We start from the raw sequence: 144,179 nt of genomic DNA on the forward strand, positions 1-144,179 counted from the left end.
CATGAGTTCATTTTTCAAACTACCGCGCTGCAGATTGGTAGTCGTCTAGATTTGGCGGTGTACTGTTGGCAAAACTGAATGCTGAAAAGGAGTCGTGACACCGCAGAATATTACATGGCTGAGCTGTATATATACATACTAGAAAAGTGAACGATGATGTCAACTACGTACTTCGCTCAAAACAAGCCAGTGCGTGAAGCAATGCCGCGTCGTTACTCAACTTTCCTACCTACAGGCTTAGCTAATCGAACTACCCTTATCCAAGCTATGAAACTGGATCCGGGGTCCCACGTCACTATGACGTTCTCGAAAGCTACCAGGCTCTTCTCGTGCTGGAGCAATTCCGGCAAAAGGTCCTCCTCCTCGCATGATTCACGTGTGTTTAGCTCAGCGACTGCGCGGAAGAGCCTGGCTTGCGAGGCTACCACGGATACATATGTTGCTTGCAGGATGGAACCAGTCAATACAGAAGAGTGCAAGTGTAAGCGTTGTACTGTGAGTTGAGGCATGATTCAAACACTTTGAGCATTTGGTGTAGATCACATGCATAATAGCACAGCGGTGTACTTCAGCAGGAAGCATATGTAGGGGTGCAAGTGGATGTTGTCGATAAAGAAGAGTCTCATTGCTTATTGTTTGTCTGGTTTCTTCTGTTTTACATGTGCATCAAACAGAAAATGCTTTAACTCTAATAAATTTCTAAAGCGCTGCCTGATATCACTTACTAGCAACAGAAACAGAGCATTTCAAAAAAAGAACTAAGAATAAAATTAATAGCATCCGTGTCCATTATTCTTGCTAGAGACTGGATAAAGAAGTCATGTTGATGGGATGTACGTAATGTATCTCTGCACTCTGTCTACACAATAGCAATAGTTCTAACATATGTGCATGCATGTGAAAGCAAAAAGTGCAATTAGCTCGTGAGATGGTGATTTTGGGGCTGACGAAAAGCGCTTTCACTTGAAAAAGGACAAGCAATTTGCCGTTTGCAATGTTTGCAGAAGTCTGTTTCCTAATGGTAGCACAAGATTAAAGACCTACAATACCTGGTACTGTAGATCTTTGTAGCGCCCCATAATAAGAAACATACTTCTCATGTTACTATGAATGTGACTTAATGTTACTTACATTTTCAAGGTCCTTAATTATGTTGTCAACAAACGTAATGAATATCAAACTGACTATCAGTATCGGCATAGGCAATCGGTTATCAGAAAATACCGTATAACCGGTTATTTCTGCAATCATGATATTTGTGCGAATTCTGCAAAGAAATCACGGAATGCACAAATAAAATTTGCAGATATTTAGGCTTATCCTCGGAGCCCCAACTCTCTTCTTGGACACATGTACAAGTGTACATGTGTACCAGTAACTGTCTTCCTGGTTAGATGCAGAATTTTAAGACTGCACAAATAACCGGTTATACGGTAAATAAAATTGTCCTATCGATGCAACCTTTCTTTATATATTACTCCTGTGTCTTCTGATTCTGTATGCATAAACCAAGATGCATCCCCATTGTCTCATATCACATCTGAACTTCTCACAGTTTCCTTAAACTACAGATTCACATTATCCAACAAGAAACAACAAAACAAGTCGCAGGTCTGTGCTGCCTTACAGTACCTCTATAGTAGCTAGTCTTCACTACAATCACTGTAGCAGTCATTTTGGTTTAATGCGACAATAATCACATGCACAAGAGTATTCATCATAATCTTTAGAGAAACAACCCTTATGCTAGACAATGCTCTCAACTACAACAGACCAGAATCAATAAATAAAGTCTATATTGATAATAGGTAATAAAACAGTTCCTGTATTCATACTAGGAAATAAACAGGTAATAAAGCAAAGAACAAAAAGAATAGCGTAATAACAGCTGACCGACACGTGCAAAACACGTGTGGATAATCGGCCAAATGACCTGCAATTTACAAGCCTCGGCTTATATTCTAAACCAACTACTGTGCCAGAGACGGCATCAAAACATTGACTTCTATTTGAAACCGGATTATCTTAAAGTTGGTTTTACATATTAAATTACGGTACATGTATGCAAGATGCTGCTACCATTGCCTCTCCGTGGTACACTCAAGTCAATTTCCGTAGTTTTGAATAAAATGCCCTCGTATTTAAGCATCGAGAGCAAATATTTTTCCACAAAATTCCATTTTCTGTATTGTAACCTTGAGCGCTGTTTCGAAAATCTCCAGTATATGGACAAATAACTCATCCTACATACTAATTTGCATTCAACTCATGAAATAAAAGCAGAAAATACATTGTTGGTCTTCAAACTAGCAAACAAAATTTTTAAAATTAATTAAACACAATTTACCTTATTTGTTGTTCCTTGGAAAGCAACAGGCCAAGAAATTTGAGATTTAGACAAAAGACCTTTTGCCTTTCTCTTTGTCTGATAGCATGGTGTCTCATCATCTTGATCTGGGAATTTCTTTGCACTGTTGGGACTGAGAGCAACACGAACTAGAAAGGAAGAATAAAGACATGTATAGAGGCTAGTTTTGCATCTAATTCAAAACAAACCCAAGAAACTCTTCCTGCCATTAATATCGGACTCAGTTCAAGTGTTGCACAATCTTAGGTACTGAGCAAAGGGCAACATGCAAGATCTCTGTAGTAAACACCATAAAAAGTAGTACCTAAGTCCTTGTACCTAGCTATTTATTTCCTTCTTACTTTCTATTCAGGTTCAATTATTTTTTGATAAAGTAACCTAACTAAGGATAATAAAGCAATGCCTAAGTAACCTAAACATGCCCATTAGTAGAGATTTTACAAAAACCCAGGCATAACTCACTACATCTTCCTACACTATCACAGCAAGCTAAAGCTAGTTTCAGAAGATCTGCTACTTAAGGTACTTGAAGAAAAATAGCCTTTTAGTATATTTAAGGTTGAGACAAATGTTCGAATATTTGAATGTTGTTTGGTCTTCAAATATGACTCCAATACTCAATGTAGTGCCTTGTGCATGCGGCAAAGTAAGTGTCAACAATGGGATCTTTCCAAGATGTGTTTGGTTACAGGCAAATTGACAGCAAACTTGCTGACTGGTTATGTACTGTATGTTGCAACTGAGCATTCTGAGCACACTGTTGATGACAATCAATCGCAGGCTTCTGGTGAGCAGATTTTCCATGAAGCCAGACCTGCCAAAAACATCAGATGCATGGGGCTTCTTTAAAAAGGAAGTACACGACGAAGAAGTGGAATGCACGTTGTGTAAAAAGACATTAGCGTTTCATGATGGCACCACCGATTTGTCATTGTTCTAGTCCGCATTCTTGCAGTAGGCGATGCTACTCATTGGCATTGTCATGACCAATTGTCTATAGTAACTATATCATAATTATTATGCTATAATATTATGTAGGGCAGGGCTTGCATTGAAACCATACGGCGAACTATATATTAACAATTCCATTAGACTGAGTCACTCGCGTTTAAGAGTGATCGGCGTTTGATGTTACGATAATGTAAATTGAGTTGTGTCAGCAGACCACCGCGTGAAGAACCATCTTTCCAGCAGAGACTTGTTGGCTGTAACCTTGCTTTAATTGGTCTATATGTCATTTCTGCGCACGACAACTGAGGGCTCAGGTGGGAATATAGTCAATCGGCAAAGCAAGCGGTCTGAGAATAAGTCGCAGAAGCAATGGATCATCTGATTGAAAGCGATCAAAAAATGGGTCTAGAAAGAAAGCGTCAATATTGTGAACCAAGCTTAAGTTGGAGATCAAGAAATTGAAGTTAGAAGAAATAGTCCCAGTGTTGGTCAAAGAGAAGAGCAAAGAGGCGAACAGCAAAGCAAAGTTGCCACCCTTTCAAGATGGGAAGGACGAGCTTGACAGCTACCTGCAACTTTGAATGAAAGGGCGAAGCCACAATGGGCACGGGCTTTGACTGCTCTACTTACTGGCAAAGCCTTAGAAGTTTACTCAAGGTTGTCGGATGTACATGCTGGTAACTACAAACGACAAAAGGAAGCCCTGTTAAGGAAATATGACTTGACAGAAGATGGGTACCACTTGAGAATCTGCCAGTGCAAGCCAGAGCCAGGGAGAACCTGGCACAGTTCATTTACCAGTCTGGCACAGTCCATTATCAACTGCAGAATTACCTGAACAAGTGGGTGACTTTGGCTCACACGGGCAGGAGCACAAGGGATGTCCAAGACTTGCTTGTGAAGGAGCAGTTTTTGAACTCCTGTTAAAAGGACCTGGACGCTCATTTGCAGGGGGGAATTAGTGAATTTAAGAGATGGCGGAAACAGCAGAAAGGTTTCTAACTGCACGCAACTGGCGTTTCCATATGACAGCTCAGTCATTGCCAGCAACGCAACCACTCACTGGCCTGTCTAACTTGTCTGTCTCAACCACAAGAGAACCAGAAATACAGTGTTTCATATGCAAACAACATGGGCATAGAGCATTTGAGTGTCATCTGAAAAAGAAAAAAGCAATGTTTTCGATGCAACAAGTTGTGACATGAGGCGAGAGACTGCTGGGGTTCACTGCCTATCTCAGATTCAGAGGTTGACCACAAAAGCCAGCAGCACTTTACATACTAGAGAAGAGGAGGCTGTGGCAAGCTCACCTACACACAATAAAACCAGCACAATATGTGTTGCGAAGCCTGACAGCATTAACCCAGTGGTGACACCACTTGACTTGAAAGCTGAGCTGAGGAAGGGCCGTCTAGAATTGTCCGATAGCAGAAGCATCCCATTAGTTAGCAGTGTGAGTGTCCGGAGATAAGCATCGCAGGATGCGATGCCGGTGCTTTATGGGAAAATCAGGAATTCATGTGTCAGTGTACTGAGGAACACTGGATGCAGTGGTGTAACTGTAAAGAAGCAACTAGTGAAAGATGCCCAGTACACTGGAAAGTCCATAATGGCTATATGCAAAGGGAAGATAATTCAGTCAGAAGAGTTCCCATGGCAATAGTCAACTTGGATACTCCCTACTATGTTGGTACCATAGAAGCTTTATGTCCACCTGATGCCATGTACGATGTAATTATTGAAAATATTTCTGGTGCACAAGCGGCCGAAAGTCCTGATCCTATGTGGAGCAAAGTTGGAGTGGTGATCAGAGGACAAGCCAGCAGGGGAGATCGGGTTCTACCATTAGCTGTCCCTAAACTAAATCTTTGGAAGTACATAGATCGAGATGAATTTGCAAGACTGCAATACGAGGACTTTCAATCCAGAAGTACAAATCCAAAGATCATCCCATGATCAAAAGAGATTAGGAGATGATATTTGAGGAGAAAGACAATGTTATGACTGAATATACAAGCATCCCAAGGTCATTGTTCCCAAAGCATTAAGACATCAAGTCATGCAACTGGCCCACGAATCAGTCATGGGAAGTCACTTTGGAGCAAAGTAAACCACTTGACGCGTTTTAAAGAAACACTCCGAAGAACTGCACAGCTATAGTGAACAGCGCCGTGCGCAGCCGACATAGTGAGGTCAGGTGATCGAGGGAGTTCGCGGAAAGTGTTCCTGTGTAGAGATGAGTGCTTAATTCGCACACTGTTAGAACACGATCGACAACAGCGTCCACTGCCTTTAACGCCAAAGAATCTCACAAAATGCATATTCTCTCACATGTTGCCAGATGGAAATAAATCGTGCAAAAAAGTCAGTCTCCAGACAGACTGAAAGTAGCACGACGGTTTCCATCGTTCTTGGAGCGATGGAAAACAACAGAGAGACCATTTCCGGAAATGTGGTTGCATCAGTGAAGCTCACGTGATCTGATGACGCACAAAAAACGCTTCACTTGGCAGATGAAATTCTTGAAACGGCCCTGCCAGTTATTAAGTCATGGAATGTAACGTACACCTGTCGAGTTTACTCTGAGATAGCGCCCAGATACCCAACTTGGTTAGTATGGATTTCCCATTAGTGAGCAAAGACTGAGCCAGCAGCCTAGCGCATATCTCTGGAATGCTCCTTTAAGCAACTTTTACTGGACAGGTGTCAAAAGTGAGATGTCACGTTTTGCCGCTCATGTGCGATTAGTCAAAAGATGATAGCAAAAGATATGGAACACCGACTGTCGCAAAAATACCATTCAATGAGAGCAGGAAAACACTGTCGTGCGTAAGCATTTTACAAGATGAAGCCAAAACAGCGCTTCTAGTAACAGACCTTGCTGATATCAACTGCCTTAACTAAAAGTCGGCGTTCCATAAAAAGGGACCATACCCAGAGCACCACTTGGAAAGATGCAGCTGATTGACCAACCATTCAAAAAGGTCGCTGTGGACCTCATCGGTCTGATTCACAGCCAAGTGAGTACGACCATATATTTGTTCTGACTCTCGTGGATTATGCAACTAGGTACTCAGAGGCAGTATCCTTGAAAGTGTCAGCATACAAGTGGTAGCCGAAGCATTGGTTGACAGCAGAGTATATGGGTGAGGTATCTTGTCTGCTAAGAATTAAACAATTGACAACAACCCCCTCCCATCCAGCATGCAACGGCTTAGTTGAGAAGTTTAACAAAACATAAAGAACATGTTGAGGCGATTGTGCGTGGAGCAACCAAGGCAGTGGGACAGGTTCGTGAATTTTGTTATTACAGTACAACCTTGATTATCCGAACTTTCGATTATCCAGACAAGTTCTCTGTCCCGACTTTTTGCGTTCACGGATAATGTGTTCCTGGATATATTTCACTTCGTACTGTACTACCGTAATATGCTGCAGGTACAGACTTTCACAAATGAGCGAATACACAACCGAGAACGTAATAATGTAATAAATAAGCAGCTGTTGATGACTCTTCTAGTGTCATGAATGTACAGTAAGTGTGGAAACAGAGCATGGTCTTGCACAGTGGAGGAAAATGAGTTGATATGTATTAATTTTTGATTATCCGGACACTCGATTATCTTCTAACCTGTGTCTGGAGTAGTCTGGATAATTAAGGTTGTACTGTATTTGCATACAGGGATGTTCCTCAAGAATCCATGGGATTTGCACCCATTCAACTTTTTTATCGAAGGGCAGACGTGGACCTATGCAGATATTACGACACTTGTAGACTGGGAATGACATACAAGAGAAAATCAAAACCGGCTACCAATATGTTGAACAAAGTGACATGGAATAGAATTGGTAGACAAGAACTGATAAAGGAAAGAGAGCCATTAAGAACTGGCATATTTTTAGAGCCCAAGGCCAAACTGTCTACAGCAAATAAAGGACGTCAACTATTCTGGAGCTTTTCCGCTGTTTACAATATCTTCCCTTAAGCCTAGCAAACCACACAACCAACTACAGTCGTGTGTCACTTATTAGACCGCTTGGGACCGTACCCCTGTTGGATAAGTGAAAATGTTGGATAACTGAAGCTGTTACAAACTCAACTATTGTTCATATTATATGCCCCTTTTTCCACATTAGGTATGCTGAATGTGGATGTAGATGAATGCAGAATACAATGAGAAGAAACACTTGAAATCGCTCTCAAACTTGTCTCAAGAAACAACTGACATGCACATGAATGTATATGTACGCAGCTGACCAGCCACGTGACAAGCTTGACCTGTCGAATAACCGGCGTGTCGGATAAGTGAACGTTGGATAAGTGACACGCGACTGTATTTACATGGTTTACTAACTGTTGTAGCTTGCATACAAAGTATACATATTTTGGCATAGGTGAGAACAGCTTGTCAACATTTACATGCAGCCTTGACGTGCTGACAGTGCAGCAAATGAGTTACGAATGCTATCAATATAATCCCACAGCAAAGTATTCTAATTGATCAACCCAAACCACGATCAAATGTTGATGTTAAACTGTAGTTCATTCACATCTATTTGAAAACTGTTTCTTCTCTTGCTAGAATAAAGAATGAAGAAAATGTTTCTTTCACTGTTCTTCCACCCAACCTGGTAAGTAAATAATATTTCAAGTTACTTTAATTATATTAAATTATTTTATTAATTTGCTAATTGATTTTTTATTTTAAAATATTTAGTAATTTCCCTTCTTTTGCTTTCTTGTATAATATATCTACATTTCTTTTCTTGTGCTCTAAGCATGGGCACCTGAACTGGTGTGACGTAAAATACTGTGTCGCTATGCCCCTCCATAATGGGCAAGTGGGGTCTTTACCCCCATCTGAGCACCCACCAACACGGCAGGTGACCCCAGTGAAGCACATGTTTCTGTTTAGTCCACACGGCGATCAATGACTAGCCAATTCGATATAGATTGCAGGCATTACGGTGACCACAAACATCAGGACAGCACGCCTAGTGGATATAAAGGACCACCAGGAAAGCACTGAACCTCATCGTCAACGAACCGTTCGCCAGACCACAGAAACTCGCCAACGACTGAAACGAGTCATAGTCTCATGGATAAAGCTAGAGAAACATGAGAGAGAAAGACAGACAAGTTTCATAATTTACTGTCGTCACTGGGGTTTGAACCTCCAAACCATGGAGTGGTAGCCATTGCCACTAACCACTAAGCCACGGCGGTTTATATTATTATTATTATCTAGTAATTGATACTGTGTTTACATCGTCGCTTCGACAGCTATGAGCCTTTGAAGTCCGAAACACCAAGTACGCTAGAATTAATTGTCGCGAAGAATTATGAATATACACGCTATTTTCTTTCTAGATGTGCTACAGGTAAAATGTACTTAAAATCGTACATAGCAACTGTCGTTTTGCGTGACCGCAAAGTCCGTAAACAGTCTGTAGTTGTTGAAGTAGAGTCATCATGTACGAGACTTAAAATTGCTCATGGTTACGTAATGTTAGATTCCCATATAAATATTGTAAAACCAAGAAAGCGATCGATTTCAGGTCAGTAGCTGTAGACAGGTGAGTTCTGTTGTTTATTTCTGTCACAAGTAACTGCATCCTTAGAACGCACTCGGCCGGTCTTGCTGTTAACTCGAGTCAATCTATTTCAGGAATGACTGGCTAGTCCTAAATGCCGGTCAATGACTAAAATGTAACACAATACAAGTTCCCGGATGTATATACTACATCCTCCGCCCCCGACTATATGACTGATATTAACAATTAAGAGGTATGAAGTAGAACAATAGTTTAATCTACTAAAATTCAGTCTGTATGGTGCCTTTCTTATTCTGCTGGAACGGCGGACTGGAGTAACTCAAATGATTGGCACCTAGATTTGATGCTCTCGCTGGTTCCATGTGTGTCTCTAAGTCTTCTGGTTCTGTGCTAATCTCTGGCAATGGTACCATCGCGTCCTGTTCTATTTGTTTGTCAACTCCATGTTGTTGTTCTGGTAAGTCTGGTGCGACATCTCATTCTTCGGGTTCTCCCAGCGATACCGGTACCATTGCTCTTGAACATGGTTTATCAGGTGGATGTGTTGGTTCCACTAGTAGGTCTTGTGGTTCCTCTCTTTCATGTTTTTCTGATTGTAAGGTTTGCCGAATCTGATTCAAATGTCGTTTGACTACCCTCCCATCATTCAGTTTGATAGTGTATGATACGAGCCCGTTTTAGACTAAACTACACCAGCTATCCAAAGACGATCTCTGTTGTAATAGCGCACGTAGACTCTCACCCCGTTGTAAAGATCTATCACACTATTCTAGTTACCCTTGTGGAGATGTTTCTGTTGCCATTGTCTTGTGTACCGTTTGCTCCAAGTTGGGGTCTAAACGTGACTGTAATTTGCCACCCATTAATAATTTCTGCAGGCAATATTCCTGTCGTGGAATGCGGTGTAATCCAGTAGCTGAACAACACTTGTGTCAAACGATATGTCAATGTTCCTTGTTTTGCTAAGGACAGTACTTTCTTCAATACCTGTACTGCTCTCTCTACCAGCCCATTACTTGACGGATGATACGGTGCTGTTTTAGTGTGGTCTATTCCATTCGATTTGACAAAATCGGTAAACTCTTGACTGGTGAATACTGACCCATTCTCTGATACCAGTTTTTCAGGAATTCAATGAGTTGCAAAAAGTTTCTTAACTTTTCCACCGTAGTTTTCGTCGTCACTGATTCTACAGGTTTACTTCAGTCCACTTCGAGTGTGCGTCAATAAGTACAAGAAACATTTTCCTAGCAAGGGCCCAGCGTAGTCCACAAGCACCCTCATCCATGGCTAATGAGGCCAAGACCAGGGATGCAATGGAGCTTTGGGTGGTGCATTCCTTGTCTCTTGACAACTAGAACAACCTTGGACCTTGCGTTCAATGTCTCCATCAGGTCTGGCCACCAGACTATTGTACTGGCTAAGCCTTTCATCCGTGCCACACCAGGATGACCAGCATGTAACTCCTCCAAAACTTGTTGTTGCCCTTGTGGTGGTGCAATCACCCTGTACCCCCATAATACGCATCCCTCTTCTATAGATAATTCACTTGCTCTTCGCCAGTAAGGAGTCAAAAGCTTCAATTAGTGGTTTATTGGGCCAACCATGATGAACATAATATTGTACCCTAGACAGTAGGGTCTTGGTTCTGTCCATCTTCAAACATCTTTTGCCAATACTGGTGTCGATTCCAGTTGCTGTAAAAATTGAACTGTCTCTGCTTGTTCTTCCTCAGTTGTCGACAGTAGTTGTAAGGGTAATCGACTGCAGGTATCTGCATTACCGATGTCCCAGCCTGGTTTGTATCGCAACTTATAACTGTAACTTGATATGATCATGGCCCATCGATGGATTCTCGCTGATGCCATTAGTGGAAGAGGCATATTTCCCCCAACAACCCTAGCAGTGGTTTATGTTCTGAGACTAGCACAATTCTGTACTTAACAGGTATTGGTGAAATCTTTGTAGACCAAAAATTACTGCCAATGCTTCTCTTTCCACCTGTGCATAATTCCTCTCCACTTTTGTCAATGTTCTCGATGCAAATCAGATAAGTATCGCATTTTGACATTTGATTGACTGTCAACCGATAGTCTCCACAGATTCTGACCTTTCCATTGTTTTTCAACACTGGAACTATGGGAGCTGTCCACTCCAAATAGTGTATTGGCTCAATAAGTCTGGCTTTTGTGAGGTCGAACAGTTCTTCTTCTATCTTCTCTCTCAAACCATATGGTACTTGTCTTTGTCGGTAAAACTTGAGACTTGTCGTTTCTGTCACTGGATATTTCACTTCCACACCTTGCAATGTGCCTAACTTCCCACGAACACTTCACTGTGTACCAACAAAAACCATTCCTCTTTTCCTTGGTGAACCCTTCCCCAATCAATTTGTACTTGTTGAATCCAGTCTCTTCCTAATAAACTTGGGCCAGAGCCTGCCACTACCACAAGCAGAAGAGACACTCAGCGTCCATCCAGAGTGTCTACCAATAGTTTCAATTTTTTTGTATCTTTCTATGGTGCTTCACCTTTCTTCCAGACTGATGTCCATGTTGTTTTGCTCACAGTACTGACACTCGCTCCCGTGTCTATTTCCATCTCGAGTGGCTGTCCTTGTACAGTCAACGTTGTCTTCATAGGCTTCTCTTTTCCTTTGTGTAACACGTGAATATTGCCACTAATCCACTCAACCTCCTCATCCTCATTGGTATCTGACTGTGCCTCTTCATAGCCGATTTTGCCACTGTCCTCATTCTGAGCCGTTTTTCTCAATGTGCAACAAACAGCCTTTGCATGCCCAATTTTGCTGCAACTAAAACGTTTGACATCCTTGAACCAGCACTCGAACTGTTTGTGTCCCTGTTTACCACAGCGATAACAACAACCGGATATCTTGTCAGTCGGTCTGTTTCCTGCTTTGGGTACTCACTGCTTCTGTAACTGGTGTACAGGCTGCTCCTGTAACTGGTGTACGGACTCTCCTTCTGGGTTGCCAGGTGTACTCATTGCTTCCTTCTGCTTTAGCTCTGCGGTATTCTTTTCAGCTGTTTCTTGTGCAATCGCTTATTCATACGCCCTCTTGAATGTCAGCTCTTTTTCTGTCAACAGCGGTTGCTGTATACGATCATTCATTATTCCTACGACTAATCTGTCTCATAGCATATCACTAAGCACAGACCCAAATGCGCAATGTTCACTGAGTCGCTGCAGCTCCGCCGTGAATTTAGTGACCAACTCACCTTCCTGACGCAATCAACTGTTAAATCAAAATCTTTATACTATTACTGATCGCTTCGGGTCAAAATGCTCTGTCAGCGACTGTAGTATTTCGTCAACCGACTTATCTTTAGGCTTCAAGAAAGCCACTAAACTTTTGTAGAGATTGATACGTGCGAGCTCCAATCACACTTAATAGATAGTCCTTTGTCTATCAGCGTCGTCTACGCCATTTGCTGTGAAGTGTTGTTCTAACCTTTCTGCATAAAGTGGCCATTCCTCCTTTGATTCATCAAACTCCGCTATTTTTCCGAACACTGCCATCATCCTTGTTGCCAGATGTCACAAAAGTAACTGTGTCTTTAGCATGCGCTCAGCCAGTATTGCTGTTAACTCAAGTCGATCTATTTCAGGAATGACTGGCTAGTCCTGAATGCCGGTCAATGACTGAAATGTAACACAATACAAGTTCCCGGATGTACATACTACAATTTCCGAGAAGTCCTAACAATTACAAACATGAATTGCACTGTTCTGGTAAGAAAACTCTCTCATGAAAGTTTTGCACATACTATTGGCTGTTTGGCCATTGTCTCTGGTTGTCACGTACGACATAAAGGAAATACTGCTCCATGATTGGACCACACAAAGAAGGCGTGGCACATTCCTGCAGCGTGACAGCCAGCCACATAGTCCCAGACAGGAAGTCAATTTAGCCCTATACGTTTAGAGTACGCTACTCGCCAAGTCTCGTAACTTTTACAAAGTCCCATTTCTTAGGGCTCATAGCTGATGACTAAATTTGTAAGGAGCAATCAATTTCTTCACTTTCCAAAGTTTCTGAAAGTTGCGAATTCATTTTGCATGACATGCAACTTTCGTTCACTGCTCTTCGTCACACACACAATGACAGCACTGTCCACCTATTTAGGTCCTGGAATGCCTCAATCATGTTTTGATTTCTTCATTTTGCCAATTTACAACACAACTGCATTGTGATTTGGCTCCTTGAAAGAAATGGTTGTTTTGGAGTTTCAAAGTATCTGGGATTAACCATCTATTAGCGACATTTTGAAAACATTGAATACTGTAATATCCACATCGACTTAATTTCCCTCACTGTATGTATACAAGCATGCTAGGAGGTGGCCTCGTAATTCTGTAATTGTGACTGCCAGGAATGGAAAGTCTCCACAAATATTATAGTCATATTACTCTTAAAAACAAAATCGTTCAAAAATTTAATCTTTTCTCAAGGTTTGAAATTCTGCTTTAAAACTACTTGATCATGATCTACAGCATTATTTTATTTAGAGATCATCCATTTTTTCGGCTTTTTTCATGAGAGTACAAAGCGTATGCTTTTCCTCCCTCGTCCACCCTTCCTGAAAGTGAATGATAAATGTTGCTAGCCTGCAACAGTGCAAATTTCGCATATAAATTAAATAGCATCGTGAATCAGCCTCTATCAGCAACCCAGCAAATGCGTACATGTAGCTGCTCCTTTCCTACCTTCAACTTGAAAGTATGCTGTCACCTTGCTTTTCTCGCTAGGAGTAGAAATAATGTACAGTATTTAATACTATTAAAATGTTCTATAATATCAGTTCGTGAAGAACCAGCAGTTTCGTTCACCTTCAGTCAATGTAGTTTCTTGTGAATACACCAAAACAGGCCTTGCACATGCACATCTACAAACATTTTAAAAGAGTACGGCAAGTTGCCTCCCCCTCCCCCTAGCGTACGCTTTGTATATGCTCGTGAAATGCCGAAAAAATAGACGACCCCTTACCAATACATCAATGTCAAACCTTTTTCTGCTAAAGGACTGAAAACAGCATCAAACAGCATATCTCCTAGTTTCCTCTTTGCCCCTTGTTTGTTTGTACTCACATTGCGTGATATTTCTTTTTTAGCAGCTGCACAATGTATACCTACTGCATCTTGCTTTGCATTTCCAGATTTTGAGGATGATACTGTATGTCTGCCCAACTGGTCCAATTTTTGTATTTTACCAAGAGTTCCAATTCTTCCCTAAACAAAGCATTCAGTAAAATACGTCCCTTTCACATTCTACAAAGTCTAATTAACATACAGTGTTCTCATCTGACTTCCTCTTTCTTCCTCTTTTCTTCTTTTTAGCTGCCTTTGGGGTCACGTCAATCTCAGAATGCAAACTTGTCTCCACATCATGAACAATCAATGAATGTGACTCATAATGACTTTGAGCCTAAAAAAGTCCTTTGTAAGTGCTCTAGCAATCATACAATAATGCACACAAATACATATACATACATACATATATATATACATATATACAGTACTGGACAAAAGTTTTGAGCCACCCTTCAACAATCCTTTTCTTTGGCCTTAAAATCATTTACTTATGAGTAAAGTAGACAATACCACTATCAATAGAGTCAAAAACACAAAACTGTATCATTTCAGTGTGTTTAATAGAACAGATTACGCCTAATAATTAGTATGGCGTAATACACACGAAAATAGACTAATTTGCAGGGTGGCTCAAAACTTTTGTCCAGTACTGTATATATATATATATATATATATATATATATATATATATATATACACACACACACACACACCGTATCAGATGAAACATTGGTGGGAATTTATTTTCGCGGTTTGCTAAGAATTTGAGGAAAAAGGGTATCGTTGTTTGGTAGGTCTTACCATTATGTTTGCGTGGTCTTGATGTGTTTGTGATTGACAGGGTTGCTGTGATTGACATTGTGAGCTGTGTTCATGACTCCCATTTCCATAAATGGTCTCCAACTAGAGCATATACAGTCCGCGTCAAAACTATTGACACATTTACGCTTGGAGGCATGGCCATGGGTAGCATGAGCAGAAACGGATCCATTTTCAGGTCACATACATTTTCTAGACTTTGGAAACTCACAAGTACGCATCAACAGCTTGTGTCCTCCTGTCATTTTTTGATAGCATTTCCCTAGCTAACATAGCTCTAGACAATGGCGCTAGACGTGCGTTTAATGTACGCGGCAACAGATCGCAAGGCGTAAGCAAGTGCCATTCCGCCTGGATTGCGTCTTCAAGTTCATGAACGTTTTGAGGCCTACGTACAAGTTCAACACACCCTTTGGTGACCGCCCAGAAGTTTTCTATTGGTGCAAGATCTGGTGCGCTAGCTGGCCAATCGAGAAACCGTGATGCCCAGAGTCTCGTATTTTAGCTTCACTAGCTAGCAGCGGAATTTTCTTAGGCATAATGTAGTGATACTTGCGTCATGAAGTTCTCTTCTGCTGGTGAAAGAACTGACAACTTCCTGCACTGCCAGCAAGTTTGTTTGCTGATTTGTAGTTCTTTGTTGCATCATGTTCACTAAATTGAAGCTGCTCGAAGGTTTTCAGCTAGTTTTTGGGTCTTTCACGAGAAGCTTTGCATTGAATTCTTTCACCAGTATCCAGTCTTTGAGAGTTCGGTAAACAGAAGAGCAAGAAACACGTGAAAGTTGGCAGATCCTAGATGGCTTCTTGGTACTGGAGCTGTGTAGTAACAGAATATCGTGGCGTTGTCTTTCACGACTCGTTTCATGATGGAACAGTTCTCTACGTGGATGCGCAGACTATAGCTTTTGCAACTGCTTTTCAGCTGTTTGTGAAAAATTTAGCACAGTTTCTTAGAAAATAGCAAAACAAGAAAACTTTCCAAAAATAGTACAAGTAAACCGGAAATGTGTCAATAGTTTTGACGCGCACTATATATATATAAATGGCGTAGTATGGTGTTTATACATGAAAGAAAAAAAGATTGTGAGAGAAAATTCCAGCCGTAAATGATTAAACAGAATGTAATTCCGAAACGCTTCAACCCAAAGGCCGTTTTCAATCAGGTATAGCTGTAATTGACTAATATTTGTTGTTATCTAGTTTTTAAATATGTTCTCCAATAACATCACAAATGTGACCACCAATCATTAACTACATTAAGTCCAGCATCCTGATTCATACTATGCTTATTTTTTTCTGATCCATATAGCCTCTTTTACTCTTCTTGATAGTATGCTCTTTCTGTAGTGAGTTTTTTGCACCTTTCCTAGTCCATTCGATGTCCTAGTTTCCAACAATGTGCTGCCACTGCGTTTGTGTTTACTTCTCCTCGCTTGACTGAAGCTTGGTGTTGTTGTTTACGCATTCCAAGTGTCTTACCAGTCCCTTTGATAACACCAATGCAACACCAACTTAGTTAAAGGAACACTTCACCGATTGACGCATGCGCAGTAGACGTTAACGTACATTAAGGCCTTGGGCTGCGGACCGAACGTTTGCTGTGTTATGCGGCGCATTGTTTTGGTCTTGCTTTCCGAGGCCAACTACTAGAGCTCACAAGAGACGGGTCTAGACGCTTCAGGCAACACTTACAGTGAAAGAGAACAAGTTACAGTTCATAAGCGACTAAGTCGTTCGTACATTGTAGACTTCACTTGATCGTCTTGAACAACTTGCAATCGCTCGGTCTTTTGCACCTTCCTCTGTGTTTCCTTCTACGAACAGAGGTCATACTACAGTATAAAAGGGCTTGCGTGATGCAAAAAACACACGAAAGCGTGCGTCACTGCACATAATCACTTGACACAACGTGCCTTCATCCTACAGCCAAACCATTGCCATATGTGTGCTCTTCGCCGTCGATTGAAGGTGAGTCAGTGATACTAAAGCACGTTTTACTTTCACCTAAGCAAATATCAATGTCTAGACAAAGTGGTAAAATGGAACCTACACTTAGTGGACGTTATTTGAAAACCACATCGTAAGTTTGTTTTCTAACCTTAGCATAATGCTCCGGTATCAAGTTTGCTGAGAGATAGCACCAAACTTCCCAACTTGATGTGTAACCAAAAACGTTTAGTGCTGAGGGCGGAGTCAGAGATATGTGGAGCTGTGAAGTGTTTCTTTAAACGAGGAGACGTAAACACAAACACAGTGGCAACACATTGTTAGAAACTAGGACATCGAATGAACTGGGAGAGGTGCAAAAAAACTCACTACAGAAGGAGAATACTATCAAAGAAGAGTGAAAGAGGCTATACGGATCAGAAAAATAGGCATAGTATGAATCATGATGCTGGACGTAATTTAGTTAACAACTGATGTTCAGTCACATTTTGTGAAGTAACAGCAGAACATATTTAAAAACTAGATAACAACTAACAGTAGTCAATTACGGTTATCCTGATTGAAAACGGCCTTCGAGTTGCAACATTTCAGAATATACACATATATAATATATTTATCATTATTGAACTGTGAACAAACAAACACAAAATACTTTGATTAAGCAACTAAACAGTCATGTGACAGTGTCTTCATTGCCAGCAACTTATAACTTCAATAGTTGTTCAATTAGCTAAACATACATGCACTAAATACAGTGTTTGCCAAACCACTAAATTCATGACCTTACATTCAGAATAATACCGTATTACAGTAGCCTATAATCAACTACATATGAAGTTAAATCCTATAATCATAGTACCTGTTCATCCGCTGTTACACTGTTATTGCCTGCTAGCTGATCACCCTTCATTTTATGAATGTAACTCTGTAATTCCTTAGTTTCTGCCTCCTTTTGCTCTATGGTATATATCAAGCTAGCAGTTGCTTCATGTGCCTTCCTCTTCTCAAGCTCCAAAGTCATCTCCAAATCGTTCAGTTGAGTGTTCAAGTCACAAATGGTTACTTTCATCTGTTTCAGAAACAAACATAAAATAAAGAACATCAAAAATTCATGTCCTCCAAAGCAAAATGGTCATGCATAATTGCTTCCCTGTATTACTACAATAGTGCACTTGAGACTATATGCCAACAGATCCAATCTCTGCAGGCATAATCCTATATATTATTATTGGTCATTTCAGTCATTTATACCTGATGAAAGTCTCAGAACCGGAACATATTGCTATCTCTTGCTTGAACATAGCATCTACTTCTGCTGTTGAAGCTCACCATTGTCTACCGTCACTGTATATAATTGTCCAGATATTGGTACATGCAACTTAGAGTTTAATCACATTCCAATCCATAAAGATTTACTTTACTGTAAAGTGCATGACCACGTTCAGGTGCCTTAGAGTCACCGTTCAACCTTAGAGTCAGTCAATTGCATTCTTTGCATGATTAGCATCAAGTTCATTAGTTTCTGCAATTACAAATTACTGTAAAGCTATCCACAAGAACCCCCACAATGCAAATGAAGTCACTCCTGTATTATTATGAGATGATTCCAATTGCCCAACAAATATGTTGCAGTCACAGATTCTGCATGAGATTGCTAAATACTAAAGTTATGAATCTAAGGCTGTAGTGCAAAAGTAGCTATTTATAGGCTGTGTCATCGTGAGTAATCAGTTGCAGTCTAGATCACTGAGTGTTTGAAGAAAGGCAATGGGTCAACAACTGGTATATCGACGACGACTTTCATACAATACAAAGTCGAACAGGCGGAGAATATCTAACAAACCAGGTGGGTGGCTTGTCTACCTCTATACTAACAAGACAGGAAAAGTTCCTTGTTGTGGTCCAAAGAAAACTACGAGGGCTACCTGCTGTCAGTCCTAAGACAAAAATTGATGTCAATGCCCAGAAGAAAGAAAACTGTGTCAAGGTCTCACGGAGAATCACGCTGTGCAAAGTGTGTCAGAGACAGGATAAGGCCCAATTGTTATGTACAGTAGTTCCCATCTTGGATGACCACCTCTAAGTTTCCATTAAAGTGGTCTCTCAAAAGGGGTAGTCTCTCATCAGGGGCCTGTCTCATCAGCATTGAAAACATTATTCAAGTCATACCCCTCAAAAATTGACAGCAATCTTTGGCGCAAATCAGCCACAACGGTAGGGTTCACATCTGCCACTTCGCCTGAAAGGCACGCCAATCGAACGTTGTGTCGCTTCATCCAACAATCCAACCATCCGTTAGAGCCTCAAAAGGAACTGTGTCCCAACTGATCAGAATACATTAGGGCTCGTTCTTGGACCATGCGGCCACTTATCAGAAAGTTCTTTGCCCGTTCCAAAGTGAACCACTCCCAAACAACTCTGTCTAAATCTTTGTAGTACAACTTTCTAACCTTGCTGTACTTCCTCTCTGCTCGACCTCCGGTTTCCCATTGCTGTCTAATGCTCTTTTTGTTCCTTACAATTCCTTGAATTTGTGTCTTACTTACGCCGAGATCTTCAGCGATTGAGTGACACGAACGGCCTTCTTTTATCTTGTCCAGCCCAGCTATCCTTTCATGAAGAGCTAGGATCTTGCATTTTCGAGACAACATTCGACTACTTACGTACGCACACATGCTACTGTACTGTGGTTGATTGCGATGACACTCCTTTCGTTGTACATACCTGGATGTATTGGTGCAGTGGTGGAGACAGGCAATGCTAAGTGGTCGCTCAAGGCGGGGACACATGACAACTTTGAGCTTACTTTGGTGGTCGCTGGTTGCGTTGGAGGGGTGGTCGCTGAAGAGGGTTACGTGCAATACAAATTTCGTCGGTGCTAAATAAAACTGGTCGTAAACAAGAGGTAGTCGCTCACGAGGGTGGTCGTCCAAGAGGGGAACTACTGTAGTATGAGTGTTGAAAGCTTCCAAGAAATGTTGAAATGGTAGCCACATATTGTACTAATTGGTAAGACGAGTGTTGAAAGCTTCCAAGAAATATTGAACTGGTAGCCACATATTGTACTAATCAGTGTCTTATTGATTAATCTTGTCAGGTCAAGCGCTGGCTTGCTTGCTACCGGCAACCATAAAAACCGGTACAACCTGTGGCATGGGTTGGGCCGTTGGTGACTACACCAACAACCCCACCAGATTCTTCTGGTGTGGAAGGTGAATCTGGGCATGCTCGCAAAACAAAATAAAATATCTGTTGCAAGGTCTGCGGTGGACCACTTCCAGGTGGTTTCGTGACCTGTGGAATCACCCAAGGGCGGAGGAGATAAACAATCTATCATCCTCCACCAAAAAACGACCAGTATATCAAGCAGTCATAGTCACGTCAACTGAATGCTTGATGATAATGAGTGCAAAAGTATCAGTAAATGAACAATCAAGAAGACTGCGAGGGTAAGCGTAGTGCCACTTGCAGTAGCCAATGCACATTAGACTGTAGTCACTAATGTGAAAAGGTCTTTAAACTAAAATTTGTTTTAAGTTCAGAAACTAAAAGTATTGAAATCAATTTCAAATGTTAAAAAGAGCAGGCCAGGGTTTCCCGTAGAGCCGTCCAACTGTCTCAAAGTCGGCTGTGGAGAATGTTAGTTGCTGTCAAAATCGCTGCCGACCCACTTTCCTAGCAGTACAGTCTTGCCTCTACGTGTTTCTGTACTACATTCGGCAACTGGGGCTACTGATGCATGCATGTATGCAATAGCTCGAATTGACGACTCCTGCTTTGTTCCATAAGTTGAGAAGACTAGATTTTGATGTATTCCATTTGAAGCAACCATATCACATAGCAGAGTACACATACAGTGAGTCTGATGAAAGCGAACAGGAACCACAAAGCAATAGTGCAAAGCAAGCGTAGCTACAAAGTCAAGTTCTGTATTTGATCAGTATACTGTAGACACCAAATCGTGATTGGTTGAAGAAGGAAGTTCATAGCAAATTGTTAATTTTCTGCTCATACGTTTACTGTCAAAGTTATGGCCACATACGGGGTAGTAAAACAAAGTCATCATCTATTGACGGTACTGCACGTTTCAAACTGGGAGCCAAGAAGGTGTAGAAGATCACAAAAAGTCAGCTTTGCACAAATCAAGTAAAGTGCATTCCTGATCACAGCAGGGAATGACACAAATTGCATTACATTATTATATGTAATATTATTGCATTACGTTAGATATTAGTAAAGTTGTGTTGATATTAATAAAATACTGAGTCGGCTGGAAAAGGTGTCTGCAGGAATCCCTGGCAGGCAATCTGATGACAAGCAATTTGAACAAAAGCTAACTCAACTGGCAATAACGTTTCCACGGCACCTAAATATTTTTGCTAACAGCAGTATAAAAGCACACAAACACTGTAGGGTTCTAGCCGGGTTTTCAGCAAAGCGTGGCAGTAGGACGGGCTTCCTAAAAAGGGCATGGTCTTTTGTAAGGGGTGTATTTTGACGGAGTTATGGTTTGTCAAATACGTAGCCCTGGTGAGTTTTATGTGACTTCCTCTGCTTATTAACAATCAACCTAGTCAGAATAACTTGGCTGCTTTTAAGATGATCTTTGGGGGGAGAGAATTAGCTGTTTGAATATCATTTTTTAAAGAGACAAGTACGTTTAATTAAATAGAAACGCCACATCCTCACTCAATTATGATGCTTCCCATTTAGTCATCATGCTTTGTAATAAGATCTGTTAGAGCAGACAACACGGAAACAAGAGCGCAGTAAATAGCATAGTAAATAGCACACCCGCTGAGGCCATACCGGTAATTAGCACCCTCTGTAAAAGGTCAAAGTGAACAAAGAGTAGTGCAAACTTGTGTTTCCTATCCTTGTAGTAGTGAACACAGCCACTAATTCCAACTGGAATGTTTGTTCACACGGCGTGGCGGTCAATCCCAAAGTGTGGCTGGCTAGAACCCCAGACAGTGACGATCATCACCAAACATGCACGTGCATGTACAGAACTGTACAGGGTTCTTGCTGCAGCGCTACGCTCCAGTAGGAGTGCACCACGCTCAGAAACGGTAAGCTACAAGTCCAAAGTCTACAACTAAGAAATGTTTGAAAATTCCATATTATTGAAACACAACACTAAAGGTGACAATAGCAGACTATTGCAAAGTAACGCGGGACAATAGGCTTGCTCCAGAAGTGTTGGTTGCAGTCCTGGATGATTTGCCTCTGATTCTAGTCCCAGATGCCCTTCCCATGACCAGGAAAGCACATCTCTTGTCCGAGAAGTGTACACCTAGAATCTAGTCTAGACTAGTCATGGCTTCACACAAAGCAACAACAATAGTTCACGTCAATCAACGCCTGACTAGACAAACTTTCTGTAGTTTGTCTACAAAACTTTCGCATGCACAATTGATGAACATCGCCAGGAAGGGCTTACTGGCGATTGAAGTTGATTTCCTTGCCAGGTCACTTGAATGTACGTTACACGCAATAGCTACAACGTAAAGTCTACCTCACTTGAGATCAGTGCATGTCCGTGCGTCGTGGACCCGCCCATCCCGCCACGCTCCCAAAAGTCTCTTGCGAGAACCCTGACTGTAGTAATAAACCCGCCAAAAGTGGTTACCATCAATGTTATGGTGGCGACTGGAACACTTGGATGCGTTTTCTGGGTAAAAAGTATTAGCAACTTGCGTCGTCAATCATTAACTCAGCAAAACTGGTCTCATATGTAGCCCTTGAAACTATCCTGACTTTGCAGTACTTTACAAACCATTAGTGCCTTGCATGTTCTGTAAATGCAACAAAGAGGTTCAAGAGTTGTTCAATCCCAAAGGAAACGTTCTGCCTGCAATATGGATTATACAAAATAGAGGCTTGCTTGCCTCTCTACAGTAAACAGCATGCATCAGAGGGTTGTAACATGTTACCACAATTACAACAGAATGAAACAACAAAATGAAATGATTTGCTAACTCGAGCAAGGCACCAATAAACAAAACATCAAATATGCAAAACAACGTGGGAAATAAATGTGGTACGTGCTTCTATGACAGCCAATTAATGTGAAATTCTTTTACTGTGATGTATTACAATAAATACAGTCTATTTGACGCACCTTTTGTTCTAATTCAAGTAGCTCTTTCTTTTTCTCCTATAACAAAAAGCACAACTTTTTTTGCTATTCACCTACATCAACATGACATTTAACCTTCAGTTCATCCAAAGTGGTCAGCAAGCGTCCATTTAATTCATCATTCTCTACTACTAGAGCATTAACTTGATGAGTCATCTCCTCAAGCTCCTCGTCTTTGTCAGCCATCTTAGCCATCAGTTGGCTATTAACAACATTAGCCTGGGTAGACAACTTTTGTTTCAAGCCATTGATCTCGCTTGTAAGAACAAAAATTTCAGACTCATGAGCCTCCATCATCATTCTTCCTTGGAGGCTCAATCGTCGCTGTTCTGCTTCTTCCATTCTGATTCTTTCAGAATCAATAGATTCTCTAAACAAAATTAGTCAGTTGAACATGTTCTGTATAAACTAGACCCAGTCCCCACGATAAAAAATTACATATAGCCAGACACAGTGTCTGGCTATATGCAGGGTTGCCACACCTATGAATATATTTGTAGTCTACGAATTTTTGCTGCAAAAGCCGCCTACAAAACATACAGGTGGGCTACAAATAAACAAATCATTGATGTCGTTGGTATGTCCCAAGTGCAGTGTCTCCAAGCTTTCTGTACACGTGTAGGTGTTATTCTTCTTCCTTATGCCCAGTGTACTTCTTGCAGAACAGTTTCAGAATCTCGGAGACCACAGGTTTGTGATCAAGCATCCCGTTCGCGACATTTCGGTGGTTGTTTGTGTGCATGCTTCCGGACCTCATAAAGCTTAAAACCAAACCTGGATGTGTGCAGAATATAATAGGTAAAACTTTAGTAGCTTCTCTTCGTGAAGGATCATAAGGTGTTGAGCAATGGAGAAATCTAGCACTTCGACTCAGAAATGAAAGATCCCGAACTTATAGCAAGCAGCCTTGTCCCAAGACTCTTTCTCGTACTAGTCTTGTCCGGTGTCCGTATCACAATTCACCGGACAAGACTAACGCCAAAGAGTCTGGGAACAAGGCTAGTAGCAAGTACATGCATAAATTGTAGCAAGCATGGTGCAAGTGGTTTGTGTTATAAAGATTCAATAAATGGTACAGTATTGTGTAGCCTCAAACTTCAGACCAGAGAACGCGTGACTCGAGTCTGGACCAGAACGGTACTAAAATGATTTCAGAAATAGCCTTCTAAGCCAATCAGCGTCTTATATCCAGAATGTCAGTTGTAAATTCTGATTGGTTTAGCAGTACATAATTGGTTATGCTAAGTGACTAATGCTGACTCGCGCATGTTAAATCCTCCTGGGCGGCTAAGTGCAGGTCAGAGCCGTGAATAGAGCCTCTGGTGCACGCACATGTCCTAGTTTAGTTTCAGCTCCAGTTCTTCAATCTTTTCAAGCTTGTGGTGACAGGACATGCACAGCAGCGTCGTTAGACCATCACCTTTGACAACTGGTCAAGCGTTAGTCCCGCTAGATGAGCGGCCAGCCTAGCTAGCGTTCTGCTCCATAATCAAAGAGTCGTCATTTCACGCTGTCCACCAAGATCTAGCCCTAAACACGGCAGACGTCTCTTCGTTCGTGAGATCTTATGGCACTTACAAAATATGTTTGTTATGCAAAAGTGGGGTATCTTTCCATCTCATTATTGAACTCGGTAAACTGACCCTAGGCTGTTAGACTACCATTTAGCATAGCTTTTGATAAGTACTTCTGAAATTATTTTAGTATTGCTTTGGTCCAGACTAGAGTCACGCACTTTGCACGCTCTCTGGTCTGGAATTTTGAGACTAAGTATTGCACACAAAATTCTGACAGTAGTGGGCGTGGTTCCAACAAGACTAGGTGGATGTGTTCAGCCGTAAAGCAGAATTGGCACACAAGCCCTTATATATATATACGTAAAGAAGAGCTGTGTGTGCGTGAGCGTGTGGTGCTGTAGCTCAATTGGTTAGAGAGTGCATTTGGAGAAAGAAAACATCCGAGACCTTGCAGGATTGCAGGTTCAAGTCACAATGATGGCGAGCTATGGCATAATTTCCTTAAGCAAGAAACTTACACACAATTGCTTCTCTCGACTCAGGAGAATAAATTAGTACCTGGTCATTGACTGGTGTGGACATGATCGCTGGCTTGGCAGTAACATCATGCAGCAGACAGGTGCTTGTGGGCCTTGGTGTCCAGTCCCAAAGCTGCGCCATAGTCAGTGCCCCTGGATGACTCTGGCCAAGCTCCAGGTGGATTGTAGCGCTGGCCCTAAGCCTCCATGTAGCACATGGAGGCCCTGTCCCTAGAGGCAGCAGGAGCTATCTCCACAACTGCCCTTAAGGTTGACATCATTCATGAATGACGTGGAGGGCTTGACATTTGTCCATTTTGTGTGTGTGTGTGTGTGTGTGTGTGTGTGTGTGTGTGTGTGTGTGTGTGTGTGTGTGTGTGTGTGTGTGTGTGTGTGTGTGTGTAGCTCAATTGGTTAGAGAGTGCGTATGGAGAACGGAAACATCCGGGACTATGCAGGGTTGGAAGTTCAAGTCACATTGAAGGCGACCTATAGCATAAATTCCTTGGGCAAGAAACTTAGACACAATTGCCTCTCTCGACTCAAAAGTATAAATGAGTACCTGGTCTTTAACTGGGGTGGCAAAGGCCTCTGACTGTGACAAAGTCCATTAGCCACTGGGGTCCGGGTGGGACTTCAAGTATCACAGTTGGTGTGGCAGTCGGTGCTCCTGCGAGCACCTGAGCAGGCTCCAGGAGATTGCATAGCTCCTGCTTAGTGCACAGGAACCCAGCCATCTGGCTGGGGGCATTACTGTTTAACGACATCTCCTTATCCATTTGCCATTTGTGTGTGCGTGCGTGCGTGTGTGTGTGTGTGTGTGTGTGTGTGTGTGTGTGTGTGTGTGTGTGTGTGTGTGTGTGTGTTGACTGTTAACACTCATCAGACAAAAGGAATAGTAATAGGAACAGCGATTGATGACAGGGATATGGCTTCGGTACAAGTTGATGGAGGGGAAATTGAGATGGTGGATTGCTTTACGTACTTGGGATCTAATTTATCAAGAGATGGAGATGTCACACTAGATGTTACCAGTAGGGTCGAAAAGGCTTCCAAAGCTTTCGTAGCTTTGAGAGGTCCTATTTTCAACAATTCTAACTTGTCAGTGGCTACCAAGAGAGCAGTCTACAGAGCAGTGGTTTTGGCAGTGCTATTGTATGGATCTGAAACTTGGGTGCTAAAAGCTCAACACACAAAAAGGCTAAATGTCTTTCACAATCATTGTGTGAGAACCATGCTTGGAGTCAACAGATTTGAGCAATGGCAGGGGAGGTTAACAACACGAGAGGTTAACAACATGAGTTTTAGCTGAAAATTTTGGCATGCATTGAACAATCCCTGACATCATAATGGAGCAGCGATTGAAGTGGCTGGGTCATGTGGGTAGAATGAATGAGGAACGGCTTCCAAAGAAATTGATGTTTGGGGAATTGAGGAAGACAAGACCTTGCCATGGAACAAGAAAGAGATGGAGAGATCTAGTTAGTCAAGATCTGCAATTAGTAGATACCAAAAACATCTGATATCAGAGATGCCAAGTCCGGAATGAGTGGTTCAGTCTTTGTCAAAGGGGTGTTGAGAAGGTAGTCACAAATCGTGGGAAAAGCAGATGTGCAGTGAATGTACGATTCCAAGGAGAAAGTTTCTTATGTGAATGTAGATCATTTAGACGACACGGCAACCTCACAAGACACAGGCGGTTTTGTCCTAGTAATTTGCCAGTTGCCCAGGAGCACAATCCAAGGACCCCGCTATCATAGTTTCTTTTACTATGGGCGGCTTCAAGGTTCAAGGTGTGTGTGTGTGTGTGTGTGTGTGTGTGTGTGTGTGTGCGTGCGTGTGTGTGATAACGCTATTTCCTCCCGACGGAACCCGCCTAGAACCCATCTCCGATCGTGCGCGAATATCTCCGTAACGGTCAGTCGGATCTGCACCGAATTTAAACAAAACGTTCCTGATGTCAAACGGTACACGCCGAGTGTGTCATTTATTGCGGGCGACGTAGGGAAAGGGAAGATACTTTTGCTATATACGAGTCTTGAAAAACGCCCACAGTCGTTTGCCCATCTATGCCCAACGAAGGGCTGCCACGTTCAATACATCTGTTTCCCACAACGCCAGCAAGATCTTCAAAGTGATGACAGTCAGCGGGACTGTCGAAATGGCGAGAGTTGGCACGAGTTGTGACTTGGTAGATATACAGGCAATGGATTATCCGGGTAAGAACGTAACTGCACATGACTTCCACGTTCATGCTGCTCGGATATATTTCCGAACGAGATTCACGTCAAATAGATGCCAATTTCCATAAACCTGTTCCTCGCAACAGCAGCAACGTCTTCGAAGTGACACGGCGTCCAATGGGACTGTCAAAATGGCTTCAACGGGATACTACCAATCAATAATCCAATCAACCGGTATTTTTGGAAGTGGGAAACTCCGTTACATTTTCTTTGCCTTCAACGGGACATTAGCCATATAACAATCAATAGTCTCAGAACGGGATACCATTGACCGGGATATAACCCTAAACAAAATTCTTCATGAGAAGTCTGTCTGGCTGATAGTTAATTAACCCTATAAGAATTCTGTTAGGGTCTGCTAATTCTGTGAATGATATACTTCATGACTAATAATAATAATAATAGAAATTTACTAACCATTAGTAGGCTTGTGGAGACGGATGACATTACTATGATGTGGGATACCACCATCCCCACTGCCGGGAAGATCAAAGCCAATCGTCCAGACATCTGTCTCAGAAATAAGAAGACAAACACTTGTCTTCTTATTGATATCAGCTGTCCTGCTGATGGCAACATGGGCAAGAAACCTGCTGAGAAGTTGGCGAAGTACAGTGACTTGCGAGTGGCGATAAACTGCTTGTGGCATTGTCGAACACTGGTGGTTCCGGTGGTCTTGGGAGCTTTGGGCACAGTGCACGCAGGTATTGCACGATGGCTGGACATTATTCCAGGTCATCACAACCTGCAGCACTTACAGAAAACAGTGCTTCTGGGATCTACTCGGATCCTTCGTAAAGTCATGTCTTCTTTCTAGACAGCTGTGATGGTCTAAGTACTTCTGAAGCAGGGTTTGCTTCCAGTACTTGTAATAGACTTTACACACCAGACTGATTTGATTGAGCATGACAATAGCTAACCTGCCCTTGCAAAGAACGGGATGGTAAACTAGTCATTTATAATACTGGTAGTTCCGAAACTAACAAACATAGAATGTGATGATAATGAATGGGGTTTCAGGTTTTGCCTGAACACTATGACCAAGCATTTAGCAATTTGGACGGACAACCCTGATATTGGCCTGACAATGTCTGATATACAGTCACGAACCTGTACACATCTCAAAAGCACCGAATTACCATCATTAGTAATTGAAGCTGTGTTTACACTGGCGCTTTCACAGCTATGAGAATTCTGAACAACACTTAGGCTAGCAAAGAACTGTAAATGTACACGCTATTTTCTTTCTAAATGTGCTGTACCTGTAAAATTTTATCTAACATCGTATATTGCAATTGTTCTTTCGTGTGACCTCAAAGTCTGTAAGAGTCTATAGACGTTCAAGTACAGTATTGAGTCTATCCTGTATTATCGCATACGGGACATAAAATCGCTCATGGTTACGTAATGCTAGATTCCCGTCTAAATATCGTAATACCAAGGAAGCGATTGATTTTGCATGAGAAGTAGCAGACCTGTAACTTCTGTTGTTTACTTCCGACAAGATCTACTGTAGCAATTGCAACACATTAATTACACTGTTCTGGTAAAAAAACTCTCATGAACATTTCATGAATCTGATTTGCTGTTCAGCCATTGTCTCTAAATGCCATGTACGACACAAGAGAAATACTACTCGGTGATTGGACCCCACACAGAAAGTATTGCACATTCCTGCAGCGTGACAGACATAGCCAGTCCCCCACAAACATAGCCCGCAGACCTGAAATTGGTTCAGTCCTAAACGTTTAGCATACACTACTCACCAAGTCTCATGACTTTTACAAAGTCCCATTTCTTATGGCTCATAGCTAAAATTAGAAATCAACTATTGCGTAATCTTACTGGTAGCAGATGTCCATTTCTGTCAATTTCTTTATGCTCTCTGCAGTAAATTGATCTCTGAGTCTCAGTTCCTGCCACTGAAGTGCACTCTTTTCATGCCTAATTTCTCTTTTCAGCATTAGATTCTCTTCTCTTAGGTTCTAACAACAAAATCCTTCCATACACATCCACATTTATATGTATCCAGCAAACATTAGCCGCTACCTACCTCAATTTCTTCCAATAATGTGTCAAACTCTTCATCTTCATCTTCCGATGAATCGTCCGATACAACAGTTTCATTCACAGGAACAGCAATTCGAACCTGAAATCAAATGTATGCCAATTCACAAATGCTTGATTTGCACAAAGTAGCAGTAGCTATACAGTACTACTCAAACCAACATTACATTCAAGTTTGACTGGTGCTCAGCCAAGTGTTTCCATTGCATTATGGAGCACACTAAAGCATATCTTGTCACAAGACAGCGATACAGAAAACAGAATAAAGCCACATGACCTGTTTCCAGAAACGTCCAATAATCATGCATATCCAATTAATTAATATGTACAAAACAGATCAGGTTTATGACCTCATGCTTTCTTTCACCTATGCTGTTTCATGCTCTTTGTAACTGCATGCTTATCTTTTAGTGTACAGTGAATGAACACATTTCCCTTTACTACTTGTATACAACAATTGCCAACCTTACAATATAAAAAAAAAACTGACTATCTTTTGCTGCATATGTTCCATTAACATTTCCATTTCCTTGTCACTTTCATATCAATCGTTACACGACAGATAAAAATCCATATCTAATTAAGCACTTGTTTATGTTTTGCCTATTTCATTATGCCTAAGAGCCAGGCCATCTTTGAACCGTCTTGTCATAGCACACACTATATATTCCGAGACTCCATACTCTACTGTAGCAGCGTAAACGGCTTCTGTTCTCAGCTAAACATGTCAATCAACTTGTGTCTATGCATTATTTGCAAACGTAACACTCACAGCGGAAGCGTTTGGTGACTAGTTTGTGACGGATGATGACAACCGGTTCAAGGAAAACGGTGCCATCTCTCCTCTCGCGCTATTATAATAGCTAGAGCGTTGCGACTAGACACCTGACTAGACATGAAGTATGTGCAACATGCCCTTCTTCCAGACTCAAAGAGGCCACAGAAGAGTAGTCCAAAGACGTCAGTGATCAATTGAGTGGGTCCTTGAAGATGCTTCCTTTTTTCGCATTCTGGACGAGGTCAATCGAACGCGTTCACTGCATTGGACGTATAGACTATCAGAAAGAACAAAGCGCCTGGTAGTGGCTTTCCTAGAGTCCTCTAGTTCTATTGTATGCAATTCAAATTCACAAATAAATGTATAAATCTATATTTGAGCATACTTACATGTTAGAAGCAATCACAAATTTGTCGCGAGGTATAGCCTACATGATTCTTGCGAGTTTCTCGTGTGGTTGACAGGGTTAAGAATCTCGCGAGATTGCGATGTTTGTACGATAATTTCTTGTGATCATCTCGCAAGGAGCCTCAATTATTCAGATTTGTTTCATCGCACGACTTGCACTGACTCTCACGCAAAACTCGCAACGACCTCCATGTGACCTCGCAAACTTTTTCAGTAGGGTGATACCTGTGCACTTTTCAACGTACGGATTGTGAGGCATATGGTGTCACGTTGTGATTGATTGACTAAACCAAACTGGGACCCTAAACTTGTCACGCAAGTATTGACTGTGTCAAAACAACCGTGGAGCCTCAAAAGAAGACCCTTCTTAGATTGGTTCATAGATCATATCTCGTAGCATTTTGGATGTGTTAGAAGCACTTGGCACAGTTAAACCTAAAGTGTTTACTTCCAAACTAGGACATACAGCAACTCATACAAGAAATTATCTGAACAACTCGTGACCCATTCTCTGCTTCTGTGGCTGGCTGGACAGTGAGCTTCCTGAAGAAAGATACTAGGCCTTGTATCTTTCTTTCACCAAGTTTTAAGATTTGGTACGTGAGAGTTCCCCTTTAATTAAAGGGCCACTGACATGCAAAAATCAAATCATTATAAATTTTTAAAAGCAAGTTTCTATAAGAAAATTTTGCCGTAATGTGCTTCTCAGTCTACCAAACTACCCGGGAAGTTAAGTTCGCGAGATGTCCCGGATAATCTGAACATCTGTAGGGCGTATCGATAGCTTGCATGACAACCTTGAAACATCCGCGCACAGTCTAGTAAGTCTTTGACCTCAGCTCGTCTTACAAGGCAGCGTTGATAACTGATCTAGTCTCTGTTTTTTAGCGTGTTTTCCAACCTGAGAGAGATCTAGATACACTTCCAAGAAGCCGAGCAAAACGGTCAAATATGACGATCGTCCGCCGGTAGCTTCGACTATTTGTATTTCGCCCAACATATAGAGCGGAGTGAATCCAACCTAATTGGTTCTTGAATGTGCTTGCACTATTGCTTTCTTCAGAACTTCTTGTCAAGGTGGAATCTTCTCTTGTTTGGAGGTGCAGGACGAGGTCAAAGTGACGATGATCATAGCGGTTTCTGGTCATTTTGACTTGCGATGTAGTCGTACGAGGTGAGTGCTATTGGCATTTGTTGTAAGCATGCGCAAGACTGCCGTTAGCACATACATTTTGATAAGGAATCGGTTGCGTTGGGGCTTGCTGGGTATGAGTTTTCGTGGGCTAATAATACGTACTTTGTTGTGAGCGGTCAAAGTAAGCAACATTCTTTGCTCCCTACATTTTGCCCAACTGATTTTTGTCTCTTTATCTGTATGAACGCAGAGTAGAAGAGTTACTTCGGTCGCGATACACTTCCCTAAGCCGTCGGGTCCTGCCAGCACCATGCAAACTACCGCCGTATCAAGGCTATCGAGCAGGACTCATGACAGATGGCAGCCAGATTTGGGCGTGACTTGTGGTGTCAGGTTGGGGCTGCTACGCGCCATCTAGATATTGCATGTGTTTTCGCGAACTAGTAGACAATCGTTTGGACAATATGTGTAACATACGTGTAGAGGCTCTAACTTGAACATGTTTAGCTGTGTAATGTGTACACTGCAGTAATACACGTAATACACATGGTGACTTCAAAGACATGCATGTGTACAGTAGTGTGGTATACAGTGTGTAACACCATAGTAATTACGTAGCTAAGTGTATTGCTACGTTGTATGAAAATAGTAACTCTTAATTAACTAAAGTTGTGTAGGAAGTTGGTTCAAAATGTCAGAAAAAATAATTTGGCTCATTCCTACCGGCAGTGTTCTCAGATCTCTCTCTCTCTCTCTCTCTCTCTCTCTCTCTCTCTCTCTCTCTCTCTCTTGTGTATGTAGGTGAAGCCACAATGGTCAAGAAGTGCTTCTTGTTGTCACTGGGTGCTAAATGGCAGCTTTCCCTGCTCTCACACAGATCAGTATCTCTCCTATGCTATGGGCATCTTAATGCTTTAATTACAATTGCGTATAGTACTAGTTTGTTGCAATAGCGGTTTACGCATACTGTACATGTCTTAGAAATATTCAAGCACAGTAACTGACGTACGTAGCTTGTCTAGGCCGTACGGACGTACCATCCACATCCATGTTCGTGTGACTGGTTAAATACCTCTACTGCAGAACCCTCTGGAAGCAGTTGCTACAAAGATTTGCACTTACACGTTGCAATACTTCTGTGAGGAAGTCTTGTATGTGTCCCCTTCTTGAGTTTGCAGCATAAGAGGCAGTCACAACAACTGGGGCCCCATGTGCCAGTCAGATACTGAGGGCTTCTGTTCGACTGGAGCTACAATGTAGGGCAAAGCTCTGCCATGATAGGAATACGCGTGCGTGGTTGAACTCGAGATAGCTGTTATACGGGTCGCACCGTATGAGTATACGGGACCTGTTCGAACATAAATTCTATGGTTGTTTGGTAGACTGTTCTGGTTTATTGCATTGGGTTTTGAGCGGTAGATTGGAGGCGTGTATGTATGACGTAAAAGTGAGAATGGATGTCGCGTTAGCACAAAGGAAATAGCTAATGCACAAGACTCCAGTGTGTGCTAAGGTTAGAATGGTCAGACAATTTGTGGCAGCTGGGAGCTATCATACCATAAAAGAACGCGTGAGGCTCGTTCTGTTCCGAAGACCCCGAACAAAGACGAAAGTGGGCGAAACAAATCAGACAAACGAGAGATCACTGGGAAGCACCAAGTGATTCTTCCATCTCGTGTAGTCGTTATTCCGGAGCAGACTGCTTTGAAGATGAACCAGGATTGTGCGAGCAATTTAGTTTAAGCTACCAGGCGCCGAAATCGAACCGAATGCCGTGCATACTGACTGATACAGTGCGAAGGCTGGGCAGTTGGAAACACCAAGATGAGATTGTCATACGAAAACGTGAAAGAAAGAGAGTAGGTTGTATTTAGACTATAGAAGTGTACATATAGTGATGAATTAAATTGATTAAAACTATTGAGCCACTGAACAATTTCTATATATGGCAGTACAGAATCTGTGGACAAGAGGCATGACAGCCAGTTTACATCACCTTGCTAATCTATGGTAAAAAGTATATCTGTATAGCTCCTGTGTAGCACAGAAATCCATTGTTCAGACACCAGAGAATCCTGGGTGTTCAGTAATGCAATTTCGTCATTACTTCCAAGAATGTCCTGGCAACACCCACAATGATGACCAGAGGTCAGCAATCACAACTGCACAGTTGTACTTACACCTAAACAAAATTCCACTACATGACTTGTAGATCATCCTAAACTGTTTAAGACCATGATAAATCAAGTAGTCCTTCGTTTTGCTCGTCTTCAGGTGCTACCAGAGATGGCGTCTCACCAGCGACAGGCTCAAAGTTAGACAGCTCCACCTATTCTACAGCTTCAGTTTCATCATCTTCCGAGCCATTCTCCACATCACCAGTATCTACTCCATACAATATTAAAGGGTCTACGCACACAGACCATTTCAAACCGTCATCCAACGACGATTCCGGAGGCTGACGTAGCCGTAAACAATGGTGTTTTGTCCGCTAATGATCATACCTCATGAAGAGTATGATTGTGCAAAGCTTTCTTCACGTTTGCTGCCTGAGCTAGTCATCAAACAATTTGCGCTAACGCGACAGCCGTTCTTACTTCTAGGTCATACGTACATGCCCCGAATCAGATGCTCGAAACCGGATGCGATAAACCGGAGGCACATTACAGAGCAACTTTCTTATAGACGCTTTTAAAATCTAAAATAATTTTCACTTTTTGCGTGTCAGTGGCCCAGGGTTGTCCCCAGCATAAAAAGACACGACGCTCTGCCGTGCCTTGGCTTCCACTTGGTACAGCCTCGCCATGCTTTGTGCTGCATGAGTAGGCAGTGACTAGCTATGAAGACAATGGAGTTGTATTTGTATTTTGAAAAGTGGGAAGTTGTTTGAGGCTAACAAGTAGTTCCTGGGATGCTTGGTTTGAAGATAAAACCAATTAGGGCAAATACTACCATTTAATATGAACTTAATTATAATACAAGTACTCAAAGATCAGCAGCGGTTGTCAGGCACCGCCCACTACTGTCTGTTCGCCATAAGCGTGAACTCGGAAGTGAGTAATGAAGTAGAGGTCACACCAGGTGTGCACATTAGAGCACTAAGAGCTGCCCCGGTTGGACCATGTTATATCAATTATCTTAAATGGTTCCAGTTGCTGATCCGTTGGTCTTACAAGATAATTGGATAATAGCCATTGCTCCACCCGTTTGTGTTTGATATGCACAAGTACTATCCTTCCGTTTCGTTTGTAGAAAGGGCTTAGATAATTTGATAAACAGAAATGCCAGACCTAGCGGTTTCTAATGATACCGAGATCATCGCGAAAGTCCACTAAACAGCAGAGATATTGATGAATTTCAAAGTTCACGCTAATGGTGAACAGACAGTAGTTAGGTCAGTATCTTTATTGTAAAACAGGGTCTGTGGATATCTGGCCCTTCCTATCCTATATATAGGCAGGTTCTCAACTTCTTGAGGTCTGGAAATTTTCCCATGGGCTTTAATATAGCTATCATGTGGTCAAGCACAGCAGACTAAGACAGAGAGAGAATTTCTTTACAGACAAACCACTTTGTTTCTTTTTTTTTTGTGCCTGAGCATTCCGGGACAGCAGTTTGTGTCACCTCAGTGTAAGCAAACTTGCATAAAAGCTTTTGTGGGGTCGGGAGTGGTCATAAAATTGAAATGGGTGGGGAGGAAAAATTTTGGGCGGGCGTGGTTGTAAAAATTTCCGACAGGCCTTACCAAAAATCTATGCAATTTATAAGAAGTCGTTCAAGTTATTGACAATTTCATGAGCATACAAGAGCACGCCAGGGGAGGAGTAATGACTTCCGTATGCTTTATACAATGTTGATCGGTAACAATGCTTGTGCCAATTTTTGTTTCCCATGGCTGGAATTGCATGATGCATTGTTCTCGTGCTAGTCACTCATTAGTATGGGATTGCAAACATGGACGACCACGGTAGCCTATCTGGTTTTATTCTAGAACAATATCAGCCGTCCATAAAGAGCTCAGCTCTCTCTGCCACAACTTTCTCAATGTTTCGTCTTTGTCCACTTCAATGACTGGAAACCTCTACCATTGGAGTGGGTCAACTGGAATGAAAGACGTGTTGAGAATAGAAGATTCATAGAAAGGATGTGGCACACTTTCATTCTTTAGACTCAGCATATGATCCTAGATTCATTTGTATTACACATGTTTAAATGGTAATAATAAAATCATTCTATCATAGGATCCCAAAATTCATGACAGTGACAGTACGTACACTTTGGGGAGGAGATAAAGCTTCAGAAAATCGTGTGCTTTGTACACTTCAAAATTGTCGATAATTTTGAACAACCCCTATGTAAATATGCTGTAATAAAGCTTCCCTTAAAGAAAAGTCTAATAAAAACAAACTTAACTTGTATGAGTAGATCTTACAAAGACAAATCGATCGGTATAAGTTACTTCGTTATCTTCGCTTTTGCATACAAGTGATGTTTCTGTGATGTGCAACGCCCACGCGCCTGCTTCGTGCTTCCTGGTGGATTAAGCTCTGCCAACTTCACACGAATCAATGTGTTTACAGATGACTGCTACGGATAGATCGAGAATGCCAAATGTGAATGCGAAGATATTATGAAGATCTGCCTTCTTGCTGTCAGTGGTTCCTCTCTAAAGTAAAATGGTATCGGTAGAGCTGTTTTCCTGCCAGACTTTCAAGCAGAATTCCTCAATACTACCGCTTACCTAAAAAATGCGCTTGTGCTTGAGTATTTGTTTATCCTTGTTCTTTTAATATCCGAAGAGAAATGTTCAGTGTGCCATGCTGTCTCCAACAGAGGACGATCCTATTTTCACATCCGGGATTGTAACCTTCTACTAATCAGCGGCAAAAGAAAGTGAGCAGACCAGATAGAAAGTCTGACAGAGAAACAGCTTTACCGACACCATCTTACTTTAGAGAGGAACCACCGATGGAAGCCTCACAAGCCAGGCTCTTCCATGCAGTCGCTGAGCTAAACGCACCATGAATCACACGAGGAGGCGCTTTTGCCGGAATTACTCCAGTGCGAGAAGAGCCTGGTCGCTTTCAAGATCGTCATGATGACGTGGGACCCCGGATCCAGTTTCATAGCTTGGATAAGACTAATTCGATTTCCTAAAGAGCTCGTTAATTTAATTGCGTTTGATACATGAAGCGGAGAGGTAGCCCTCCACGAAGAGTGCTTGAACATGAAGCCAGTGAAACCGTTGCTGGACAAAGTGCTGGTGAATAATGAGCCCAGAAATGGCCTACATGGGACTGGTCTGCTGAGCCTACACTCTCCAGCAATGTTTCATTCTACTGAACTCATCTGCAGGTTTGCGCGAATTGAAACCGATGTAGAAGTGTTCACAACTCTTGCGCATCTACTCTGACATCTATAGTCTGTGGGGGGAATGGTGTGAGAACTGACAGCCCTGTTTCACTCACCGGTTCATCAAAGCAGTGGCATCCAGCTTGTTGATCTCTCCAGATGGAGTCCACGTCATGAGTAGATTGGTGTGTATTGCTAACGAACACAGTCTATCTGAGGATACTTTTGACTCAGCAAGCAGCTCTTTTGTACAATATTGGCTCTCCTCATGGTGAACTGGAAACATCTAGGCAGGATGGGAAAACAGCAGTGCAGTAGACCTATTGTGTTCAGGAAGTGTAGAGTTGACTCGTAGTTGCACGTGTTGTGTACTACGTATGACTTGTTTCAATGCACGGACTCTGACTGCTACATATATATATATATATATATATATATATATATATATATATATATATATATATATATACTAACTGCGTACAATGAGTTCATTTCTCAAACTACCACGCTGCAGATCTAGATTCGGCGGTGTGTACTGTTGGTGAAACTGAATGCTAAAAGGAGTCGTGACACTGCAGAATATTACATGGCTGAGCTGTCTAGATACGTGCTAGAAGCGACCGATGATGTCAACTACGTACTTCGCACAAAACAAGCAAGTGCGTGAAGCGATGTCGCATGTTCTCAACTTTCATACCTTCATGCTTACCTAATCGAATTAGCTTTATCCATCCAAGCTATGAAACCGGATCCGGGGTCCCACGTCACTATGAAATTCTCGAAAGTGACCAGGCTCTTCTCGTGCTGGAGCAATTCTGGCAAAAGCTCCTCCTCCTCGTGTGTTTAGCTCAGCGACTGTTCGGAAGAGCCTGGCTTGCAAGGCTACACTGATGGCAAGAAGGCAGATCTTCATAATATCTTCGCATTCACATTCGGCGTCCTCGACATATCCGTAGCAGTCATGTGGACGTTACACATCACAGTAACATCAATCGTTCTTGTGTACAAAAGCAAAGATAACGGAGTAACTTATATCGATCGATTTGTCTTTGTAAGATCTTCTCATACGAGTTGTTAATTTTTGCTGGACTTCCCCTTTAATCCAACTAAGTGTTTTACTTTTAATTGCAAACATTTGACTCACATGTTTTATAAGAATGCCAACCATTAAGACACGTCAAAAGCAATCACACAAACTACTTACTTGTGATGCAACAGCAGAAAATCTGAGAACATGAAGAGTCTCATCAAACATGTTAGGATCAGAACTGACATTGACAATCATAGATATTGATCCTTTATTAAGAAAAAAGTTCTGTAGCAATCGAGTAAGCTTTGACTCCCGATAAGGAATAATACGTTGGTTTGACCTAACAAACATTCAAAAACAAATTACACACTAAATAAAGCATCTACAACACTGTTAAACTACTACTATTAGCAAATCCTATCAAGACCACATAAACAATGCATTTGTGCTTTTCAAAACTATGTGCATTATTACAAACTTGTATCTGCAACTATTGTTGTAACATTCAGTATACAGTAGTTACAACCAGTAGTCACCGCTGTTTTAGGTCCTGTTTCATATTGCATCTAACTGCCACAGAAGACTGCAAAATAAATCTGCAAATCACCTCTAGGCATCAACTAATAATCAGAATTGGCTTATAGACACTTAACTGTTTGTGCATTGTGTATTAGTAAATATGACATTTTCTTGACTTAAGATGAAAAGAACTCAGCTCCATGACAATTGAGAAAGCCACACTGGCAGGCAACGGCTATTATCAAGGTGATGAGCCTGACCTAGGTGACAATCATGCCATATTGAGTGACCAGACAATCATGCTGTAAGAGATTTAAAGGAGAACTCTCACCAAATACTAAAACTTGTTGAAAGGAAGATACACGTCCTGGTATCTTCCTGCAGGAAACCTACAGTCCAGACAGCCACAGAAGCAGAAAATCGGCAACGAGTTGTTCAGACGATTCCCTGTATGTAAGTAACTACTTTAGGTTTAACCATACCAAGTGCTCCTAACGCACCCAAATTTCAGTGAGACATGATCTATGAACTAATCTAAGAAGGGTCTCCTTCTGAGGCTCCACAGTTGTATTGACACAGTCAATACTTGCGTGATAACTTTGGCATCCCAGTTTGCTTTAGTCAATAAATCACAACTTGACAACATATGTCTCAAATCCTTAACTTGAAACGTGCACAGGTATCGGTCTTCCTTGCTAACCAACAATCAGAGTTACACTCATGCCACAGACGGGTACTAAACACGCCTACGCAGGTCATTTCAATGCTTTATTTCTTCGTTACGGTAAACTTCTGCAGTAAACGGTTGCAAAGGGTTGTGTCATGAAGTGACAGCTTTTATCTGAGAGATGGTTGATTTGGTGAGAGTTCCCCTTAAATACTATTGCATGGGCATGGTGCTTATCAATTTTTGACATGGTTGTTTAGTGGTCAAAACTGTACCAGGGATCTATTTGAGGAGCAATTGCCCCAACTGTTGCTGTTCCAAAGTAAATTAGATGTAGGTTAGATATATATCTGACAAGTCTTGTGTAGTCAAGTTGCCAGCCTCTTGTAGTTGCCAATACTGTGAAATCGCACACAATTTCTTTTAGTGTCACACTACTGATAAGTACTGTGTTAATATCAGCTGCGGCAGTAGTTGATGCACTGAGTACTCTTGTAGACACATCATTGTGGTCTTGGTAAAGATCATGCAGTTGAGACCAGAAGCTTTCTGTCACAAGTAAGTTTGAACTTTGCACATAAAAGTTTCCTGTCACAAGCAAATACTGTATTGTCGCAAATACAAGCTATTCTTATTTCTGTATAAGCCAAATTAGAATTCAGGCTAACATTTAAAGGGTAATTGCAATGCAAAAAACAAAAACTCTTTTATGTTTGAAATCGATAATTCTAGTTGCATACATGACAGAAAAAATAGTTTATATTTTTAAGTTAAGTCTTCAGCTGAGAAATAGCAGGTCAAAGTTGCTTCTTCTAGTTCCGGTAACGGGTGTGGTGTAGTGTACACGTCACAGAGGGGAGACGCGTGTGCGTCTGTATAGTCAGCCTCTATTAAAATGACTAACATCTTCATATCCAAGGCACTGCTACTACGGTAGAGGTGACAACAGCAACTGTTATTCTTCTGAAGAGCCCTCTAAAGGTTTTTAAGTGATGATAAAGTTCTGTCATCGCATGAATCACAGGATGAGGAAGATCTGGTGAAAGCCATTAAACCATACGTGTTCAAGCTCATCGACAGTGTCTCTGAAGTTTTGAGATCGTCTGCTGCCTTGGAAGCGGATGAGGCAGAGGACAGGCCACCCAATAGCCTGTCACCATCACAGATCGTAATACCGTAGAACTAGGAGTAGCAAACACAATCGATGCACATCCAAGTAAGTAAACAACAATCGCATGTGTAGCTGCGGCCGTTGTGAGATGATGAATACGATGTACATGTGTACTCGTGTGGAGTGCTTGTGTTGTCAAAACGTAATTGAGGTTGTCTCAAAATAATGGTGCATTACTAACGTCGAATACCCTAGAGACAATAGTGGCACAGGGTATGGGCCGTACTGGTGATCGAGTTCATGCAAAATTAGCTAATGCTGTGAGAAAGAGAACAAAAAAGAGTTGAAGTTCGTGCACTGAATTCACGTTGAAGCAAGGTTTGATTTCACTGCACAATACTGTAATGCACACAACTGCGTACTACATGCATGATGATTGAAAACCTTTATTTAGCTAGGCGAGTCTAGTCAAGTCATCAAGAGTCTGACCTCTCCTTGCCATTTGCAGTAGGTTTACCCGCTTCTCAAATGCAGCTCTCCTTTCTTTGGCGCAGGTTCCAGAGTGCTATGATCTTGAAGTGTGGAGGCAGGTTGATGGAAAATGGTGGACTCAATTTCACTCTTCTACAACCCAGACAAAGCTCTTAAATAGACCTGGCTTTACCTCGAGCAATCCGGCTTAAAGTGGCTACTATAGACTCCTGTCCGCTCAGTAGGACACATCGTACTCAGTAGTAGTCGCCCGGACGACACAAACGTCTAACTCTTGTCCTCAGTGTAATTTGCGGTTCCCACTCATTTCTCAGCTTGCGGATCTTTGGAAATCAAAATACACTTGCATATGACTTGTGCGAATTGGTCCATCCTGCAGCCACGCACCACCAAACCATTCTTTCGCCACAGATTCCTTTGTTTACAGTACACGTTAGCGTGGAGTCTCCCCTCTGTGATGTGTACACTACACCACGCCCGTTGCCGGAACTTGAAGAACCAGAAGCAACTTTGACCTGCTATTTCTCAGCGAAGACCTAGCTCAAAAATCTAAAACTATATTTCCTGTCATGTATGCAACTAGAACTATCAATTTCCAACATATTTTTATATTTTTGTGTTGCAGTTACCCTCTAAGACAATTAAAGGAACACTCCGGAGAACTGCGCAGCTTTAGTGTACAGCTGAAATAGTGAAGTCCGGTGATCGAGGGAGTTCACAGAAAGTGTTCCTGCATACGAATGAGTGCTTCATAAACTGTTCGAACATGATCTACGAGCATCCACTGCCATTAACACCAAAGAATCTCACAAAACACCAATTCTTTCGAATGTTGCCGGAAGGAAATAAATCGAAGGTCAGTCTGTAGACAGTCTAAAGTAGCATGACGATTTCCACCGTTCTTGGAGCGACGGAAACAACAGAGAGACCATTTCCGGGAATGTGATTGTGTCAGTAAGGCTCACATGACCTCATGGTGCAAAAAAACATTTCACTTGGTAGACGAAGTGCTTGAAACGCCCCCCCCCCCGTCAGTTTTTAAGTTTTAAACGTTCTTAACGTACATCTGTCGGGTTTGCTCTGAGATAGCGCCCAGATACCCAACTTGGTTAGTACAGATTTCCCATTAGTGAGCGAAGGCGGAGCCAGCAGCTAACGCATATCTCCGAAATGTTCCTTTAAGCTTATATTCAAGACAGGCTACATCATTCAAACTCATTAGGGTCTAGACATGACAACCATCTACCACCTGAAAAAGCAAGGTTCATCAAGATATACAGACATGACTACCATGAAACGCCAGTTTCAAAAGCGTGCTGAATCTTCATCATCACGACGGTGGCATTGAACTCTGCATGTGCATGCCGACACAGCACAAGGTCTTTCATTTTCGGCTTTTATTCAAAATCGGCTTGTATTTGAGGTCGGCTTTTATTTGCGACAATACGGAAGTCACATTATGATTTGCTGAAAGTTAAAAACTAAACTATGTCAGCGCTCTTATTCCTTATGTAGATCAGCTTCAAGATACAAACAAAATGGCAGTATATTTTACTGCAGTCTATGCCACCGCACATTTTTAACTATGCTGGAGCATCCAGTTGCCGTAGTGCTCATCTGCAAAAGGAAATACCCTACTGTAAATCCAGAAATTTTCGTACTCATGAAATTTTCGTTATTTCCGTACAGATACCTGGTTGTACTAAAATGACATGAATACTAAAATTTATAGATAGATGCACTTGAATTCGGCTACAGTACACTATCGATGTCCTGTACTAAAATTATGAGTACTAAATTTGTGGATTTACAGTATTGTGTATTGTTGAAAACAAGTCAGCATTTGCCTAATTTTAATTTGACTAAGAAAGATAAGATAAATCTCTTGTGTCCACTTCAACCATATGAATTGTTCCGGTTTTCTTAAAATGGTTGTTACTTGTAAATAGCATTGACAATTGAAGAAAGATCAGCATTGTGTAAAACCTCTCCCTTGTTTCAAACAGCAAAACGTAAATCAGTCAACCAACCCAAAAATTTTATATTCTTGTTGACTGCTAGTTCAACATAATTTTGGCAATGTTGTGCAATTTTTAAATAGAAACCTTGATTTTAAAAATCTCTATTACTTTTTCCCGGTATACACACCTTTAGAACTATCATATAAAAATAATTTTCAATTTCTGCATGTCAATCATGAATGGCCCTGAAAATAAGAAAGAGCACCTGCAAAGTTAGCCTTGAACTTCCAGACCAGAGAAGACTCTAGTCTGGACCAAAACGATACTAAAATGATTTCAGAAGTACTTATCAAAAAAGTGATGTTAATGGTAGTCTAACAGCACAGGGTCATCTTACCTAGTTCAATAGATACACATGCAAACATATCATTTCTAGATGCCATGAGATCTCACGACCAAAAAAGAGATGTCTGCCGTGCTTGCAATGATATCTTGGTGGACAGCATGAAATGACGACTGTTGATTCTGTAGACTAGCGAGACTACCACTCGACCAGTTCAATTGTCAAAGTTGATGGTCTAGCAAAGCTAGCCTGCTGTGCATGTCCTGTCCCTGTAAGCTTGAAGATCGAAGAGCTGGAACTGAAACTACTTAAAACTAAGACGCATGCATGCACCAGAGTCTAGTCTCTATTCACGACTCTGGCATGCACTTGGAGCCTCTGGTGTGCACTTAAGGCAACCAATTACTGCTAAACCAATCAGAATTTAGAGCCAACATTCCTGACCTAAGACGCTGATTGACTTAGAAGGCTATTTCCAAAATCATTTTAGTACCGTTCTGGTCCAGACTAGAGTTGCATTTTGCTTTGCGCTCTCTGGTCTGGAAATTTGAGGCTACTGCAAAGTCAACATTTTAACATCAAAAATTGTTTCTAAATTATGATGTCATAAGATTGCTTTGAATTAAAGTTGCGATAAGCTAATAGAATTATTGCATCTCCAATCATAGTGAACATTTACATAATACATCCATACCTATATTTCAGATTAAATAACCAACAGAAAACCATTGCAGAGAACTTCAACCATTTTAGTTAGAATCAATGCACTGATTCACAAAATTTGATCTCATGACAAATTTTCTCTGTTAGCCACTGGCAATGAATGAGAAATATAAATAATCAAAATTCAATTCATTTAAAGGAAAACTCTCACCAAAATCAACAATCTCTGGGAAGAAAGCTGTCAGTCACTTCATGACACAACCCTTTGCAACAGTTTACTGCAGATGTTTACCGTAAAAACAAATAAAGTATTGAAATTACATGTGTGAGCGTGTTTAGTACCCGTATGTGCCACAAGAGTAACTCTGTTACTCTGATTGTTGGTTAGCAAGGAAGACCGATACCAGTGTTTGAAATTCCCACTCGCCTACTTGCCAGTGGCGAGTCCAAATCGAAGTTGGCGACTAGAAGGTAGCTGTCCACTCGCCAGAGATTAGCAGAGAAGTGGGCAGGCGTGTTGAGAATTGTAGTCAGGAGATGTTGAGTTTACGTATCCTATAGGGCTAATTGTGTACATAAGCATTGAAAAGTGGATGTTGGCTGTCAGAATCGCATCTAAATTGTCCATTTATATTGTATTGTGGGAAAAGATAGTTACTTAAAACAGCTGCTGAAACCGCAATCGCATTTACACTTCTCTTGCATACACAAAGAATGTGACTGCAAACCTGCAATCCTTCTTGTCAAACCAGATATGCCTAGTGATGTTTTCTGAGTCCTTGCAGTACCACACTCTTGTCATCTAGGCCTAAATGCTATTACCTATCTGTCTGTTCAAATTCACCTGTAGGTTCTTCCAATGCAATATCATCATGTCGCCTAAAATATATGCAGTGAGTTGTAAGGGAGTAGATAGTTTCATAGCCAAATGTTGGTAGCAAATTCAATCTAGTCTGAATCTACTCCTAGGGTCAAAAGCACACAAGGGCTTGCACACAGCTACATGTATATTGCAGTCCACCTGGATTTACAGTATTGCTCAAGAATCTAAGATAAACTTTTACATTGTAGATGTTCATGAATCTATATAAAAACAGTGGTATAGAGCTTTTGTGCATGGTTAGTTTAGGTTAGTCTAATAGATCATGATGGAAATGTGGACACCGTGGTCAGTTCTAAATTTAGTTTGATCCTACATAGGCTATTAATTTCTATATGGTCAAAATTGGGAAAACTTAAGAGGCGTCTTTATATTGGACCTTATGGCAAGAAAAATCGTCTACAACAAAAGAATCAAGATTGATGACAAGCACAAGGATAAAACGTAATGCACTTTTTTGTTGTAAACAAAGTAATACACATAAGTATAGTCTAGTAATTACTGCAGATTCTGTTACACAACCACTACTAACTTTTAGACATAGCTAGCTTGTTAATTAATAAATAATTAATTAAAATGGGAAGTGTGTATCTATCATAGTTTTACTTATTTTTATTGTAATTGTACCAGTTACTAAAATATATTAATATAATATTAATTTATGCACGCACTGGGACTCCAAGGCTTGTACTTTGGCGAGTAGAAAATTTTGAGAATTTCGAATACTGGATACCTATGAACTTTTCAAGGTAAGGATTGTGAGACATATGGTGGGAAGTTGTGATTATTGGCTAAAGCAAACTGGGACTCCAAACTTATCACGCAAGTATCGACTGTGTCAATACACCATGGAGCCTCAAAAGGAGACCCTTCTTAGATTAGTTCATAGATTATGTCTTGCTGCATTTTGGGTGTGTTAGAAGCACTTGGTATGGTAAACCTAAAGTAGTTACTTCCAAACGAAGGCAGAGAGTACACTTCGTGCTACATACGAGGAATCACCCGAACAACTCGTTGCCCTTTCTCTGCTTCTGTGGCTGGCTGAACAGTAAGCTTCCTGCAGGAAGACACTAGGCCTTGTACCATTCTTTCAACCAGGTTTAGTATTTGGTGAGATTTCCCCTTTAAAGGTGCCCACTCACGATTCACCACGCACGTGCAGACAGACCCACACAAACTTGAAAACATGCCACAATTTCAAGTTGTGTCCTAATGAAGCTGAGCAAGCTAACATCCTAGGGACCTGGGTGCACCACATTCTATGACATACAGCCTTTATTCCTAGTACAAAAAGAAATGCGAATTGCGTTCTTGTCCGACACGACAGTTTTGCTCCTCGTACTTGACATTTCGAGAAAGCTAGCAACAAGTGTGTTAGGTTCTTTATCCACACATTTTTCATTGACAATCTTGAAATAGCTTGTTTTTGAACGACAAAGCGCTTTCTCGATCGTTTTCTTCTTGCATGGGACTCGGAAATGGGTGGAAACCAGAGCATTATCGTGCACTATCACGATGGCATCCGAACCTCGGAGCATGAAAGTAGCCACAGAAAGGTGTCGGATGCCGCCGACAATGCGGATTGAGCATATCTATCATGCATGATAGCTGCTGACCTCGAAGTTCCAGACCCATTTTCGGGTCACGTACAACAAGGAAAAAATCAAGAAATCGCTTTGTCGTTCGACAGCAATCTCAAACTGGTAAATGATAAATGTGTGAATAAAGGCACGATTTCTAGTTTGCGTGGGTGTGTCTGCACGTGCATTTGAATTTGTCAGCAAGCACCTTTGTGTTGCTAATTACAAGCTGACTAATAACCTGCCAGCTATTAAGTCATAATGTTTTAGAAGTCCTCTTCAGACTTTCATCCAGCACCATAAATATGTATGAAACAGTGCTACATATTTAAACTTCATGACATTATAACAGTTATTAACCTGTGATTGTTGTTATAACGAATGGTTGTGATGCAGTTTTTTAAAGTTAGCAGTGATTTGTTGATGTTTCCTGACTCTTTCACTCTTGTCTTTGCCACCGAAATCTTTGGCGTCCGTTCAGATCCAGCCAGGTCAACAAATGATATCCTATAATCACAGACAATGCTCTGTATGATAGTAAGATAACGTAAGAACACGTGTACATGCCGTTATGTATACAAACATGCAACCCCTAAACCAAAGTTGTCTGCTACTGGAAACATCTAAACAGCGTACAATGTCATGACATACACAAAAAGCTACAGCTAGTCACCACACCATGCTCTACATGCATCATCGATCAATCGTGTCTACACGAAACTGATTTGTAGGGAGCTGCTTTCCTATTCACAATAATTCAACAGACAAAAGAGGTGCTCATATGAGATCATGCATTTTTATAGCATTGTAGTGTTCTGTTACCACGTTTAAAGCTATAAAACCATCATCTGTTGCTTGTAATTTCAAAGTCTACTCCTCAAAATGAAATGCAAATTCTCAACAAGCAAGAACAACGTGCCACTGATGTACATAAACACAAAAAAGACATGTGCAATACAGGAGGTGCTTGTGAAAGTCTAAAATCTATGAGACTTGGTGTAACAAACTGTAGCATATTGCTTTGCATAAAGCAAACACACAACAACAAACAACAAACAACACTGACTCAATCTAAAACTGTCAAACTTGTAGTTTGAGGTATGACAATCACAGTGCCCATATGTTCGTGGAGGTACATTCAAGAAAATCAGGCCTGTTTAGCAATTAGGTCATTCATTACTAAATTCATTGTGATGCAAATATTATTTTCATCTTTGCAAATTAGTAGTACATAATAAACAAAGCTTATGCAAAAACGACAGTAGTATCTAAAACTGTCCCACAGATCATTCATCCTACCCTACTCATTCTCTAGTCCTGTACATGACCAAGTCAAAAACTATATTGCTAATAGTGTTATTTATGCACAGAATTGAATAAGCCATCGCGATCCTATAAGCTCATCATAATACAAATCATGCAAACAAAGAGATTCAAGTGCCATAATCAACCTTTTAGCATGTTATCTAAAACTAAACTAAACATTTGATTGTAACAAAGACTGAGAGCTTGTTCACACCGACATCTGGACTAACTATGATTAGGCTAACTATGATTAGGCCAACATTAATCTAAGCGCGTTCACACCGCTAACTATGCTTAGTAAATCACGTGGGCACGTGAGTCTAATTAGCCTCGACAGGTTTTTCATCCACCATATCCGGCAAGAATTCGAGTGAATTGTCTTGACGAATCCATTGCTTTAGATTTTGAAGAGGAAAATATTAGTTTGCTTTTTCCGGCAGCTCCTTCAGGGACGGCAGGAAGTTGTCACATGTACAGACATGTACATAATGGACATCTGGCTGCACTTCTGTATACGTCGCCATGTTGTTGCTGCGGTTGTATGTTTAAACATACAACACAACATCGGAAACATCGGTGGCATGCTCTTCTTGTATACTACCTCACGTGCCAAAGTCACGTGCAACCACTAACGCCACTAATGTGGTTGTAATACTGCTCTCTACGGCATTAGAATGGTGTTAGAATGGCGTTACACTAATCATGATTAGGACCGGTGTGAACGAGTGGCGTGAGTGTACTAACGCCTTGGTGTGAACAAGCTCTGAGACTCTCATAAAAATCACACGACATAGATACAAATAGAAAATGAGCAAATGGATACTTACTGACTAACAGCATTCTTCCCAGCAGTCGTTTTAATCAAATAGATGGTGAACATACAGTGACTACAAGAGAAGCAATATCATTACAACAATGATTCCATAAGTAGAGTTATATGATGCAAGACCATGAGCATATTAAACCGTTGTCACCCACATCAGATGTATCAGAACAATTCTAGGTGTATCACTATGCTGGGTTGATACCGTACAACAAGACTTAAAATCGCTAAATGCTTTGGTTCACTTGGCTAAAACTATCATGCCTGGCACTCAGTTCTGCTAGGCCTAAACTTGTAGTGAGTATGGCTAAAACTCAGGTTCAGGTTCAAGTGTGTGCGCGCATATGTTTGTGTACATGTGTCAGCTGACTAGAACCATTAGCATGGATCGATTGTCACACAAACAATGCAATGTCAGTCAGTACCAAAACAACAAACAATATGCAGTAAAAATAAGCCAAATGGTTTTAGAGATTGAAACGTAACACACATAGAGAAGAAAAGCAGGAGATTTCAGCAATGCTATTCATTTTTGCACTAGTGCTTCTGAGCCAAGATAGAGTAAGAGCCCAAATGAGATTGTATATTGACACCGCCAGGCCATCCTAGATATAGTGACTATCAACATTTGGATGAGTTCCGAAAACTTCCATAGGGAGGGCATTATTTGGGGTGAGTAACTGTGATGCTGCAACGCTCTCACTTGTACACCTCTATAGCATATCTGTTTCATAACATCTTTGAACAGTAGCGCTACTGCAACTGAAGGAATAGGCTCCTGCATTGAGTTTGTTATTATACACAAGCGCAACACATCATCCTTTTCCTGTTTTGAACTACTTGCTGTTCTATTTGTGTTGGTTCTGTTTTTTTCTGCTAGAAACTTAGTACATCCTCCTCCCATAATGCAAAAAGGCCTAGTAGGCTATGCCGATTGGTTGTGAAGCATAAGCAATCATTTGGCACCCCAAAAACTTGACGGTTTTCAGCAGCCAAGAAATTCATTGTTATCGTAAAGCATCACTGTGCTTGCCACCTAGATAGCATGCAATCTGCAAGAATCGCTGATTCCACACATGAAGCCATAAATACATGTAAGAGTTTAATTAAGCCTGGTTCACAGTATCGACGCTGACGCTCAGCTGAGCGTCAACATCAAAGACACCGCCATGACACAGGCGGCATCCTTTGATGTTGACTTTGACACTGGAATAGAATTCATTTCTATTCCAGCATCAGCATCAGCATCAAACATCGGCATCAGCGTCGTACTGTGAACTGGGCTTTACTCTGATTTTTCACAACAGAACTAGAAGTTTGAATGGGTGTAACTACCTTATCTGGAACTTGGAAGTACTGCCATTTTGCTGTACCGCACCTGCAAGCTTCCGTAAACCTTTCATACTAATGCAACAGAGTACTTGAATAAGCCTAGCTGTGTAACAATATATATGTAATTTAACTCAGCTAGTTGACTCAGACAGATGTTGTTGACTCATTCAGATAATGATTGACTGAGCCTAGTCTAACCAGCTCCTCCCCTTTCGGACGCGATGAAACTAGAATTTAAGTTACACTCAACTACAACTATGTTGTCTCAGCCAGATAAATGCTGAATCAGCCAAATGCAAATGCTTGAAAAGCTCAAAAATAGGAGAAAGAAATTTGTGAGAAAAAAGCTTAGAAAACTTTATCAAGAACCATATCTTCAATAAGTTTGTATGATCACTTGAGTCAGACAAAGCTGACCCAACCATGTTGAAGACCTTGTGCCATAAAGTCGACATAGCAAGTGTCTCTAGAAGCTGATCCAGGGTTATTTACAGGAATGGTTGTAATTGCTCAGTCAAGGTTCCTAGATAGGAAAGTTCAACTACAAACTTGGTCCATGCAATTCCAAAGTCGTTAGCAACAGGTGACGAAGGCCATGAAACACACAAAAATCTACCAGTCTTAGAAATTCTGGAGAAAACCAGCATCGATTCCCTAGATGACATTCCACCATCTACCCTGGGTAACCGCTATGATCGATGCAATGGAGCTGTTACAAACTAAAACTCATGCAACACTAACATTTTATGGCATTGCAGAACAGATGTTTTACACTAATAACGTATCTGAGCACTCCTGGATCTCGAGTTGACTTTCTCACCTATCAATACTGCAGCTGGTGCATGAACGTTGAACGAGAGCAAAAGTGCTAGAATTTGTTCGTGTCTGGATTTTGTCGGAAGACACCTGTCCAGTGTAAAAATTCCTGACAAATTCATAGAACAAGACCGACATATACTTCATTTTCTCGCCATTGCATGGTCTTCTCACAATTACATTGCCCGAGCTTTGAGAAACAATGACAGATACATCTTTTGGACAGCTGGTACAGAATGCTTGTGAATACTGTGTGAACCAAATGCCTGGTTGAACACGGTGATTGTGCCAAAGTTGCAATGTCACCACAAAGCAGCAGATACAATGTAACATGCTTGATTCTACATGCTTTCCATGCCCATACAGTTGGTCACAACATCATATAACCATGCATATCGCCACCGGACACTGATGTAACCGTTATCACAAGTGCTCATAGTTACAATATACCAGCGACTCTCTTGTTCTTTAAGGGTACAAAGCATCGCTGTCGCTAAATCAACATAATACAAATAGTAAAGGCATTAGGCAAAAAAATTTATTTAGCCTTGCCAGGGTACACATACCATGCCTACACAGGTCGTGACATGACAAGCGCATTCGTAAGCCAAAGAAAAGCTTTATCGCTGGAGCTTGTCTGCAACAACAAGTAATTTTGCCACGAGTAATATATGCACATTGACTTGGACCTAATTTCGCTAGGCCGCGTTCTGGAGAGACGACCTTCATATCAGTCGAAGCCGCAGAACATCTCATTTCTAGGAGAGCAATCAATTTGCAGTTCCGTCAGTCGTAGAACTACCAGAACTGCTGGAATTCGTGTTCGATTTAGTTCTGAAACTGTTGAACAGTTCAAACTGATTCCGACAGTTCCGTCCAGGAACAACTCTAACTGACAACTGATACGCCTATTTTTTGCAAAGTCCCAGAAGAGTGATGGCCCACTATTTTGCAGACAGCAGTATACTATACTGATAGTTTTGTGCGCTCTATCGCTCCATTTGAGGAAGATTGGCGTCTATCACAAGGTCAACAAGAGGTGCTGTGAGCTGAAGTCACTCTGATGAATCGGTAGCTGGATGAAGCCGTAGTAGGCGTTGACATTGCTTCACCTAGCAGTTCCGGTTTATTTATTATATTTACTGTTAAAAGTATAAGTACATCTCGGATTGTCCGATCATTATGCCTTGTGTCCGGCCAAACTCAAAATAGCCAAACTAGAAAACTGCATGGAAGTTGTTCAATGCTTTGAATTCAGCGAAGTGGCCAAATGTTGACATTTGAGTGCCCAATGTCCATTTAAAATCCCCAGTTAAACTGAAAAATGTTTAATCACAAAAAATTATAATCCACACAGCACGAATGCACAGTTGCACACACAAACAAACAAAAAAGCAAACAAACAACCAACCAACTAATGCAAATAGAAACATGCACATTGGCTTATCAAAAGCTTGCAACTGCAACCAACAAATAGGCAACAAGGGCAATTACCAATTCAAATCAGACTATCAACTTGTCAGGTCCAGAAATGGCCAACTAAAATTTGATCTGACATCCAAACTGATACATACCTCCTACTGGAATGCTCATTGAACAACGTAGCAACAACGTGACGGTTCTTCCTACCCAAGGCCACTGCTCGAAGAGCATCATCAGCAGACATGACATTTATTCTTCTTAAATCTAATACAAACACGTTTGCACAGCTTTAATACCAACCTGATGTCTCTGCACTCACATTTCACATAGATGTTTCCTGACTTGTCTTCACTCAGTGGAAGAGCTCGTCTTTCCTGCTGTTTCTTTGGTATAACATCAAGTAGATCATACAAGCACTCATTGTATATCTCCACATATGAGACAAACACAGAAAACTGGGAGTCTGCATCAGACAAATCCAAGCAAGTTGTATCTCTAGATCTATGCTGCAAAGTATTCACCAAATCGCTTAACTCTCCTAAACATAAAAACAACATCATGACTAAGATGAAAAACATTCCACATTAATCATAATCAATAAACATGAATCTTGATTTCCATTCAAAAATTGATTATGTAATTTCAGTTCCTTAAACAGCCTGCACTGACTAAAGTATATTATAGTAAAGATAAAATATGTATATAATGAAGATACACTGTACTGCAAATATCCAAGTAGCGCCAGGAATGCTTGCTAAACAACTTTGATCAAACAAATGTACCTGCTGATTTGTGCTTGATTAAACCAAGAACATTTAACACTGGCTGTAATTGACTCCACACATAACCATTGCTGCTTCCAAATAGCAACAGTACATGCACTTTTAAACCATGATACCTGTTGAAAACCTCTCTGCCACCCTCACTCCCACCCCGAATACTGCATCTCAATGACCTACCACTAACTAGCCTTTGCCAAGCTGCCTAATTAACAACAGTGCAGATAGTGGGAAACAAGAAAGTCACTTACTTTTAACATTGGCGCTTAAATCTGATATTCTCTTTGTCAAGTTGTTTTGTTTTGATTGACTACCTGGGCGGCATTATGTAGTACAAACAGGTGCTTCTCCAGGTGTCTTATGATAAATATGACAAAAAGTTTTAGGCACATTTTCACCTATTAACCACAGTTGCCACACTCCCTCATCACATGGATAAAAAGTATTGAATTAATCTTTGTATGCCAGCTTATATGCTATTCGGTAACAAGAAGGTATGTTCACATATAAAACTAGCACTGGCACACATACAAAACATTTGTAAGCACTGCTGAAGAGTGGCCAGTGCATTGGAACCGATTCACTCATAACAACATTCCAAAAAGTAAGTTCATATGCACTTAGTATTCTCAATCAATGAATTTTGCAAAAAACAATCTTTGATAAAGTAAAAATCCACTTACTGACAAAGCACAATACTCAAAAGATACAAAAACATTATAAATGTATTTTAGTAGGAATGGCTACACGAATCAGTAAAAAGCAAACAGGCAAGTGTGGATGGTTCAATACTGTACCAAATTGACGGTCCCATGACTAACTCACACTGTGTCATAATTTTCTGAAATGGTGAGTTAGTCATGGCACCCTAATTTGGTACAATATTGCACCATCCACACTTGTTTGTTCACTTTTTGCTGATTTGTGCAGCCATTCCTACTAAAATACATTTATAATGTTTTGTATCATGTTCATTCACTTTTTACATGAACTGTACTACAATAGGTGCATATACAGCTTACAGGGTGCCTCAGAATGAACCCAAACTACAAAGAATGGGCATTTTCATCATTAGCTGAGTGAAACCACTGTGGTAGATGTTAGTCCTAACATTTCCTAACAATGTATGGTGGGTGCACTACTCACAGGGGTGCTCTGCTATGCCGCTAGATCTAATTACACAAGCATTCAGATGTTACCATAAGAAAGTTCAACTTAGATCTATTGAGAGTATATGAAGCGCACTTTCGTCAGTTGCAATCAGTTGTAAGTTTACCATCCTGGACAATTTGTAGCCACTAAGCGAATTTTCCTAGACAGGTCTACAGCACGCACAGCAGAATGATTAGCCGCACTTCCTTCGTTGTCTTGTCGCAGCATCTGTAGACAAGTTTGTCAACTCCTCGCATGTCTCATCACAAACGTTTTGGGGATATCTGAGAACAACAGAGGAGGCTGCGAGTGCCAGCAGATGCACCGCTCCGCTCATACAAAGTCGTGAGTCGTATTTTCGAAACCAATTGCAACACGAAGAAAAGTTCTTCTGCCCAGGATAGTTTGCAACAAAGAAACGTAACCAGTTCAGTCAGTCATTCATTGCTGTACTTCTCTAATTTTGTGTCTTCCCTTCATAATATGCTGCTGCACCTTCTGTTTACGCTGAAGAGAAAATGATCTCGCTACTCCATGAGTGAGCTAACGACACATCCAAATCTGTGTTTGACTCTTAAGTAACTGTAACGGACACTGGGTGCTTTCACACTGACCTTAGGTTAACCTAGGTTAAGCTAGCTAAGTAAACACTACCATATGGAACTTGTAGTTACTGGGTAGTTGAATAAAGGTTAACACTGACCAGCATTCACACAGCACAGAAATGACCCACTAACCAATCTAGATACTAATTATGTATATCTTGTCATTGTTGTCCCATCAATGTTTGGAAGTTTTGAAGGGTTTCGTCCTCTCACCAGAGACATGACCTTTACAAGCAACATCTGGTTGTACATTCTGCACAGCAACACTAGGAGAGTAGTAAAAAAGACCTCTTGTTGCCAACACGCTTTTCTTCTCCTTCTCCTTTTTCACTGAAGACGCGCCCGTGTAGCTTTGAAGCATTTGTAGCACATTTTAGAAAACGCACCATTCTTCGCTATGCTTAGAAGGTGGAGTGGCTTAATTATAGGCGGAGCAACCGAGTTCTAACCTAGCTTGCAAGTGGGTTAGCGTTAAGGCCTGTCCACACTGGCAACTGGATCATGATCGGTTGAATCCAATTAGAAATTGTGGGCGTTACCCTCACCTACGCTATGCGTGTAGTCGGAACATCTAGCACTCCTCACTCGCCTTTGTTCTCGCTCACCTTACCTCGCTGTATCAACGCTTTCCACAAGCAAAGAAGCCACACGTACACATTGGTCATTAGTCACGTGATATCAAAAAATGAGGCAGAGATAGCATTTTCAAAGTGCAGTGTGGATGCTCACTATCCCGATCCTGCTGATCGCGATCGAATCGCGATCCATTCTGGTCTAGTGTGAACAGGCCTTAACCTAGGTTAGACAAATCCATTAATTAAGACCAATTTGTTAAATGGCGTCTGGAGCTAAATTAATTGGAGTTAACCTAGGTTAGAAACGTTGTGTGAATGCACCCACTAACTGTCTGTCTGTCAATAGTCTAACACAAACTAACATAAGTCAGTTTCCATAACCTCACGACTGACAGCTACATCGATTTCATTCAATAAAACTCACCATCACTACTAGAGGTTGAATGTTCTCCAAGTCTCACAGATGTGGTGTCAGCGGAAGGCGTCTTACAGCTCACACCAGTGACGGCCAAAGACGAATAACTGCAAACCTCATTCAACACTGACCTCTCTACCAACGACTGTTGTTCATCCATCTCTGAAATATCGTTATATTTTTCAGGTCGAAATATTGTGTCCACCATCAGTCTCGGACCAACGGAGTTGAACAAGACGTCCAGAGAGCGGGGAAGTACTCCTGCGTCTTGTTGTGTTCCCTCGATAGTAAATGTTTTGCCACTGTTAGTAACGCCGAACGAGAAAACTAGAGAACTCTGCATGTCGCTAATCAAGGCCGCAATAACAGGTTGACATGTAGCACGGAACATATCGGTTTGAGAAGACGACGGAGGAAAAACGCGTGAGAACGAAAACTTGTACGTTGCAGGGCGTCGTTTCCGAGTGTTGTTACGGTAGGCAAGACTAGATGACGGAGCTCTAGCTTCCACCGTTTGGCTTGAAGTGATGTTGACGCACATGTCGTCTACGGCCGTTTCTGGCGGTTTGACTCGCAAGTAGACATCCAGGGACTGTTCCAAATCAGTTGATGTAAAGTCCAATCGTTTCCTCACATCTTCAGAGTCCATGGCTATGAAAACGCGCAAGAAACTCAAATCTCCCGCTTGCCGTTGATTATATCACGTGATATTTACGCATGCGTAAACACTTTAAGTCATTCCGCGCTGCTGGCTCCGCCTTCTCTCGTATTGAAACCCCGTACTACAAGTTGGGTATCTGGGCGATATCATATCTCAGAGAAAACCCGACAGATGTACGTTAAGCACTTAAAAATGACGGGGCCGTTCCAAGAATTTCGTCAGCCAAGTAAAGCGTTTCTTGAGCGCCATCAGATCACGTGAGCCTTACTGACGCATTCCGGAAATGGTCTCTAGCAGCTGTTGTTTCTGTCGCTCCAAGAACGGTGGAAACCATCGTGCTACTTTCAGACTGTCTACAGACTGTCTATAGACTGACCTTTTCGTGCAATTTATTTCCGTCTGGCAACATTCGAGGAAATTGGCGTTTTGTGAGATTCTTTGACGTTAAAGGCAATGGATGCTGATGTCCTAACAGTTTACGAAGCACTCATCCCTACGCAGAAACACTTTCCGCAAAATCCTCGATCACCGGACCTCGTTATTTCGACTGCGCACTAAAGCTGCGCAGTTCTTCGGAGTGTCCTAATTTCTAAAGCCGCTACTTGTATCTGCATTGCTTGCATGATTTTCAAATTCTACTACTGTTTATGTCAGCGTGCGTTTTAGCAAAAACCCCTATCAGTAGAACTATACAATCTCTAGCGGCAGAAGAAGGTTTGGATACGTGAGACTGGCTGTGGACTTGCTAATAGTGCGGAGGTTCCAATCTTGATTGCGCGCGTTACTTCTATCTATTGCCGGCGCTACTATAGCCTCGTACCCAGGTCCTCTTGCGCGCCCGGTTATGGCCTCGAAGTTCCAGACCGTCTCATGAAAGAAATGAAGTCCAAACCGTCTCATTTCTTTTGGGAGACGGTCTGGAACTTCGAAGGGAACAAGAAGAGGTTGAATGGTTTAGAGGTTGATAAGTACAGTTGAACATATAACTAAGCCAAATTTGGAGGGCCTACTCTTAGGTTAAAATTGTTGGCATGTCTCTAAAAATTTATATTATGTTTAGTAATTAAATTAAAAATTTAGGTTGTGTAAGTAATTTAATTTAGATTATGTCAATAATTGTCTTATTTGTAACGCCTTTGGATATTATCATAATTGAATTACTAGTAGTGGAAGTGACTGTGTGTGTGTGTGTGTGTGTGTGTGTGTGTGTGTGTGTGTGTGTGTGTGTGTGTGTGTGTGTGTGTGTGTGTGTGTGTGTGTGTGTGTTGGTATAGCTCAGTTGGTTAGAGAGTCATCTTATGGAGTAAATACACTCGGAACCCTACAGGGTTGCAAGTTCAAGGCACAGTAATGGCGAGCTGTGGCATAATTTCCTTGGGCAAGCAACTCACACACAATTGCCTCTCTTGACTCAGGAGTATAAATAAGTACCTGGTCTTTGACTGGGGTGGAAAAGACCCCCGACTGCGACAAAGTTTATCAGCCACTGGAGTCCGGGTGAGACTTCGGGTGCCCACACTACAGTTGGTGTCGCAGTCAGGGCTTATGTGAGTACAGTATCTGGCCAGGCTCCAGAAGATTGTTTAGCATGGCCCATAGCTTTGGCTCTTCAAACAAGCAGATGAAGCTAGATGTTTCAATCTCACCCGAATTATTAATTGTGTCTGGAGATGAAATGACTGAAGGTGAATCTCAACTAGAAGCGGTACCCTGAAGATCAAGACGAGTCATTTGATGTCCAGACTACTATGGATATTCTGAATCTACAGGCGCCGCTATGACTGCATTTGCAGACATAGTGATGCCATTTAAGCATTATGCTTACAACGTGAAAGAGATAGCTGAGCCAGAAACGATTGAAGAAGCACTCAGTAGTTCACATGCAAGAGAATGGAAACTGGCAACTGAGTCAGAGTATCGATCTCTAATTGAGAACGATACCTGGGATCTGGTAGAAATTCCTGAAGAGAGAACAGCAGTCGGCTGTCAGTGGATACTCAAAGTCAAATACAATGGAGAAGGCAATATTGTACGATTTAAGAGTAGGTTGGTTGCTAGGGGATACTCTCACAGTCATGAAATTGATTTCAATGAGACGTTATTTTTCACCTGTTGTGCGTTCATCAATTCGTACTCTTTTGGCCCTTGCTGTTCAAAAGGATATGATTGTTCGTCAAATGGATGTAGTTACTGCGTTCCTCAATGGAAAGCTTGATGAAATCTACATGAGGCAACCAGATGGATACCAAGTTTCAGGAAAGGAAAATTGTGTTTGCACATTAAAGAGATCTCTTTATGGTTTGAAGCAGGCACCTAGATTCTGGAATCAAGCACTAAGGAGTCTATGATGCAAACTGGATTTACACAGAGTAGTGCTGACCCTTGCGTGTTCCTTCGACTTGATGAGCACACAGTAATTATAGCAGTTTATGCTGATGATTTAATTCTTATAACAGATGTTATAGAAGTCATGTTGGAAACAAAACAACTCTTGTCTGACTGGTTTAAAATGAAAGATATGGGTGAGCTTCACTACTGTCTTTGGGTGAATATTGTTACTGGATTCTACATCAGCAACAGTATATAGCACTGATGTTCAGAAAGTTTGGTCTTTCAGGTGCTAAAACTGTATCTACTCCACTCCAGCTGATTGCAATGTCAAGTTAGCCAAGGATGATCACAAGAGCAAACCTATTGATCCAGTTGAATATTAATCTGTGGTAGGTAGTCTGTATAGCAAAAGGCACTCGCCCGGATATGGCACAAGCAGTACGTGGGAGCAGTTTCTAAATTTGCTCTAATCCCACAGAAGCTCACAAACTGCAGTGAAGAGAATATTTCGCTACCTCAAGAAAACAATGAACCTAGCGCTGAAGTATTGTAGAGATGAAAAACCAGTTACATGATTTTCCAATGCTGATTTTGGAGGTGACCTGGATGACAAACACTCAACTACTGGAAATATGCTTCTAATTGCTGGTGGAGCAGTAAGTTGGCTAAGTAAAAACAGGCTGTTGTTGCACTATCCACATCAGAAGCTGAAGATGTAGACATGAGCACAGCTGCACAAGAGGCAGTGTAAATGGTTCCAGAAGCTGTTTGCTAATCTACAAATGCCAGCAGAAGCGATATCGTCAAGGACGATAACCAAGGAGCAATTGCACTAGCTTAAAATTCAGTAGCTCACTCTAGGACCAAGCGTATTGATATTTGCTTCCATTTCATGCGAGAAGCACTGGAACAGGTACAATTGATATTGTGTATTGTCCTACATTGGAGATGGCTGGTGATTTACTTACAAAGTCTATTCCTTTTGGCCAGTTTGAGAAGCTACGTGTTTTGATGGGATTTGAAGAATTTCACAACTAAGTCTTCAAATTAAGTGGGAGTGTTGTAAACTAATTAGCATAGTTAGATAATTAAATATAGAACTGTCTAAATCTTTGTACTGTGCATGTGCGTGCTAGAATTTTCTATGGCTGGTGTTTTACAGTCACGTGTGTGGTTGTTTTGTTTTGTTGCGTTGTGCTTGCACTTAGTGAATATAATAATTGTTCAAGTCACAGTGCGGTAATGGCGAGGTATGGCATAACTTCTTGGGCAAGAAACTTACACAAAATTGCTTCTCTCAACTCAGGACTATAAATGAGTACCAGGTTTTTGACTGAGCGACTAAGCGAACATCAGCTGTGACGTGATATCAGCCATAGGGGTTCAGGTGAGACTTCGGATGCTCACACCACAGTTGGCTTCACAAGCCAGTGCTCCTGTGAGTACCTGCCCAGCTCCAGGAGTTCTCCTGAGCAGTGGACAGGAGCCCAGCTGTTAGCTGGGCGAGTGACCAGTATTTGGCAGCTCCTAACATTTCGATTAGTTTTTAGTTATTGTATATGAACATTTCCCTCCTCATCACTTGATGTTGTTAGCCAGTGATTGTGGATATGGTGGATCTAAATTGAATTTTTAGTGGCTACTTCTAATTGCAGTCGTTGTGACAACAGCATGTTCTGAAGTCCTCTTTCTCAGGAAGTTGTTGCTTTAGCAACTGCTGCGCTGGACGGGTAATTGTATCATCAAGCCATTCAGCGGGGTTTTAAAATATCCAGATTGCGAGCTTTGGATCCAGATGAATGTGAACTAAAGGCAAATGTATAAAATGCAAGTGTGAATGCAAACCCTTCATTCATCATACTGTAACATGGTCTTATGCTCAAATTACTAGGGAGGCTTTACAGGATGCTAGTCATGCTGTACTTAATTTAGCCAGAAGTCATGGAACAATTGATTTTTGCAAAGTCATAAAGGCCGGCCGGTGCAGCACAGGAATTCATAGAGTACCTCATCATTGCTTTCCTTGTCAGTCTTTGTTTGACACGTTTATATTGATTCATGTCTGGTGCTCTGACTCAAAATAACGCACCACATCACTAAGCATACATGTGGGAAAGGGGTCTGTGTTTACCACAGAATTCGCTTTGATTTCTGCTTCAATCTTTTTCTTAATTGAAGTGGCTGACGTTCGCACTTTTCACCTGCTGATATTTAATTTGACTTCTTAAGCTCAATACTATGTATTTGTTACTTTCTGTTTATGCCTGGACAGTAGGACTTCTGCCTGCTGCAGCAGCGACAGTATCTGGCGGTGGGGCATGAATGGGGGAAATTTCTCTAGTTTCTGCTTTCAATGCAATTCTCTTGGATTGAGATACAATTTGGTCTTCAATGTGTGAACAAGCTGTAAAGGTTATGCAGTTAGTGGTGTACTAGATGTATTACTGTAAGTAGCAATTTCCTAACAGCAACAGTGCATAAAGCGTTGTACCGACACTTACATTACCTTGCTGCACCTTAAGGTGCAAAAGTGTAGAGTCACAAGTACATGGCAGAGTGATAGGCATTTGCAGAACATACGAAGCAAGTGAAAATGGCAGTATAACTTGCCTGAAATAGCCTTTGATTTTACTGGAATGTTTACAACTGCATCAGGGTCACTTTCATCCATTGGAATAGTGTCATTGAAAATAGCTATCTCGCTCTCTCTCGTTGATCTTATGTCTTGCTTTCAGATGTGCTCGTTATTTGTGTATATGCTTACAGAGATGGCCAGTTTTGAATTCGTAGCAGCTGCAATGGAAGCCAGACGGGCAGCTTCATTCCAGAGCCTTATCTATATACAGCTCTGCTCCATTCGCTTAGTCTTTGAGGCTTCTCTTGTTTGTTTTGATGATGCAATACCGGATACAATTCCCACTTCTTAAATTTGTAGCTGGGGCAGCAAGACGTAGTACGCAAGCTGCTTCTCTTTTGGTTTAGTACACATTTTTTATTCTATAACATACTGTAGATTAGCTTATAAGGATTTACCATGCTTCTCAGCTACACATCCACTGTTTTCACACTCGTTTTCGTCATTTTCCTTGTGGGCACTTACAGACTCTTGTAAGGTGGACGTTAATGGGAGGATCATCTGCAAAGTACACATTATTATTGGCGGTCACATCTGGCATATCACACCTTACGACCCTATAGGAGCCATGCCAAGGACGAGACAGTTTACGCTTGGGATCCACATAGTACAGAATTCCTTGCTTCACAGTACACAATGATTCTAATGCCATTATTTTCATGGCTGGTTTAACATCAGCTGGTAAGTATCCATTTGTGACAAAGTCTAGTCAATCAACTGTTCAACATCCCTATCTTTTCTTTGTTTGTCACAGAAGTGGCATGTAACCACTGACTCGTGGCTGGGTGTAACTTATTTTAGCAGCTCAGTAATATCTATAGTGGATGCATCTGCAGAAACACAAGACACATTAGCCACTTGCACTTCATCAACTATATCTTCTGAAATATCCGTCTGTGGGTTCCTCGACAAGGCATCTGTAACACAATTCTCCTTCCCTGGTCGATATACAATGTCTATTTCTTGGATTCTTGAACCAAACACATTGGTCCATCACCGAGCCTGTTTCCCGTTAAGACTCAGTGTTCCTAAAACTGCCTTGGCCGCGGAGAGGTAGGTTTAAACGGTGACCGCATGCCCATAAAGATATACATTAAAGTGAGAAGCAGCTCAAACCATTGCGAGCGTTTCGAGCTCTGTGACACAGCAGTTTTTCTCGGCATTGGACAGTGATCGACTTTCAAATGCTACAGAATGCAGTTGGTTGTCAATCTGCTTCTGTGACAACACTGCTCCAAGCCCTAGAGTACTGGCATCAGTCTGCAGCACAAACGGCAATCAAAATTTGAGTGAACCAAGATAAGAGCTTGGCTAATCTTGAGCTTCAAAGATTTATACGCAGACCGGCATTCTTCTGTCCACTGAAATGTAGCATTCTTGGACGTTAATGCATGTAGAGGCTTAGCAGTGGCAGCAGAATTGTGAATGAAACGACGATAGTACGACGATAACTTTCGGCTCCGGAAAACTAGCAACAGCGTGCACCTGATCGGGATTTGGCTCTAATCTTTGTGGTGTGATCACATATCCTAGGTCTTGTACTTCTTGTCTGACGAATAGGCACTTTAGCAATTTCAGCTTCAATTGACCTCGTTCAAGTGCCCCAATACTAGGTTTAGATGCTTATAATGCTCATGCAGTGTTTTCGAGAATATCATCACGTTATCAATATACACACTCACAAATTAGGACAATCATCTGGATTGAGCCCCATTAGAAAGCGTAGCACCAACCATTGGACACTCACGATGCGTTATTTAGTCCAAACGGCATTGCCTTAAGTTAAACTGGTATAGCCCCTGGTGGTTAATGAATGCAGTATTCTCCTTGGAATCCGGGTGGACCCTAATATGCCAATAACCTGACGCTAGATCTAATGTAGAAGTACTTGGATTTTCCAACTGATCCACCAGATCAACAATCCTAAGTAACGGGATCGTATTAGGCTTGGTTACCGAGTTTAGGCCACGGTAATCAATGCAAACTAGAACAGTGCCATCTTTTTTCTAAACCAAAACAACGGGACTGGCGCATGGACTGCTCGACGGCTTGATAACTCTTGACATTTACATTACTTTTAGTTAGGTAGCAACTTTCTTCCTCACTCCAAACGGCATCCTTCTAACGGCTTGCTTGAGAGAAGTTGTATCTCTGGTATTGATCTTCATTTCGACGAGGTTGGTCTCTGCTAAGCAAAATACGTCATGATGTAGGTTTAGCAAATCACACAGACGTTGTCTCTATTTATTTGGCAGTTCTATTTCATATTTCACAAATTCATCAAGCTGCCGTTGACGATACATCTTCACCTTCCGACACCACTCACCAGGCGACAGCACTCTCTTGACCTGCATTAGAGCTATCCGGTGATCAAAACTTTTCTAAACATACACTGCAACAGCACCATCTATTTCGGATCCGTCTTCAACGTGGATGGTCCAGATGCGTTAGTCACGACTACCCGGGCACATCCAGATTGTGATAGCTTGACAAGAGCATTGTCTAGAGTGATTCCTATGTCTTCTCCAATCTCGCTAGAGGTTCTACCCGAACTTCATCAACACTTCGGACCCATCGCCAATCTGAATGTTAACCAGAGCCCCCTGAAATGGTGGCAAGCGAACAGACCCCACTAGATTGACCAGGACTGTGGGCACTCTAACCTCAGCTTCTGGTTTCCTCTAATCTTTCCTACCTCCACGCAAGACTTTCTACTTGTGGGTGATAAGAGACGATTCCAAGTTGATGACAAACCTCCGAAAGCAACAATTGATGTTGGGCATCCATTTTGGTGTATACAGCTGTCGTCATCTCCTTGCCTTGACGCCAAGGTTCAAGTCCATACGACCATCGACAGTGAGTGAAACTCAGTTCGGTTTATAAAAATCTTTCTTTCTTAGCCCTCGCAACCTGCGCTATCTTATTAAAAAAGTTTCCACCAATGATGGCCCGCTCCACTGTCCACAACGCCATACATAGCGACTCCTTGCACTTTCACTTTCATACATCTTGAGCGCCTCCCGTTATCTTTTACCCTAATAACATTCACAACAGGTTGATCGCTGTCCGATCTGGACGTCATGTAAGAGGCAGGGTTTCTCTTCTGATGGTGCTAACAGCATTAGTGCTTGCGGTAAACTTCCTTCCACTGTCTCTACCCTGACTTTCCGACTTGTGCTTGTGACACTCTTTCTGCAAGATAGGCCTCTGTCTTGCCACATTGGTACACCTTCCAGTAGGCTTAGACTGAATCCGTTGGTTCGGAGTAGTCTCATGCAAAGGTGTTCTACTCATTGCGCATTTGTTTAGGTCTCGAGTAATGGTATCTCTTCTTTAAGACTGCCAATCGTTTTTCTCATTCTTGGCAGTCACGAAAAGCTGTCTGTATGTCTGTGCACCCGAATCGGCTGGGCTTTTCACAAGCTCATACCTCAAACCTTCTTTTAATTGGTTGTGCTAAAGCATATCTCTTTGTGCTTCTGCCAATTTTGTCTCTACCATAGGCTATCTGAAAGGTTCGCTCCAACTTTCGAATGCAATCGGCAACCGACCTTCTCCTTGGGTAGCATGCATGAATTATTGGGCAGTCAGAACCTTATTTCCTGGATTCAGACGCTCTTGCGTGCTGCTACTACTGCTTGCCACGTTGCCCTTTCTTTCGTCAAAAATAGGTTCCATTCTTGAAGTGCCATTTCTCTCAAGTGACCAGCTAACTCGATCATTGGGTCGCTCCTCTTCGGTCCAGGAATTTTACACTGCTGCTTTTTCCAAGCTGGCAGTCAGTCTTCTACACGTATGTCGACGTTCTCACCCGTAAACCAGTCGACAGGCGAGGCTTTCTTCTTTCTTTTTCTCCACTGCTGCGCTAACAGAAATTGGGGACTTCGAGGCAGCGGGAGTACGTTTTGCGCGCCTGTGATTTCAAGGCGATGGTAAGCGCGAGGACCCTCGCTTCCTCTAGCTGCTGTGTCAACGTAGCCACTTGAGCATCTCTGTCTGCTGACAGCGTCTCGTTTTCCTCACTTCGCCGGCAAGCCGAGGCCTAAAATCGTTTAGATTTTTGCTTCTCCACCTTGAACTCGGATCTCAACCGCTCCATCTCGTCTTAATGGTTCTGCGTTGACGTATCAACAGAAGAACGTCCGAGTAGCGGCACCTGACGCGACAACACGTCGATTACTGCTGTCTTCTCTTCTAACTTCGTCCTCCAGGCCTCCTGTTGCTGCTCTAGGGCCACCAAGGTTTCCTTCAACTCTGAATTCGCCTCTTCTAGGTCGGCAACTTTCTCGCCAACTCTTCCACCATGGCGCTAAGCACTACGATCTCCGTATTTTCGAAAACGCCTGCCAAGGACAGGTGCAGCTTTATTTCCTTCGAGCTCTTCACCTCTTGAATCACTGCTTGCGCGTTCTGCAGTTCTCTCTCCACATTGAGCAACTTGCTGTGGATGAGCTGACGAAGATCGTTCATTGACGCGTTCGTCGGTAGGCCTAGCATTACCGCAATCTGCTGAAGATTCGCTATCGACAACCTTTATCTGTCGACGGAAGAACTACGTCCTCTTTGCTAGAATCCAATTCTGACCTCGACCCGTCGCTCATAGCACTCTGTTTTTGACGTCCAATGTAAACGCAAGGCTGTGCCTCAAGTTGCAATATAACTAGTTGTACGGTATCCGTAGGCGCCTCGCGTTCGTGAGTAATACGTCCAACGGAGTTTTCAGACCGTTTACTGAAACGCCGAGTCGTAGCTAGACAATACGTATTTGTTAAAATCCTAGCTGTCATAGAAATAAACATGCAAACTTCCTAGTAGCTTATATTACGTATATAGGCTTGGTATAGGTAGTCGTCATTTTGCGATTGTGATCAACACAATTGAAATGTACAGTCTAGGTATGCACTCAGTTCCCTTGTAACGACAGTGGTATGGTATTTACTGACATAGAAATTAATATCAGCAAACATTGACTATCAACAGTGTTAGATGCAGCGCAGTGTAGTAAAGGATTGTAGTATGGGACGTGTGCATAGTTGACTGTAGGTGGCATTCAGCTTCTGAAGGTGCTTCTTGGTGGTCAAGTACACACAGTCCCTAGCTACAATACAAAAGGATGGGGCGACGGAAGTTCATGAAGCGTTTTTGTCGCAGTTTGCTCACTTACACGAATCGCTCTTAAACTCATCTGTAGTCAAACACGGAAACAATTTTTAAGGTAGATCCCATCATGAAACGTGGTCGTGGGAGGAGAAATTTGAGATTTGTGCGCGCGCGCGCGCACACACACACACACACACACACACACACACACACACACACACACACACACACACACACACACACCAAAAGCTCGATGGAGACCCATATAGGACCACGGCCATTTTTGTTGTGCGACCCGGATTAGAAGCCTCGTTACGCTCGGTAATAATATGCTAGTGGCAAGACTACGTCGTACAGAACGCCACAGTCCGCCAATATGCACATTCACACGCTGTATTCTCTACTGCGCACAGTCCTACTAATCTAATTATGTCATAGGCTACTATAGCTATAGTACGCTACAAAAACGAGTTTATCAGTCGGGTCAGTCTAGCTACCTAAAATTTTGCAATCAAGTGTCCTTGGCTTTTTTAGCATTTACCGAGAGCGCTCTCTGTCATTTATCCGTCATCCTAGCTGATTGGCAAATCCTTCAGAAGACAATCAAGTGCTACCTCTCGGCAATTCGCTGTCCACATTCAGTCCAGCTTTGGCGAACAGCGTTTCTCAGCCACCTGTCATACATCCTCTACGGCATCCAACGGCTTGAAGAATTACCAACACAGCATCTTCGTCTATCTATTACTCCAGTGGAGCTAAAAGCTCTCAAGACAGTCACAGCGTGGTCAAAGTGAGGATTACGGCGAGATGCATGTATGCTCTGGCCGGCTTGTTGCACCGGTTTCTTCGCTTTCTGCGAGCGGGAGAATTTACATTAGACTCTATCTTTCTCTTATAGACGTCAGCCTTGGCTCCCATGTCAATCCTACTGTGGTCCGCCTGCTTCTGAAGCAGTCAAAACAGACCCGTTTCGTCGCGGCGCCGACGAGTTCTTGGGTTGCACTCGTCATGACATATGCCCGGTATCGGCGTTGTTTGCCTATTGCCGCAGAGGGCCTGAACTGCAAGGGATTTCCTTGTCACAGTTTTCCCATCAGCGCAATTCCCACGGCGAAGGCCAAAGGAGTCTCAGACTCAACAGTAAAATCTTTGGGCAGATGGAGAAGTGACGCTTTTCAGCTATACATTCGTTTGACTGATGCAGACGTCGCCACCGCCTCCAGTCAGTTAACTGGTGTCATTAGCGTATTATACATCTGTACACTAGCTCGGTTTAGGAAAGTTAATTAACTAACCCGGTGTTCATTAAATAACGCTGTTACTCTATTCGTTGTTGTGTCTTCATGTATGCAGTTGGGACATTGTCATATTCGCTCTCGTTGTCGTCGCTGCCGTCACTGACGTATATATATATATATATATATATATATATATATATATATATATAGAGCTTTTGTTGTTTCAGTGGTTTCGTACTTGGCCGGGTTCTTTCTGTACGAGAATTTTCACTTTGGGTCGGAGTCCAGGTCCAAGACCCTCCCCTCCTACTTACCAGCAGGGAATCAAATGGCAAGTTGGTGCATGCGCCGTAACTCGGGCTCCGCCCCTCGTCCATCAGCTAAAGCAGGTCTGAGCAGTTCTCAACTCCGAAAAAAGGTAAGCATGGATATGATGGATTCAGTTTTCGGCGAAAGTGTAAGGAGTCAATCACTGGTCAAGAATGAGATCCATATGTACAGCACCCGTACCAGTGGTATGATGATCCTGCATATGTTGTGATAGAGCTTTCACTTGGATGAACTGGTGACTACATCATTCAGTAAAGCAGTGGTGCTACAGAACGTTTGCATACGCTGAAAGGTGGATGTTTCTTTGGTGGCGGTTTAGAGTTTGTCTTGTCTTAAATATTTTCCACATTTAGAACATCTGATATCTAACTTCAAACCATTAGTTGCGATACTAGATTTAAATCGTTAGTTTGACCTGCTTATAACATTATAATGCATTCTTAATAGATTTCCATCACAAAGTAAATTTCAAATAATAATTTAAACAGAACAATTAATGGAGAACGACAACCTAGTTTAATATATACTTGTACAACTCAACATCTTAGACTAGAATTATATTATTTGATTTACCGATTTGATCGTCCATTTCAGATATCAAATTTTGTGTAGTAGAAGATCACTCAACACCTCCTTTTGTGCCTTCTCAGGCTTGCCAGTCGCTCACTTTCGACTATAAAATATAACTATCAAGTCCAATGTCAATACGCTAATTCTAGTCGGTAGAGAAGAATCCCACGCTTAGTACTGAAAGCTCAGATGTCAGGCTGTCCGTTCTACACTGATCGAATTTGACATTAGGAAACTACGCTTAGTCTCGCGTAGCCAGACTATTTTCGGTCATGTTACACTTCCGGGCTGGAAAGGGTCTGGCAAAGTTCCAGTTGAAGTCTCTGTGTCGCCGTTTCACCGATAAATAATAGGTAAACTAAAGACCAAATCGGCATGCACACCTCGATATCCTCTTCACCTGAAAATATTCACTCACGGTACATACTTTGCCTTAAATAATTAATTAACTAGCTCATCATACGTTAAGTATCTCCAGGTTAAATAGATGAGCTTAGCTGCTAGCTCGCAAGGTCATGGTAACACGCTTTCTATATAGTAGTTCCATCTTCTTTCAAGCTCTAGTCTCGCTATAGCGCAGCCACTTCTTGCTCTCGGTGTTGCCTCTATCTCGCTGATTGACTTCTATTTCATGCAGTGGCTCTAGCTATACACTCAACAGCGATCAAGTTGTGGTATGCATTCTGGCCTTCCATTGCAGTGCAGATCTTCAAGAATAAAACCCTTCTTGAAATTGAAAGATCTAGTTTTTTCACTCAGTTATAACATTCATCATTCATTATGAACGTGATATCATGCATAAACAGAGAAACTCAAAGCGACGACATAGAACAATTGCTTTATAAATTCTTACCAACAACACAATGTATATATACTGCAGCAAAATACAACAATTACACATCCTCAAATACACAATTTACGGCAAATTAATAAATCAGACCGTTTACACATCCATGCTAATGCCAAAAGTTAGATGCGCAAGTTAGCGACATCCTTTGACAAAATTGCCGGCCATGTCTTCAACAGCGGCCTCCTCCAGTACAATATAACAATCTCTACCGTTTTGAAAGTGACTGCACAAGTCAAGTCGCTTGATTTCGTTCAAGTCGGCCTCCGATAATTCTATATTCAACTGACTGCTATCGTGACTCAAGCTCATTCCTCCGGTCAGCATGTACTCGAATGACACGTAAGTAGAGTTGTCCCTGACGGAAAGCTTAGGCAAAACCAAGCTGCTGTTCTTCACCGTTTCATCGAACGAAATAGTCAGCTCACCCGCATTCATATCGAGTGACCAATCGGATAGAACAGGTGAAGTCGTGTCGGACACGTACGAATTTGCTATGAGAGCAGATACGCGATTGATAACAGATAATTCATTGCCATACATGTCGTCAATAGCTTTGGCATCGACGCTAATGTAGGTAGAGTCACGTGACGTCGCCAAGCCTCGTTTGAATTTTAAGTTGTTGAGATCTTCCGTAGTCAAGTCTATGTGAAGTACGGTACTGTCTTCAGAGACTTTATCGTGCAAGCCCGATAGAGTATATGAATCGTATCGAGGGCCCGTAAGATTGCTAGAACTGGCGATCGTAATGCCGCTGGTATCCAAACTAGCTGCTCGGACCGTCTCACTAAACGTAACGCTCATCACTCCAGAATCGAGATCAAGATCGAATCCCGACAGCTCGGGTCTGGTGTCGTCTCCAGTAAACTTATCGACCTGCACGTCGCTTGCCTCTTCGACATCATTTCCAAATACGTCCCGTACACCACCTTTTGACAATGACATAAAAGTGTTATTCATACTCGTTCCTAATTTGGTAATTTCTTTCAAACGATTAAGATCGGCTGCTCCTATATCTAATGTGACAATAGGGCCATCATCAGAGTTTTCATTCACAATGCTCGCATTCGAAAACGAGATAATTGCGTCAGCAGTAGGTGGCGAAGATCCATCGGTAAGAGTGATAAATGTGGAATCTAGAGTTCTCGCATCGACTGTCTCTGTAAAGGTCAGCAAGATAGTTTCCAATGTTAAATCAATGCTAAAATCGACTAAGCGTGGTTGCGTAGTGTCTGTAGTGTATCTTGTTACCGATTCAACATTAACTCCGTTCACAAGAGGAGCTACCAGTTCTCCAGCCATGTCTTTTATCGTCACGTCAGACAGGCTAAGCCACGACGAAGAGTTGTTCGTGCCCACACGCTTCGTTTTGAGCTCATTCATCGTATCCAAAGACAAAAGAATAAAGACAATCGTGTCGTCGACCGTTCTATTTAACATTCCAGTCAAAGACACCCTATCTGCCATGACGTCAACTCTAGAGTCACTCTGCAAGTCCATAGCATTGACTCGGAGCGATGAAACATCTACAGTCTCGTCAAAGTAAAGTGTAAGAAGAGACGAATCCATGTCAAGGTCGAACGACACAAGAGTAGGTCTACCGGTGTCACCCACAAAGTTCGACACTCGGACGGCAGAAGACTCCAATATAGCAATAATGGAATTGTTGTTCATGTCTTCAAGAAATCCACTGCCAACTCTAATATAAGTATTAGCATTATTAGTCGCTAGAGATGACTTCCGTTTGATCTCATCCAGATCGTCCTTTGTAATATTAATCTTCAGTATCAAGCCGTTTGTGCTGACTGAAAAACCTCCTGCGAGACGCTGCTGAAGATTTGGCATAGACGAGTTGACGGACTTCATCGCCTGTAACGCCAATTGCGTGAAGTCGACTGACGAACGTCGTACAGGTTCATCAAAATTTAACGTTAAAATGCCGGAATTGATGTCCAATGCAAAGGTTGTAAGTCTCGGTAAGACAGTATCTTCTCCGTATTCGCTAGCGCAAATGACAATTGCCTCGGACGACTGCGGCGGAGATGACAAGTCGTTCACATAGTCCGCGTCGACTGATAAACAAGTATTGTTAAGAGATGTCGCCAAGTTCTCGTTTAGTTTGATCTTGTTCAAGTCTCTTTTCTCAAGCTGAACCACGACGATGGTAGAGTCCTCAGTAATAACGGTGCCGCCTCTCAAGGTGTATTTATCGCCATCATCGAGACCTGACATCAACGAAATTTTAGGCACATTCAAACTGCTGCCTTCCACAGTTTCATCAAACGACAGACTGATAGTCTCAGATGTCAAATTCACAGAAAACGAAATCAATCGAGGTCTAGTCTTGTCATATTCGTAAACAGCGACTTTCGCCGCAGCAATGCTGTCAACGGAACTAACCGACAAGCCAACCATATCGCGTAATGTAGATGAACGCATGTATAGGTATGTACTCGTATCACTATATGCGAGGTCGGTCATTCTCTTGATCTCGTTCACGTCCTCTTGAGACAACTCGAAATGAATAATGCCATTCGCAGGTTGCGACACTAGAGCGTTCTCCAGTCGATAAGCAGCAATAGGTAATATCGACGATGTGTCGTTTTGTAAGAAAATGTTACTAACGACGACGCTAGTAACATTCACAGTCTCGGAAAACGACATTATGAGCAAGCCTTCGTTCATGTCCAAATTGAATGACGTTAGCAACGGTGGCGTCGAGTCGGGCACATACGAAGCAACGGCTCTCGGTGCCGTCGCATTAATGTACATCACGTTTCCAACAAGATCACTAAAAGCGCTTTTGGGAAATGACAAATACGTATCGTTCGATCCTGTAGCAATCAGTTCTGCAGCTTTGAGAGTGTTCAAATCGATTTCTGTCAAATAGAACTGGACAACTTCAGGAGCAGTTTCGTTGACTTCAATAACTTTAGGAAGACTTCCAGTTAACGTGATATTTCCTTCCCCAATCGATGACCCGTGGAACGTCAACTTTGTAACATCAGTGCGATGAACGGCTTCGGAAAACGTCAAAGTGATAAGTCCTGAATCCATGTCTACACTGTAGGAATCGAGAAACGGAGCTTTCGAGTCAGCCGTAAAATTGCCAGCCGTCACCTGCGTCGGACGAGTGTCATTGCAATATCCATTACCAGACATGTCAGTCACTGCATCTTGCTTCAGATATATCCAAGAATTCTCTACCGATGTAGCTACAATCGGCAAAATCTTGATCTGATTGAGATCTTCATCTGTCACACTAAGCTCCAATATCGTTCCATCCGGACTGTCCGTATCTGTACTGGTAAATACGTGGAGAAATGCTGGGTTTAAAGCCGCTGTACCCTGGATGCGAACAAAGCCAGCATTGAGAGACGAAGAATTAACAGTCTCGTCGAAAGTCAAGCGAATCATGCCGTAATTCATATCCAGTGAAAACGCTGCCAATGTCGGACACGTCAAGTCAGCTGTAATCATACTGACTTTCGTTCCATCCGAAACAGAGGAAGCCTCGATTTCATTTCCATTCATATCAATCACGAAACCAGAATTAAAAGCAAGAAAAGTGTCTGATCCATCCAGCTTACTAGACAACTTAGATAACCGCTTGAGCTCGTTAAGATCAGTCGCAGAAAGAGGTAGAGAGAGAACGTGTGAGTCACTCTCGTCAAACGGAAGCACCTTCGAGAGAGCTGTTAAGCGATACTGCTGGAAATCTGCAGTCCCGACTGCAAAGTTGTGAATCACAAGTTCGTCGATAGAAAGGGACGACGAGTTCACCGTTTCCGAAAATGATAGAACTAACAATCCTTCATTCAAATCGAGAGTAAATGACCTCAAGGACGGTGCAATAATATCGCTGTAATACATCGCCGCTGCAGTAGCATTCTCTCGACTTATAGCTACTATGGCGTTTCCATTCATATCCTCGACGGTCTCATTACTAAGCGACAGAAAAGTGTTTCCCAGCATCGTTGCAAGCTCCGACATACGTTTGATCTCGTTCAACGTGTTCTCCGACAAGTTCAGATTCACAATGTAATCGTCATCAAGAGATTGCTGTCGCCCACTCAAAATCACAGAAATCTCGTCGCTGTCGTTCACTGATTGAAGCTTCATAGACGTGGCGAAAAACGATGACGCGTTAATCGTCTCCGAAAACGTAAGCGATAACGTGCCGTCGTTCATGTCCAAAACAAAATTATGCAAAATTGGACGTGTCACATCTGCAGTGAACTTACGTACCTGCAGGGCGTCTCCTCTAGACACTGGAACAATTCGGTTGTTGTTCATATCAAGCACCGCAAGCTCAGAGAACGATATGTAGGTATTATTAATAGACGTTCCCAAAGCAGGCAGTTTCTTTATCTCGTTCAGGTCGTCCGTACCAATCTCCAAAACAACGTTTGATGTATTGGAACTTGTTGTTTGAGTTCCTCGTGACCGATCAAAACGGTGCAACACCGAAGACTCTGAATTGTTGCTTTGCAAATCCCATTTTCCAACATCCAGAGAAAACGTATTGACGGTCTCTGAAAAGAAAAGTGCAATCGTACCCAAATTTAGGTTTATATCCCAAAAGTTGAGGCGTGGCCGCACTGTATCCTCCGTATAACTTCTAACCGATAGACGGTTAGCAGCAACAACTAGATTGAGATTCATGTCTAAGACAGCGGTAGAAGTCAGTGACAAGAAAGTCGTATTCGTGGAGTCACCTAAACCGATCAAAGCCTGAATGTTGTTGGCGTCTAGCCTTGTCAACTGAATGATCACTGTCGTTCCGTTCTCACTATTGAGGATCTCTCCGCCCTTAAGACTGTACTCGGTCTCATTCCCAACGCCTTGCAGTGTTATCTGTGTTGGATCAAGACTAACAGCAGCAACACTTTCGCTGAAGTGAAGAGACAGTTGCTCTGACGTCATGTTGAGATCAAAGTCATTCAAGGTTGGTCTTATCAAATCAGCCGCAAATGAAGCGACTCTTAAAGCACTTCCATTGCTGATAGAAACGACAGAGTTCCGTCGCATATCCCGGATGGTGTTTTCCGACAAGGAGACATAACTATTGTTTACCGAAGTAAACAATGTTGTTCTCGACTTAATAGCATTGCTGTCTGCGTCCGATAAAACTACGCCTATAACTTCATTGTCCGAAAACGATATTGCGCCTCCAGTCAGTTGATAAAACGATGTACTCTTTGAAGCCGACTTCGCATTCTGCAATGACACTTCCGTCAACTCGAGTGAAGACGCATTCACTGTTTCACTGAATCTCAAAATCAGAACACGTGTCGTCATGTTCACATCAAAAGAACGTAGCGTAGGTGATGTTACGTCATCCGTGAACACTGATACTTTCAATGCGTTATCAGCGGTGACAGAAACAAGTGGGTTATCGTCCATGTCCTCCACAAACAAAGAGTTGGCAGTAAGGAAGGTATCGTTAACTCTCACCGCAAGATTTTCTATTGCTTTGATATCGTTCAGATCGAACTCTGATATTGAAACCTTCAATGACGGACCAAACGTGGATTGCATCCCTGTACCTCGAGCTTCGACCTCGCCATCGGTTAGAGTATGCCTTGAAGTGGCATTAGAATCTTTGTTGCGAATACTTAATAAGCTCAACCGGACAGATGTCGTGTTGACCGTCTCGCTAAAATTCAATGTAATGACGCCTTCATTCATGTCCAGTTCAAATGCAGTGATTTGAGGTGGAGTTTCGTCCTTGATGTAGCTCCTTGCCCTCAGAGCTTCAACTGCAGCAATTTCGAGGATCCTGTTGCCATCCATATCTGATACAGATCTCGAGGTAAGAGACAAATGAGTAGACGATATGTCTACAGCTAAAGATGTCCGCTTCTTGATTTCGTTAAAGTCGTAGGATGACATCTCAACGACAACGACGGCGTCATTGCCGCCAAGAATGGTTCCTCCAGTCAAATGATAACTGCTCATTTCCAAGCCGCTGGCATTCTGCTGTATCGTAAAATGTAGCAATAAAAGGGACGAAATGTTGACAGTCTCGGAGAATGACAGAGTCAACGACGGAGCGTCCATGTCTAAGGTATAGCTGTTCAAAAGTGGACGAACAATGTCTGGTGTAAATTGTGTAGCAGGAAGTCCACGACTTACTCCAACTTTAGCAATAAGATTGCCAACCATATCTGACACGCTGCCAGCTGCAATGCTGAGATATGTTGTTTCCTTTGAAACAGCAAGGTTCGTAAATCGCTTGATAGCGTTAAAGTCTAAAAATTCTAAACGAATAGAAATGACTGCATTGTCACCAGATTGGACATAACTAGAATTAGATATCACGTGACTTTGCGCGTGTAAACTGGCGTTGGCACGAGATTGCATCGTTAGACCAGTCGTCATAACTGCATCCGATCTAACCGTCTCGGTAAAGCTTAACGACAGCACTCGAGACGTAAGATTCAAAGAATATGACTGCAATCTTGGGGGAGTAATATCCGGAGTATAGTGCGATACTGGCAATGAACTGAGACCATTTTCCAAAGGTTTGACAGGCTGACTATTCATGTCTATAACGGCTCCGTCGGCTACCACCAGGTAGCAAGTACTATTACTCCGAGCAATCTCTTTTCTCTTTATTTCGTTCAAATCGTCAACTGTTAGAGCAAACCTGAGTGCAACAGAGTCATCGACATTCAACAATGAACCGTTGGTCAACGTTTGCCTTTCGTTGTCTCTAGAAACGTTCAATGCTTTTTGCAGAGTCACTCCTTCAAAGTCCAACGACGAAACGTCGATGGTTTCTAAGAAATAGAGCGTCACATGTCCAGTGTTCATGTCTAGGTCAAAGTTGACAATCCGCGGTTTTATAGTGTCGTTGTGGAATGCGCTCGTTTGTAGTGCAGTTTGGTTTAACACAGATGTCACCGAGTTTCCGGCGATGTCTCTCACAAGTAAAGACGTGAAACTGATATAAGAAGAATTTCTGCTTGTGAAGAGTTCGGTAAGCCTCTTCACTTCGTTCAAATCGTCTCTGCTTATATGCACAGTATACCGAAGACCATTGGCACTGTTAGAAGAACCACCGCTGAGAGTGACGTAAACACCAGAACTGACGGAAGCTTGTAAAGTAAGCTGTTGATACATAAAGCTGTTCGCATCAACAGGTTCGTTGAAAACCAGACCAATAGTACCGTCATTCATATCAACCTCAAACGACGTCACCCGAGGAGATACCGTGTCCTCACCGAAATCAGACGCTTGCAAAATCGTTGCCGATGCGCCGTTTTGATCAAACGCCACATCTTTCACTGCATATCCCTCCATAACGAGCCAAGTGTTTTCCCCACTTGTAGCCAACATCATGTCCAATTTAATATCATTAAGATCAGAAGAAAACAACTTGACGGAGACAACGTGTGTGTCCTCCTGCGACAGCTTGTCACCACCAGTGAGATTCACGAAAAACGTCGGTCTTAGATTGTTAACGAGGTCAAACTTGGACAAGTCTAGACTGACAACATCGACAGTTTCGTCGAAAGTCAAAACCAAAATTTCGCTCGTTAGATTCAAACTGAAAGCATCCAGCTCAGGTTCGGAAACATCAACGAAATATTCTTCTACGGGAGCAGCATTGCTCACTAATACAGGAACAAGGTCGAGATCGTTCATGTCCTTCACTGCACCCATTATTACGCTCAAGAAAGTGTTATTTTGCAACGTAGCAAGTTGCCGCAAACGCTTGATTGCGTTAGAGTCGGCTCGACTTATTGCAACTTGTAGAATGGTTCCATCTACGCTAGTGGTTTTTGTTCCTGACACAGACGTCAAAACATAGAATTGTGTCGCATTATCCAAGTCTTCGCTACTCTGAAGCTGCAAACGGTCGAGAACAAGAGAAGACGAGTTAACAGTTTCGGAGAAAGTGAGCAACAACTGCCCAGTGTCCATATCGAGAGAAAATGACTCGAGCTCTGGTTGAATATCGTCAGGAGTGAACAGCTTCACTTGCAAGGCATTCGAAGACGATATTGGAACGAGACTGTTATTGCTCATATCTCTCACAGCGTCTTCACCGATTGACAAAAATGTGTTGTTTCCGTTCGTACTAATCCCAGTTACTCGCTTCAACTCGTTTGTATCTCTTGCGTGCAAATCAATAACGACATCTGGACCATCACCACTAATTGATCGACTAACGTTAGAAAAAGTGTGAGACACTGTCCAATTTCTTGAATCCAACAAAGAGATAGAAGTAATCTGCAGATACGAAACGTCGACTGTTTCCGAAAAAGACAATGTCAGACGGCTAGCATTCATGTCTAGCTCAAACGAGAGAAGACGAGGCGGAGTATAATCAGAAATAAGATCAGATGCCTGCAAAGGAGACAACTGAGAGATTTCTTCTACCACGTTTCCTCTCATGTCTAGCGCAAACGCAGACTCGATTGCTAGATAAGTATTTGATATATTTGTAGCCAAGCTTTCAATCCGTTTCAGATCGTTGAGGTCGTCTAGTGTTAGAAAAACGTCTACCGTCACAGAGTCGTTCGCGTCGACCCAAGGATTTAATCCAACCAGTCCGTTGTCTATAGGAGCAGACACAGAAACGGTACCGTCGACTAAAGACACCGCATTCTTAGTGTCCGCATTCGGTCGGCCGAGAAGAGTCATCTCAGAAGGCAAAACGCTTGAAAAAAGAACCGTTTCAGAAAATGTCATCGTGACAACTCCTCTGTTCATGTCCAAAACAAACGCGGACACGAAAGGTCGGTTGGTATCATTGACATACTGACTAACTGCCATAGCCTGATAAGTAGGAATAGCTTGCACTGGATTGGCAGCCACGTCGTCGATCATTCCAGCATCTACTGCAAGATAAGTATCACTACTTGACGTTGCAATATTCTTTACTTGCTTCAAGATGTTCAGATCAGGATCTGACAATGTCACATTGACGACGGTGGACAACTGTGACGTGGCTAATCCACCAGTGAGCCTCACGGAACCTTCACTGATACCGTTTGCTGAAGTTTGAAGAACAAGATACCTCAACGTAGTCGAAGTCGGTTGCACGGTCTCATCAAACACCAAACTCATTTGCCCCGTGTTCATATTCAAATTGAAGGAGAGCAAACGAGGTCGAACAGTATCAGGATAAAAAGTCGCGGCCTGAATGCGAGAATCGAGTGCCAAAGACATGACATCATTACCTGCCATATCCTCGATGGCCCCCTTATTTAATAAAAGAAATGTCGTCAGTTCAGAAACGGCAATAGCAGGAAACGACTTGAGATAGTTTAAATCACTCGTCGACAGTCTCAGAGTAGAAACCGTTGAGCTTAATCTCACTGGAGATCCACCTGTCAGATGATAAGCAAAGCTTCCGTCTGGAGACACCATTATAATCCGCTCAGGCGTAAGCGTTGACCCGTTGACTGTCTCGTCAAATGTAAGCGACATTTCTTCGCTGGTCATGTTTAATGAAAAACCTTGAAGTACTGGACTAGTCGTGTCTGCAGTGAAACGAGCCACCTGTTGAGCGGCGTCATTTCGTATAGCATCTACACTATTGCCATTCATGTCCTCGACGAGTTGTAAAGAGTGGCTTAGAAAAGTCGATTCTTTCGATACCGCCAGACTATTCAAACGCTTAAGCTCGTTGACGTCAGCAGTCGACAAAATGAACGTCAAGACAGGAGAATGATTTAATGTACTGGCATTAGTTTGGAGACGATAAACAGAAGCGTTTTCTGCAATAGACGAGGAAACCAAGACGATGTCGGTAGAGTTGAAACTGTCTGACCGAATCGTTTCTGAAAACGTTAGATCCAATAAACCTCGGTCCATATCCAACGAGAATCTTCTCAAAAGCGGTGAAGTTTGGTCTTCGATCACCTCACTTGCTCGCAATGCGTGATGATCCGTCACGGCAATGACATCAACCCCGAACACGTCGTCGACGGCCTGTGCTGTCATCGCTAAATACGTGTCTTCTCTGTTCGTTCCCAAATCTACGTTAGCCTTCACTGCATTGAGATCACTCTCAGACAACTGCAGCACAATATCGTAGCCGCTATCACTGGCCGTTGTAGAGTTAGAAGTAAGACTGACATAGTTTCTGTTGCGAGACTCGCCAGTTTGAAGCGTAAACGCTGGACCGAAGAGAGACTTTGCATCAATAACGTCATTAAACGTCAGTCGCAGTTCGCCTCTGTTCAGGTCCAACACGTAGCGTGTAAGCGTAGCGGCCGTCTGATCGGCGATAAAGTCGGATACTTGGATGGAAGAAGAACGACCGAGCGGACTTGCCCAATTATCGGCCATGTCCTGAATGGTTTGCGGAAACATAGCAATCCTCGTGTCACCACGTTCGGTGGCAATGGAGGTATTGATTTTAAGAAACCTAATATCAGAAGAATAAAGATGAATAAGAACGTGCATCGTACCGTTCGAATATGTTGCCTCATCGACAATACCACCCGTCAAGCGCCTTGCAACTGCCTCCGTCTCGTTTGAACTTAGTAACTGAAAGTTGCTTATATTCAACGTCGAAATTCTTAGAGGTTCGTCGAAAGATAAAGTCAGCACGTCGTCGTCCAAATCCAAGTCAAAAGAAGACAATTTGGGCAGCGTTACGTCACCAGTGTAACTATCCTCTTCAGCAGCTAGAGCTTCACCGTTTGTTTGGGGATCAACATTATTAGGTCTTCGTCTCACCATGTCAGAAATCAAATCTCCCGTAAACCGAACGTATGTATCGTTTGGTGAAGATGCAAGAGAAGAACGAGCTTTGATGGCATTGACGTCTTTCTCTAGCAAAGTGACCGCAATGACAGCGCCGTTGATACTGCTGCTCCTACCACCAGTGAGCTTTACGTAGTCAAACGATTTGGTAACGAACTGACGGTTCTGAATAGTGATGGCTCTAGCATCTAACGACGATGTAAGAACGGGTTCGTCAAAGGACAAAGTCAATGTTCCTTTGTCCAAATCCAGATGATAATCAAGCAAGGTTGGACTTTTCTCATCGTCTACAAATCGCTTAGACTCGACCGCCGCACTAACAGTGACTTCCGCGGCAGGATTCATTGCCATATCTTTAACAAAATCGGAAGTAAAGCTCAGCCAACAATTGTTTTCGTCCGAACAGACGTAAGGCATCACCTTAATTTCATCCACGTCCTCTTTCAACAATGTTATGTTTAGCATAGGTCCATCTTGTGACGTCACAAGACCACCTGTAAGTTGGAATGTGTGTTCGGCAGACCGAATGAACGACTGCAGCCGCAATTCTGTCAAATTCACAGTCGAAACGTTCAATGTCTCGTCAAACAGAAGACTGATGGTCCCCACGTTAAGATTGAATTCACTAAACGTCAACAGCTTGGGAGAAGTCAAGTCTGGCTCCAGAAGCGTGGCTGGAAATCCACATCCTTGAAAGACGGATTCTATCTCATTTCCTGCCATGTCTTGTATAAGACTGCCATCAAATGTTACGTAGCAGTCTCTCCCTTTGCGACTGTTTGTACAAATAGGCAATCGTTTAATCTCATTTAAGTCGAAGTCCGGTAGCACACAAGTGAACCGAATTCTTTCCTCCGGATCACAGTGACCGCCGCCGCTCAAACGGTATGGTGACACTCCGGTCTCCATGCTACTTCCCGAATCACTTCCAGAAGACGAAATTGGCTCATCGGCACAGTCTTGAAATTCAAACTTTGAAAGCTGAAGGGTTGTAATGTTGACTGCCTCACTGAATGTCAGCAACATAACTCCACTGTCCATCTCCATTGTAAACGAATCAAGCGTGGGACTTGTGGTATCATAGTAGTATTGTGACACCTTAAGAGCGCTGCCATCGAGAATGGCTGCTGCTTCATTGCTGCTCATGTCTCTGATGACGCCCAAGTCATGGACGAGGTAAGTAGACGTTTCGGAAGACGCAATTTCTGGGATTCTTTTAATAGCATTCAAGTCTTCAAATGAGAGCTTTGCTGCAACCGACGTGCCATCTCTAGTAGACACAATAGAACCTCCAGTGAGAGTATATTGCAATCCTTCCATTAATGTTAAAGACATGGTGCTTTGAAGCGATATCTTTGTCAGATCAAGCGAAGACACATCGACGGTCTCTCTAAAATTCAATACCATCGACCCTAAGTTCATGTCCAACGAATAGGCAACTAAACGAGGTCTCGTCTTGTCAGATGTAAACAAGCTCACCGCTAACGCACTGCCATCCACTCTCTCTACTACAGGGTTACCAGCCATATCACGAATAGCCGAGCCTTGCATCGTTACAAAGGTATTGCCAACTCCCGTCGCCAGACCAGTCAACCTCTTTATTTCGTTCAAGTCATCTTCAGAGAGCGTCACATCGATTACTGTCTCGTTGTCACTTAAAGAGACGCCACCGGTAAGAGTGTAAGACGTATTTACCACACTAGGTCTGTCCTGAAATGAAATTTGAGTAACATTCAAAGTGTTTTGGTTTACAGTTTCATCAAATGTCAAACTAAGGCTTTCTCCATTCAAATCCAAAGTGTATGACTTCAAACTGGGCCGAACGCTGTCCTTGACGTAATTAGTGACGGAGTTCGCGTCAGCTGCCGTAATGCCATCAATTCGATTTGCATTCAAGTCTAAGATCAGGCCTGAATAAAAACTTATAAAAGTAGTTTTGTTGTTTACAGCCAATTCATAGTCTTTCTTGATTGCGTTCAGATCGATCTCTGATAAATAAATTACGAGCGTTCGGCTATTGGAACCCGAGGTGTCGCCTCCTGTTAGAGTGTAACTATGGACGTCTGGCGTGGAACCGCTTCCGCTTCCGCTTCCACTTCCGGAAAATTCTTCTGCAGTACGACCAGAAGAAATGGTCAGCACGGTAAGATTTAAAGACGCACGATCAACTATTTCTGAAAAACTCAAGACAAGCTCTTCTTTCGTCAGGTCGAGATCAAACGAGAGGAGCTGAGGTTTAACGTGATCAGCTTCAAAGTCACTCGTCTTCATAGCCAATCTATTCGAGATAGCGACGACGTCATTTTCTACTGTATCTTGAAACGTAGATGATACCATGCTGATGTACGTAGTCTCATTACTAATAGCGAGCTCTGTTCTTTCCTTAATAGCATCAAGATCCTTATCACTGAAATGTACTGTCACGACATCAGGTGACAGACTAGAGGATGACGTAGAGCTACTTTCAGTCAGTATGTAATAATATTGAGTTCGCTTCAAGTCAATAAAGTTGTCGAACTGCAAAAGAAGACCAGTCACGTCGACAGCCGACATATCAATGGCCTCACTGAACTGCAACGTTAGTGTTCCATTGCTCAATGAAATACGGAAGTCGTGCAATCGAGGTCTCGTCTTATCCATTACATGCCGACTGACGTTAGCTGCATTAACACCATTTACGCGTGCAACAGCCGAGACACGATTCATATCGTGGACAAAGCGGCTTGAATAGACAAACCACGAGCGACTGGCTACATCTGCAATCTGCTTCGATTTCACTTGGTTTAGATCAAAATAAGAAAGACGAAACGAGAACACGGTGCTGTCGTTGATTGTCAGTATCATTCCATTACTCAATGTGACACGCTCCTCGTCACTCGTGACATTTGACGAAGACTGCAATGTGAATTGGTCGAACTGCAGAGACGATAGATCCATAGTCTCGTCAAACGTCAAAGTGACCGTCCCGCTATTCATATCCAACTCTACCCCAATCAATCGAGCTCCGTTAGTATCATTGGCATAGTTGGAAGCTTGCAAAGCGTAGCCGTTTGAAATCTTGGCAATGTTGTTTCCAGACATATCCTTGATAAAATCACTGTCGACTACCAAATACGATGTCTCACTATTGATAAAAAGTTCCTCCTTCCTCTTGATCTCATTCAGATCATCATCGCTTAAGTACAAGAGCAGCTGCAAGCCGTCACCGCTGGGAGACGTCCCTCCAGTCAGCCTGTAAACTCTTGGAAGGTAAGAAGAAAGTGGCGAGGTTTGCAACACAAGGGATGTTGCGTCGAGAGTTGATGGATCCATCGGCTCGTCAAAATTAAAAGTCAACAGTCCTGAGTTCATATCAACTGTATACGACTCGACAGTCGGCTTCACAAAATCCGGTACAAACGAAGAAGACTGTAGAGTGGCGAGCTCATTCAGATTTGGCGTAAGAGCGGTATCTTCGACTGCACCAGATAGAATGCGAAGCCAAGACGACTCCAGACTGATAGCAAGTGATCTCCTCAGTTTTATGGCGTGGAGGTCGTCTAGCGCCAGCTTGATTTCTATGACGTGATTGTCGTCTCTTGTATGATTTCGAAAACCTGTCAGTCTATACCAAGTAGTAGCATTAGCATCAGACTGAATAATCAGCTGAGACACGTTCAACGTGATCCCTGCCACTGTCTCGTCAAACGTGAGAATAAGGTATTCGGACGTTAAATTTAATGAAAACTCGAGCAAACTGGGTCCTGTTACATCAGAAGTATAATTACGAACTTGCAGTGCAGACAGGTTTGATCTAGGAACAACAGCTAGACCAACCATATCTCGAATGAGTAAATCTGAAACGACGAGATACGTCGACTCCTCACTCTGAGCCAACGACCTTACTCTTTTCAAACTGTTCAAATCACTGATGCCAATTTCAATTGTGATCACCGTCGAATCATTGCTCGAGGACGAACTGTAGAGAAGCCCGACTCCACCGACGAGAGTGTAGGAGTCTTGAGTAACCACCGCGCTGACAACATGTTGCAAAGTCAACGCGCCAATGACTAGAGATGTCGCATCAACTGTCTCACTGAAAGTCAAGACGAGAGTACCTTCGTCCAAGTCAAGATCATATCCATCCAAAAAGGGTCTGATAGTGTCTGGCAAGAACTGCGTAACCTGTAGCGCAGATTCCGGAGGTATAGACTTCACTTGATTTTCATTCATGTCTTTAATGCCTGCTGATGTCACCGACAAGAAGGTTGTATTATCGCTGACTAGAAGACCTCTGATGCGTTTGATCTCATCCAGATCTTCTCTTGAAATATCGACCGTCATTGTAACCCCGTCAGGACTACGGCTCAAGGTCGAAGACGTCAAAGTAAAAGACTTCTCTAATTGGCTTGTACGGCTTGCGTTAGACACGTGCAGGAATGTAAAAGCACTGGACACAAACGAACCGACATTGACCGTTTCAGAAAACGTCAGAGAAAGCTGTGAAGCAGAAATATTGACAGTATAGGAAACTAATTCCGGACTAGTCGAGTCTTCTGTGTAGTTTCCTGCTGCAAATGCAGTCCTGTTGTTGACAGCGACAACCTTATTTCTATTCATGTCTCTCACCAATAAGTCTGTAAATACAACGAATGTAGAGTTGAGCGAGATAGCCAAAGTTTTCGATCGCTTAATCTCGTTTAGGTCTTCGGGGTATAACAACACTTCGATAGAAACGGAATCGCGACGAGAACTTACGCTGTCTCGCAACCGCCTACTCTGCAGCACGTAACTGGAAGATGCGTTGAAAGAGCTCTGAAGAATCAAGTCAGTTATGAGAAACGACGCTGCGTTTACAGTCTCATCGAAAGTTAAAATCAGCTTTCCATCATCAAGATCCAGATCAACAAATACGAGACGTGGTTCCGTCTTGTCTTCGACAAACACGACAGGTAATAATGGCAGTTGCTGTTGGATGTAATTTCCGTTCATGTCTTCTATAGCATTCTGCTCAATCACCAGATAGCTCGAGTTCTTCGACACAGCCAACAGATGCAAGCGAGTCAGCTCGTCGCGATCCTGTTTGGAGAAAGTCAAGTTGAGGAAACGAGAGTTAAGTTGAGAACGAGTTCCTCCAGTCAGAGACAGTGCCGCCTCACTAGAATTAGTCGAAGAACTGCTCTGAAGACTAAAGTAACTATAGCGTACAGTTCTAGCTCGTACGGTCTCAGAAAACGTCAAAAGCATCATTCCCTCGTCCACGTCCAAGTCATAATACCAAAGCAGAGGAGCTGTCCTGTCCGGGATATGACGGCGTGCTTGCTGAGCTTTACCATTTTCCACCTCAGAGATCACGTTGCCGTTCATGTCCGCAACCAAAGTCCAATTGAATGAAAGAAAGCTGTCATTACGAGAAGTTCCGATCTCATCAATCTTCTTCACTTCGTTTAAATCTTCAAAAGTCAACAAGACGGAAATGTAAGTGCCATCTTGCACAGTACTGTTTCCACCCGTCAAGGTGAAGATATCTGAGCTGTTGGCAGAACCCTGAATTCTCAGTTCCGTAACTACAAACGTCGATGCGTCGACCGTTTCGTCAAGCAACATGCTCAAATTTCCAGCTTCCACATCCAAGTCCCAAAATACCAGTCTGGGTCGCGTCAAATCCGGAACGAAAGTTCGCGCCATCTGTGCCGAGTCCATAGAATGAGGAACGATGTCATTGTAGTTCATATCCCGTATGAGAGAAAAAGGAAAAGACAAAAACGTTGAATTAACAGAAATAGACAAACCGAAGAGACGTTTAACTTCGTCTCGATCTTCTTTTGACAATGTGACATTGATAGTCGTCAGATCATCAAGAGTGTGATAACCGCCAGTTAATGTAAACGATATGCCAACAGAACCGTTTCCAGCGTACCCCACCGTACTCTCAACGCTCTGCAGCGTTAGCAGAGTGCGATTCAAACTACTAGCTTTCACAGTCTCAGAAAACGACAAATAGATAATTCCCACGTCCATGTCCATGTCATAAAACGCCAACTGTGGATCCGTCTTGTCCTCCGTCAATTCCGTCACCTGCAAGCCATCGTCTGGTTTACGAACAATTACTTTCAAGCCACGTTCGTCGGTGATCATGCCACTCGTGTGAGTCAAGTATGTGGCGTTCCTACCAGTCGATAATCCTTCGTTTTTCTTAATTGCGTTCAGATCGACATCCGTAATGTTGACGACTACAACGTAGCCGGAAGGCGACAATGTGGTGCCTCCCGTTAACCGATAAGACGTCGAATCAGACAAGACGGACGAGCTCTGTAAAGTAATTTCCTGCGCCCGCAGAGTCGTGCCTGTCGTTGAAACGACGTCGTCAAATGTCAGCGTCAGCGTGCTTGCGTCTAAATCGATATCAAAGCTCAACAAAATAGGACGAACCCCATCGTACTCGACCAAGTCGAACACGAGAGACGAGTTGGAGGAAATAGGATTGACTTCATTCATAGCCATGTCCCGGATCATACCCCTCATGACCGACACGAAGGCACTATCTTCGTTCTCGATTATAAGCTGCGCGTCCAGCTTGATCAAACGGATGTCGGTCGGAAGTATGGTAATCATCACTTGTGTCTTATCTATTGTGTTTCGTTCATATTCGTATGTACCGCCTCTTAAAGTCAATGAGCTGCCACTGTCGGTCAAAAATTTTTGGGATTGCAAAGTGACTCGTTCGACGAACGTAGTATTGATCTTGACCGGTTCGTCAAACGTGAGAAATAGCTCGTCTACTTCCAGGTCGATTCGAACGCTGACAAGATTCGGAGGAGTCGCGTCTCTCACGTACTGCTCGGCATTAATAACGCCCATTTCAACCGGATTGACGCGATTTCCATTCATATCCATAACTAATGATTCCGTCACGCTGATGTAGGTATCGTTAGCACTGTTGGCCAAAAGTTCCATGTACTTGATAATCAGTACGTCGTCTGCCCCCAGCTCGAAACTAATGTAAATCCAATCTTGAGTGCTGTGGAGGGTAGCACCGCCTAAAGTCAAATGTTCCGTTGCGTTTTTACTGTTGTGAAGTGTAATAGCTGTAGGTTGAAACGACGAAAGGTCGACGGTTTCATCAAAAGTCAACGTCAAGTTATTAGTGTTCATATCTAGCGAGAAAGACCGCAAGGTTGGACGAACTCTGTCTGAACCAAATTTCAAAGCGTGTTCTGCGGACGTAAAAAACCTGTCTTGATCCTGGACGGCCAAAACCCGATTATTCGCCATGTCTTTCACCAAATCTCTCGAGTAACGAACAAAGCAGGAGACATCCGATACACAGGCAGTTACATCAGTCTTGATCCTGTTCAGATCAAATACCGTTGGACGAAATGATATCTCGGTGCTGTCCTGCCGTGTGAGAACGGTTCCTCCGGTTAGAGTAAATCTATTGAAAGGTGTCCCCGGAGGATCGTCCCTCAAATATGCCCATCGTTGAAACGTGATGTAGGTAGGATCAAAAGTAGAAACGTTCACAGTCTCTGAGAAACTCAACGTTACAACTTCACTGGTCAAGTTAAATTCGACGAACTGTACAAGAGCTGGGGAACGGTCGTCTGGAGTGTAAACCCGCGTCCTTTGTCCTTCTGAGCTGTCTATTGGAATTACAAGATTGCCTTCCATGTCCTCGATTGTGTCGTTAGAAAATGACAAATAACAATCAGCTTCTTGTAAAGCGTCGGTACACAAGTTTTTGCGCTTAATTTCGTTCAGATCGTCATTGGAAAATATTATAGTGAGCGTAGTACGATCTCCTTTATCACTGTAACCACCAGTCAAGCGATGATCCACCGAACTGTTTGACTTCTGATTTTGAAAAACGAGTTTTGTCACGGCCAGCGTCGATCTATTAACAGTTTCGTCAAACGTGAGCACCACAAAGCCTTGGTTCAAGTTCGTCGAGTTGTAAAAGTTAAGATCGATAGACCAAGTGACAAGGTAAGGTCTTGACGTATCGCTCGTGAAGTTCTCAACATTCAGTGCCATCGTTACGTTTACGGGCACGACAATATTCGCATTCATATCAGACACCAAATCCGAAGTGATCGAAACGAACGAATTGTTGACAGAAGTAGCAAGAAGATAAAGACGCTTAATCTCGTTAAAGTCAGCGATAAGAAGCAATAATTCGACGACCGTACTGTTCCACTCAGATGAATTACCACCAGATAGAGTTACGTAATTCATCGAATCATTCCTAAACTCTGTATTCTGTACAGTGAGTTCAGATGGTTCAAACGACGTGGAATCAATTATTTCAGAAAACGTCAACGTGATTTTCCCTTCGTCCATATCTAAATGCCATGTTTGCAAGTATGGGCGGGTCTCATCGGCAGTAAACATAACAACTTGAATGCCACTATCATTCAACTTGGGCAGCACCTTGTTTCCAAACATGTCTTCAATAAGATCACTCTCAATCATCAAAAATGAGTTGATCCTATCCGTAACGAGATCGGTGTTACGTTTCAGCTCGTTCAAATCTGAATCAGAAAGATCAACAACTATGACGGTACGATTTAAGCTTGTTGTGCTCCCTCCCGTTAATCTAAATTCCACACGCGATGTTCCGTTATCGTGCAAAATGATATGCTCTGGTCTCAAGCTCAAACTGTTTACTGTCTCTGAGAATGTTAGATTCAACGTGCCAGAGTCAATATCCAAATCAAATGACAACAGAGATGGTCTAATAATGTCTGAAATGTATCGTCTCACTGCTAGTAACGTTGGCACCAAGTCGTTTCCATTCATGTCTCTTATGGTTTGACGGGATAAAGCGAAGAATGTGTTGTTAGCAGATGTTGCTATTCCTGTTCTCCATTTAATGGCATTCAGGTCACCAAGGGATAGTTCGACGATAACAACAGGATCATCTCCGTGAGCAATACTAGCGCTTGTCAGCGAGTACGACTCGCCAGTTCCATCACTAGACTCCATCAATGTCAGCTGACTAACATTAAATGTGGACACATCGACTGTTTCCGAAAAATACAGCGTGAGCGTCTCCTCGGTCACATTCAAATCGAAATGAAGGAGTTGGGGTTGAACGTAGTCTTCGTAGTAACTGCTAACGTTCAGAGGTGTTGCAATCGTAATCGGTAAAGCGTCGTTCCCTACCATATCTTCAATCATAGCTCTGCGCACCGCAATAAACGTCGTCGATTCGTTTACAGCAAGGCTAGACATTCGCTTGATATCATTCAAATCATCGCGTCCAAGATTGACGACAACATTTGGTCCGTTCAAGGAAGACGAAGTTGACACATCCGTGAGAGTAAAGTGCACATGAGAGGCAACGGCCGCATACAAAGTAATAGTGCTCAGATTTAGAGTATTGACACGAACGGTTTCCGAGAAGGTAAGTAGCAATTCGTTCGATGTGAGATTGAGGTTGAAAAATTGTAGCACTGGAGGCGTACCGTCAGGAAAGTATGTCTGCACAAGCTCCGCATTGACACCGTTCCGAACTCTTAAAGATGGATTGCCGTTCATGTCCAAAGCAGCAGCATGGTCAAGAATTAGCCATGTTCTGTTCCTTTCATTCGCAATCTCTAAAGCTTTCAGGTTGTTCAAATCGTCTGTAGTTAAGTTAATGTAAAGAAATTTGTCATTGCTTGGTAAGAAAAGAGATCCTCCCGTCAGACGCTGCCTCCTGCCATAAGTAGAGTTCACAAAAGATGTCGACTGTAGAGATATTTTAGAAAAGTCTAAAGTAGAAACATTCACAGTCTCCGAGAATTCCAACGTAAGAAGTCCATTATTCATGTTCAAATCAAACATTACAAGATACGGATGTGTGGCATCACTGATAAACTCGAACACCTGAACGGCCACGTCACCGCCAACAGGATCGACGAATGTTCCAGCCATGTCACTAATACTATAATTTTCAAAACTGAGATAAGTGTTATTAACGGAGCTCCACAGATCGGGCAATTTCTTCAATTCATTTAGATCGTCTATGGCAAAGTGTACGATCACCGAAAATCCATTGGGACTCGTTGTGTGACCTCCGGTAAATCTGTGAGTGTAGCTGCCGTCTCTCCCCGAAATTGCCGTGAAAGCGCTCATATTCAATGACGAGCTTCTAACCGGCTCGTCGTAGTTCAGATAAAGACGCTCTAAATCCATATTCACAGCAAACGTAGTAAGTCGAGGAGGCGAGACGTCTGCAATAAACTTGCTGGCTTGCACTGTGACGCTGGCAGCGCTGTTGGGAACGACGGCAAGATCGAAAATAGTATACTTCTTCATATAGAGCCATGTATTGTTTACTGACGTTGCTAAATCTACATTGCCCTTTATGCCTAGAATATCCTGATCATCTAGTAAAAGATCGACCCGAGTTGAGTTGGTGGTCGTGATCGTTTGTCCCTGAAGAGTGTAATGTGATTGATAATTGAATTTTTCTGACTGCAAACGAAAACGATTGAGCTCGATCGACAGTGAATCGACTGTTTCGTCAAAAATAACGGTTAATATTCCAGTGTTCATGTTTAATTCGAAAGTCTGGAGAACGGGACCGGTAACGTCCGTGATGTAAAATGATGCTCCAGTAGCGTTTCCGTCGACAACAGCAACTACCGGGTTAGCGTTCATGTCTACTATCGTCTCACGCGATAGAGTTAGATACGTATTCTCCTGACGGGTAGCCAAAGTCCTGATGCCTTTGATCGAGTTCGCATCTGAATCGAGAAGACGTACCCAAACGACGGTATCATCCGACACAGGTCCCGCATCATGACTAATAACCGTACCACCTTTCAGCTGATGCCAAGAGCTACCTGAAGCTGTCGAAGAACTCTGTATAATCACGTGTGAAGCATTCAAGCTACTGATATCAACAGTCTCTGAAAACGTCAAGCGAAGAACGTTACTGTTCATATCGAGAGAAAATTCTGTCAAATCAGGAGGCGTCCTGTCCTCGACAACGTCGCTTGCTTGCAAAGCATTCTCAGTTGAAATAGCTGACACGTTGTTGCCATCCATATCCTGTATAGCAAACGACGTCACCGACAAGAAAGTATTGTTTACTGTATTCGCAAACTCCGTCTTTTGTTTGATAAAATTGAGATCAGTGTCAGTCAAATAGATAGTCACGAATCTAATGTTACTTGGACTCCTGCGACTCAGATCGTCGAGTTGCCTCTCTACGCTTGCGTTCGAGATCGCGTTCTGTAGCGTAAACTGCGAAAAAATGATAGCCCGTGACTCCACCGTCTCACTGAAGGTCAACAAGAGTTGCCCATTATTCAAATCAAGTCTGAATGAGTCGGTGACGGGCGACGAAATGTCAGGAGTGAGCGTGCGCACTTCGATAGCGTCTTCATATCGCAGTGGCACCACTGGATTGCCATACATATCGTCGACTAGAAATCTCGAAAACGCCAAATTGGCAGTTTCAACGGATTCGGCCAGATGGCGGTATGTTTTAATGGAATTCAGATCTACTGCATTCAAAGTGACGTTAATGACCGCGCGATTGAGTTGACTGACAATGCCCCCAGTTATGTTATATTCCACATTTGGAGCTGAAGAAGCGTCAGAAAGAAAGCTCATCTTGTCCGAACTAAACGTGTCACTACGAACGGTTTCGTCGAATGTGAGCGACATCACCCCAGAATTGACGTCGAAATCAAACGATACGATCTGCGGTCTCACGACATCTTCTGTAAAGTTTCTGACACGTAAAGCACGAGAAGAACGTATTGCTACGACTTTCTGGTCGTTCATGTCGACAAAAGCGTCCTCAATAAAAGACAAGTACGAGTTGTTCAACGATGTAGCAAGGCCTTCGTCCGCCTTGATGAAGTTCATGTCAAATTGCGATATCTTCAAGATAACTATTGGTCCATTTCCAGACAGTACATCGACGGCGGTCAAAGTATATGTTCTATTACCATTTCTCACGTTCAACAGAGAAATTCCTGTAGCATCAACATTGCTGACCAAGATGCTTTCGGAAAAGAAGAGTGTCAAATAATCGCTACTCAAGTTGAAATCAAAATAGTTCAATACAGGACGAGTTGTGTCTGGAATAAACGAAGAAGCTCGAAGGGCAGAGTTTTCGTCTATCTCTTTTACGGGGTTTCCATTCATATCACGAATAGCAAGACTTCCCAAACGCATAAAGGTGTTCTCAACAGATGTAGCGATACCTCTCATTGACTTTAAGTTGTTTGTATCATCCAGTGTCAACAGAACCGAGATGACGGACACATTCAGAAGGCTACCTGTGCCACCTGTGAGCTCGTAAACAATAGGCATGAAACTTCGCCCCTCGCTCTTCTGAAAGATAATATATGTTGCATCAAAAGAATGTTCGTCGACTGCTTCAGAAAAAGTAAGAGTAATCGTTGATGAGTTCATGTCTAAGCCAAAAGACTTCAACTCAGGTGACGACGTGTCTTGAATAAATCGACTTACTCGCAAAGCATTACTGTCATTCAAGGGTAATAACGAGTTGCCGTTAGTATCGTTGACAGCTCCTGGTAGAATAGACAAGAAAGTGTTTGCTTCCTCCGTTGCAAAACTCAAGTCTCGCTTAATCTCATTTAGATCATCAACAGTCAGACTTACAAGGACATCTGTGTTGTTCACTCTCTCATAGTCACTGAACATACTTAACGTCACCGAAACGTTGCCAGATCTATCACTTAGTACACGAAATCGATCAACTCTGAAACTTGAAATATCGAAAGTTTCCGAGAAAACCAATCTCAGGCTTCCGTCATCCATATTTATAACAAACTGGTCGACATTAGGGGGCGTAGTGTCTTCCACAAACTTACCAACCTGAACGGCTTTTCCGTTCGTCTGAGCAATGACGTCTCTTCCAAATATATCATCCATCGTTGAAGCGCTCATCGTCAAAAAGGTGTCGTCACTACCGGTTGCAAGCAGTCCGTTCCATTTCAGGTTATTCAAATCAAAGTCAGACAGATCAACAACAAAGTCATAACCATCGGGGCTCGACGTCTTTGAGCTGGTCGTGAGAGTATACATAAGAGCAGGATCTCCAAATACGTCATTCTGCAATGTAATACCCGACGAGTCAAATGAACTAGCAAGCATGACATCATTAAAAGTCAAGTTTAGAATTCCCCTATCCATATCCAATGAAAAGTTTTCGACTCTAGCCTGTGTCGCATCGGCAGTAAATTCGTCCGCTTTGCGCAAAATAATGGCGGAGCTGTTGTTATCAACCATATCCAATATCGCACCTTGCGTTGCTGTAAGGAAAGTGCTGTTCCTGCTACTAGCGAGCTCTTTGTTAATTTTCAACTCTCGAATGTCGGGTCGCACTAGTTGCACAACAACCACGATCAATCCGTCCACACTTTGACCAGCAGAAGCAACAACAGACCCTGATGACAACGTGAAATACACTCGTTCGGCCGACTCGTTTGATTCGATTGAAATAAGTTGATAATCAATTGTTGATGCCTTGACTGGCTCAGTAAACGTCAGAACGAGCCGATCTCCATCCATATCGAGATGGTAACGAGTGATCATAGGCATGTTAGTATCGTCTATGTAAGTGTCAACTTGCATTGCCTGCGAGCTCGTGACTGAGCTGACAGCAACAGGAAAGTAGGATAAATCAGTAATAAAAGTGGATGTATACGACAGAAAAGTAGTGTTCTTGCTCTTAGCAAAACTAGAAGATTTCAGTTTGTCGAAATCATTTTGCAGCAATTGCAACACCACTAGACGTCCATTCTCGCTATCAGAACTTCCACCCGTCAAACGAATTCTCTCGGCTACCGTCGCGTTAACAGATGACTGAATTGTCAAAGCAGTTGGATTCATACCGGCAACATCAACCGGTTCATCAAAAAAGAAAGACAAAATTCCTGAGTCCATAGAAAGGTTAAAAGCAGTAATGACTGGACTCTGCTTGTCTGAAATATATTCAACAACATATTTCGCGTCTCCACTAGGAACTGCAACAACGGAATTGCCTGCCATGTCCAAGATAGCGCCAGAGTCCACTGCCAGCCAGCAAGTATTGCGTTTCGAACACACTTTCGAGTGTAATTTGATTCGATCCGTGTCGGTACCTGAAAATCGCACGACGACAACAGAGTCATCGATACCGACGACTGTTCCAGTCGTCAATTGTAAAGAGTCACTCGGATTTTCAAAAAACCTTTGCAAAGTGATGTTGAAATACTTCAATGTACTTACATCTACGGTCTCACTAAACTTCAATGTCATGGTAAGATTCATAAGATTGAACTGTGAGAATTCCAACAGCCGAGGTAGCGCGGAGTCTCTAAAGAAATGTATGGCCTGAAATGCATTATAAGAACTTCGAGATACTACTTCGTTGTTCGCCATATCGCGAGCTGCTCTTGACGAAAACGACAGGAAACAATCTCCTTCTCGGAGTGCTTCCGTACATATGTTAAGACGCTTCACCGAATTGAGATCATCGACTGTTAGCTGAACTGTAACGTTTGGAGAATGAAAATCCTGAGCAGATCCTCCTGATAATGTGAAGCTAGACGCCGGCGCAGATACATTGTCCTGCAAAGCGAACGAAAGAAAGTCCAATGAAGATACGTTGAGTGTTTCTGTAAACTGCAGCAACATTTGCCCTAAATTCATGTCCATGGTAAAACTGAAAATTTGAGGTTTCGTCTCATCGAAATCGTAATAAGACGCCATCAAAGCGCCCGTTGAAGAAATTGCAGCCACTTTGTTACCATTCATGTCTTCAACTGCGGAAGGCGACAAAGTAATATAAGTAGAGCTCCTTGACACAGCAACAGAAGACAGTCGCTTCAATTCATTTAAATCTCTCAGTGAGAGCGTTACATTTAGTAAAGTAGAATTAAGCTGACTCACTTCTCCGGATGTCAAAGAGTATTGCTCTTCTGGACTCACACCTGTAGAAGATTGAATAGCGACTGCCAGAATGTCAAATGATTGTGAGTTTATTGTCTCGCTAAATGTCAACTGAATGGTCCCCTTGTCCATATCCAATTTAAAGGACGTCAGCACTGGCGACGTTGTGTCCTCGATGAAGGTCTTAGCCATTTGAGCGCCAGTTGCTTTGACCATATTCCCATCTGTGTCTTCAACAGCCGTTGCAGGGAACGACAGAAAAGTGTTGCCGGCTTGAGTTGCTAAAGAGTGCATGGCCTTGATTGAGTTCAAGTCATCAGAGAGTAAAGAAATCGCAATGATATTGTTGTCTTCTATCGACGTATTTCCTCCCATAAGGGAGTACGGCTTAGATGAGTTGACACTTGCCAATATGGAGAAAAACGACGGATGAACGCTAGAAGCACTGACGACCTCCGAGAAAGTTAAGCGTAACTCTCCACTATTCATGTCCAAGTCGAATGACTCTAGTGTCGGTGGAACGTCATCGCCGACAAACGATTGTACTTGCAGTGCTGACGTACGGAATATAGGATCCACCCAATTTCGGTTCATGTCTTGGATAAGACTTTCAGTAATTGCAACATGCGTCGTATCACGGTTAACTGCCAACGACAGACGTTGCTTAATAGCGTTGAAATCTTCCGCGCTCAAAGTCAATATTACAGAAGGATCGTCCAGTGCGGCCGCAAAACCTCCAGTCAGTGTGTAACTCATAGTCGAAAATTGAGACATTTGTTGGATTGTCAATTGTTTAGCATCCAGTGTACTCACATCTACAGTCTCAGAAAAGTATAGAGTTATCAGCTGTAGACGTAAATCAAGATCAAAATTTTTCAGAAATGGGTTCACCAAGTCTTCATCAAAATCACTAACTCTCTTACCACTGGAATGAGGTATAGAAGTAATGCTGTTGCCGACCATATCCCTCACCTGACTATTCTCCACAACCAAATAGGTATTGGCTGGCGACGTTGCCAGATTTTCTAAACGTTTCAATTCGTTTAAGTCAATGTCTGACAGATCGACAGTAATCATTGTTGAGTCAGAGAGACTAGGACTGGAGCTACTAAGTGTGAGACGATAGATTTGAGAAACATTAGTTTGCCACATGTCGCTCTGAAAGACAGATGCTGAAATATTCAGCGAACCGACATCGACAGTTTCTGAAAAGTTCAAAGTTAAGGTTTCATTACTAAGATTCAAGTCAAAAGACACTAATGCTGGTGATGTCGTGTCGGCTGTGTAGTTGGTCGCAAAAGCGGCATCGACTCCATTCCTACGACTTTGACTCAAGCGTCCAGTCATGTCAACAAAAGTACCGGCTTCAAGAACCAACCAAGTTGTCTCTCTTGATCTAGCTATTCTCTTGCGTTTCACCTCGTTCAGGTCTCTATCTGATATTTTAACGAAAACGTCGGTTGAATCGACGTTCACAACGACCTCTCCTCCAGTCAGGTCGTGACTTACGATCGAATCGGAAACATTAGACAACTCCTGAAGTGTGATGCCACTAAATGATACATTGGACACATCAATAGTTTCTTGAAATTTCAAAGAAATGATTCCCTTGTTCATATCCAGTGAAAATCTAACCAAATACGGATCGATGGCATCTTCAACGTAATCCTCTGCTTGCATAGCCGTAGACTCTACCAGTGCGTTTCCGTTCATGTCCTTAACAGAAAATGACTCTAATCTCATATAAGACGTCTCAAGGCTTGTGTACAGCTGCTCGTTCTGTTTGATCTTGTTCAATACATCGCTTGGCAAATCGACGACAATTTGCAATCCATTTGGACTAGCAGTCGTGCCTCCAGTCAGTCGATATGCATCATTTAATGACAAGACCTGCGAACTGCTTTGTAATATGATGGCAGAAACGTTCAGTGTGTCACTATCGACAGACTCGTCAAAATTGAGAGTCAATTGACTGGTGTTCATGTTAACAACGTGCGATCTAAACATTGGACGAACCGAATCCTCCACATACACATTAGCATTCTGTACAACTTTCTGTAAACGGTTAGGTTTCAACGCCATATCCTGTCCAGCGTCGGGCAAAACTTCCAACCATGCCGTCGTCTTGTTTACAGCCAGAGAGCGATCAAGTTTAATCACATTCAGGTCATCTTTGCTCAGTTTTAAGGTAACAACTGCAGAGTCGGTAGACAATATATCTGACTGTGTCAGCCGATACTTGCTTAAACTCGAGTCATCCGGTTGTAACAGCAACATAGTTACGTCCACTTCGGCAACGTCTATAATTTCATCAAATGTCAGCACCAGCAGTTCTCTTGATAGGTCTAACGTGACAGCTACAAGGAAAGGTCCTGTGGTATCCGCAATATGCTTAAACACCGGAAGTGCAGACGACTCTGGTCTTCCTACGACTTTATTGCGGTTCATATCATCAATCAAATCTTCAGTATAAGACAAAAACGTTGAATTTGGTTCTCTTGCAAGGCCCTTCAGCAGCTTTATTGCATTCAGTTCGCTCGTAGACAAGATAACATCAACTGTTAGGCCATTTTCACTGTTTGAAAACGTAGATTTATTAAATGTATGTTTGTAAATATCATCGACACCATCAGCGGAGGATTGCAAGGTCAATACTGTTACATTAAGCGTTGATGTGTCAACAGTCTCGCTGAAAGTAAGAGAAAGAACAGACGTGTTCTCGTTAAAATCAAACTGCTCAAGAACAGGGAAAGTCTGGTCTTCAACGAATAAGCCGACGCTCAATGCGTCGTTGCTTCCAATGTCTGTCACTCTATTGCCATTCATGTCTTGCACAGTTAGTATATTAACAGAAATGAAAGTCGTGTCTTTACTGACAGCCAAACCTCTAATTCTCTTCAACTCATTACAGTCATCACTGCCAAGAACAAGAAGGAGGACAGGTCCATTGCTACTGGCAGTCGACGATACAGAAGTTAGAGTATACTCATCGATGGGCCCCGTATGATTACTCTGCACCGTGATTCCAGATGATGACAGCGATCCTGCACGCACTGTTTCCGAAAACGTCAAATCTAGTCGACATGCGTCGAGATCCAAGTCGAAAGAAACTAACTGCGGCGAAGTTTTGTCTTGCCCAAAAATGTTCACTGGCTTCGTTGCAGCAGACGCATTAATAGCAACGACAGGATTTCCGATCATGTCAGTAACTGTGTTTCGAGAAAGAGCGAGAAACGTGTTTTCACGAAAGGTGGCCAACGACGAAAGCTTCTTTATTTCGTTTAAATCAGCAGTCGACAACGTTATGGATACCGACGTTCCATCGAGTGAAGAAGTGAAGCCTCCGGTTAAGATGTACGAAGACTCCGCAAACTCGGTACTGTTGGCGTTGAAAAGACTGATCTCTCTAGCATTTAGACTTGTAACTAAGACGGTTTCAGAAAAACTTAAAGTTACTGTTTGTCTGTCTAAATCCAAATCGAATGATTCGAGCTCGGGAGCTGTCGTGTCCGGAACGAATTTGGACACATTAAGTGACAATGCCAGTAACGCGTTCCCGTTCATGTCTTCCACGGCTGCAGCACGCAAGAACAAGATGGAAGACAAATTTGATACCGCAAGGAGATCTAGTCTTCTAATCTCATCAGAGTCGTATTTGTTAAATGTGACGTTCAACACCGTATCATCGCTTTGTGATGGCACTCCTCCTGTTAAGGTATGGTTCTGACCATTTCCACCTGTCAAAAGCGAGATGTAAGTCAATTTCAATGTGTTAGCTTTGACGGTTTCCAAAAAAGTCATAGACAGAAGGTTCGTATTCATATCGAGATCAAATGAAACAAGATCTGGTTTTGTCTCATCTTCTCTAAACTGGTCAGCTTTTAGACCATCACCGTCAGAAATTTCAGCAACTTGGTTTCCACTCATGTCTCGAACTAGACGACTCGAAATCGTAAAAAAAGTCGTATTCAGACCGGTTGCAATCGTCTCGATACGCTTGATTTCATTGAGGTCATCAATATCAAAAGATACAGCAAGAACCGATGAATCATTGAGAGATACATCGCCGAGTAACAATGTATATCGACTAGTGGCCAAAGCAGCGTCTTGAAAGGTTATTTCAGATACATTGAAAGTAGAAGCGTCCACAGTCTCTGTGAAAGTTAAAGTTACCATTTCAGAGGTCAAGTCGACCCCGTACTTCTGTAATCGTGGTGGAGTTTTATCAAGCGTAAAAGTAGATACTTGCATAGCCTCACTACCAGTGACTGGAACAACATAGTTTCCGTTCATGTCCTCTATTGTCGTTGGCGGAAAAGAAAGATAAGTATCAGCCTTGCTTGTAGCTAATCCTGGAGTTAGTCTCTTCAGCTCATCCAGATCTACTTTCGAAATTTGAACAATAATCATAGTCGAGTCTTCTTGACTAGAGTTTCCGCCAGTTAGGTTTAGTTGAACTGAAGCGACACTATCATTTACGGCATTTTGAAACCCAAGAAGTAGAATATTCAGAGTCCGCGCTCTCATCGTTTCTTGGAATGTCAAAGTCAACAATCCCGCATCTAAATCCAAATCATACTCTACCAGATAAGGCGACGTCGTATCAGGTGTAAATTTGCTAGCCATCAGACCCGGTCGAACTGGGTTGAGATAATTGCCCTCGTCGTCTAAAATAGCTGCATTTGTCGGATTATTATCAGTAGACACGAATGTGTTATTAATATTTGTAGCCACATCTAAATTCTTCTTTATTGCATTCATGTCTTGAATAGAAATGTTCATCAACATTTCATATCCGCTGAGGCTGTCAGTGCCTGTACCACTGGCAGTGAGAGTGTAGGACGCAGTGACTGCATCCAGAGTGGCTACATTCTGAAGAGTTATCCCGGTAGGACGGAATGTGGCGCTGTCCACTACATCACTAAATGTCATCAATAGAACTGCACCGTCCATATCCAATTCGAAGCTGAGCAAATCGGGACGTGCTGCATCCTTGAAGAAGTGCTGCAGCAAAACACGTGTAGCGCTAGTATTTGATATTTCTATAACAGGGTTGTCTGCCATGTCGTAAAACGTGCCTTCGGGAATGGATATGTAAGTATCTGCAGGTCCTTCTTCCGCTAGCAATTCGTTCAATTTAATTATCCGAGCATCACTTGCAGTAAGTTGTATTTTCACCTGCAATTTGTCTCCATCCGAGTAGTCCACAATGCCTCCAGTAAGAGTAAAGTAAGTAGCACCAAACGCAGAAATATTGGAAGCTGATTGTATAGTCACCTGAAACGGTTTGACCGAAGGAAGGTAAATCGCTTCGACCGACACCAAAGTAACATATTTGTCTTCCAGATTTACAATGAAATAGTCCAATACCGGAGATGTGGTGTCGGGAATGTAGTCGATGGTCTGTTTTAGGCTACTAGACTCTAGTACAGGCACTACTTCGTTATTATCCATATCTTCAACCAGATCTGCCGTTATTTCCATAAACGTGTCATTCATCTCTGTTGCTAGAAACTCTAAAGCCTTAATTTTCCGAACATCAACATCGGTCAGTCTGAAATTGACATAGATCCAATCTACCGTTGTTAGAACCTCCTCGCCTGTTAGTGTATATTTCTCCGTTGAGTTTCTAGAATTATGCAAAGTCAAAGCTGTACCCTTGAAAGAGCTAAACTGAACAGTTTCATCAAACGTCAATGTCAAGTTAAGCTCATCCATATCGATTCGAAATCCAACAAGCGTTGGCCTGACTGCATCATAAATGAAAACGTCTGCATGATGTTTGGTGTCAAGAGCGCCCAAAAGCGGAGGATCCGCAACAGCCTCAATGCTATTTCCCGCCATATCATAGACACTTGTATTTGTAAGTCGTAACCAACATGTTCTTCCAGTAATACAAAGATCCCTAAGTTGCTTGACGCGATTCAAATCAAACGTTAGTGGAATAAAGCTGATTGTAATATCGTCATCTTGAGTAACGTTTAGTGCACCGGTTAGCATTATCCTTGTGAAACCCGGAAACGTATCATCATAGCCCCATCTCTGTAAAGTCAGCTGCGACGGATCAAACGATGACACATTCACTGTTTCAGAAAATCTGAGAGTCATCTTCTCTGTATGCAGATCCAAAAGAACAAACAAAGTCAATGCAGGTTGTGTGCGATCGACAGTGAAAAAGCGAACAATACGGGCCATAGTTGTGTTAATTGGTAAAACTCTATTGTTTTCCATATCAGAAATACCATCTTCAGTAAATGAGAGATAACAGTCATTGCGCTGATATCTCTCTGTACAAAGCTCTTTCCTTTTAATTTGATTCAAGTCACTGAATGTCAACTCCACTTGAAATTTGACTGCATCACCTTCGGCAATACCACCACCCGTCAACCGGTGAGTGACTTCGCTCGCATTTCGATCAGAATGGAGAGTAAATTGGTCTATCTGCAAAGTCGATCGGTTCATTGTTTCCGGAAAATGTAAAGTCAAAATCCCAAGATTCATGTCAATGTCAAACACATACAAGTGCGGCCTCGTCCTATCAGACACATAATCATTTACCCTCTTTGCTGATGTTGTTGAAATAGCAACAATTGGATTGTCATTCATGTCTCGAATCATATCCGCACTGAAAGTTATCCATGTGTTTTCAGCAGATGTGGCAAGCTGATAAAGCCGTTTAATCTCGTTCAAATCATCAACAAGAATATCGAATGAAATCCAAGTGGTGTTGCCCATTGTAGCATTTCCACCTGTAAGTTGGAAGCGCTGCTCATCCAGCACAATAATAGTATCTACAGCATCCTGAAACAAAATCTCTGACGGATTAAATGAATAAGCATTGACAGTTTCAGAGAAAGAAAGAGTTACATTGCCGGAATCCAAGTCTAAGTCAAACGACAACAATGTAGGTGGAGTAGAATCATTGATGTGTGCAACAGCCTGTAAAGCTTCCCCATCAACTATAGCTACAACATTGTTATCATCCATGTCATCAACTAGAGCAGACGTAAACGTGATCCAAGTATCTGTAACAGAAGTCACGAGGCTACTGTTCTTCTTCAGGATATCCCAGTCTTCTTTAATGATATCAATAATCATAACTGTTCCGTTTGAACTAAGTGTGCCTCCACCAGTTAGAACGTAAGAATCATCAGCGTACAAACCATCCTGTAGCGTAACTGCAGTGGGATCAATAGTCAAGCTATTGACAGTCTCAGAAAAAGTCAGAGTAATAGTAGGCGCATCCATGTCCAACTCAAACGACACTAAAACAGGTCTTGTTACATCCTTAAAGTAGACCTTAGCCTTAACACCGTTTTCACTACCAACATCAACCACCTGGTTTCCGTTCATATCTCTGACAGTCTCATTAGTTAAGGACAAGTAGGAGTCATTTCGTCCAGTTGCCAAGAAAATTTTCTGCTTAATTATAATCATATCCTCTTTTAAAATTGAAACAACAACTACAGGGTCATCCTCAAATACAGATCTACCTCCAGTCAGTCTGTAATAATCTCCAGATAATAAGGAAGAAAACTGTTGAATTGTAATCTGTGTTGGATCCAAGGAAATCACATTAATCGTTTCTGAGAATGTCATTGTCAATGTCTCATTGTCTAAATCTATGTCAAACATGTCTAAAACAGGTCTCACCGAGTCATCGGTGAATTTTGTAACATTTACTGCGTTTGAAGAGTTCATCTCACTCACTGCATTTTGTACCATGTCTTCGACAGCCAATGAAGTTAGTCTCATAAACGTGTCGCTAAACATTGTAGCAAGGTTCTGAATTCTCTTGATGTCATTTAGATCAACAGTGGCAACATCAACAACAAGTTGAGTGGAATCGTTCGATGCTGTCCCTGTAGCATGGGTAAATGAAAACTCACTAGAGCCATTTGCTCTGTCGTTTTGAAGAGTAAAAAAGGTCATATTAAGCGTGGACGCACGCACCGTTTCATCAAATCTCAACGTGATAACTTCGGATGACAAGTTAATATCAAATTGGACTAGATTTGGCGAAGTTGTGTCAGGAATGAATAAATTAACAGGCTCAGCATTAAGACCATTCATAAGCGGTCTCGCGGAGTGCCCAAACATGTCTTGAATTGCAATAGAGTCAATCGTGAGAAAAACAAAACGTTTTGCTCTAGCAATGCCTTTCCGTTTCAACTCATTCAGATCTTCAGTGGCAATCTGCAATCGAATTATAGTGGAATCTCCATCGAGTACACTTCCCTGGCTCAATATCTGTCTATGACTTTCAGTTGTTGTGTTGAACGCAACCTGAAGTCCCATACCATCCATTCTGACTGAGCTAGCATCCATCGTTTCAGGAAACATGAGAGTAAGAATGCCTGTATTCATGTCCAGATTAAAAGACGATAAGTGAGGTTGCGTGGAATCATTGAAATAAGCTGAAGCTTGAATCGCACTTGAGTTTCTAATTGGCACAACTGGGTTTCCATTCATGTCTACAACAGCATCCTCATCCACGCTAAGATAACTTGTATGGCGATTCACTAGTAGCCTCTCGTTGCGTTTAAGTTCATTTAGATCTTCAACAGTCAGATTGATGATAATAGCGTTACCAGAATCACTTGGTGAAGTTCCACCGGTTAGTTCATACACTTGAGTTGGTAGTGATGCATTAGACACACTCTGGAGAGTAAATGATGTCACTGACAAGGATTTACGTTGAACTGGCTCATTGAAATGTAACGTAATAGCTGACTTATCAACATCAATCACAAATGATTCTAACTCGGGTGGAGTTGTATCTTGAGTAAAGTTAGACACTTGTAAAGCTCTAGGTCTTACATAATTCCTGGCTGTAGACATATCACGAACAGTCTCGTTGTAAACACGAACGAATGTGTTGTTAACACTAGTTGCTAAGTTGAGGTCGAGTTTGACAGCATCCAAGTCTACTTTCAGCATTTTCACCGTTATGTAGGTACTCTCATCAGGAAAGGAAGTACCACCTTGCAAATCATGCACCGTATAGTTCTCTCCAAAATTGACCAAAGTTAAGCTGCTGCTCTGAAACACTGCGCCATCCACAGTCTCACTGAAAGACAAAAACAGCTCTCCTGAATCCAGGTCCAAATCAAACGAAACCAAATACGGCTTAGTGACATCCACTGTATATGAGTCCACCATAAGAGCCTTACTGTCATTGATACTGACTACCATTAGACCAGCCATGTCAGAAACTAAAGTTGTATCAACTGTGAGAAACGTGTTAGCAGAATACGTGGCTGTTTCCCTCAGCTTTTTCAGTTCATCAGTGTCAAACTGTGACAGCTGTACTGTAAACTCATGACTGTCATTACTAAGCAGAATGCCACCAGTCAAATGATGAACTTGAGTTGCCACTGGAGCATTCTGGAATGTCAAAGCAGTCACATTAAACGTAGATGCATTGACAGTTTCTGAAAAATACAAAGTCAAGAAATTTGCGTTCAAGTCAAGATTATAATTGTCCAAAGTTGGAGGCATTTGATCTACCACATAGACACCAGCGGACAATGCTGATGAAAAGTCGATAGCAGAATTGTTGTTGCCATTCATGTCTTTCACAAGCAGAGAAGTAACTGACAAAAAGGTTGTGTTTCTGGAAACTGCCAGAGCAGAAAGTCGCTTCACCTCGTTTGCGTCTTCAATAGTCAGATACAACAACATGATATGAGAATTTGCTCTGAGTACACTGCCACCCGTTAGCACATGGGATGAAGACGCAGTATCAGCAGCATTCAATACAGTTATCTGATCAGGCACAAATGTCCGATAACTTACAGTTTCTGAAAATGAAAGCAACACCTGGTTAACGTTTAAATTAAACGTAAATGATTCCAAAGCTGGAGCTGTCTGATCTTCAATGAAAGAGGTCACCAAGAGAGCACTTACGTCACCAATCTCTTCGACTAAGTTTGAATTCATGTCTTTGATAGCATATGAGCTCATCACCAAATACGTAGTTTCATCACTTGTAGCGAGTCTTGTCTTTAATTTTAGAGCATTGAGGTCAACCTGAGCCAGAGATACAAGTACAATAGGTCCATCAACAGATTTTGTTATGCCACCAGTCAGCTGACGAGATGTGACACTGACATTTCCTGCTCTGTTTTGAACTGTTAAGCCTGTCACATTAAGAGTTGATACTCGCATTGTTTCAGAAAACGTTAAAGCTAGAATTCCAGAATTCATATCAAGGGAAAATTCAAGCAAGCGAGGAGGTGTCACATCCTCTTCAAAATTGCGAACAGGCAAAGCATTACTGGCGTTTATAACGACAACCGACTGGCCATTCATGTCAAAGACAGCATTTTCAGACAATGACAGAAAAGTGTTGTTCTTACTTGTAGCCAAGTCATCTCTCATTTTTATAGTGTTCAAATCTGACAATGATAGTTTCAACAATAGAACTGGCGCATCAGTTGACAGAACTTGTCCTGGAACTAATGACAACGTAACATTTCCTGCCTGGCGTGACCACAGAGCAATTCTGCTGAACTCTAAGCTACTTGCATTCACAGTTTCTGAAAAGTTGAGTGTGAGTATTTCCATGGAAAGATCCAAGTCAAAAGATATCAGACGTGGTTGTGTATTGTCTGGCACGTATCGAGAACACTTAAGAGCTGCTCCATCAGCCACAGGTAGACTAGGATTGCCAGCAATGTCCTTCACCAGAGAAGCCTTCACCACAACATACGTATCAGACAACTGTGTTGCAACCTTCGTAAGCTGCTTGAGCGAGTTAAGATCTTGTAATGAAAGGGACACGTTCATCGCCGTTAAGTCTTCTGTTGATGACTTTCCACCTGTCAAGGAATAATGAAATTCTGACGGAAACAGAATATAACGGCCTTGGATTGTAATGCGTGTAATGTTAAATGATGATGCATTGACTGTTTCAGAAAATGTAAGAAACAGTTCTCCAGTATTCATGTCTAGATCAAACGACAAAAGGCTGGGAGCAGTTCTGTCAGGAAAATAATTTCTGACATTTTGAGCATCAGAATTCGGCACAGGCTCAATCTGATGGCCACTGTAATCTCTGACTGTGTCAGCCTCAAGCGTAATAAAAGTGTCTCCACTACCCGTAGCCAACCTAACGTCCTTCTTAATAAAATTCAAGTCATCATCAGTTAGTTCTACCACAACTACAGCATAATTCATCACATAAAAATAAGTCTTATTGTCAAGCTGTAGAGATGATGTACTGTTCTCAGCTGCGTTCAAAAGTGAAATATGACTAACCAAAAACGTATTGCTGTCCACAGATTCACTGACGTTCAGCAGCAGCAACCCATCATCAAGATCAAGATCAAAACTCTGTAGTTCAGGCAGCGTAATATCTAAAGTTAGATTACTTGCTCGCAATGCAGTGCCATCAGTTACTGCAATGATATCTCGATCAAATATGTCATCGACTGTAGCTGCTGTGACTGTGATATATGAGTCACTCAAGCTTGTGAACAACATTTGCTGAGCCTTCACAGCGTTAAGATCATTTGGTGACAACACAACATCAATAACATAACCATCCATACTCTTAGTAAAACTTTCTGATCCAAGACGAATTGCAGACTCTGCAATAGAGCTCGTGCTATTCTGTAACGTGACTCCAACCGAACGAAATGATGATGAAGATACAACATCATTAAAAGTAAGACTCAATTTCCCAGAATCCAAGTCCACAGCGAATGACTCAAGAGTTGCTAGAGTTGTGTCTGAAATCAACTGTCCTTTCAAATTACTTTGTAGTTTATTCCAATTGCCAGACGTATCCTTCACTCCAAACATTGAAGCAGTTAAGTGTACTCCAGACGAAAGAGATGACAGGAAGTTATTCACTTTCAGTTCACTGATGTCCACTCTGGCAAGATCAATTGTTACTATAGCTGCACCTAAAACTAAATTGTCCACATCTAAAGTTCCACTGACTAGTGTGTGATTACTAGTTTTATTGATGTCATGAATTGTGAACTTTGAGACATTTAGTGTTGTCAAGCTGATTGGCTCACTGAATGTGACTGTCAGTTTGTCAGAGTCCAGATCCAAAGTGAATGACAAAACAAATGGTCCACTGACATCATTCTGATAGTCACGAACTTGCAGTGCAAATGTCTGATGAATAGCTGTCACAAAGTTAGGAACAAAGGCCAAGTCTGTCAAAGCGCTGGATTTCAGGCTTAAGAAAGTAGAATTCCTGTCCTTGAAGTAGACTGAAGACTTTAACTCTTCCACATCATCGTCCGCAATGCTCACTTGCAGTTGTTTCCCATTACTAGATAAAACAACACCCTCAGCTAAGGTAAACAATTCCCCAAGAGAAGCATTTCTTGCACTCTGCAAAGCAATATCTTTAAATTTTACTGATGAAGATCTTACTGGTTCACTAAAGCTCAGTGTAAGAGTAAAATTGTCAGCATCTAAATCAAATCCAATCAGTTCAGGAGAACGATCGTCTGGAATAAAGGTTGTGACAATAAATCCAGGAAAGCTTAAATCTACTGGCGATAATGAGTTGTTATTCATGTCTCTAACAAATTGTGAAGTCAAGTGAACGTAGCAAACGCCCCTCCTGGAGCAAACGTTTTCATCAAGTTTGATTTTCGTTACATCATTCTCAGATAGTCGAACTAGCACAACATGCGTATCAATATAATCAACAGTCCCTCCAGTCAATGAATATGTACTCAACGGGTTTTCGAATAATGTCTGCAATTTGAGAACATTCAAATTCAGTGTTGAAACATCTATAGTCTCATTGAATGTAAGAGTTAGAGTCTCATTCATTAAATTGAATTCTGTAAATTCTGTGATGACTGGACTAGTGGTATCAGGAATAAACAGAGAAACCGGAAAAGCATTTCCATTTGGTCGTTCTATGACAGGTAAACCAACCATGTCACTAATGGAGTCGTTAGGCAAGAGCAAAAAGCAGTTGTTCTTATTACTGCACAAAGGAATTCTTTGCAATTCATACAAGTCCACAGCTCGAAGTTTAATCAAAATATCGGGGCTGTTATCCATTGTGCTGATAGCCCCTCCTAAAGTCAAGCTGTAGTTCTGAAATCCAACTCCATCCTGAAGAGTAAGCAATGATGAATCAAGGGTTGACTGTTTCATTGTTTCATTAAATGTCAACAGCATGAAGCCAGCATCCATATCAATAGTCAAACTCAAGAGACTTGGTCTAATAGAGTCAGCAGTATACAGATTGACTTGCAGTGCTTGATTTGAAGGCACTCTTGCAACTGAATTACCAAACATGTCCTTTGCACCATTGCTTTCTACAACAAGAAAAGTGTTAGAGCCATTTGTCCCAAGAAATTCCAGCTTTTTGATAGCATTAAGATCTTCTCTCGTTAGTACCACTACAGCTGTAATAAAGTCATTACTCAGCACAACTCCTCCACTTAGCTGATGAGCAAATTGCGTCACAGTTCTCTCGTTCTGCAACAAATACTTTGTCATGTCTATAGAAGAAGAATTTATTGTCTCTGAAAATGACAACGTTAGTTGCTCTGAAACCAAATCCAAGTCAAATCCAATGACTCTGGGTAATGTCTCATCAGTGACAAATGTAGACGCTTTCTGAGCAAAATCCAAAGAAATCTCTGCAACTTCATTGCCTGATGTATCTTTCACAGCACCACGTCCAATTGTTAAATATGTCGAATTTGAAGACACCGCCAAATCTGACAATCGTTTGATTTCATTCAAGTCATTAGCAGAAAGAGAAACAGTAAGGACGGATCCACTGCCTGAAACAGTTACATCCAAAACACCCGTAAGTTTATAAGTTGTTTGATTTGATGTGACACTATTTCTCCTGCTGTGCAACTCAATCAGGCTGTAATTAAGTGTGCTCTCATTAACAGCCTCAGAGAAGATAAATGTGACATCACCAGAGTTCATATCCAAATAAAAAAAATCAAGCTCTGGTGGATTCAGGTCAGCCAGCATTGATCGAATTTGCTGTGCATTAGACAGGCTAATAGATCCAATACTATTGCCAGCCATGTCTTTTGCAGTACCATTACCAAAAGCCAAATAAGCTGTCTCTGGTGTTGTAAGAAGCTCATGCAAATCTTTCAAGCGTATGGCTTGGAGATCAGTTTCTAGAACCTGGATAGAAATCAAAGTGCTATCCTTTTCACTTACTTTACCACCACTAAGGCGATAGGTACCATCTAGTCTGGTAACATTTTGTGCATTGCTAAACACAAAATTCGTGGCTACAATGCTACTGGCATCCACCGTTTCAGAGAAATACAAGTCAATGAATAAAGAATTATCCATTCGTAAATCGAAAGCGATTAAATAAGGAGATATGGCGTCTGGTATAAATGATGATACAGGCAACCCACTACTGTTTGATATAGCAATCAACTTGTTACCATTCATGTCTTCTACTGCACCACGTTCTACAGCAAGAAAAGTTGTGTTAGCACTGACTGCTAGATCACGCATTTCCTTCACCGCATTCAGATCAGCCTGGGAAAGCGTTACCAGTAGAGTTGGTGAATTCTCAAGCGAAACGTTAGAAGACTGTGTCAACCTGTAGAAGGCCAGAATCTCACTCACTCTCTGAGTAGTATTGACAAATGATATATTTTTTACTGCTATAGTCAAGTTGTCAATGGTCTTCAGACCAGCACTAGCCTGTATGGTAATTCCTGTCACATCTACGCTAGAGAACTGGACAGTTTCTGAAAATCGAAGAGTCAAGATTCCACTGCTCATGTTGAGATCAAAAGACACAAGAGATGGCTCTACTTTATCAGGTATAAACAAACGCACTTGCAAAGCTGAAGACACACTGATAGATGACAGTTGATTATTTGCATGATCTTTCAATGCAGCATTTCCAGCACTTAGAAACGTATCATTACGTGATGTACCAAGATTAAGACGTTTGATTTCATTCAAATCATTCCACTCCAAAGTTAGTGTTACATTCACACTGCTATCATTAAACAACTTTCCACCAGTAAGTGTATAAAACACACCTTCATTGCGACTGCTGTACAGAGTGATGTAAGTTACATTCAAAGTTGATGCACGAATGACTTCATTCATCTCCAGTATGATCTTTTCTTCAGACAAATCAATATCAAAGTGCAAAATCTTAGGAGACGTTGTATCTGGAACATAACTTCTGGCTTTGATAGCCACATTTCGATCAATTTCAACTACTTGGTTTTGGTTCATATCAGCAATTGTCAATGATTCAAAGCTGATGTAACTAGTATTGAGAGATGTAGCAAGACCATCAACTAGTTTAACTGCATTGTGATCGATAGCTAATAATACAACTTCAATAATCGTAGAGTTGTCTGACACAGATGCTTCACCAACCAATGAATGAGCTAATGCAGCTACATAAGACATGTTATGTTGCAAAGTGATGCCAGCACCATTCAAAGACATTGAGTTCACAGTCTCTGAAAATGTCAGATTAAGCAGACCACTGTCCATATCCAGACTGAAGTCAATCAAAAACGGTGGTACCTCATCGGCTGTATAAATCTGCACTTGCAAAGCATCCTTTTTATTGATTGGTGTGAGGTAATTACCAGCCATATCTTGAACACTGGTACGGTGCACAGTCATAAATGTATTTGTGCGAGATGTACCTAGCACATACAGTGCCTTTATTTCATTTAAGGCTGTATCGTCTAGCTGTACCTCTAGAACATTTTCATCTGGACTGCTGGTTTTGCCCACACGTAACACATAAGAGACTGTACCATTAATTGAATTCAGTAGCTGTAGCCCAGTTACATCAAGAGATGAAGCATTGACTACCTCTGAAAAATATAAACTGAGTACTGACGTATTAAGATTCAAATTATAAGACACCAGCACAGGTTGCGTAAAGTCACTTTTGTAGGATGTTGCACCAAGAGAAGATCCATTCACTCTGCCAACTAAACCGTTACCATTCATGTCCCTCACTGCGTTGTCCTCAATTGTAAGATATGTGTTATTTAGTTCAGTTGCCAAATCTGTTCTCTTCTTTATCTGATCCAAATCAAACGTTGTCAAATTGATAATCACAATGTGGCTGTTCTGACTAACTGACCCTCCTATCAAGTGGTACTGATTCACATTTGAACTACCAACAAAAGGCTGGAATGTAAGTTCTGCAAAATTCAAGGTGCTGGAGTTGACAGTCTCAGAAAAAGAGAGAGTAAGAGTTTCAGCAGTCAAGTCCAAGTCGAACCCCTCCAATTCTGGTTTGATGTTGTCTGCAGTAAAATTCCGAACACCTAGCATCAATGACTTTGAAATGTTTGCCACTTTATTCATTGATATATCCTGAAATGTCAATGAAGTAAGTTGAAGGTAAGTAGATTCAACTGAAGTTGCTAAATTGGTAAGTGTTTTAATTCTATTCAGGTCTCTCAGAGACAGGTCGATGATTATCACAGGACTATCTTCATGAACTGCTTTGCTTTCACTAGTCAGTCGGTAGCTGGTTGTTCTATCATGGTTCAAGAGAGTTATTTGGTCAGCCATAACGCTGTCTACATATGCAGTTTCAGAAACATGCAAAGTTAGAGTCTCAGCAGTAAGATCAAAGTTAAAGTATTCCACAATAGGGTCAGTTGTATCATCTGTATGTTGAGATGCAACCATTGAAGTGTGACCATTTATCAGAGGAACAACAGGATTTTTAGTCATATCCACAATTGCACCTTCCAACATCACCAGCCATGACGAATCAGGATGCAAAGCTATTCTTTTCCGTTTCAATTCATTTAAGTCATTCAAAGATAACAAGACAGAAACAACAGTAGAGTCTTCAGAAGAGTTCAGAGATCCTCCCGTGAGTGTCAACCGTCCAGAATCACTAGTCACATTTGACAGTTTTTGAAGCAAAATGCGAGAATATACCAGTGAAGACACATTTACTGTTTCACTGAAAATTAAAGTCAGAAGACCTTCATCCATGTCCAAACGAAAATTGTGAAGAGTCGGCTTAGTAGTGTCATTCACAAATGCAACTGCTTGCTCAGCATAACCTGATTGTACTTCTATAACTCTATTGCCCACCATATCTTTGATAAGTGATGATGTAAATCTAATAAATGCTGTATCTCTGCTTACAAACAGATTTTCATCTCTTTTCACTGCATTCAGATCAATATTCGACAAGTCTATTGTGATCTGCAAGTTACTTGAGCTGTTGGAACTACCACCAGTTAAAGCATAAGCACGTGAAGAGTTAGCAGAAGACTGCAAAATTACAGCTGTTGTGTTTAAAGTTAAGTGATCAACTGGCTCATTGAAGTTCAGTGTTATAGTTCCAGCATTAAAGTCAACAAAGAAACTAGTCATAAAAGGTCTTGTCACATCTTCAAAAAATGACGTAGCACCAATAACAGTAGTATATGCCTGGTTTGGACTAGCAGCAAGATCCACCACTCCACCACTACGCATGTAAATAAATGAATTGTCAGCTTCAGTGCCAATTTCTCTTTCCAGTTTGATCATGTTTACGTCAACTAGATCCAAATCAACTTTAACACTATGAGAGTTGATAGATGGCATGGTCAATAGCTGACTAAGCATCACACCCCTGCTACTATTTACATCTGCCTGTATTACAAACTTTGGAAGAGAAAGACTGCTTACATTTACGGTCTCATTAAATGTCAAGTTCATAGAGCCATCATCCATGTCCAAATCAAATCGAACAAGCATTGGGCCTGTTGCATCCTCAACAAATGAATCTACAAGCAAAGCCACCGTTGCACCAATTTCAACCACATCTAGATTGTTCATGTCTCTCGCAGCATTAGATTCAATACTCAGGTATGTATTCGCCTTCATTGTAGCCAATGAAGTCTGAGCTTGCAATGCGTACATATCTTCAGAGCCCAGCAACACCTCTAGTTCAACTCCATTGCTACTTCTTGTCTCAGACATCTTCGGCAAGTTTCCTTCTCGAAATCTCAACTGCCCATCAGAGATGTTTCTGCCTTGATTTGATAATAGCACAATATTTGATACTTTCAATGATGAAGCATTTACCGGCTCACTAAAAGTCAAGGTCAATCGACCATCATCCATGTCAAGACTAAAATCTTTCAGTTCTGGCTGAATCTTGTCTTCAGTGAAATCAAAAGCTAATTGAGCAGATGTGTTAGAGACAGAAATCAGAAAATTGTCATTCATGTCTGAAATAGTAGCAGCTAATGCAGACAAAAAGCAGTTGGCAATCTCAGTGCAAAGACGAGTTTCAAGCTTCACTTCATCCAGGTCATCTCGACTGAGTTTGAGCACAACAGTCAGTCCATACTTATCAGTTGCTACTGTACTAGATGTAAGCTGTTGATACACCCCATTTTCAACAGTACTGTGACTCTGCAAAACAAGCCCATCCACTTGAACAGTCCCATAGTTGACAACCTCATCAAACGAAAGCAACAACTCTTCTGATGTCAAATTCAAATAAAATGACTTTAACTTTGGTTTTGTTGTGTCAAACACAAACTGAGCAACCTTCAGAGCAGACGTATCCAACACTTCAATAATACTATTGCCATTCATATCCTGAACAAACTCCTGACGGTATGATAAGAATGTTGTTTCATTATCAACAGCCAGCAAAGGTCTCTTCTTCAAAGCATTCAGATCACTTGTTGTCAAATTAACAACAAAAACAGGTGGATACCCCACATCAACACCTGTTCCAAACACAACACCACCAGTAAATGTAAAATTACTTGTACTTCCTCCACTGCCTTCATTCAAAGCAATCAGTTCAGTCATCTGTAGTGTCAAGTGATCTACTACTTCTGAAAATGTTAGTGTCAACTGTCCGTTGTCTACATCCAATCTACTTGAATTCAAATAAGGCTCAGTGGTGTCAGGAGTAAAACCAGCAGCTCGAATACCAATTGCTGAGCTGTTAATGACATTACCATTCATGTCCAAGACACTACTGTTCCCTAACACCACATAGGTCGTGTCAACACTGACTGCCAACTGTCTACGAAATTTAATTAAGTCCGAGTCTTTGTTGTCAAGAGTGACTGACACAATAACAGCATGGGCAAAACTAGACAAGCTCCCCATCAAAGTGTAAGAGTACTGAGATGTGGCCATGGTTGAGTTAGATTGGATAAGAATTTGCCTTACATCCAAAGAAGTTGCATTCACTGTCTCGGTAAAAGTGAGATTAAGTATACCTTGATTCATGTCCAAATAGAAAGACCTTAATATTGGAGGTGATGAATCAGGTGTGAAGCCACCACCAGACACCTGAAGTGATGTAGTGTTGCTACGTGCAATAACATTGTTCCCATTCATATCAACAACAGTTGTCTCATCGATAGAGATGTATGTATTAGTGAAAGCAGTTGCTACAGCAGGCAGCCTTTTAAGTTCATTGAGATCATCACTTCCTAACAGCACAAGCAAGTCAGTACCATCAATGCTTAAAGTATAGCTTCCAACAGGTTCAACACCAGCGGTCAAATAATGTTGTCCTGCAACTCCAGACAGAAGAGGTCCATCATGTACGACAATAGTTGACACATTTAGTTTAGCTGACTCTACTGTTTCACTGAACTGTAATTTTAGTTCACCACTGTCCATATCTAGTGAAAACGAAACCAACTGAGGTGAGGATTTGTCTTCTGTATACTCATTTACTTGAAGAGCAGCTTGATCCCTGATCTGAACAACAGCATTGTTGTTCATGTCAAATATAGTTGAAGATCCTAATATCAAGAATGTGTTATTCCTATTTGTCCCAACATTTCTTTCCTTCTTGATTTCATTCAAGTCAGTCTGCGTTAGGTCCACAGAAATAATAGTAGAGTCAATATTTGAACCAATTCCACCAGTAAGAGGTACTCTGTAACTTGAAGTAATATCGTCTTGTAAACCAATTGCATTTGGCTGAAGTGTAGCAGCTTGTACTGTCTCAGAAAAAGTAAGTGTCAATACCTCTGCATCAAGATCAAGTTCAAATGACTCCAGAGAGGGACTCGTTGTATCGCTGATCACTAACGTAGCCAGAATAGCCTCAGCATTACTGACTGAATAAACATAGTTACCATTCATGTCCTGAACAGTCGAGTTAGTTATTGATATAAACGTGTTAGATGTATTCGTTGCCAGTTGTAGCATTTCTTTCAGTGAGTTTAAGTCAAAGACGTTAATATTGATAGAAAACTCGCGTTCATAAACAGTTGACGTCCTCTCACCACCACTAAACTGAAGACTTTGGGTAAAAATAGTGTTTCCTGCATTCTGTAATGAGACTTCTGACATGGTGAGAGTATTAATATTTACCACTTCTGAGAAGACGAACGTAATAGAACCAATATTCATATCTAACTGAAAAGACTCCAATGATGGTCTAATGTTATCTTCAGTAAAGTTTCTGGCTTGAATAGCAGAATCAGGAACTATAGCCAAAGCATTGACATTAAAGATGTCATCAATTGCAGCAGCCGTCATTGAGAGAAATGTGTTATCCAAGCTAGTCGCTAAGTTAGGCAGCTTCTTTATCCCATTCAAATCAGTCTGAGTCAAGTTAATTAGAACAAAGAATCCATCAGAACTTGGTGAAGTGCCTCCAGTAAGAGTGTAGCTATTAGGATCAGATCCTCTCTTATCTGGATGAAGAGTAATTTCTTTTGGATCAAGAGAGCCTACACTCACAACATCATCAAATGTCAGTAGCATTGTCTCCTTTGTCAGATCCAACTCAAAAGAAAGTAATTGTGGACCATTTGAGTCAGGAATAAAGCCACCAGCTTGTATCTGTATTGCAGAGGTCGTGCTTGTAACATTGTTGCCAGCCACATCCTGCACCATTCCATCAGATATAGAGATGTAAATGTCAGATTGATTATCAAAATCAAATAGCAATTTAAGTTCCTGCAAATCAGCATCGGCAACAGAAAGTATAATCTTTCTTTTCCTCTGACCATCTTCATCAGTGTCATACCTAACTGACCCATCTGTCAAAGAGATAACTGTTCCATTGCCTGCTTTTTGGTGCAAACTAACCCTTGAAAACACAACGTTAGTGATGTCTACTGGTTCGCTGAATGTTATCCGAAGAGATGCCACACCAACATTGATGTCTAACTGGTCAAATGTCTCCAAAATAGGACTAGATATATCAGACATATACTGAGAAGCTTTTACACCATCTCCATTCTGAATGGCATTAACAAGATTTCCATACATGTCTTTCATTAGCATGCTTGTAATAGAAATAAATGTGTTGTTGACATCAGTAGCAAGGCCCTCATTAGCCTTAATGTCAAGCAAGTCACTTGGATCAAGTTCAAATTGAAAACTCACTCCATTGTCATCATTACCTGTGACATCATTTCCATCTGTCAGTGTAAAGCTTGTGTCACTGTCTGCAGCAGACTGAAGAGTAACTGCAGTCAAATCTGCTTCACTCACATCAACTGCCTCATCAAACTCCAGCGTTACTATTGCTGTGTTCATATCCAACTGGAAGCCTACTAAAGTAGGGCTGGTTGTGTCTCTAACATAGGCTCCTGCTGACTCATCTTCCCTATACACCATTGAGTCGGAGACAGCAAGGACAGCATTTCCTGATGAATCGGTGACAAAGTCTGATGTGAAACGAATCCAGCAACTCGGAGAAGTTGCACAGACCTTTTGGTCTACCTTGATACGATTCAAATCATCGTCAGTTAGCTGGATTATAAGGAGAGTGTCAACTTGATTTCCAAGTGATAAACCTCCTCTAAGTGAAATTCTATTTGTGTCAGAAGGTCCACCATGCCAATTATGCAAGTGAACAGCGGTGTAATTAATGCTCGAGCTGCGAATGATCTCAGTGAAACGAAGCACTATTGTACCATTGTTCATGTTGAATGAAACAAACTCTTCTAATTCTGGTGAGGTAGTGTCATCAGTAAGGTTTGTCACCTGTAGCCCATCTGGGTCACCAACCAAACCTCTTGCAACTGCACATGTTGACATGTCCAATACAGCATTGGCAATGAATGAAAGAAAACAGTTGGTGACATCTGTACACAACTCTTGCCGTTTGATGGCATTCAAATCTTCCGCTGACAAATCTATGGTAAATTCACTATCATAATTATCGTCAGTAGCTGCCTCAATGTCTTGTACGAAAAGCAGAAGAAGACCAGCCAAAACGAGACCCTTCACACAACAGCAAGTCCGCATCATTTTGAAGAATGAAGTAGTCCTGCAGTAAACATACAGCAGTTGATTAAATTTTAACATGCAACTTGGCTAACAATATGGACACGCCACTATGCATGCGTAGGAGCGACACGCGTAGGGGCGTGGTCTCCAGGAAACACAGCAAACAAACAAGACGGCTCGTGACCCGATAATTTAGAATGACTCAATATCTAGAAAGCAGACAAAACGAACGTATCAACCGTTTACGAAGATGAGCTAAATTTTAAAAAAGGCGCCCTAACTTCATGTCTGTGCATCTAGAGATAATGATTTGCGTGGGAGGAAGGCGGTGCTACGGGACGCGGTCTCTGACAAGTGTTGCAGAATAGCTCGACCTGTCATAAATTGGATGAAAACGCAGTCTCCCCGATCCAGTGCCTTACACGCTTTCGGTCAATAAAACTGGAGAATTTCGGACAAACACACATGTACGTACGCACTTACCTCTAGAAGTCAGCACAATAGGTGCTCTCGTCTCAGTGTGCGTTACACAAAAGTATCAGCTACTTCTTCAGCAGCTACGTCAATCCACAGGCTCAACAAATCTACAAATTGTTCAATCGCCGCCAACGCCGATATACGGGAAGTGCCTAGCGTAGTCTCGCATGGCAAGACGTTCGCTCCTCCCCCCGCGCGCGAACGTCTGGCCACGCGAGACTATGCCTAACGCTGGTGATCGAAACCTCGTATACCCTGCGACCATCTGCTGCGAATACACATACTGGTATCCAAAATCAAGATACCAACTTATTTAGATCTAGATCTGTTTAGCTTTAATTAATGGACGACAGAGATGGGAGCTCATCTCTGTCAGAGCCCGAATTAGTAAATTCTACGGTGCTGCGAATGCTGCTACAAAAAGAATGGGTTTGCTTATCTAGAAGACTTGACAATTACGAAATTAAAGTGTGCAATTTGGTGGATTCAGCATGCAGACGGATGGCTAGGAAAGGGCTGGGAATAAGAGCTATAGTGATAAATAAGGCTAGAGACTAGCAAATTGATGGCGAGTTTATGGTGGGGCGTGTGGCAACACGACAGCCGAGTTAGCGTAACACAAGAGTGTCTGATTTAGTGTGTGTCTAAATTTATAGAACCCAATGAATAGCGTGCTTTATCTAAGTACCGTGCACTACGTCATACAAAGTATCAATACACTACATCACTATCCTGCCAATCGTTTCAAACTTTGGTTCCAGAACTTAATTATTGCAGTCGTCTAGGTAGTCTGTGAATCTGTTCCTCCTAATATGCATGTAACTGGTGGTTCAGCGTTGGCTTTCCTGTTCTAGATGCGTTCCAGGCTGCTCTTCGGCACCTCCGATGGTGACTCCTCTCCCGGGTCAGTGCTCTCCCAACCAACCATATTATCAGGATCTTCTGTCTCTAACGGTCGCCTTTTTCTGGGACGTGGACTCCTCAATGCATTTTCAGGCGCAAATCGTTTCTCACGTTGTATACGTCTAGCGGTTTCTTTACTGCTATGAGGCAATTTAAGATGTAGACAACATTAGATAGTCTAATTAGCTAATAACAATATACGGTCCTATCCAGGGCGGTGAAAGAGATCTTGATACTTTCCGCATTCCCATATTGTTCTTAACCCACGCCAACTCACCACATTGATACTGATGGAAAACGAGCTTCGACTTGTTGTAAGCCGTTTGTTTCTTGACTTTGCTATAAAGAGCCTAGATATTTCAGAATCTCTATCTGTCGAAACTTCTTGTGGCGTTCCGTTGATTCGGACAGATTGTGGCCTATGAATCACGATGCGGCTGCATGAATATTGTTCTAGGATCTCCTTGAAGATGACTTTGTAAGGTGTGGTGGCATGAAATGTTGTATAGTGAGTGTTAATTTCTGTTAATCTAATTGATTCGAGGCGACCAATGTCTAGACAAGGTTTCACCCAAGGAACCATTTAGGGGCGTTCAACCGAGCCATTCCTTTGCGAGTGGTATGGAGTTGACATTGGATGTTTAACGGCATAACGTGAACAAAATTCTTCAAACGCTCGTAAAACAGTTGCCGTGATCCGAATGTCTACGTGTGGGGATCCCGTATCTACATATCCATTCAAGCAATTTCCCACATACCTATATTCTTCTGTCGTTTGTCTTGATATCGCGTGCATCTCTGCAAATCGAGAGAACCCGTCTTGGATGACCAATATATATCAAAACCCCGTTATTTCGACAATGGACCCTTGATGTCCAATGGTTGTGTAGCTTGCTTTCGCTCGTTTAAGGGTGCTCGTGTCTTTGGACATGCTGGCATTCTTTTCGTACAAACATCGTATGATTGCGTGTGCTGTGCAACATCATCCTTGATTGCAGACCACCAAAACCGCTGTAAAATTCTTTGAAACGTTTCTTCGCTTCCTGGTTTTCTGAAAAAGATTCGTCGTGAGCAAGACGTAATACTTCCACAACTAGCGTCAACAGTACAACACTTGCAACACTCCTGACGGGGCGATCCTCTGGAGCACACCTCCTCAGTACTGTCTTTACCGCCTTTGATTGATTTCCCATATCAACACGTGGGCCAACTTGGTCCATACCAACAATATCGCTGATTTCCGTTAAAAGTGGATCCCTCTGTTGTGCCTTCATAACTTCTACCATAGACCAGTCGTCTCTTATACTGGCTACTGACGGTGCAGCTTCCGGAGGTCGAAACGTGGGACTGTTAAAGTTATTCGCAGCACATCGGAGAGCAGGTCCATCGACCATTACTGGTTGCTGGACCATACGACGTCTTACCGGTAAATTATTGGCCTTCACGACGCTGTACGGTAGCAGGCTAATATTCGCTTTTGTATCGACTAGGAATGCGTGGTTTCGATCGTAAATTGTAGCCCTTACCAAAATGAGTCCGTGTCTAGCGATTGCAAGATTTGAAACACGCCCTTCCTTTGCCTGGTCTACACGATTTGACGCTTTAGACTGGTGGCAATCTCGAATGTGCGGACAATTCTGTCGAATGTGTTCAGGACTTCCACAAATATACAGAAATGTCTTCTAGAGACGATCACGACTTACATTTTATCTTCCTGGTTGCCACGGCGGCTAGTCACTGATTGGAAGATATTTTTAGGCTCGTGATGACTGAATGTCGCCGGCTTCCACAAGTGACTGCGTTTCCGGTTCTGAAACATGACTTACCCGTGGATGTGATGGATAACTGCGCGATTGCTTCCCGATTCCCGCCAACTGTAAGTGGTGGACCACATCTCACGTAGCGATATAATTTGTCATACTAGCTAGATGAATCTAGTTTACGTACAGTCAAAGTTAGGTGGCAAACCCTCTAGAAATGCATCTCGCACAACACATCATTGGACTCGAGCTAAGCCTATCTTATGAGCAAACGCCTCACCCATTGACAATTTAGTCGGCTCCTCCAGGGGAGCGTTTCTTTAGCCTCCACCGTCTAATCCGGATTAGGTGGTGGAGTTCCTGCGCGTTTCTTTTAGCTCCACCAGCTCAACCAGCCTTTCGCTGGTTGAGCTGGTGGAGGTCCGGTGGAGGTAGATCACTGCGAATGCTCACTGCTACACAGAATGGCGGACAGAAGATGGACGTTCAATGTAGAGTCTCTTGCAGACTGTAATCTAGTCAGAACACTGGGCAGAGACACTTTCACTCCTTTCCTTTGGGCACCGAGTGGCCTACCGACTCTGCAGGCCCCCGTTCCCCGAATGTCGTCATGGACGTAGTGCAAGAACGATCTATTTCGCAATATTATCCGAATGCGCATGCTCACCTCCACCGGCACGTTTCTTTATTCCACACTAATCCGCCTCCACCGGAATACATCCGGCTAATCTGGTGGAGGTCCACCACCTCAACCGGATTAGTCGGTGGAGAATAAAGAAACGCACCCCAGAACTGAACTGAACTGGTTTATTTAGACAGGGGAGTCTTCCGCCATAGTGGCGAATCCACCAGACATGCACCCTGTTTTCAATAGGGTAAATATACAAGGACAAAAGGAAAATATACAGAGCTCCTAAGAAATTAAACATGTATTTACATATAGTTACATGTCGATTAGGTATCATGTCCAGACAGTGTTGAATCAATTGAAAAGAGTTGTGTGAAGTTTTGATTTAAAGATCAATAGCATATCTAAGTGGAGAAGACGTAGAGACGATGGGAGTGAGTTCCACAGCTGTTGACCACGGTAGAAAGGAGTGCTTTTTAGAGCGCTGGTCCGAGGAGAGTCGATTTGAACACCTCTTTGGGAAAGACGTGTCAAAGGATATTCGCGATGTAGTGAAGATACAGGGCGAAAACGATAGCTGATAGACGGCGGAGCTAGACCATTGATACACTTAAAAATTAGATTTCCAAGTTGTTTCTTGTGCCGGAGAGTGAAAGAAGAGATTTTAAACTGCCGGCGAAGTTCTTCTAGGTCACCAGAGCGGTCGAAGCGGTGACGACCAGCTAGAACACGGATGGATTGTTTCTCAAGTAGTTGAAGACGACGTGATACACTGGATGAGATATCAGGCAAAACCACCGAGCAGTAATCCATTTCCGAGTGAACAATGGAAGTATAAATAAATTTCGACTACAGCGACGAAGGATACCAATCTTCTTTGAAACTTGAGAAAACACGTTGTTCAAATTTGGACGCCAGCACAGACCAGAGTCAAAGTGAACTCCAAGGTATCGAGCACTGACTTCTGACGGAACCAAACTTAACCAAGAAAAGCGGAAGGTTTTCTGTACAAGAAATTTCGGAAACATCACAAATTCAATCTTCTTGGTGTTCAGCTTCAAGAGATTCTCTGAAAACCAGACAGAAAGGAGTGATAGATCCGAATTCAAAGTAGCGACCACTTCCGCAGGAAATGGGGCGGAAGAGTATATACAGGTGTCATCAGCATAGAGCAGAAGCTTGCAAGCATTGAGGACATCCGGCAAGTCAAAAGTATAAAGAATGAAAAGCAGCGGTCCCAGTCTTGAGCCTTGTGGAACGCCACAAAGGCACAAAAACTCCTGAGAGTGGTCCGATTCACTTTTGCTGACAAACTGACGACGACTGAGAAGATAACTTTTAAACCAACTTTGGGAGAGGGCATCTAGACCACAGTATTTCAATTTTTGCAACAACCGACAGTGGTCAACTGTATCAAAAGCTTTGCTTTATGTCCAAGAACACACCTCCAGAAGACATAGACGCATCTTTGGCTGACAGAAGATCGCTCGCAAGCACGCACAAGCGTGTTCAGTGGAGCGATACTTACGAAAGCCATACTGATCCTCAGGAAGAAAACCATTTCCATCTAAATATTGATATAGTTGGTCGAAAACAATACCTTCAAAAACAGAAGACAGCAGAGAAATAGGACGATAATTAGCCGCGTCATGAGCGTCTCCTTTCTTGAAAACGGGGGTGACCTTGGCTAGCTTCCAATCACTTACAAACACACCCCGAGTCAGAGAAAAGTTGAAGATGTGTGTCAACGACAAAGTAATAGCCAAAGCACACAATTTAAGAAAACGTGCTTGGACACCATCGCAACCATCTGCCTTTCTGGGCTTGAGGTGAAGTAGTCGCCACTGAACATCAGAGATGTCAATGTTTTGAAAGAGAAACGGCAAGACGGTTGGGTATGGCCAGGTCTATCGACAAACGGTGAGACGCTACATTCTTTTACCCCATCAATACATCTAAAGACATCTGCAATTTCAGCTGAAGAAGCTTGAGGAGTGACTCTAGCTGCTTTCCGTCGAGTGATTTTGTCGATAAGTCTCCAAAATTCTCGTGGTTTATATTCTTTACCAAGACCAGAGATTCTTCAAAAAAAAATTCCGACTTTGCTACCGCAAGTTCCCTGCGAACAATGGACCGTACTCTCGTATACAGACTTTGAAGGCGGAGATGCTCTTCTTGAGATTTTGAGGTGGCGAGGGACGCTCGACGAAAGCTATCTCGCTGTCGGATGTGATACAGAATCAAAAAGTTCATCCATGGGAGAGACGGTTTAAGACGACAGCGTTTTTTCTTCAGAGGAGCGTGGAGATTCACAACTTCAAGAAAGAGTTCTTTCCAAACGCTCCATTTGTCATTAATGTCATCAAGGGATTCAATCACAGACCATGGTACTTGTTCACAGACATGAACTCCCGTTCTAGCGAGGCTTCAATTGTTGTCTTCTCCAGTCGTCGATAGTTTGGTCCTTCAAGCAAGAGCCAACGCTTTTTCTTTTCCTTCTTAGATGTCAACACGGTCCTAAAGCAATTTACCCGAACCTTTAGACATAAACCAAATGTAAGGTGGCAACTCGACACACAAAAGTGTCTGATTTATTGTGTGTGTGTGTGTGTGTGTGTGTGTGTGTGTGTGTGTGTGTGTGTGTGTGTGTGTGTGTGTGTGTGTGTGTGTGTGTGTGTGTGTGTGTGTGTGTGTGTGTGTGTGTGTGTGTGTGTGTGTGTGTGTGTCTAAATTCATAGAACCCAATGAATAGCGCGCTTTATCTAAGGAACGTGCACTACGCAATACAAAGTATCAATGCACTACACGAGGCAGGAGCTTTTAGCTATGTATAGAGCTATTCACAGCAGCTGTTGTGGTAATGGCTGTTACGTCAGCTACGAGGAAATCATGTAGACTATGGAAGTCCTTGGAAGGAGAAGTTGACCCTTCGTTATTGTTTGCTCTACCTATCAGCAGTGATAAGATGTAGTGCAGACATCAAAACCATGTAGATAGTTAAGGTTGTAGTTTGTAGCTATTAAGTAGATGTGAAGCGTTACTGTAACGTATACGTAGTTTTGGAAGTGTGGTGGTGGTGGTGGTGGTGGTGGTGGTGGTGGTGGTGGTGGTGTGTGTGTGTGTGTGTGTGTGCGTGCGTGCGTGCGTGCGCGCGCGCGCGTGTGTAACTGTATGTACCTTGTTTAGGTGAGAAAGAAATTATTATTAATTTTTCTTATTATTATGTTGTGTTCAACCAGATCAGCCTGGTTCATAAGGTCTCTGGTAAGCACCGGAAGCAAACCCTACGTACACCTTAGAGCTGTTTAGACCATCATAGCTGTCTAGACAGAAGATATGACTTTTTATGCTGAACCCAAAAACACTTTTCTGGAAGTGCTGCAGGTTGTGATGACCTGGGATAATATCCAGCCACCGTGCAATACTGGCGTGCACTGTGCCCAACACTCCCAACACCACTGGAACAACCAGTGTCCAACACTGCCACCTGCGGTTTACCTCCACCCACAAGGCGCTGCATTTCGTCAACTTCTCAGCCTGTCTCCTGGCGATGTTGCCATCAGCAGGACAGCTGATATCAATAAGAAGACAAGTATTTGTCTTCTTATTTCTGAAGCAGATGTCAGGATGATTGGCACAGATCTTCCCAGCAGTAGGGATGGCTGTATCCCACATCATAGTGATGTTGTCCATCTCCACAAGCCTATCAGGATGATGCCGGTATCTGCTCTCCACTGGAACCCAAATGACAACAAATGTTCCAGTGGATAATGGGGGCCACCTGATTGGGTCGATCGGTGTAGTCCATTGGTGCCAAGGCACTAAAGCCTGTCACAATGTGGTGGACTGCCTCCAGGTCTGCACTGCAAAAACGGCAAGTCGACCTGACATCTCGATGCAGAATGTTGCGTTCATAATACCAAGTCTGAAAAAATTTGGTCTTGAGCAGCAACAACCAGTCCCTCAGTTGCAGCAGGAAGATTCAATGGCTTCAGCCATGCATAAATGTCTTTCATGTCCACAGGTAGTTTCACAGTGAGATAATGATATTGACCATGCATAGGTTTTCTGCCCCAGAACTGTACATGAAGAGAACTGCTGCAAATGCAGAAATGTTTGCATCCGTTTGAGGTGCTTGCTCAAAGACACCATCACACAGAATTATTATTGTTATTATTATAATTATTGATTATTATCACATCATCGTTGAGTCACAAATGACTGCTTTCTGCAAGTGATGGGAGCTTTCTTGTCTTCTGTTGCTCTCCACCCATCACATGCAGAAAGCAGTCTGGTGTACCAAGGGTAATGAAGTGCGCTTAGTGATATCAACTGACATAACAATTATCTCATACATGTACAGGTCTAGCCTGGAAGGGCAAGCTAAATAGAACCACATGACATTGTAACGTACACTAGGAAGCACAACAATATAAAATTTGAAAATTATGCAAAATCAAGAAATCAATGTACAGTACGTAAATCAAAGCATTCTATGACAGTCAAGAACCTTGAAGGTAGCATCCAATTAGGTTATTACAAAAAGAATCCACCAATAAAGCCAATGCCAAAACCAGCTGCAAGACTTCGATGTCTCTTAATCTCTGTCTGTATCTGCAATGAGATCAAAAGCTGATATACTCTTGTAATACAAACTCAAACATATTGTTATATACTCAAACATAGACTCTTGCAATACATACTCTTGTAATACAAACTCATCGAAGACCTGCTACAGCTAAACAAATTTAGATTCTCAATTTTCTACTTAACTTATACAAATGCTAGCACTCTGAAACTAAAAATAAAATACACTATGAACAAAGACAACAACACTCAAGTACAATAATCTATTCTAATATACATATTCAGTACTAGTAGAGACGGTTCTATTGACACCACTCAGGAGTGGTTTGGAATTAACAAGTGATCAGTTGTTTGGGATAAAAGAAAGCACAATTGTGGAGACTGTTTTTTGCGACAAAGAGTCTGAGTACCATTGACTACTATCTGGAAAAAGTAATAGCATATGTTTTGTCAGTACCTTCAACTTGTTGAAGGCCCATGACAGGGTTCCTTACTATAGACTGTTTAGGGCACCTGTAGATGTGAGAGATCCAGTCTATTTGTGAAATTGCCTTCAGTGTGATATGCATAACAAAAGATGTCAATGAATTGGATTAGATCCAATTGAAGTTGGTAATAAACAGTGTAAGACAAGGAAGCATACTTTCACCTGCACTTTTCAATGTGTATTTGGACGGCCTGTTGCTGGTTCGAGGAACAGTCGGTATAGTACAAAATAGGGCACATGTGTGTTGGCAGGCTGGATTATGCAGATAAGGTGTCGCTGTTATCATGCACTTGTCACTGTATGCAGACAATACTAGAAGTGCTTTTCAGGTCAAACCGAGATCCAGCCCAAACCAAGATTCAGCCACATTTATCCTTCAATCATGATTGACAACAAACCTCTTGCATATGCTGAATCATTCAAGTATCTAGGCAGTGCCTTGTCATCTGATACATCTATTAATGCTGAAATATCTCATAGAATATCAAAAGAAGGTCAGCCTTTGGAAAGGTGGAAACGAGGCTTTGGAAACGTCATGAAATCAGTTCAAACAACAAACTATCAGTCTATAGAGCTGTTGTTTTGTCAATTCTCTTCTGCGGTTGTGAGACTTGGACTCTGCTAAATCATATCTGAAGAAATGTGACAGCTTCCATACACAATGCCTACGACGTATTTGTGGAATCAAGTGACAAGACATCATAGAAACTACAGAAGTTCTTTCATGTGTTGCTAAATGAATGGCATACAATATTACATCATAAAATGCCAGTTCTGCTGGACCGGACATGTCATATATATATATATATATATATATATATATATATATATATATATATATATATATGCCTGATGACAGAATACGAAAGAAGGCTACTACTTGGGAAACTTGGACATGGAAAGTGCCGCCGGGTCATCCATATCTCCGCTCAAACACTCACTAAAGAGCAGTCTTAAATTTTCTTCAATCAATCCAAACACATTTGAACATTCTGCTACTGATAGAGGCAATTGATGTAAACGTTGTCACCAGCCTTTGGATAATTTTGAATAATCCCGTATTTCAAATATCAAAGTCAAGAGACAAGTGTGTTGATGTACCAGTCTTAAAAAATCAACTGGATCCAAATCTGACTTGTTCTCAATGCTAAAAGATTGCCTGTCGAGGGCTGGTCTGCTATCCCATTAACATAGCCGAAGACACTGAGAGGGTTATCACTAATTACCATCATTTACTGATGAAAATGGTTTACTTCTTAAAAGCAGAAAAGCATAGGCACAGTATCTGTCAAAAGTTAGACATTCATCACTAAAGGATCTTGAATTGACACTAAATGAAACAAGACTTCTATTTAGGCAGCCGATAACTCATTTGAGAGTATGGATTCATTTCAGCAGTTAGTAATTAGAGCAGAAGCCACTGTAAGAAATTTTTTTCAGCGGAGTCAACACTATGTTGGGTCAAATTGGAAGTGGAACTTTGTTGGATAAAGTGTGGATGACCAGATCATCAGCTGTTTCATAATATATCATAAAAGTGCAATCTATTGGCCCGTTTGAATACTAGTTCCAGTCTTTTAACCAAAATTGTTGGAACGGTGGGCGTGGCAGTTCGACAATTCCAGCTCAGATGGTCGAACTGCTGGAACTCTTCTGACAGTTCTAGAACTCTCAGAACTATCAATTGAACATGAACTGCAAAAACCCCCTCAATTCCAGTTCCACTAGTTTTTGAATGCGGCCTATGGGACCCAGTGTGGCTAGCCGTGGCCCTTTCATAAAAAGCTTTTGACCCTTTCATTTCGTGAAAGAGGCATGGCTAGCAAGACTATATGAGACCTAGATAGATAAGATGTGAGGAATACAATAATGGGACTGAGAAAAAGCATCAGGGAGGGTCTCAGAATGAACGACTGAGTCAATTGTGGATTCTTTTAAGGGTGCGTTTCATGAGACAGGTATACACCAAGACTTTGAAGTCAGTTTTGTCAAAAAGAATTTATTCTGTAAAAATACTCTAGTAATAGGGCTAATTGCCGTACTGACGCGATTAATACCCCACCCCATGGTTGGCTAGCATCAAAGGTAAACTAGGGGATGGGACTTTACTCAAAACCTGACGCTTGGAGATGTTAATTGGTGGAAGTAATTAACTTAATCAATTGACAAGTAATTAACCACCTGTCATGTGTCTCACACAACCAGATACTTTGTCGGCAAAATCTGAGAAGATCATCTTAATAATGCTCCAGAAGGGCTTGAGGCTCATTCGTTTTGTGTCGTAGTCCTACGTTAAAGCGTTGCTTCCACCTGACAAGCCATCCATTGCTTGCTTTAATCCTACAATGTCTAGTTCTGCAGCAACTTGCTTTGCTTCGTCTATCAGTGCAACGTTAGAAACTGCTAGGCCAAAGTTTCGCCTCTCTTGCAAAAAGTCAAACACCCGGTCATCAAGCTGGACTCCAGAAGATCTTCACACTCGATCAAGCGCATGGTTTGTCGCTTTACTGCACAGTTGCAGAGGAGTCTTGCTTTGGACAACAAGTCGCAGAGCTTACACAGGAATGCATCCACCTCGGTTGAAGATGGCTTCTAGCAAGCGCCTGAAACAGATGCGGGACATTACCATACGTGTTGCAGTTCTCTTTGTGTGCGGTCCTGGAGCAGGAAGCTTATGCACGGGCAGTATCGCCGTCTCACTGAGCAACCGCCTGTGGAAATGAAAGAGACCTACAGATGGCTAAAGGCAGCAAATCTTCCTGCTGCAACTGAGGGACTGGTTGTTGCTGCTCAAGACCAAGCTCTTCGGACTCGGTACTATGAGGGCAAGATTCTACATCATGATGTCAGTCCTACTTGTCGCATGTGCAGTGTAGGCCTGGAAACAGTCAACCACATTGTGGCAGGCTGAAGTGCTTTGGCACTGACGGACTACACTGATCGACATAATCAGGTGGCCTCCATCATTCACTGGGATGTTTGTCGCCATTTTGGGGTTCCAGTGGAGAGCAGATGGTACCGGCATCATCCTGATAGGCTTGTGGAGACGGATGACATCACTATGATGTGGGATACAGCCATTCCTACTTCTGGGAAGATCAGTGCCAATCATCCTGACATCTGTTTCAAAAATAAGAAGACAAACGTTTGTCTTCTTATTGATATCAGCTGTCGTGCTGATAGCAACATCACCAGGAACAGGCTGTGAAGTTGACAAAATACAGTAACTTGCGAGTGGAGGTAAACTGCATGTGGCAGTGTCAGACACTGTTGCTCAGTGGTGTTGTGAGCGTTGGGCACAGTGCACGCAGGTATTGCACAGTGGCTGGACATTATCCCAGGTTATCACAACCTGCAGCACTTACAGAAGCAGTGCTTCTTGGATCCAGTGGGATCCTACGTAAAGTCATGTCGTCTGTTTAGACAGCCATGATGGTATAAGCACCTCTGAGGCAAGGTTTGCCTCCGGTGTTTACATAAGACCTTATGAACCAGACTGATTTGGTTGAGCACGACATACTATAGCCTATTGGTTAGAGTTATGGTTCTCTGACCATGATGGCCTGGGTTCAATCCCGGGTGGCGACAGCGTTACATAATGAAACGAGCCTCTTGGCTCTTTCTCACTGTCTATTTGGCTATGTCTGTGAGAGTAGACTTGTTTCCGTCGATAGAGAGTTACTGTGATCTGGTGTGGGGATCGTTGGCAATGAGGATCAGTCCTTTCCTGGTAGTCATTGATATCTACTGGACGTGCTGTTCAGAGCTGGTGAAATCCTCGTAGCACACGCAATCAATGATCGATGAGCCAGTTACTAGCACCATATGGTCTACATGAAAACATGTATCTCTCTGGGACCTACCTGCCGTGCTGGTGGGCGCCCAGTTGAGGGTAAATACCCACCTTACCCTAACTAGAGGGTGATGACAACATTATGATTATAATGCTTGGCCCCCAAACCTTGAAACTTTCTATGCCTAATAACTCTACTATTAGCTAAGTAACATTTCCATCTCTTTTCTCTATGAAATATGTTGCTGACTTCAGCTCAAGCCATGTAGACTAGGAAACAACAACATTTCTAAAGTTCTCTTGCAACTTTGTCAGCCTCAAAATCAGATATAAAATCATTACATCATGTAATTTCTAGATGGAAGTGGACACAACATATAAACAGGGAAGTATTACATTGTTACTACCACGCGCAGTTGTCATGCAAGTTGTCTGGTTTCAGAAGACTCATGCATCAGCTGTGGTGTGAACGGAATCCTTCTCTGACTGACGTCTCTGAACAGCCTTTGGCAGACCAGAAGCAATATCTCCTAACTTCTGGAAAACTGACTGAATTTAGAGTTGGATAAAATCAAGCGTGGGCTGAACAGGATAGAACACCTGTCTCAGGTTTTGCATCTGTTACAATAATGTTTGTGCTGCTGTGCAGATGTCGACATTGGATATGTTTTCTGACTAGTCAGCTGATGTTTCGGTGGACACGCCCTCACATGTGAATTCTGTATCACATAGTAGGGCTTCGGTTAGCAAGGCAAATGTTGCACGTGGTGAGAACCTGTGGTGATAATGATGCAAGAGGATCACCAGTCTACTAATTACTTGGAAATGGCTCCTTTGATCAGCCAGTCACTGTTTTGTCTAGAGACTGCACATCTATGGATGACACTTTGGATTCAGTTCAGTGCAGCACTACTACGGAATTACCATCTCCTTGTGACTCTGTGGACTGTGATCTGATGACCACACATCCTAGTATAGCTTCTCGGCTAAAAAAGATGGAGACTCTGACTTCTCGAATCAGTTCAGTTCACTGCCAGACAAAGGACGGTCTTTCACTTGATGGTGATGCTGCTGTAGACCCCGTGCTCTGTCGGGAGTTTCTTGATGAGCTACAGAAAGTCAAGCAAATTCCTATCTGTGAGAGACAACGCCTTCCAAGGATCTCTGTGAACAGTGTCACCGTGAAGCTTATTGATGCTCTTAGTGCATTAATCAATTTAGCAAAGGGTGAACCAGATATGAGTGAAATCAGTTACCTGGTGTACACTGCTGCTTCACTAGCGTCCAAAAGCGCAGCTCAATTATGGTGAAGTCAACCAACTCAAACGCTGACATGAAGACGAAGACTAGATATGGAGATTCCTGCACACCGACAAGCGATTTCTATGTTGCAAGAACTGGTTACAGCTACTGGATGAGCACTGGGCTTGGTGAGACTGCCAAACATCAGCCTGTCAGCCAGAAATCCTGATCAGCTGAAAGGGTTGTTGCACAGTTTGTACCTTCTCTGATGACATCCAGATGAAGTTTGGTCTGGACAAGTGTGCTGTTGCACACTTTGTCAACGGCAAGCTCTCTGGACACAATTCTGGGGTGACAGTAGGAAAAACGGACACCATCAACTGTCTGGAACCGGGTCAAGTCTACAAGTATTTAGGTGTGGACGAGTGTAATGGTATCCAGCACAGCACTATGCGGGAGATGCTCTGTTGTGAGTACTTTCGTAGAGAGAAGATAGTTCTCTGGACCAAGATTCTGGCCAACAGGTTTGCACTACCGGTTCTCACTTACGGTTTTGATGTCATTCATTGAAGGACCACAGACCTGCAGCAGCTCGATCGATGGACCAGGAAACTTCTCTCTAAGCACGGTGTCCACCATCCTGCAACAGACTATGACCGGCTGTACGCTCCATGCACCAGGTGCGGTCGAGGGTTACAACAGATCGAGTCGGCGTATCAGTCTTGTATTGTGGGGATGGACGGTTACCTTCACAGAAGCTCTGATCTCTTCATGCAAATGGTACAGGAGTGTGCTGCTACGAGATCCTCTCATTCAATCCAACGCATGGCCCGTCAGTTTACTGCACAGCTGCAGGGAAGTCTCTGTAAGGACAACAAGTTGCAGAGCCTGCATGGAAGTGGGACCATCCTGTGTGATGATGTCTCCGAGCAAGCGCCTCAGACATATGCGAGACATTTCCGCACGTGCAGCGGATCTCTTTGGGTACAGTCCTGGGGTAGGAAACCTATGCATGGTCAGTATCGCTGTCTCGGACATGAAAGAGACCTACAGATGGCTGAAGTCATCAAATCTTCCTGCTGCAACTGAAAGACTGGTTATTGCTACTCAAGACAAAGCTCTTTGGACTCGGTATTATGAGCACAACATTCTGCATTAAGATGTCAGTCCTACTTGCCACTTGTGCAGTGTAGGCCTGGAAACAGTTGACCACATTGTGGCAGGCTTTAGTGCCTTGTCACCGATGGACTACACTGATTGTCACAATCAGGTGGCCTCTATTATCCACTAGAACATTTGCCGTCATTTTGGGGTTCCAGTGGAGAGGAGATGGTACCGGCATCATCCTGATAGATTTGTGGAGACAGACAACATCACTATGATGAGGGATACAGCTATCCCTAATGGTGGGAAGATCGGTGCCAATCGTCCTGACATCTGTTTCAGAAACAAGAAAACAAACACTTGCCTTCTTATTGATATCAGCTGTCCTCTGGGTGTTTGTTTCACAGGAATTCTATTCAGAGAGGGCCAGATACGAAATACCTAGAACTATAGTCATTGCGACAATTAACGCTAAACAACATCTAAGCTCAAAGGAAGTGTTTCTAGTAAGGGCTTACAACTACTGCAGTCAAGCCTGATTCACACTGAGCCCGTAACGTAACATAACGTACCGTAGGGCAACCTTACATTATGCAGGATCATTCACACTGGCAAATTTTGTTGTCGTAACATACTGCATTGATTTTCGTAATGTAATGTAAGATGTTGAGATGTATTCAACTTTTCCCGGTTGACATAAGGAATTATTGAGAATTGAGAATAGTACAACATACTTCAGGTTGCTGATCAAATATATGGAAATAGTTGAAACAACGCCTAATGAGTAACGTTTACATAGTTGCTGTATTCAAAGGCCAAGTCACCAACCTTTAACTAACTACGACAAACACCATTACAAAAGCAACATGTTAATTATTGCTGACGTTGGGCGCCACAGCTACAAATATGGTTGTACTGCCAAAATTATTCCTTCAGGAGAAGTAAGGAAGTTCATCACAGAGTCTTGCACTGCAGCAGCTGAATGGGAAAAGTGTTGCTTCCAACACAATGTATACTTTGCAGTGCACCTGTCTTTATCTGCTCTCCAATCACCAAGAATGACATTACCATGACTATCTTCCTGGTCAGCGTATCCAGGAGGGCAATATGGACTGCTTGAAGTTGGATTGTACATTTCACAAATTCTTAGGTAGTTGTGTAAACAACAAGCTGCTTTTGTAACACTTGTTGCCTTTTCTGGGGCAGCAATAATTGATCTTTGAACAACTCTGAACTTTGTTGTCATGATTACAAAGGCATTCTCAATAACATGACGTGCTCTACACAAACGGTAATTAAATATTTGCTTGTTTCAGGCAAAAACTTTCCAGGAAATGGTCTAAGCAGGTTTGTCTTTAATGGGAAGGCAGCATCCCCAATAAAGAAGTATGGAATCAATCTGTCTGGCCAGGAAGTGTATCTGGATCTGGCAATACCAACGTTCCTCTTCCATGGCTTTGACAAATGCAGAGTTCTTCAGAACACCACCGTCACTTTGTCTTCTTGTATCAACGATGTCCACTAGCATGAAACAATAATTTGAATCACAAACAGCCAGCAGCACTATGCTGAACTGTCCCTCGTAGTTATGAAAACTAGATCCTGAATTTGTTGGACCTTGGATCATAATGTGCTTGCCATCGATTGATCCAACACAACGGGGAAGGTTCCAGGTTTTGGCAAATCATTCACTGAATTTTTCCATTCTAGTTACTCGAAGGACTTTGCAAATACTCTGACAAGAGGGCTTCCCATGAAGCATCACACGCAATGCAATTATACCGCATACCAACACAATAATTGAACAAAATTGTCTGCATTGAATTACCTGTCACAAAGTATTGAAGAGTGATTGCAAGTCTCTCCCCAGCAGATATCGGTTGTCGGCAGTTCATCTGATTGCGAGTGATAGAAAGACCTACTATACTGAGCAAGTCATCAAATCTTTCTGGGGAAAGGTGAAAGTACCCATAGAAACTCTCGGTTGGTCATTCCCATTTCATTGACTAGGGCTTGGTATTCCACAGAGACTGCCTGTGCTGGAAATCTCTTTAATCCACATTCTCTTTCCATGTGCTTTTCTCTTTTGACTCCGAGACAGAAGCAGAAGCAGTAAGAGACGGCGTTTTCTCTGCTTTGTGACGGAAGCTTCATGCAAGACATCATGTAAGCGACACTGAACGTATGCAAGGAGCTCAATGTGAATGCTATCTAGATGTCACGTTACGTTACGTTACGTTACGTACATTGCTCTACGTTGATAAAATACGTTACGTTACGTTAAGTGCTCAGTGTGAATCAGGCTTCACACATTATGTCATAGCTTAAAAATTCTAACATAAAATAGATCTATTGAAGTCCATTAAAAATTTACAATTGCAAGTTTCTCAACTCAAGATCATACCTGTGTAAGAGCATCCTTCCACATGCTTGACTGCCTGTACATGCTTGGTACTGCCCTTTGAGTTCTTTTGACGTCACGTTGAACTTTTCGCCAATGAAAAGTAATGTAACCACGCCGAGACATAACCTACATTCGCAAACATCATTATTTGAACCATTCTCATTAACACAACAAACATACCATGAGCATCACTGCACCTCCAACAAATGCAGTAGCTGCCATTCCTCCCACTTTAGACAATAAGTATCCGGATAACCTGCAAAAACAAAAAATACAGTAAACAACAAGGCAATATGAAGGTCAATAAATCATGCATAAAATCACATAAGTCAAAATAAATCATCATTCTAAAAACAGTCCAAAATCCTGTCTGAGTACATATTTAGAATTACACTAAGAAGGCTATTGACAATCAAATGCATATTAAGTTGTATCCTGACCTCAGGCTCAGACTTACAAACAGAATGCATGTCTGGCAAGCTAAACTTTCATTATGTAATGAACATAACCCTAACCGATTCAGCAATAAACCCAGCATCAAACTGTCCTTGTCCTAGTGCCAACGTTCTGGCATCAGACAATCATTGACCAGCCACTGTTTCATCATGCAGTTTCCTCTTCACATAGTCTTGTTGTGATGCATCATGACTTGAGCTAACACTGTAGTACAGTAGATCCTACGTAGGCTCACGGTCTCTATGTAGCTGGACACACATATGCTTTACGTAACACAACCATCTACATGGTTCCTGAATGATACACTTTCTCAACCAGAAATGCTACTCTCACCATTACACTATACTGTTATGCAATTGTTCTCCTAAAGATATAGAAGCATATCATCACAACATTATTGTAGATGCAAATAATGAGACCACTAGCCCAAACAGCATACTTCTGTAACTCACTTATCAACCCTTTTTTGCAATTACACCAAGAGATCTCTTCGTGCAACAGCATCCAATACCTTCTCATCAAATAAACATACCATATTTCTTCATTTAATAGTTGTCCCAATCAAATGCTGCAGAATAAACGGCACTATTACAAGGGTTGACAGCTGTGGCATCCAGGAGGTTGACCAGTCAGTTTGACTAGAGGTCAGGACCCATATCCGGTTTTGCAAGGGTGAACTATTAGCACGAATACATATGTTCTGTTGAGTTTGTATTAAATAAAAGGCTACAATTGACGCTGCAAACATGAGGTCAAAACCTGTATTAGGATTCACAGACTTTGAAAGACTGTCCAGGTCAATTAGCATTTTTAAATAAGTAGAAAGTCAAATTCTTTACGACATTCCAATAGCTGATTAGTAAATTAATTTGAGTTCTATTTGAAGTTAGCTACAGAAAATTTGCACCTTCAGCAAAGGATAAAAGAGGAGTTTGTTTGTCAAGAGTCTAGATGAAGGAATGTCTATGCACTTCATTTTTCGGCAGAAACACAATGCAATTATAGAACAAGTGCGTTTGCATCGTGGAAGTCAACAAGAACATGAGACAGTGCAAGACTACGCTGATATATTAAAGGGCTACTGCAGTGCAAAAGTCAAAAATTACTTTTTGAGCTAAATTAAAAGATCTACATGTATGCACTTTAGAAAAAAATTAGACTTTTAGCATGTGTTTTGAGGGAATGAGAGCAGTCGAAAACTACTTCTGCAATACTATTTCCGGAATGAGGCGGTGTTTGCACACTGACGTCAGTGGAGGCAGAGTAGTGCTATCATACGTAATAATATGGCGAGTGGTTCAGAAATGGCACATTGGAGCGATCTTGCTACGTGTAGGGATTCGGAAAGTGATTTAGAGAATTCAACGTCGTCGGATTCTTCGTTGACTGCTGGAGCACACGGGAGAGCAATCTCTCAGTTCGTCAGAGTCGACATCGTTGTCTGAAGACGCAGCAAAAGACTTTGGATCTGTGGAACCGTATATGTTTGAGCTACTCGCTGACAGTTCGTCTACTGATGAATTGCCCTCATCTGCCGATGTTCACAAACACAGTGAACAGCTGTCTGACATGTCGTGGTAAGTCATATTGTGCAGAAGCGGAAGTTGCCGACAGCTGTACACGGGATGTCTGTAGGTGTGATTGTGGTTACTGCAAAATCATGAGTACTGCGCAAGAGTGTGTGTGTTGCAACGAAATCGCAAAAGTGTTCTTCGAAGTGACAGCTGCAAACTCCATTGTGCTCTGTTGGACCTTCTCAGCCGTCTCTTGTTCGTCAAACTTGTTTCTCCCAACTTTTACAAAGCTGTGGATTTTTGGAAACCAAAATACACTAAATCCAGACTGACTAGAGTTGCCGTAGCCTGATGCAACACAATGCTGAACCATACTCGAGTATCACAACAATGGATAGGGCCCCTCCAATGACGCCAACGTGCTAATCCGCCCCATTCTGGAAATGGAAGAGCGGAAGTAACTTTCAACTGCTCTCATTCTCTCAGTACATTCACAAAAATCTAATTCTATTTTTCTGAAGTACACATATGTAGATCTTTTAACTTAGCTCAAAAAATGGTTTTTGATTTTTACGCTGAAGTAGCCCTTTAAACAACTTGCAGCGAATTGCACTTTTGCCATGACAAAGTATAAGGATAGAGTAAGGGACATTTTCGTCGCTGGAATTTGAGATGATGCAATTTTGCAGAAACTATATGAGAGAGAAGACTTGCTGACCCAATCATTTGACAAAGTGGTTCTGATAACTAGAACTATGGAAAGTGCAAAAGACAGTGTAGGTGCACCACGTGAAACAACGGCAGAAAGTCAGGATGTTTGCCAACTGGAAAGAAAAACACGTTGCTATAGAAGACCGCGTGAAGTAGTTAGGCAAAGAGTGATATGTTTTCACTGCAATAAAGAACGACACTATCAATGGGAATGTCCTAAGAAAATTAGGAACAAGAAAATTATATCAGGATCTTATTTTTCTAAGGGATTCAGGAAAGACAAGCAAAGCGTTCAAAGGCACAAATTCCTCATTAGAAGATGAAAGTCCTAGATATTCCGTCGAGTCTGTCACAAAAAGCGTTTACTGCGCCAAAACAGTTCACAATGCACAGAAAACTTTCAGTTTTTGATTAAATGATTGGTTAGTGGCTTTCCTCTAGATACGGCAGCTGATGTCTCTTTGGACAGAGTGGGATGGAATAAAATTGATAGGCCAGAACTGATAAGGAAAGAGAGCGATTAACAAATGCTTCGAGTGGAATTATGACTTTTAAAGGCACGACAAGATCAAGGTTTGCCATTGCAACAAATTTGTTCCAATTCAATCTTCTGTGAGACAAGATCAGGGTTCCAATCTCTTGAGTATAGATTAGCCAAGAAAGAGTGGTCTGGCTACTGTGTGTATTGACTATCTCAAGCCTGTAGGAAGCAAATCTAGTGTAATGTTGACTGAAGCAAATACAAGAGAGACACAAGTAAAGAAATTGTTTGAAAGATTTTCAGCCTTGTTTGAAGATAAATTGGGTTGTTAAAGTTTTTCTATTCAGGAGACCACCATTACATCTTAGAGCACAAATAAAGACTAAACTGGCAAGAAACATTAAGAATGGTGTCCTAGAACCGGTCAACACAGCTCTTTGTGCTTTATTACAGTGAACATTGTTAAACCCAATGTAGCTATCAGAATATGTGGTGACTTCAAACTACTCAAGCGTTTTCTAGTCACTGATCAATATCCAATTCCTATACCAACAGACCTGTTTATATAGCTTACTAGCAGGGGACAAGCTCTTCTCCAAAGTTATTTGAAGGACACCCACAATCAATTACAAATTAATGAAAAAAGTCTGAAATATTTAATCAATAACATGCATATTGGATTGTTCAAGTATAGACAAGCCGATGGCATCAGCTCGGCCCCTCCCATTTTTCAGAGAGTCATGGCCAAAGTCTTGAAAGGTCTGCAAGAAATTTGTGTTTACATGGATGATATTTTGGTTACTGAAAAAGATGACAATGAACACATAGAGAATCTGTCTGCAGTTTTTCAAAGATTGCAACAAAATGGGCTGCGCATCAAAAAGAGAAGTGCTCTTTCTGCCAACAGTCCATGCCATACTTGGGACATGTTGTGGCTATTGCAACAATAAGAGTGTACCTGAAAAAAGGATCAATGTAATTCAGATGATTACGAACACCAAAAGATCTGTCTGAATTGATATCGTTCTTTGGCATGGTCAACTATTTTGGTAATTTTTCCACACATGTCCAGTTATACAAAGATTTACTCAAGAAAGATCTTACGTGGAACTGATCGACAAAGAAGAGTCTGCTTTTCAACAGGTGAAGTAAAAGTTATGTCTCTGCCAGTTCTCGCAAAGTATGATATCCCATCCTCTTGGTTTGTAGTGCAATGCTTGTGAAAAAGATTAGGATTCTGTCCTGTTTCAAATGATCAAACAAGGAAAAGAACATTGCCACTATAAATGCCGCCCTCAAATAAGCCCTCGAATTAGTGCCATGTTATCAGAAACTCTGGACAGAAAAAGTACTGTACTGTCAATTTCTACCCTCAATGTCCACCTTCCATTTGCATACTGCACATCTTCTTGCATACACCGTTATCAGCAAAATGGCGGCATTTGTTGCCTCGCAACAAAATTATGCAGCTACTGCGCATATCTACGCTCACAACGGAATCTGAATGAATCCAGGCATACAGTGTAGCCTATTGACCTGAGGTCAACTATCCCGTAGTTTCGATATATTTCTTTACTTCCTTAAACAATTTCAAAAAAGAATGTAACCAAGTACAAAAACACTTTGAAAAAAATGAGGAAGATGTAAGTTTGCTGTACAAAAAAGAATAGAAACAAGACCATGTAGGGTGCGGTGTGATAACCTTCATGAATTCACTCCTACAGACTGAGCAATACATCATCCCTACATTGCACCATTTTCTAAACATTATGTGTTGTATACCTTAGAAAATAGTGCAGTGTAGAGATGATGTATTGCTTAGTCTGTATGAGTGAATTCATGAAATATGTCAGAGCACACCCCTACATCGTCTTGTTTCTATTCTCATTTGTACAGCAACCCTATATCATTCTCATTTATTCAAAATGTTTTTATACTTGTATCATTTAAGTTCTATTGTATGTGACAAGTCTGCAGATCTATCTAAACCATTTCAAATATAAAAAGTATTGACTCCTAACCACAATAGTACCTACAGCCTTCCTGGTTCAATTGGTTGACCCTGCAAATTTTGCGAAGAAATTACAGAACACACACACACACACACACACACACACACACACACACACACACACACACACACACATGCACACACACACACACACATGCACACACACACACACACACGCGCACACACACACACACACACACACACACACACACACACACACACACACAAATTTACAGATATTTAGCCTTATCCTCAGAGTCCCAGGAAGTCGCTGTTTCAACACAAGTACAAGTAAGTGTGTACCAGTAACTGCCTTCCGATCAAAACGTAGAAATTTAATTTTTTGCAGTCATCATAAAAACTTTTGTCTAAATTCTGAAATCCCAGAAATTTACTTAAGACCGCAGAAATAACCAGTTATACGGTATTGCGGTTGGTCCTAAGACCAGCATTAGTGTTCAGTTTCATAAATGCATACCTTTCAATTACAGCTATAATACTAGAACAACAAAGACATACCACGCCAGAATGTTGTGTCGCATTGTGCTGCACGAGGTCCTTTTTGTGTCGCTGTAGCTACAATTTTATCATTTTGTGTGCTATCTCTACATGACGTATCTTCAGATAACTTTTATTAATGGAGTCACCGACACAATCAGCATGTGTCTATTGTGTACTAGACGTAATCCTGAAGTCATTGACCATGCAGCTGGTTTGGCAAGTACGGTGCTGAATTTGTTGTTGAGGAGTTACTTGAAGCACAACTCCACAATTAGGTGTTGAAAATTAGAATACAAGCCAAAAGGAGTAAGAGCATGATGTTGCGTGAAGAGCACACTACAAAAGTCGTCGTTTGCATACAGTATTCCCAGATATACAGCAGATTACTATCATGTCATGCATGTCTTTGTTGTTGTTGTATTACAGCCGTAATTTAAAGGTATGCGCTAAAGTAGGTGTGGCAGTCTCCACCCTCAAATGACTCCAATCTAGCAGTATGACTTGTACCCTATTTCGAGCAAACAATGACGGTCCATCTCCATCCACAACAATTAGTGGAAGCTCCACCCCCTGACCATTGTACTTGACAGCTAGACACCATTGCCTTACCCAAAACCTTCAATATTGCTCCTGAGTAAGTAGCCAGGATAATTGAGGTTGACTCAAGAGGCTTGTCCAGTTTTCCTCCCATCTTGAAACTAGCAACACAGCTGCGCCTGTTTCAACTTCCATACTCAGTAGTGTGTGATTCACAGAAACCGTAATCAATAAGCGTGGCGCCGTCTGGCTGTTCAACTTAAACTGTTGAAAATTCCTCCGCTGCTTTGCTTGATTGCTCTACATGATGAGCTTTCGAGGGCACTTTCCTGGGCTTACTGCTTATCTTTGCACTGCTCATGCATGCAGACGTGATGTGTCCAATTATCTTCCACTTGTGACATTCTTTATCCTTGTGCCCACACGCTTTTGCAAGGTGTCCTTTCTTGCCACAACGATAACACACCTCTGGCATCTGACAAGCCGCTGTCTGTCCCTTTGCCTTTGCAACTTGTTCCTTCTCACAAATGGAACAGATCCTTCCGACTCATCTCTTACTGGAACGAAAATACCATATAACTGGTTATTTCTGCAGTCTTAAATTTATGTGTTTCAACCAGAAAGACAGTTACTGGTACACACAGTGTCACAAATATGTAGCGATAATGACTTCCTGGGACTCTGAGGATACGGCTAAATATATGCGAATTTTGTTTGTGCGTTGCGTGATTTCTTTACAGAATTCGCAGAAATGTCATGATCGCAGAAATAACTGGTTATGCAGTACCTCGCAATCGCTGAGCATGGATATCAGTGACTTCCATTGACATAACAACCTTGACGGCTTTCTTCAATGTCAAGTTTGATTCTCCGAGTAACTTGTTCTGTGTGGTTACACTCTGCAACCCAGCAACAAACTGGTCCCGTAGCTGATCATCCAACTTGTCCTCAAACTTGCAATGCTCTGCTAAACGTCGTAATTCTGCTATATAGTACTGTGAGATTGACTCACCTTCGCTTTGATTTTGTTGACGTAGCTTGAATTGCTCTGTGATCACCAGTGGCTTCAGCGCTAAGTGCTTGGCCAGGGCTACCATCAACTCCTCATATGACTTGCTAGCAGGCAGGTCTGGAGCCATTAAGCTTCATAACAGCTGAACCTCTGATGACCGTGAGAAATACCGCTACTTTCTGTTCTTTTTGCTTCTCCTTGCAAAGACTATTTGCCTTAAAGTATTGATAAAGCAACTCCTTGTATCGATCCAGTAATCCTTATTACTATCAAACTCTTCAATCCGGCCTACACCAAACCGTACCTCTGTAGACATGGTCAAACATAGGTACTATCCCGGCCTTGTTGCCACTTGTTATGCTCTTGGGTCCTTTAGACAGTGAGTTCCTTCAGATACTCTATTTTAGCTTAGTAGTGAACAGAACAGCAAAGAATGCATGAGTGAGTAGTAATCACAACAGTCAATGCTAAATACCTGTAGGCTACCCCCTTTACTACTCAACACTAACTAGACGTGCAATACACTAAACAATCTTATGTTTGGATGGACATATGTCCAACCAACTAGAAAACTACTTTGAGCATTGTGTATGCATGTCACTAAGCAGCAGCTGACCTTTTTCCAGATACAGGATGTTAGGGGCGTGCTGGTAGGAACCATAATGCAACACACCTTCACTTGGAAGCATTGTGCCTATTTCTAGCTACAGGTACTTTGGTATTAACAACATTTCGTTCCAAAACATGCCCTTACTCATGTGCCCAGCAACCTTCCTAGTCTGCGTGGCCACTATGATTTCTTTAGTGGCAATCACATGGGTGTTTGTGGTTGCCAAGTTATTTTGTTAAACAATAAGTAATTGCACTAACTACCATTGCACAAAGCCTGCTATCCTAATACCTGAATGAGCCATGCAACAAACGCTACCTGTGAAGCTTGAAGCCTTGCTGCACTTCTGATAGCCAATTTAGCCCCAAGAATGAAAAGCAAAAGCAAATTTGGCATTACAGAGTCGCCTCTAGACAAAACCTTATAACATACTGTTTCACCCGTAATAACACCCATACCGAAATAATGCCCATGCCTGTATATACGCCCATGTGCAACAGGTCAGAACTTTCAGCCCGAAAAATGCTGATGCCCAACTATATGCCCATGCCCAAGTATAAGCCCAAGATACACATGCGCAGACAAAACAAAATGGGGTCCGCAGAACATTCGTCTCTGTCTGTGTGCATTTAATGAGCTTGTGTCAGTGTTGAGTGAAAGTGGTTACCGCTAGACTCATGTCTTCGTTTCAATTACCAACCCTGATGCTCTTGACAGGCCTCAGGCTGACCATGTGTGTATAGTGTTTAGTTTCTGCGTGTAGGATAATTGCAAGCATTTGTCTTCAAGTATTTAGATGATGACTGGCTAAACAACAGCATTCTGTGACTGTGTATACGCCTATGACCAAAATAACGCTTATGCCCTAGTATATGCCCAGAAAAAAAGTGTTTCTTTTCTATACGACCAGGGCGTTATTATGGGCGAATACAATATGCTACGTATTCTTGCCGCTCTGGTTCCCACCAATGAAGTACCATATCTGGACTAGGCCAATTCTGACTATAATAAGAATACCACTAGGTGGCAATGCAAATGCAATTTTACAACTCCCTACTCAATTTCTACAGTTCTAGATTAGCCAACTGATTTCTATTTGCACCACATCTCACAGAAACTGTAACAAGACAATACCTGCATGATTGCTTAGATCATTGATGTCTTTGGGATACGCCATCTAATTACTCCAGCAGCAAACAAGACATAAGCAAAAACAAGGCTCGACCAGAGCATTAGCAGTATACAGTGCAAGCAGCACACAAGACCCATTTTCTACATGAGGTAGAGCATGTTGTGCTAAACTGGTCAGTGTGCCCTTAAGAAAATAGCCAGTACTAAATTTTGGCTATAGTTATATATGTATAAACGCACACATATAGAGTGTAAACAAAGTCAGTATTTCACATTTCCTCTGCATTGAAGTGGATGGGTTTTCTGGCCGACAATAATTATTTAATGTCCGAATATGTGAGGACTTAGTACAACACATGTTAATCACAAAATTACAAAATACAAAAATATGCTACCGTAGACCCTCGTTTATCTGACCCCTTTGGCCAAGCCATGAAGGAAATCGAGTCACAATAATGAAAGGAATGGATAATCAAAGCGTTGGAGTATCAACCGTATCTCGGAGCTCCAGTCCGCTTTTTGAATCCCAGTAGGTACGTAGTCTGAACTCTGAAACATGTACAATATGCTAGACTAGTAGTGATAATATGATTGCACAAAGATGTAATATGCAAACTACAATCACCAAACTAATCCTAAAAAGCATTCGTATCTTTTGTCACCACCACTGCATGTTGTCACTGCGCCTGCACAAACGGATTTGTGACGTCACTTCAGTTTCATGAACACGGTCGGATATGCAAAAGGTCAGATAATTGAGGGTCTACTGTACAATAAATCTCGGCAAATCTTTACCATCCAGTTGCACCTCCTGTTGCCATTTGTATCCACCCTGGTTGAGAATAAAGCCACAACAAACCATGTTCTACCTCTTCTACAACAACATAGTCCTCAGCCGGATCATCACTGAATTGTGCAATAACAC

The 144,179-nt window shown here is 42.1% G+C and overlaps 3 protein-coding genes across 4 annotated transcripts in view; all 3 read right to left on the bottom strand.

Annotated features, from left to right (window-relative positions):
• Positions 1 to 7,850: 7,850 nt before the first annotated feature.
• LOC134193893 (kinesin-like protein KIF20A) lies at positions 7,851 to 56,073 on the bottom strand. Of its 2 annotated transcripts, XM_062662744.1 has the most exons (14): positions 55,398 to 56,073; positions 52,182 to 52,400; positions 52,015 to 52,126; positions 48,297 to 48,356; positions 46,525 to 46,671; positions 38,123 to 38,288; positions 29,232 to 29,327; positions 29,024 to 29,163; positions 22,976 to 23,270; positions 22,883 to 22,918; positions 17,618 to 17,827; positions 14,190 to 14,324; positions 13,906 to 14,128; positions 7,851 to 7,948 (listed from the first exon to the last, which is right to left on the bottom strand). In XM_062662744.1, the coding sequence occupies exons 1-14, from the start codon at positions 56,035 to 56,037 to the stop codon at positions 7,929 to 7,931; spliced, it is 2,499 nt and encodes an 832-aa protein (XP_062518728.1). In that variant the 5' UTR covers positions 56,038 to 56,073; the 3' UTR covers positions 7,851 to 7,928. The 2 variants fall into 2 exon arrangements, with proteins under 2 accessions (XP_062518728.1, XP_062518729.1); XM_062662745.1 differs by lacking the exon at positions 48,297 to 48,356.
• A 13,006-nt stretch (positions 56,074 to 69,079) lies between these two features.
• LOC134194325 (uncharacterized) lies at positions 69,080 to 86,764 on the bottom strand. Its single transcript, XM_062663252.1, has one exon. The coding sequence runs from the start codon at positions 86,762 to 86,764 to the stop codon at positions 69,236 to 69,238; it is 17,529 nt and encodes a 5,842-aa protein (XP_062519236.1). The 3' UTR covers positions 69,080 to 69,235.
• A 38,267-nt stretch (positions 86,765 to 125,031) lies between these two features.
• LOC134193971 (FUN14 domain-containing protein 1-like) overlaps positions 125,032 to 144,179 on the bottom strand; it is a 20,998-nt gene continuing 1,850 nt past the window's right edge. The window contains exons 2-5 of the mRNA XM_062662847.1: positions 144,050 to 144,179; positions 134,471 to 134,546; positions 134,291 to 134,416; positions 125,032 to 125,287 (exon numbers count right to left, since the gene is read on the bottom strand). The exon at positions 144,050 to 144,179 is cut by the window's right edge and continues 30 nt beyond it. Coding sequence (XP_062518831.1) covers positions 125,210 to 125,287; positions 134,291 to 134,416; positions 134,471 to 134,546; positions 144,050 to 144,179 — 410 coding nt within the window. The 3' untranslated portion in view covers positions 125,032 to 125,209. The remainder of the gene's footprint in view (positions 125,288 to 134,290; positions 134,417 to 134,470; positions 134,547 to 144,049) is intronic.

This window comes from Corticium candelabrum, chromosome 18, assembly GCF_963422355.1.
Source record: "Corticium candelabrum chromosome 18, ooCorCand1.1, whole genome shotgun sequence".
Taxonomy (NCBI): domain Eukaryota; kingdom Metazoa; phylum Porifera; class Homoscleromorpha; order Homosclerophorida; family Plakinidae; genus Corticium; species Corticium candelabrum.

What these genes read in the sequence shown, in the direction of transcription:
- LOC134193893 (XM_062662744.1), bottom strand. Translation starts at nt 56,037, where the DNA reads ATGGACTCTGAAGATGTGAGGAAACGATTGGACTTTACATCAACTGAT. An exon ending in CGTTATAACAACAATCACAG is followed by an intron (nt 38,289 to 46,524) that starts GTTAATAACTGT and finishes AATGTTTGTTAG; the next exon opens with GTCAAACCAACGTATTATTC. An exon ending in TACTTGAATTAGAACAAAAG is followed by an intron (nt 17,828 to 22,882) that starts GTGCGTCAAATA and finishes TTTCTGAAACAG; the next exon opens with ATGAAAGTAACCATTTGTGA.
- LOC134194325 (XM_062663252.1), bottom strand. Translation starts at nt 86,764, where the DNA reads ATGGAACTTTTGGCCAACAGTGCTAACGATACCTACATCAGCGTGACG.